At 41.2% G+C, this 144179-nt stretch overlaps 1 protein-coding gene across 4 annotated transcripts; it reads right to left on the bottom strand.

Annotated features, from left to right (window-relative positions):
• Nucleotides 1-88894: 88894 nt before the first annotated feature.
• Nucleotides 88895-142220, bottom strand: PAPOLA (poly(A) polymerase alpha). 4 transcript variants are annotated; one of them, XM_020797960.3, is made up of 22 exons: nt 141929-142220; nt 130187-130360; nt 127373-127439; nt 126675-126756; nt 123909-124018; nt 120800-120853; nt 118567-118678; nt 118130-118219; nt 117889-118027; nt 115422-115494; nt 113641-113761; nt 112856-112940; nt 107759-107812; nt 106913-107032; nt 104109-104218; nt 101383-101504; nt 100318-100460; nt 99126-99226; nt 98367-98587; nt 92888-92950; nt 91596-91673; nt 88895-91078 (listed from the first exon to the last, which is right to left on the bottom strand). In XM_020797960.3, exons 1-22 carry the CDS (start codon nt 141934-141936, stop codon nt 90983-90985), a joined length of 2223 nt encoding a protein of 740 aa, XP_020653619.2. In that variant the 5' UTR covers nt 141937-142220; the 3' UTR covers nt 88895-90982. The 4 variants fall into 4 exon arrangements, with proteins under 4 accessions (XP_020653619.2, XP_078239886.1, XP_020653616.2 ...); XM_078383760.1 differs by lacking the exon at nt 141929-142220 and adding an exon at nt 141353-141474; XM_020797957.3 differs by lacking the exon at nt 141929-142220 and adding an exon at nt 141181-141342.
• Nucleotides 142221-144179: the final 1959 nt, after the last annotated feature.

The following is a 144179-nucleotide window of genomic DNA, read 5'->3' as shown; positions in this document are numbered from 1 at the left end:
CAGCTAACAGTCATAAAAATACAATAAAAATATATAAACAATTTAAATAGTAAAACCGATACACAGTAAAACCGATACTGGAGGGCTCATCACCTCTGGAGGTTATTAGTTCCATTGTTGTACTGCTCTAACACTTAGGCTTTTCTTGATATTCAGCTGAAATATGGCTTCCTGTAACTTGAGCCCATTATTACATGTCTTGTTCTCTAGGATGATTGAGAACAGGTCCTTCCCCTCATCTATGTGACTATCAGTTTTTTGAAAAGTGCTATCATACCATACGTAGGGACGTGGTGGTGCTGTGGGCTAAACTGCAGAAGCCTGTGCTGCAGGGTCAGAAGACCAGCAGTCGTAAGATTGAATCCATGTGATGGAGTGAGCTCCCGTCGCTTGTCCCAGCTCCCGCCAACCTAGCGGTTCGAAAGCATGCAAATGCAAGTAGATAAATAGGGACCAACTCGGTGCGAAGGTAACAGCGTTCCGTGTCTAAGTCACACTGGCCATGTGACCACGGAAGATTGTCTTCGGACAAAACGCTGGCTCTATGGCTTGGAAACGGGGATGAGCACCGCCCCCTAGAGTCGCACACGACTGGACAAAAATTGTCAAGGGGAACCTTTACCTTTACCTTTACCTATCATACCTCCCCTCAGTCTTCTTTTCTCAAGACTAAACATGCCCAGTTATTCCAGCCTTTCCTCATAGGGCTTGGTTTCCAGTCCCCTGACCATCCTTGTTGCCTTCCTCTGAATCTGCTCGTTTGTTGTCATACTTATTAAAGTGTGGTATCCAGAACTGGACATGGTACTCTAGATCAGTGGTTCTTAACCTTGGGTTACTCAGGTGTTTTTGGACTGCAACTCCCAGAAGCCTCCACCACCAGCTGTACTGGCTGGGGTTTCTGGGAGTTGCAGTTCAAAAACACCTGACTAACCCAAGGTTAAGAACCACTGCTCTAGATGAGGCCTAACCAGTGTTGAATAGAGGGATACTAGTACTTCACAAGATTAGGAGACTACTTTTAATGGCCCCACTGTGTCACATCCTCATCCTGCTGCTCTGAGGCCACATACAGCCCTGAATCTAGTGGAACTATATATTTAATTTAATAATGAAGATGGCATGTTATTCCCATCCAAAGTAATGTGTGTTCCACCATGGATTTCACTAGTTATCTTCAGGTTTTGCTGTGAACATCAACCTCAACATGCTGTTTTCTCTCTGCCTCTCCTGCCCCCAGAAATACTTCTCTTTTTGCACGTCTCTTCTACTTAATTTCAGACCTATCTCTTAAAACTATTTGCAAGTTCAAATGCATTTGCATTACGATATCCTTCTTCCCCCCCCCCTCCCGCAGCCCCTAGGAAAGTGAAAATCAGCACCACTATCCCCAGTGGTGACATGGAGATGATGGTTTTATTGTACTTTTCGATCATTAATTTTGTAGAGGAAAATGGGAAATCAGGCCTTATCTCCGTCTGCAGACACTTTGCTATGCTGGAGCATGAAATAGTTCACAGTGGGAGATAGGGTGATGCTTTCTATAGTTTTGTAATATGAGGCAAAAAAGAAAAGAAAAAAATACAATTCCCAGGAAGTATTATACATCCCTTAGCATAAGAGAGAACAGAGGTCTTATCAGAGAAAACGCTTGTGCATGTAGATATAGCCTGACGCATAGAGTATTGTGACAAAAAAACACCCTCCAAAAAGTGAAGACACACACACATACAAAAATCCATTCTGATTTCATCAGTCTGCCAGTAGGTTTACCTTTATGTTGTGAAATAGGTTAATGCCATACTTTGAAGTTGCACGGTTTATTTATAACTCTTATTCTTCCTCAGATAAGTATTAATTGTGATGCCCTTCCTATGGGTGGGCATCACTTCTGGGTAATTTCCACAGGGTCTTGTCTCTTGTGGTTGCTAAACAGAATCCTTTCTTAATTTGAAGTGGGCTTTATTATTTTAACCAACTTGTGTAGCAACACAGCTTTGGCAACCGAGCTGCAAGATGTGCTGAATGAATGCCTTAGCTCCGCTTGGAGAGGTATTTCTCAAGATTGCAGGGGAGAATGATACTGTATCTTTAAATGCTTCCTCCATCTTTCAGAAACAAGGGTCCACATTACCAGTCTTTGACTATTAAAATCTGACAAATAGGTGCCAGTTTTCGAGTCTTGCAGGTTTCTTCATCAGTCTGGGTATTACAGAGGGGAGGGGAGGGAATGTGCAAACAAAAATGTCTCCCAAATCAGGGCCAGATGTAGCATCCAAGATCTTTAATTCAACTGTAGTTCCAAAATGGAAGCTGCACTCCGTAGAGTCAGTTAGCAATGGCAGGTTTTAGGTTTCACCCAAGGCAATGCAGATTTCGATGTCCTTCCCAATACTGATAGACATAAACGCTGCCAGCCAAAGGACACAGAAATGTGGCAAAGCCCATATTGAACATGTTTGGGGTCAAATTTAGGGCTCATTCAGGCAGACATTTGTCTTGATGTTTGGTGCAGTGCCCCCTATAGGCATGTCCTTAAAAAAATGAAGAATAATGCTTTTTTTAAAAAGTCAAATGGAAGTGACTGGAAGTGCACTTCTGGTTTTAGAAACAGTTAAAAATTGTACCTCTTGTGCTGATCCAAAGTTCTTTCATTTGTTTTAGAGGAGAAACACTGATCCTGGAAGTCTCCTGAAAGTATTTTAAGGTCACTATGGGTGGTGACGGGGGAAAGATGTTCTGCTGAAATTATTTCAATCTGGTATGCTGCCTCTTAGCAGGTTTGGCTGGGAGGGACCTTTCTTGTCTGTGGTGACTCTCAATCAGTCTAGCAGTAACCAATTGTTCTTTCCCTGCCTCTGATTTTAAAGTGAGTCTGACCTCTCTATTCTGTCTCCTTTTTCCCCTCTCTTTTTGGTCTGTTAGCAGTTAGTGTTGTTATGTGTGAGTAGCTGGAAGTCTGCTGGAAGCAGTCAGTGAGTCTGTTGAGGCCTTCTGTTGTAAGCAGTAATGTTTGTTCACTGTGCTGTTTTTTATCTATTCAACTGTAAGTAAATGAAAACTGTTTATTCTTTCTTTTGCCAATGTCTAAGAGTGAGTTATTGAGACTGTGTCAGTTAATGAGGAAAAGGGGTGAACTAAACTGGGGGACTTGAAGCTAATTCTGCTCTGTAAATCCCTGTACCTCTGCTGTGCAGTCAGAAGAATTTAAGCAAAATTTGAAACTGCCAGAGATTCTGGAAGATGAAGCCCACAAAGGTAACTTTTCTGAGGCCAGGTCCTGACAACTAGTTACAGATAAGGTATGCTGTACCCTTATGATTTGTTTGTCCCTATTGGAAAGACTAAAGAATATCTCATCAAGAAATTTTACCTCAGGTTTAGAGGATCTGTCTAAATCTGGAGTAGATAATTTATTGCAGTAGGTGGGAGAACAACATGTCAATTTTCTGACTGGGAGTGATGGGAACACTGTGCCCATCCTATTTCTGCAGAAAAATATGAGAATTCCAGTTTGGATTGGGATTACTGAAAGTGGAGAGGTGATTTTCAGTTTTTCTCCCAACTGTTCTTCACCCCAAATCCCTACTATCACTACACAGTGTGGCATGGACAGTAAAGCAGTCAGCTGACTGTTGTCTGTCAATAACTGACTTTGGGAAAACTTTGCAAAGAAGAAGATGGTGTGACCGATATTGTGACAAAAGTACTGTATTACCACATCTCTCCTGTTCTGGCCTTTTTGCCCTGGCTGCCTGTGTGCTTCCAGGCTAACTTCAAGGTGATTATGCTGACATTCAAAGCTTTAAATGGTTTAGGACCTTGCTATTTGTCTGAGCACCTCTTCCTCAGAATAACCTCCTGTCCCCTAATCCGAGATGTTTTCCTCAACTTCAAAACAAAAAAAGTCACTGTTTATACAGGCTTTCCACAGCCTTACCCTGGATTAATTCTGCTTTATTATTATTATTATTATTATTATTATTATTATTATTATTATTATTATTATTATTATTATTATTATTATTATTATTATTATTATTATTATTATTATTATTATTATTATTATTATTATTATTATTATTATTATTATTATTATTATTATTATTTCTTGTATGATCAGGTTAATGGTCTCTGTTCTGCTGCCATCTTTTGTTTTTGCTATTTTGTGTTTATACTTATTGTGGAATTGGTTGTTTTTTGCTCGATGATTTAATTTGATGTTTACTGCTTATATTTATTTTATGTCAATGGCGTGACGTTCTAAGCTGCCCAGAGTAGTGGTTTGGCCACTAGACGGGCAGGGGGGTGGGTAAATAAATAAATAAATAAATAAATAAATAAATAAATAAATAAATAAATAAATAAATAAATAAATAAATAAATAAATAAATAAATAAATAAATAAATGCTGTTGTGACCCACTTTCCACAGACAATCCCTGTATAACTACAGTAGAAGACCTAGCTATATGTTTAAGGTGGAAGAGCGCGGGGGGGGGGAGAGATGAGACTTAGATCACATTTTATTCTGCAATTCCAACACTTTGTGAACTCTAGTTCTTCACCACACTGACAGGGGAAAGCTAAAGGCAACCAGCCCTTCATACAATTTCTAATAATTTATTATGAGACTAGCCTAAGCAGACAAACAAGAGAGAGCAGAGAGATGGAGATAAAAGACGGGCGCGTGTGTTGAAAGGGAACATAATGAGGTGTTATTCCCACAATCTCAGAGACGTTTCACTACTGACAGAAGCTAAAAATTGATCTGTAGGAAGATATACGTATATGTCTGTGAACATCATATATATGATGTTTAACTTTACCGAAGGCGAAAGGAGAGAGACTCAGCATCTGACACACAAGGAAAAGTTGTTCTGAATCCCTTCAGGCAGGTTGGAAAGCAGCGCTAATTTACATCACGTGAAGGGCCTGAGGAGTATACATATGCCCTCTTTTCTAGAATGTTTTTCTTTCTTTCTTGTAAACCTTCCTTTGCCACCTCAGGTTCATTTTGGTAAAGAGAATTAAGAACCAAGCCTTCATCTGTGGAGCCTCCTCTTCCACTTGTATGAATGGACCCGTCTTCCAAACTGATTTTCTCTTATATTTGTCCTGCCTCACTTGCCATTCAGGTTCTTCTTTTTCAATGGCATGCCTTCTGCCATGACCTTTCAGGCACATGCTTCACCACCCACTGTCAACCCTCCATGTCTGTCTCAACCCCATTCAAACAATTGTATTTTATTCTGCCCCAAAAAGCAGATCGCGCAAGGCTGAGATGAGCTTTTCCTGTCACACACCCTCCAAAGTGGAGTTCAAGCAAATCACTGTGTCACCAGAACTATAATGGACTTTGATCACTCTTATATTACTAAAAAGCAGTAAAAGCAAAGCAATTTTTCTTTCTTTCTTGGAAACCTTACTTTGCCATCTCAAGTTGGGATTACATTTTTTTTCCGGCTCAGGATCATTAATGTTCTTTTCATTTTTTAATTTTTCAAAACCTTTGATTGGTAATGCCCGCCATAAGCAAAGGGATCCCCAGCTGGGGGGTCCTGGACTTCTTTTATACTACAAATTAGTAGGAAAGAGCATGTTTGAGAACTCCATTGCCAAGTTAGCAAATGATACTGGGTTCATGATGCAGCAAATTGCCTGCGAGGTTTGCTGTTAGTCCATTCACACAATCAACGTTCATTTCCTGTTGCCGTTCCTGCCAGCGCCTGCGATGTAACTTTTGTGAGTGCAGGTAGAACGGAGGGACCTGCTCTGTCGTCATCTTAATATGTCCATATTTTCTTTGGAGCAATAATTAAAATAACATATTCACCAGCTGGTTTTTTTCCCCTAGATTTAATCTGTTCAGGCGCTGATTTGCATATTAAAAGCACTAATTAGCCCCTCAGAGTGTCTGAGCACGAATAGTGCAATAACTGGTCATGTAGTCACTAGAGACTGCCTTTTCTCTATTCCCCTCCCCAGAAGCTGCTCCCCTCCCCTCCTTTTTCTCCCTGTGCTTTTGGGAAGAACTCATGTATACACAGCCTTAGTCTCTGGATGGGAGTAATGGCCGTGTGTAGAGGGTTGTCGGCTTTGTTTCACAGCATTGAGGGACTGTAAAGCTGGATTGCTTCATTCTTGTCTTTCTTCTTCACTTTGATGTGTCGTGTTTGATCTGTTGGCTTGTCTCTCAGTTCTGTACATACACACACACACACACACACACACACACAGAGAGACGCACGCAGGCGCACACACCATGGATGCAGATACGTGAGCACAGGAGAGCAAAGGAAACAACTGTTGACCAATGACAGCAGTTGAGTTCCCCACCTCTGCCAAAACAATCCAATGCTCATCGGATGTCCCTCCTGCGAGGTTCACATAGTGTGTGTGATCCTATTTTAGTGATATGGGAAGGGTACAAATAGGTTTTTAGCTATTCTTCTTGCTAGAGGAGTGGCTTAATTTTCCTAGTATGCCTGACCAGACTTTTCAGGGCCTCCTGAACTGTTGGTGATGCTAAGCCACTTGCACTTGGATAAAATCTTCCTCAATTTTTGTTTTTGTCTATTAGGTAGCATGGTCCACTCTTGTTGGCCTAGGAGAAATGTTGAGCTTGCTCTACAGACCCATTCAGATGGTATAATTGTTGGAAGTGGAGAAATGAGCAATCACATGTGTATGAACCACTAGAGGATAAAGAAGGTACAGGCAGGTAGCATTCCTTTTTTTACTTTGTTTTTTTTTTCTCTTTTGTCTTCATCTCTTTACTAGGGGGTCAGATCAGATATTAAGGCAAATGCATATTTCCTCCTCTTATACTATTTTCCCTCCAGACGTACAAATCTTTCAGTTATGTGCCTGAAATGTCAAACACGCACACACACAAAAGTGTGCTGTCTCTCAACTGACAAATTACAAAACAAAACCAAGTGAACTTGCTGAATGCATCTTAAGTCAATCTTGAGTTAGAACTCATTGTTTCTAGATTCAGTGCTTCTAGATATGACATGGCCATCTTGTCTGGTGAGCCTTGCTGGATAATGCATCTTGAAGCAGGGCACCCATAAGAGGAAAGCACTGTCTATTTAGTCTAAGATGAGCTTGCCTCTGTACAAATTGCAGATTAAGCCTGTGTTCACCTTCCAATGACCAACCACAAAACAAAGCACACTAAACATGAGATACGTAGGCAAGAAAAATCATGTGACATGAGAAACAGATACCTTTCTTGAAGGAGAGGCTCTTATAAAACATGAGACATGTACCACTACATTTAGGTACAGCAGCCCTCTGTGATCTTTGTTGGATGCAAGATCTGTACGTTACAAGCTATTGTATTAAGATGATTTCCATAAATCCCAATAAATGGACAACACTTAGACAAGAACCCCACCTTCTGGAATAGGAGCCTTGGGAAGTTTACGGTTCTCAAAACACTTTTCATTGGGACAGAAAATGTAGACATTCTGACAAAAGAAGAATTCCTGCTGTTGGGCCCAGTCTGCAAGAACTGGAATAAAGATCATCTGAAGTAAACTGCTCAAGGCTTCTGCAGAAGCCATTCATTTCCCATCTGTCTCAGGCATAATGCGCTTCAGTTCCCTTCTGCATATATGAGGGTCAGAAACCCCACACTGAAATCTAATGTGTGGTGTAGAAAGGCTGCAAGCCAGAGCGTGGTCCTTTTAAGCTCAAGTCACAAGTTCCTGTTAGATGGACCTGGAAAATGTCAACAGGGCTTGCTTCTAGATCAGTCATAGTTTGCGTCTCTCATTTTTTTGTTCTAATGTTTCTTGGACCAAGCAGATACTCCATCTTTCTGAAGACTCTAGCCTAGTTTATGTGTCATGGAAATAAAGCTGTGTCTAGAATGGCCAAGTTCATCAAGGTGCTCAAAACATTGCATAGACATAGCTTAGCCATCCTTGCTGAGACCCAGTTAAAGATAGCATTATTATCTCTATACTACAACATGGCATAGTGGATAAATTTTGCACTTGGATCATGGAGATCTAGGCTCAATTTTTGCTTCAGCTGTAGCATGATGACCTTGGACCAGACAGTAGTTCAGTCATTTCACGTCCAGCTAGACTAAATGCAGAAGAAAGCACAGCAATCTAGTGAAGCAACATGTCTGAAGAGGGGAGACTCATGAGTCTGTTAAACCTCTCCAGCTGAGCTAAAAAATTGATTTTTTCCCCTGTGTCCTGGCTCACAAGGAGAGCTTTCACAGATACACTGTATGAGTCTCCCCATGCCAGATCTGTCACCTCATGTGAGGAAAGCTAACTACAGATAGAATTGGTTAGCTCGGTTTTCTGTATCTTGCATTTAAATAATAAATAGTCCTGTGCTTTCAGGTCAGTTCTGACTTATGGCAATCCTTTTTCAGGATTTTCGAAGTAGAGACTATTCAGAGCTGGCTCTACTCACAAGGAGGCAGAGTGAGGAACAGCCAGATACCTACTCCACTGAGCTATCCAGCCAGCTCTCTTGCATGTAGTCTGTGCAGATATTGAACATCTGAATGGGTTGGCTGTCTCTTCTCCAGTCCGATTCACAAATTTGTTCTGAGAATAACATGAAATAATCTTGATTTAAGTTTCTCTGAAGATGGATGGCATATGAATGTAAAATAAATTAAAAACAGCGAGAAAAGGACAGAGGCCAGGAACTTTCAACTTGCTTCCAGAACTCAATGAGCTTCTGGTCAAGGGAAGATTTAAATGAAGAATGTGTTGCCTTGTTCTACTAAGCGTGCTAGTTTTCTCCAAAACATTGCATCTGCTTTTGTTCAAGAGCCAGTGTGATGTAGTGGTGGGGCTGGTTAACTGGGGAAACCCAGGTCCAACTTCTCGCTCTGTTTTCAAAATCACTGAGTGATCTTTGGGCCAATAATACTCCCTCAGCCTGACCAATCAATATAAGGTTGTTGTGTTGACAAAAATGTGGTTGGGTGAACCTAGCATGCCTCTTGAAGGAATATGGAGGAAAATGGAAACCTTTACACTCATTAGAGGAAAATCAAAGGCTGCTTGTAACAAATAAATAACAGATAAATGTATTTGTTACAATTCAGACATTGTAAAAAGAAAAGTGTGAGAGGCAATTTCATTTAAGTACTTCAGAGAGGCGATTGAACAGTACAGTATTTGTACTTCGGTGGCGGGCTAATTCTACAAATTCCAGTTCCAAAGGAAATTTTGAGGAAATGCTTTAGACGCAATCTAACATTTTCCGCCCGCAAATATATCGTTTGTTCAAATTGTTGGTGACGGCAATCAGCCAAAAAAACCAACAACAACAACCCGATTTCAATCATTTTTGCTAGATGTGGTTGTTTATGAAAATGGAACGTTGTTATTGATATGGTGATCAAAAAGATGACAGGGTATAAGTCTCCTTCAGAAGTGGTGGCAGTGGTGGTGAAGGAGGAGGGGAAGTTGAACTTTTAAAAGATGTTGGGGCGGATAAAGACATATCACAAATCGGTTATTCTGCTGCTCAGATGTTAATGGGCAATTCCTGAAAACTTCATTGAGTCCCTTTGTAGGGAGAAAGATAGAATATAAATAAAATGGATGGATGGATGGATGGATGGATGGATGGATGGATGGATGGATGGATGGATGGATGGATGGATGGATGGATGGATGGATGGATGGATGGATGGATGGATGGATGCAACAAAAAAGTCATTGAAAGACCACACAATGCAAACAATTTTGTGAAGAGAAAAATGAGCCAGATTTTGTGGCAACCTTTAGTTGCTGATGGGGATGTATTTTCACTGCAATTTTGAGTGTTATATGAAGACTATTAATGTATGGGATCAAATCCCCACTGGGACATTAAATTCACTGGTTGGGCCATTTGCCACATCTCACTCTAATTTACCTCACATAGTTGTTTTGACGATAAAACTTTGAATAAAGGAATATTGCCTACCACCTTGAACCTCTCAGAAGAAAGGCAAGACATTGGGGAAATCAACCAACCACCTAACAGCCCAAAATGTCAAAATGTGAAGTTATCAGCCACAATACTGTTAATGGCGTAAGAAAAATATACAAAAAATTAAGTTGGTTGTTGTAGGTTTTTCAGGCTGTTTGGCCATGTTCTTAAGGTTTTTCTTCCTAACGTTTCGCCAGTCTCTGTGGCAGGCATCTTCAGAGGACAGGAGTCAGATCTCTGTGCTCTAGTGCAGTTTTGTGGGATAGTTGAGTATTTATAGCTGTGGGATCAGCTTTTTGTCCTTTTCAGAAGATTGGGTGATTATGGTGATCAGGGTGTTTTTTGTTGTGGGTGTATTGTGCTGATAAGGGGGAGAGATGATCTGTCACTGTGATTGATGGGTGTCATCAGTTGGTCTTTTGTGTGCTATGATCACCAATCCTTGTGGCGGGGTAGAGCTTGTCAACCTTTTGCAAGCTGTATTTTTCAGTGTTGGGAACCAGGCTTTGTTGAGTTTTAGACTTTCTCACTTTAGACTAGAGCCCCTGACCACTGCAGGAGTATACTGGATACCTTGCAGTTGTGGCCAGGTATATATTGGAACCATAAAACACAGCAGATTAAACAACCAGAAAAATCAGCAGTAGCTGAACATGCCCTAAAACAAGCTGGACATGAAATTCTATTTCAAAACACAGAAGTATGTACAACACCAGCAATCATTATGTTAGAGTGCACAGGGAAGCCATTGAAATCCACAAACACCAGCAGAGCTTCAACAAAAAAGAAGAAAGTGTAAAACTCAACAGAGCCTGGCTCCCAGTACTAAAAAATACAGCCTGCAAAAGGTCAACGAACATGGCCAAACACCCTGAAAAACCTACAACGATTGGATCCCAGCCATGAAAGCCTTCGAGAATAAGTTCTTAAAACTCTTCCTTGCCATTTAGAAGACTTTGGGGGCATGGACTTTTCATTTCACCCCTTATTCTCAAATTTCGCACTATCTTAACCTGGAGAAGAGTTGTAGAGAATTCAACAGCTCTCTGCATCTTTACAGCCAATATTCTGTTCAGCAAATGCAGAGTGGAATGGCAATTGCTTAAGCATTCTCCCTTCTTCAGGAGGTTCCCTGTCACATGTCCAGTCATATGACCGATCTTGCAACCATCCTGAGACCAGGCACAGGATGAGGAACCAGCTGAAGCACGCAAAACACATATGTGATTGCCCTTACACTCTGTGTTTGCTGAATAGGATGGTGGCCTGTGTTTTTAGTGATTCAGGAAAGATGTTACTCAACCCAGAAAGAGGCAAGTTCATTCTGCCGATAATAAAACTGAAAAAAGAAAAGAAAAGAAAAAATAGCAAGCATTTTAGACACAGTTGTGTGATTCTTGTGTGCCATGCATTTTCACAAGGAAAAAATTAAGGAAACTGTACTTTGAACATATACTGTAAAGCCTTGATTTGGTCCTTGGGATTTCCAGTTAAAGATTTCAGCTGTGCTGGATAGCAACCCTGCTTGCTATTATGTGTAGCCACCGCTCATAAAGGCTGAGCATAGCTGACTGAAAGGAACCATTTGCCTTATTCAACATTGCAGCTCCTTTCATCTCTGATAAGGTAATGTGAAAAGCAGTAATCCATATGTAAAGATTTTATTAAGTTGTTGTCCTACAATGAATTCATTCTTACCTTCTGCAAGCTGCTGGTTTCTTGGTGCAATTAAGATGTTGCCTAAAGGTGCCCCAGAGCCTGGTACCACAGAGGGAAACGCAGATGGCAGTCATGGAAGTACTAATGGGGCTTGGCCAAAAATTGGGAAAGGACGTATCTTGGCTCACATGCCATCAGTGCTTTTAAAAAAAAATCTGCCACACACCATCATGTTGCTTTTCCAAGATGTCTGACGTGGGCATTCCAGCATCTTGCCTAGGTTTCTGCAAAGAGACACAAGAAAAATCTGGAGAAACTGTCTAAGAATATACCTAGCCATGCTTTTAGGGAAAGAAAAGGTTGAGTTGAGCAAGTTGCATAGTCACCAGAAGGAGGCACAGCTAAGCCACTTCTGAATCCTTTATAGCTAGAACCATCTGGGAGGAAGGCTATAAAAGTTGGAGTCGAATTGATGGCGTATAATTATTAACGAAATATGTACACTGGCATGGGGAATATACAGCCCCACTCTCATTCTGTCCCCCACTGCAAGAATCAGCCATTCCTATTCTGTCCACAGAAGTTCTCAATCAAATATTGTAAGAAGTTTCTATGAATTATGACAATCACGCTGAACTTAGGAATAAGAGCCTGTTTTATGTAGAACTACGTAATGGCCTGTGAAATCTGACGGAAGTAGGATTTCTTCTCCTTTTCCCTTCTGAGTTTCCATGCATCAAGGAACCCATTATCTCTAGATGGGGAAAACCCAGTGTCACAAAACTCAGTGGGCTTCTTTTGAAAACTAAAGCAAGAAATCCTGAGAATTATCTTGGGACAGGTGGATGTTTCCATTGCAACATCCCCCAAGATGGTGCCATTTAGTTGAGTTGGGCTATAAATCCCATCATCCACAACCTCCACAGGGATCACTGCAAACTGTTGACTAGAGTTGATGGAAGTGGTGGTGTAGGCCAATACATTTTGAGGACATGAGATTCAGGAAGCCCTGTGTGTACACCCTCATGAATTCTCTGGAACCACACACTTCCACTCCTCTGGCTTCAGCTGAAATGCAGTGGTGTTATTATATAGAAGGAATGATCCAGGAATTCCACCTCTGGCTATAAACCTTTTTAAACTTAGAATGTTCCATTGTGAAAGACATTGCATCCTGCACCATCGTGCGAAAGAACTAATTGAGGGATCTTCAAAGGAACTGGAAGCATCGGACAGATGAAAAATGACTTAAAATTAGTATGCTACTCTGGAGAAGATTTTTAAACCGAAAGAGGAAGACAGAGGATGAAACCTGTCAAAATGGTTACTGGCCAAGCGGTTTCCTGAAGTGTTTCTCAGACGACATGATTTGCTTCAAGGTTTACATCTTCCACATATTATGTTTTCATTTTATGTTTGGTCACTAGAAGGTAAACATGATTTACAAGTTTGATTGCTGAGACACATGATATTTTTGTTACGTGCAACCAGACAACAGAATTGCATTATTTCTGAAGAAATCTTCCTCTGGAGGTCAGAGAGGTCTGGGGACAGTGTTTATATAGACTCCCATCTTCTGGCTCCATAGCCAGCCATTTCAAGTACTGGAAGTCAGGAAATTCTGTTTATTGTGTTTAGCTTTATTCTGTTTCTAGTGCTTAAGTCCAATGGGTCAAAGCAGAAAATACAGACAAGCACCTTGTTAGAAGCCAGTAGTGACTGCATGAATGAAGAAACAGCGAATGAATAAATGAAAATGGTTAGATATTTTGTATACCTTGGTTCAATCATCAATCCGAGTGGAGACTGTAGGCACGGAAAGAGAAGACTGAGACTGAGATGAACAGCAATGAAGGAATTAGAAAAAATGTTACATGTAAGGATGTGTCACTGAAGAACATACAGTGGTACCTTGCTTAACGATGATAATCCGTTCCAGGAAAATCGCCGTTAAGCGAAAACATCGTAAAGTGAAAATAAAAACCCCATTGAAACGCACTGAAACCTGTTCAATGCGTTCCAATGGGGTAAAAACTCACCGTTCAGCGAGGATCCTCCATACGGTGGCCATTTGCGCTGCCTGTATAGCGAGGAATCCGTCCCTAAGCACAGCAGGGAGCCATTTTAATCACCCAGCGGCCATTTTGAAACCGCCGATCAGCTGTTCAAAAAAAATGTCGTTTTGCAAAGAATTGGTTCCCGAAGCAGGGAACCGATCATCGCAAAGCGAAATCCCCCCATTCAGACCATTGGTTTGCGATCGCAATTGTGATCGCAAAAAGATTGTCATTAAGCGGTTTCGTTGTAATGCGGGGCAATCGTAAAGCGAGGCACCACTGTATCTTCAATAGCAAGCACAGCCACACTCATCAGTACCAGATCTGTACCAAATTGTGTACAAGCAGTCCTAGAAACCACACCATGCTGTTTTGCAGTGTCTTATTTTAGTGCCACTACGTTATATCTCGTAAACTAATTTCTTCTTGCAGTTTATGTTGGCACAACTCTACAGTAGCTCCATTAACTTCCAATGGAGTGACCAACACAGATGTAAGAGCTGAAGAGAATACGGGCGGTGGCGACATCATCATTACACTGTAGCATTTTCTGCTCCAGCTTTTAATCTTTGTGGGGTTGGCAGCTTCTCTTTCGATTCATTCTCTGGAGTGGAAGCAACCGGTGGTGCTACATTGTGTGCTGAGCTCTAAAATTGCTGCAGCTGCTAAGCACAGGTTAAGAATGTGTCTCTGAGAGTAATAAGGAGGGCATCTTTTATCTCTTGTACCATGGGACCCCAGCACAGTCACTTGCATTAGCAACCATGGCAATTTTGCAGGCTTTTAAAGCCAAGCCAGACTCTACCAAGCAGGCCAAAACCCACTGTTCTGCTCCGAAAAAGTTATTTGCTGAAAATAATTGGGCCTGGCAGTGCTGGATGTGTTTCCAAAAATAAAATCAGTAGTTCCAAGATCCACTGAATATTTTGTTGTTCTGAAAACCAGTCACACACATGGATTTTGTGCCCAGGAAATCTGGGCACGTATTTTGATTGTGTAACATAATACCGCAACAAGGTGTTCGGTCCACCAACTCTTGTCACCTCCGCCACCATCATCACGTTGCACTTCCTCCTACTTAGCTTTGCTAGTGCATGGACGTGAACCGAAGGACTAAGCTCAAAAATTAGGAGTCAGGTCCTAAGAATTTGCTGATGAGATGACATGTTTGCAAAATGATGGATTTTTGAGTTTTGAGAAGCAAATTAGCAGCTTTTGGTAATTGTTTTAAATTGATAACCAAAGATTTCGGTTTGTTGTAGTTGTGTTTGCTGCTCAGTTTGATTGTGATGACGGCAATGACAATGTTTTCAAAAGCCTCTAGCCTTTCTGTTTTTTCATCCAGTAGTAATATGTTTATTTCATTTATATCCCACCTGTGTGGAAAATGCCACTGGATTATTTATTCACTAAATGACACCATATTTTAAAGGCAAATTGAATGTTAATGATGTAAGCTACCTTGGTTCCTTTTTAAGGAGAAAGATGGAGTATGTATAAATAAATAAATGAATAAATAAATAAATAAATAAATAAATAAATAAATAAATAAATAAATAAATAAATAAATAAATAAATAAATGAATGAATGAATGAATGAATGAATGAATAAATAAATAAATAAATAAATAAATAAATAAATAAATAAATAAATAAATAAAAATGAATGAATGAATGAATGAATGAATGAATGAATGAATGAATGAATGAATGAATGAATGAATGAATAAATCTCTGTTTCTTTTCAGTAGGTCTTGGGTTACCAGTCAGCATTATCTCATTCCCTGAAGTTTCTGGGCCTAAACCTGAAAATAAAGCAAACCTTTTTGCTTTATTTTCATGGGCTGGGATACTTGGGAGGTCACAAAGTGAGGGCAGGAAAAGAAAGAGGAAGGTTTTGCAGCACTGCTACCAGGCATTATGCAACAAGAAAGGGTCATGAGTCACAATGCTGGTGCTCCATGCCTTGCTCAAAATAGTATGGCAAGTCCAAAGTCCGTGCCCAAAAAAGCCAGGATAGAAGGGAGCGACTGAGGAGAGAGCTGCTGGGTGAATACACTTCAGCACATGATGCCATTTGGGAGTGACAAAGAGACAAGCACTTTCATACTGAGCCAGTGGATTCTGGAGCCAGCTGGGAATAGAGGGAGATGGGTACCAGGACTTAGAGTCACATCACATCCAAAAAATCAAACCACGTTTCCAGTGCTGTTTGCTCTGAGATTTGTCTGCCTTCCTGGAGACCCAGAGAAGCATAGCAGTTCCCTAAGACTTCATCTGTCACCCTGAGGCCTGGTGACCCTAATGGTGGGACACGTGGCTCTGTCCTCATGATAGGAAGGTATGCTTTTTTCTGCTGTTCTGCTAATTTGTGGAATGAATGCATGAATGGGGTGGGGTGGAAGTGCAACAGTGAATGAGTAAAGGTGTGAATACTTTCTGTGTCTGCACAGGTGTGCATTTATGAATGCCTCTTCGCCCAGCCCTGCCTCTGCCTGTCACCCTTCACTCAACCCACCATTTGCTACTATGATTTCCATATCACTGACCACAGTGGGGCACCAGACACACTGCCATTTCTGCTTCCCAGGTATTCCTGCTTGTTGCAGGAAATCCATGCATGGGAAGATTCAGGAGAAAACATCCTAAACTCCATGACAACCCCCCTGAAGTTATGTATATATACCGTTCTGCTCAGCCATTATGAAAAACTCATGTGAGAAAGAAGTAAGAAGAGACCTTAGGGGGATGGGGAAGGGGGAAATGGGCCTAAGAATTGTAATTTAGAACATAGAGCCATGTAAAACGTGTGTCTAGAAAACACAACAGGGGAAAAAAATTCAACCTTGTCGGTTTATGCACTATATATAAACCAATCATTTCTTCCCTGCTTCTGAATTCAAAGAGAGTCCCACCTCTCTCTCTCTCTCTCTCTCTGCTGAGTGTCTTTTTCCTCTCTAGATACTGTTGAGGTCTGTTGCTGAAACCAGTCATGTTTGTCAGTTTGCTGTTTGATCCGTTCAACTGTAAGGAAATAGATGTTTTTATTTTTTTTTCTACTAGAGATGTCCCAGCTAGCTTTCCCAATGCCATGAAAGTCCTGCTCTTCCCATCAATGGCAGCAGAAGTTCCTCTTTCTCCCTACACATCCTCTTGACCCCTGCCTGGAGTGTCCAGCTGAGCAGGGAGACAGACAGAGGAGCTCCTGGCAGCATCAGCGGAAAGAGCGGGACCTTTACAGCAGTGGGACAGATGAGTGGATGAGCCGGTCCCAGGGGCCAGGCCGTCATTAGGTCCGGCTGGGACAGGGATATTCGAATTTGTTTACGAATATGAATATCCCCATCTCTACTTTCTACTACTAATGTCTTAGAGTACGTTATTGAGATTGTAAGTGCCAGTTGATGAGAAAAAGAGATGGACTCCTCCGAGGAACCTGAAGCTATTCTGTTCTGTGAATCCCTGCAATTCTGCTGCGCAGATAGAGGAATCGAACCAAAAATTCAAAACACTGTAGCAGTCAGCAAGATCTAAAGCTAGCAAGAAACAATGATCCAACCAAAAATGTATTAAATTGACCCACTAATTTCAGAACTTTGTAAAACAGTGGACTTGTGCATGAGCATCACATACAAACACATTTTGCTTCATTGATTCATTTAAATGCATTACCAATGCATTTACTTAAAAGTACCTTATGCTGAACTCAGTTGGGTTCACCTCTAAGTAGAGATACATAGCGTTATCTCTGATTTCCAGCTTCAACCCCCAACCCCACCCCCATGCCTGCTTTTGTTTTGTTCCTTGCTGTAAAATAATAATAATAATAATAATAATAATAATAATAATAATAATAATAATAATAATAATAATAATAATAATAATAATAATAATAATAATAATAATAATAATAATAATAATTTATTGTCATTGTAAGTATATACACATACAACGAAATTCACAGACACCCAGAGACCAGACACATGCACACACATAAAATTCCCAAACACTCCCCACCCACTAAAAGTCCCCCACTAAAAATACAAACATCTACACCGCAGGCCAAGTTACACAGTCCAACTAATTATTCACTACTGGTGGTCTTTAAGCTCATTATTAATTGCAATTATAGCTCTGGGATAAAAACTATTGAGAAAACGTGTGGTCCGAGTCTTAATTGTTCTATATCTTCTGCCAGATGGTAACAGTTCAAAAAAGTTATAAGCAGGATGGGAAGAGTCTCTCAGGATGCTATGTGATTTCCTTAGACAGCGGGATGTGAAGATGTCATCCAGGGTTGGTAGCTGGAGCCCGATGATATTCTGGGCAATTTTAATGGTTCTCTGTAGAGCTTTTTTGTCCGCTACAGAGCTACTCCCAAACCATGCCAGAATGCCATAGGTTAGGACACTCTCAATGGTGCTACGATAGTATGACAGAAGCAAATGCTGAGATAAATTTAACTTGCCGAGCATTCTCAGGAAATACAGCCTCTTCTGTGCCTTCTTCATTAGCATGTTGGCATTTATAGTCCATGAGAGGTCCTCTGAGATGTAAGTACCCAGAAATTTAAAACTACCAACTCTCTCCACTTCCTCACCGTTTATGTACAGTGGTAAATGTACATATCTCTTCCTCCTAAAATCAATTATGAGTTCTTTAGTTTTTTTGATCTAAAGAGAACTACACTTAAAATGTCAGCATTCTGTGATGTCCCCTTGAAAAGTTGTGAACACTGTCCCTGAGCTTCAGCCGGTTGCTATATTCATCTTTGTTTGCTTCTTAAACAGACAAAAACAGCTGAGACAAACATTCTTGGGACAGATCCAAACAGCATTTTACCATTAGCAATTTTTTAACCTAGTAATGTATTGGAATGTAATGTATTGGGACAAAAGTGAACCATGATGGCAAGAAGTGGCATACTCTAGTTGACAGTAGATTAGTCTTGCGTGGCAGCACATTGGCATTTTCAATGGGTTTAGCAAGCACAGGTTGTTGTTATGTGCCATCAAGTTGCTTTCAAAGTTTGGTGACCCTGTGAATGAATTATCTTGAAAATGCCCTATTGTTAACAACCCTGCTGGGATCTTCGAAATTTAAGACCATGACTTCTTATATGGGATCAATCCATCTCATATATGGTAATCTTTCCCTGTTGCCTTCAAGTTTTCATAGCATTATTATCCTTTCCTGTGTCTTCTCATGATGACCCCACAGTACAATATACTCAGTTTAGCCACTTTTGCTTGATCTGATCTAGCACTTATTTATCTTTCTGGTGATACATGATACCCATGACACTCTTCTCCTGTTGTAATGTGCAATCTGTAACATGTCCTTTCTCTTTAATGAACAAACTTGGAAGGAACCTCATGTGGTCCCTATAGTCAACCACCCTTATAAATGTAGCTTTGTTTCACCCTCACACACATACCCTCCCTCGGAGGGTGCTAAACTACATGCAAGGCATAACCTTTGAGTTTGCCTATCTTTTGGCGTTACATGGAATGCTGTTGCATATGTTGCTCAATTGTATATGGTATGTATTATATTTTTTAGATGTTATGTTTATTTCTTAGGGATCCCCGTGTACCTTTTCCTAAGAGGCTTAGTAAAGTATGTATTTAAAACAACATATCTCGGTGTCTGGCAACCTCCTTTATAAATTACACAACATCTCCAACATTATATTTCCAGAAGCATAAACACTTTTCCTGTTAGCATTCTTCATGGTCCAGCTTTCATATCTGCATATAGTAATTGGAAATATAATAGTGGAGATTATCTTGGCCTTGGATTCCAAGGCTGTACTTACATTTGAGGATCTTATCTAATTCATTCAAAGTTGCCTTCTCAGTCTTCTTTGATTTCTTGGCTGCAGCCTCTAATTCATTTGGACTGATGACTTTAACAATTTGAGCATCTTTATTGTCAATATTAATGTTACATGATTCTTCTGTGGTCTTAATTTTTGTCCTCTTAATGTTCAACTGTAATCCCGCTTTCTTCATTCACTTTCATCAAGAGTTGTTTCAAGTCATTGCTACGTTTTGAAAGTTAATATGAAATCATCTGTGTATTTTAAATAACATGTGCCTTCTATGAATTTTCAGTCCCTTGTCATCTGAATCTAAGCCAAGTTACTGTACATGTTCTTCACATAGACAGAGCAGATACAGAGATAAAATACACCCTTGTCTGATACCTTTGTCTATGGGAAGCCATGTTTCTCTGTATTTTGTCCTAACACTAGTGTCTTGTCCAAAGTATAAGTTATGCATCATGATAATCAGGTGTTGAGACACACACATTTCTTTTAGAATAGTCCATAGTTTTTTATGGTCCATACAAGCAAAGGCTTTTCTGTACTCTATACAGCATAGACTGATTTTCTTCTGAAATGGTTTATTATCCTCTAGTTAACCACATTCATTTACAATATGGTGTATCTTCTTCCTTTTCGGAATCCAGCTTGAGCACTGAGTACTTTTCATTCCAGGGGTAAAATCCTGTTGCTTAGCTTAGTAAATCAAACTAGAATAGGCCCATTGAATCAATGAGGATTTGATGAGTCTTCTCCATAAATTCCATTGATTCAAGTGGGCCTGCTGTAGTTGCCACTCACTACCCTAAAGTAAGAGCCTGTCCAGATGGGTATATATTGTAGCTTTCAACCTGGATCACTTTTGGCGTGGTTTGGTTTGAATCAAAGCTCAATTCCATCCCTTTTTAGATTTGTCTTGCTCATTTTTGGCACAGTCCTAGGGCTTCATATTTTTTTCCACACAATTTATCATGGTCCTAATTATCCAGTTGTGTAGCCTGCGTGGATGGTTAGTCTGCACCCAAATGAAGCTGTAGATGTTATTTGAGGTGACAACCCTGTGATGTATTAGATGGGTTGTGACATTTTAATGGATGACAGGAAAAAATCATCCTTTATATTCATTTTCTGTACCACATTACTTTTTAAAATGTTTCCATATTGATGCAAAGCTATTCTAGATAAATGGGATACATATGTATTACAGTTTCACTATGTCACTTACTGTATCTAGCAAAACAAAGGCACTGGGGAAAGGTGAGGAAGGAGGCTGTGTCCGTCCATCCTGCTCCAAATTCACCAACAGATGAGAGCCTCTCTCCCTCCTCCTCTCCCCCATTAGTTTTGGCTTAGTAGTTGCTTGTCAGGGAGTAGATGTATGGGAAGTAAATAAAAACAGCCACTGGAAAAATGACCTGTATTGGAGATTGGCTTTCCTGGACCACACATGCAAGCTCACCATGCTGCAGCTGCCCTCCACTGCTGCCTCCTTACTCATTAGTTAACTGGGTAAACCTTACATGCAAGTAAACTGGGTAAATCAACAATCCAAATATCTATCTGAACCTTTCTCACAGAAGAATAAACATCTCCAGTGTAAACTGAAGGATCACTCAAGCGCAAGATAAGATAGATCATAGTGAAGTTAAGAATCATGAACCAGACCGCTCCAGATCCCCCCCTCTGGACATTACCGTTTAGACTAAAGATATGTAAAACCTTCTGATCTTAAGTGAAACCAAGCTTTTTCAATTGCTCTGAATTTTTTTTCTAATACCTTGCCTAGAATGAACCCTTTGAATTTACTTTCAGTTTCTGGAATTTCTGTGACATCTCTGGTTTTAATCAGCTAGCTTTGGAGCTCCCCAACTATACTTTGTGGGGAATGCAGCACCCCATCCTGACTGCCCCGTGGCTATAACAATAAAAAAAGTGTGTGTGTGTATGTGTGCGGGCACATGTGTGTGTGCATGGGCACATGTGTGCATGCGCGCGCACACACACCATTATAACAAACTGTAAAACCTAGACACCTGAAACTTGACATGCATGTTAAGAAGATCCTGAGGCTGTGCCTCACTAAGTTGTGTCATTTATAAAATGCATTAATTAATTTTAATTAATTAAAATCTGGATGTAGCCTGCAGTACCATGGGATAAGTCACTAGGTGGCAGATAACTGGTCTCCTCTGGTCTGCTCAAAAGCAGAGATTCCCTCCAGAGCAAAAAAAAAAAAAAAAAAGCCTTGGGATTTAGTTCAGAATTTTGCAAACCTGTTTCAGCCTTCTGGATTGCTGAAGCCACTTCACTTCTGCTCACACACAACAGTTCTGGCTTTCATGAAACCTACCTGCCCTGAGAATCTTGATGGTTTTGAACTCCATATGTATGTAAGAACAACGGTATGTGCATGCATGCATCTGTCTATCATCTAGGAAGAACGTCAATGAGAATTCATGTTCCCTGATATATGGGGAAATTGACGAGAAGAAAAGGCCAAATGAGCATCTGGCGTGGGAGGGAGAGGAAAAGCAGTGACATGGAATATGATGCACAGTAGGCTGGGTTTTACCACTATTGTGGCTGTGCTATCAGGTGCCTGTTCAGTTGCCTTGGATTCACATGTTCATTTAAAAAAGAGATCAAGAGATGTATCTGTGCACCACTTTCTAGTGCTATAGTCTTACTGTAAAAACAATGAAATTTACAAAGATATTAATTCTTCTCCCAACCGACTATAACATAAAAATTACAACAGCAATAGAAACACAGTGCAGACCAGGTGCTACAAAATATGCACCCCCAAGTTCCATTCACCAACTCTAGACCAGAGCATGAGTTCCTACCTGTAGGGAACAATGAAGTAGTATGAATGTCTCTTTGAAGCAAAATAGGTCAGGAACATAGTCCCATATAACTTTAATGATCCATGGCACAAAATCCACAGCACAAAGAAAACAGCGCTGGGTGTACAGTCTTTAAAGCCCTAGACCAAGGTGATATGGGCTTTTACAACCCTCCAAGGGAATAGGAGCTCCTGCCCTCTTCAGCTGTACCTCTCTTTTCCTCCATTGGAATTTAGAATCATCACCATAATACAGCCTCGCGGCTCAGTGGTTAAAAAAAAACACACACACACAAAAAACGCTGTACTGCAGCTAAAACTGTGCTCACGACCTGGGGTTCAAATCCCAGGTAGCCGGCTCAAGGTTGACTCAGCCTTCCATCCTTCCGAGGTCGGTAAAATGAGTACCCAGCTCGCGGGGGGGGGGGGGGCAATGTGTAGCCTGTATAATTAAAAATTGTAAACCGCCCAGAGAGTGCTTGTAGTGCTATGGGGCGGTATATAAGTCCAATAAATAAATAAATAAATAATCTTAGAAGTGCAGAGCTGGAAGGGATCCTATGGGTCATTGAATCCAATCCCTGTCTAGGAGACAGTAGGGAATCAAACTCCCAACCTCTGATTCTGCAGCCAGAGACCTAAACAACTGAGCTACAGGTCCACAGCCTTTTCCTGAGATTTCCTGAATTGCTGGGTCAAACCAGTTAGCCCATAGGGATTACATCTGCACCACACAATTGTATCAATTTCAAAACTTTTTAACTTCCATTACTCTATCCTAAGGGACCCTGGGAGTTTCTTATACCTACCTTCATACAAAGTAAGGCCATTGGAACTGCTCCCATTTTGTAGGTGGGGTTTGAGGTTGTTGCTGAGATCCAGTAGCATCCCAGGCTTTGTGAGGTCCCCATTTCTGGGAAGGCAAAGTTGAATATCTGCATCACTTACACACTTAAAATATGTGGGAAATTGTAACAAAGAGAGGTGGTACAGAAAAAGGGTCATGGAATACACAAAGCACCTAAGGCTGAAACTTATGCATACCTACATGTCATGAAATAACACCTAAAAACCCATGCTTCTGTTTGCCAAACATACTGTACAGCAATTCTGAAAGCAATAATTTTCAATGGGAAATACATTCTAAGTGTGTGGTGCAAGATACACACATGCATACATGATGGTCCACCCTTTCATGGCCCCTTATGTTATGTTATGTTATGTTATGTTATATTATTTGTTTGTTTGTTTGTTTGTTTATTTGATTTATGTATCCCGCCCATCAGGTATATTCTACCACTCTGATGTGCATAGTCAGAAAATGATTTGCATAACTTCCAAATATAGCTACTAGGATTTGGAGAACTAGATTCTAGCAACCCTACAAAAGAATGGGAGAAACTCATAATGTTTGGGAAGGGCTATTAGGAGAGCCAAGGGAAGGTTCAGCAGGCACCAAGGTGGAGGGAGGGAATAACCAGAGCTAATAAAAGAGAGTGCAGCAGGAGATATTAGAACCAGCACTGGGTTGAGGGGATGCGGAGAAGCCAATGGCAAGGGTATCCCTGTCAGTGCACTGTCACACTTTCACTGCCTGTGGAGTGGACCCACTGGTCGCCAGAGCCACAGAAGAGTTGGAAGCCCTGAAGACTGAGACAACAGATAGGGAAACTGGAAAAAAAGACACCATTCCCAAGACACTGATTGTCAGACTGAGCTTCTATCATTGGGGGTAGCATCAGAAACTACAAGAGAGGAGAGATGACCTCTAGAGGGAAAGAAGTTGCTAGTTTACCCTTCACAGATGAGGGGTATAAAGGCGGCACTGCCACAATGAGGGTCAGGTTCCCCAGTCAGAGAGCACCTGCATGGAGCTACCGAATTGAGAATGCAAAGGAGAGGATTTCTATCACAGAAGGGGCAAAGGAGGATGACCCAGAGCAGGAGGCTTGTGGAAATGTCCCGGAAGACTCCCCCCCCCCAGGCCCAATGAGTTGAGGACTTTCCTGAGGAAAACCCTGAACCATCCATGGAATGAGATTACAAATATAAAGAAGACCACTAGCAAGGGGTTCCACTAAGGATCCCGGAGAGAGCTGGGGAGAAACACAAGAACCCCACATCACCTGTGCTGCCCTCCTTATTGGGGCAAGAGGGCAAAATTGCTCAGGTAAGGGTCAAAAACCTGAGCCCAAACCACAGGAATCTTCCTGCATCCAACTGACACTAGTGAAGAAAAGGGCAAAGGGACCACCAGGTCCGAGACGAGAAGGAGATGAGAAGACTGCCAAGCTGGGAGACCCCTGGATTCCAGACAGGTTCCCAGTATATTTGCCCTCATTGTGGGCATAAAGGTAAAGGTAAAGGTTCCCCTTGACATTTTAGTCAGTCGTGTTCGACTCTAAGGGGTGGTGCTCATCCTCGTTTCCAAGCCGTAGAGCCAGCGTTTCTCTGAAGACAGTTTCCATTGTCACATGGCCAGCGCAGCTATAAATGGAACACTGTTTACCTTCCCACCAAGGTGGTACCTATTTATCTACTCGCATTTGCATGCTTTTGAACTGCTAGGTTGGCGAGGAGCTGGGACAAAGCGACAGGAGCTCACTCTGTTGCGTGGATTCGATCTTACAACTGCTGGTCTTCTGACCCTGCAGCACACAAAGGCTTCTGAGGTTTAGCCCACAGCGCCACCACGCATAGTGCTCCTCATTACTGAGAGCAGGGCAGTTTCAAAGATCTTTGAAGACTGGGGTCCAGGCTGAGAAATCATCTTCATATCTAGTGAAGGAACTGGAGCCGCAAGAAGAAGTGCCTGCCTCTCAGTGACAAGAACTGGGGGGGGGGGGGGGAGTGGCAAGAGACTGCCATGTTGGATACTTCCCCTGTGATTACAACTGGGTTCAAGGACTCTGATCATTGTTTGAATCCTCTCTTTGCTACCCCACTCCCTGTTTTAATAAATCCCATTTTGCTGTAACCTCTGTGTCCAGAGTATATGGAACAGAGGATGGAGGAAGGGAGCTCCTCTGAACAAGCCAAGACTGGCAGGATTCAGAGGGGGACAAAGGGGCTCTTATCTTAGGCAAAGATGGTACCAGATGAATGAGTACCAGAGTGGAGAGAGTGGAAAAAACCATATGAAAGAAAGGGACTTGGAGTTGGGAGAGAAGAAGGTGAGACTCACAGGGAAACCAGGTATATTCACTCATTTCCCCCTAAAATGATTGATTTTCTTAAGATACTGCATACACCTAGTATGGCCACTTGTCAAAACTAAAGGACAAAGGAGAGCACAAATTCGCATATTAATGAATAGCTGCAGATAAAGCCCATTCACCCAACATACAAGTTCAATATTGTCAAGAGAAATGTGATCAGATGGGTTGTGTGTCTGGATACTCCATCTGCTGTGTACACACTATTTTGGATTGGTCACTTTGAGAACCCAAGACTCCCTTCTTGTAGTTCTCTGTTGTTAAATTAGATTTTAGCTGGACCACCTTTCAAACTGAGAAAGCCTTCCTAGATAGTCCAGTTCCCTGATAGCCTGCCAAACAGAGAACGATCTTCATTTAATAGACAATTGCATGGGGGTATCGTGGCAGGCACAATTGAGGCACAAGCCATGATGCTCAGCATCGAACAAGAGAAAAATGTGAGATCCGCAGGAAAAGGACGATGAGAGACATTGATCTGGTAGTTTGTAATGTGGACCCGTGAACAGGCCTAGAGAAAAGCAAAGCTTTGAGATGTTGGTCATTTGGTTGCTATTTTCCCAATACAAATGCAGGAGATACTTTTCTTTTAAGAATGCAAAATGGCCAACTGGGAAGAGAAAAATTGCACAAACAGAAGGAAATACTATGGAGATGTGCTGCAATGCGTAATCACATTATAATTATAATTCTCAGCACTAAATAGAAATAGCAAATCAATTGTTCTGTGCCAGTACCCAGAAATATATGTTTGAGAGATAATGCATGCTGAGGTATGTCAGGCTTTGTCAAAATGCTTTCGGGATGGAGGAGGGGATAACACACACTTCCCGGTGCTACTTTCTACATCCGCCCCCAAATCATGGCCATTGTCACTGACTAGTCCCTCACAGTAAGACCCTCATAATAACCCTCTCTAATATACTTCTTGCATCTGGACTTAATGTTTGAGAAATATTGCCAGTCTCCATTTTTCTTTCCTTTGATAATGTCCTTATAAAGGATCCTGCTGAGAAGAACGGGGGAAAGTGTCCAAAATGGACAGTTTCTGAAGATGAGAGTAGTCAGACGTATACAATTGGCAGCCTAAATGCTTATGAGACGTAGACTTATGCCTAACCTTTTTGACATTAAAAAGACTCCTTTTTAAAAAATCCCTTTTCTTTCGGCTTTCTCACATATAGCAATTTTCCTGTTAATTTGACATTTCAAAATCACCACAAAGTTGTTGTGCTGTACACAATGCACATCAATTCTGTGTGGTGAATATTTCATTTTTAATAAGCCCTTGTATGTTGACTGACTCCTCTTGCAATGCGATTTTGGCCTCCCAATAATTCTTGCTTCGCCCTCATCTGGCAAACAGTGGCCTTACGGTGCCACCTCCGAATGTGCTGCACCCTTAAGGGGAAGACACTGTCTTTTTATTCTGGCCAAAGCTTGCCTCAACCTGCATCTGACAAATTAGAGAGCCTTTGTTTTGTGACCTAGAACCAAATTTGCTGTGACCTAGAACCAAATATTTGCGTCCCTAGAAGGGACGTGGTGGCGCTGTGGGCTAAACCGCAGAAGCCTGTGCTGCAGGGTCAGAAGACCAAGCAGTCGTAAGATCGAATCCACGCGACGGAGTGAGCTCCCGTCGCTTGTCCCAGCTCCCGCCAAACTAGCGGTTCAAAAGCATGCAAATGCAAGTAGATAAATAGGGACCACTTCGGTGGGAAGGTAACAGCGTTCTGTGTCTAAGTCACACTGGCCATGTGACCACGGAAGATTGTCTTCAGACAAAACGCTGGCTCTATGGCTTGGAAACGGGGATGAGCACCGCCCCCTAGAGTCGAACACGACTGGACAAAAATTGTCAAGGGGAACCTTTACCCTTTACCTAAAGCTTGCCTCAACCTGCATCTGACAAATTAAGAGAGCTTTTGTTTTGTGACAGGTCACCCTAAAATATTTGCTGTGACCTAGAACCATGATGCTGTAAAAGAAGGAGAAACACATTAGCTTTATCACCAGATCTGACCCAAGTAACCTCACCATAAAATCATATTCAAATAAGAAGCTAAAACCCTAAGAAGCTGGGGGGATCTAGCATATCACAAAGAAGCATTAAAAGACTCAGAGAGGGAAAAAAATAATGTTGATAAGGGACATATCTTCACCACAAACCAGATAAATAATCACATCTTTTCATCTGGAACACTGACCACCATAAAACTACAAGGCAGAGTAAGGTTGTGTGTTTGTGGAAAAGGGAGAGAAGGAGATAGGGGGACAGGATCTCCAGATACATTCCTCCACATTCTTTTAGCAAAGTCATCAGAGTTAACCAAGTTGAATAGCTCAGTCAATTGAATACCTGGCTATGGAGCCAGAGGTGGAGAATTTAATTTCCCATGGTGCTTCCTAAGAGAACAGCCAGCCTGTGTGGCCTTGGGCAAGCTGCACAGTCCCAGAATGCTCCCAGAAGAAGGGAATGGGAAACCACTTCTGAGTATTTTCTGTTTGGAAAACTCCGAAAAGAGTGGCCATAAGGTGGAATCAGCACACCATTATTACCATTACCATTATTGACAGTTAGCATTGGGATGAATGATATAAGTTGGTAAAACCTGAGGCATGTACTGTCATGGTAAAATGGTAAGTTATAAAAGTATACTGGTTCATGGTAGACTTGGGGGTTCCGTCTGAGATACTTAAGGGTTAAAATTAAAACCCAATGTCTCAAGGGAAACTGCCAACTTTTAAAGTAAAAGGCAACTAGTCTTCTACTAGCTAATTGGTTTGAAAGAGAGGTCTGCATTTCAACAATTGTCCAAGTACAGACAGCCAAGTTTCAGCTTTGGAACGGTACCATCATCCTCTCCCATTCCCCATTCGAAAGGTTCTGATAGGCCTTGTCTTCTTCCAAGTTCTTTTTCTTTTCCTCACTCCTTTCCATCCCAATTTCCAAGGGAGACGAAATCTGGAACAGTGGGGTTGGCGTCTGTCTTTTGGCTGAGGCCCCAGATAACGTGGAGTTCCTACCACCAACAGCATCAGCAAAGGTGTCATCGCCATGCGGATTGTGACCAGAGAAGAGAGAGAGAGAGAGAGAGAATGAGATGCTTGGGTTTCTTCTTTTTTAAAAAAAGAGCTCAAACACTTTTAAAAAGAAAGATGTGTTATGTGTGTTCACACAACTATCTGCACAGGGCCTGTGGCGCTCCTCTTCGCACCAACCCTCTGCCCTCTCCACGCCCCACTTTGCAACAACAACAGCAACAACCCACCCCCAAGGATAGTTTGCGTTTCTGACCAGATTGTGCGTAAAGGTTCCAACAGGCGCCTGGAAAGTCATTCCAGCAATTAAGTGTTGGTAGCGACATTTCCCCCCCCTCCCCCTTTATGAAGGATATGCCCCACTGTGCAGGGTATTGCAGCCACCCTCCCTGTCAGGCCGTTTCACAGTAGCATTGTGGCGCCATGGAGAGGAGCTAATTGGATTTGTTGTCACCTCCCGAAGCTGCCAGGAGCTCACGTCTGCTCTGGTTACAGATGAAGACATCACGGTGACAGGCTCCGAGATGGCTCAGCTGGCATCCTACGGACACTAATAGAGCCATGTTGATTTAATGTCCGAGCGGAGAGGTGCGGACAAGCTGTTCAAGTTTTCTCTTCCAAACAAAGCAAAGATCTGTTATACCAGTCATTTGAGGATCAGTAAATAAACTTCCACGCATGTGCCTCTCCCTGCCTGGACCCTAACAGACTCTACACAAGGATGACAAAGTATTTTAAACACTGAGGCAGTACTTCCTCCCCACCTCCACCTCTGCCTGCAACCCACCCTCCAACTCTAACCACCCTCCAACTCTAACCGCAATGCTGTCTCTATGGTTTATATTGCCCTGAGGGAAATCAGTTAATTCCTTCATACATAAATTTTACTTAACTGTGTAATTATGGATGAATCTTATTAGTCTTTAAATTGCTCACTAGTTAAAAGGTGTGTGTGTGTGTGTGTGTGTGTGTGTGTGTGTGTGTGTGTGTGTGTGTGTGTGTGTGTGTGTGTGTGCATGCGCGCACGTGCATGTTTTCAGTGTCTTTTTTCCCCTCTTTTCCCACATGGAATTTACAGATTATCTGAACTTTAAAAAAATGAAAAAGCTGACTTGTGGCGTTATGGTTCTCTTTTCTACACCCCATCAGCCCCAGTGAAGAAAAAGATTGCCACTTAAACACTGTAAACTGTTCTCTCACATATGCTCCTTGTCATAATGACTGTGTTAGCAATATCTAATTTGTCCACCACAAAATACGTGTGAAGTGGTTAATGTCTGTTGTTCCCATTTCACAGATCTAAGCCATAATCCAGAGAAGGCTCTTGTAGGCGCATAATGTCCTTCCATGTGGACAGAAAAGGAGAGGGAGGTGGGGGGGGAGTTGTTTTCTCTCCAACCACAGCCACTGTACCTTGTGAGGTGCTGCTTGAGGGACTACTTGATCTTCTGGATGAGGGGTGTGAACTGCAGGGTGAGAATCTGTTACTAGAAGAGGAAAGCTGAAAAGCCCCCATATACATGTGAAAAGGCACATGAGGTATATTGCTCCCTAGACATACTGCCTATTTTGAAAGTTCTCAACATCTCCCTTCCTGCTTTGCAATTTGTATAGAACAGTGATTCCCAACCTTGGATCCCCAGACATTCTTGGATTATAACTCACAGAAATTGTGGACAGTACAGCTAGTGGTGAAGGTTTCTGGGGATCCAGGGTTGAAAACCACTGGTATAGAACAAAGGTGGGCAACTGCATGGAAGGGGTGCCTGATCTGAGGAAAGTCCAAAAATAGTATCATCATTACTTCTGAATCTTGATTTAGAAATCTCAATTGTCACACTTTACCAGAAATCAACAAATGGGTGTAATATTTTTCTTCTTATGGATTGAGGGCCTCTTATGGATTGCAGAACTAGAAAACAGAAAGTAGGTGTCAATGGACGATTTTCACAATGGAAAGAGGAGAAAAGCGGTGTGCCCCAGGGATCTGTCCTGTGACCGGTGCTTTTCAACCTGTTCATAAATGACCTGGAGACAGGGATAAGCAGTGAGTTGGTCAAGTTTGTAGATGGCACATAACTTTTCCCGGTGGTGAAGACCAGAAGGGATTGTGAAAAGCTCCAGAAGGATCTCTCCAAACTGGGTGAATGGGCGGCAGAATAGCTGTGTATGAGTAACCTTGCAAAAAAGTCACACTTATGTCTCATGGGTTTTTTTTTTTTGCAAACATTTCCTTAAAAAATGATATACAGGGAAGATGGCCCTAGTTAAGCACCATATAAGATTTTAAAAGTTATACAGTATTCAATTTATGACAAAACCCAAAGAGACAAAATGTTGTGGCATCTTTAAAACTAACTGCTATATTTTAACAGGAATATTCATGGATCAGCTTTGGGTAGAATCAGTTAGAGGTCTGAGGTGAGGGGGCCATTTTGAGGTGGGTTGTCTCCTCCTCTTGTAATGATCCTCCTATGAGAGTACTAAAAAGGGGTCACTGCCCTACGCCATCTGTGGGTTTGAAGGCAATTTCTATGAAAATGGCTTCTATGACAGAAGTATTCATTGCTCAAGAAATATGGAACACTTCAAAAAGATCAGTGCAAAATTTTGAGAGTCACCTGAATTCATGTTCCAGAAGGACCTATTCGTTGAAATAGTCTGGAAGCATGTTTACAGATTACACATTAAGAATAAAACAAGGTAGCATGTTTACAGTAGGTTTGCTGAACATTGTCCTCTTTTTGAGCTAGGCTGTGCTTCCAGTTGCCTGAGCTGTCCTTTTCAAACGCTGTTTCAAATCATATGATACTTCAAGGGCATCTCCAGTCGCTTGCAATGAGACGTTAACTTGTTCAACATACAGTTCCTGACTTAGGAACCCCACACAGCTGGAAAGGAAAGGATAAAACCACAATATCTCAGTGTCAGCAAGCTCCTGCAAGGACACATTGATGGCCATTTGGGCAGCCAAGATCTTGGTCAATGAACTAAGAAAATATTTAATTGTCAAGGCAGGCTGCAGGTTACATTGCCTTCCTATATTAAATGAAAGAGAGGGAGAGTAGGAAAAGAAAGAAGAAAAGAGGGCAAATAAAATACAGGCAAAAAAAATTTTTTGGATAGTTATTTAAGATTTGAATAGCCACCAAAAGAACAGGACAGCTTGGTCCAGTAGAAGGTAGCCTAACAATATTAAAGATTTCTTTTTGCCGACACACATAAGTGGAATTTCACACTCTGTGGTCTTCCAAGGGGTTGGACGTTGCACAGGATAACTCATGATATGTTTTATAATATTAGCTTAATGTACAGAAAGGCAAGCTGAACAGGTGGCCAGCAAGCATGTACACTGGCAGACTGATTTACTCTCCCCCCAAAACCGCTCAGCCTCAGCCACACCAAAGCAACAAAATGCCCACAAAATCTGCTTGATGCTGGGCAACTCAGAAATTCCCCTTTTCTGGGTCCATTCAGAACTTCAGGTCCAACCCTTTCCTTCCCCTTTCCTCTCCCTACTTCCTGTAAATGGAATTTCACAACAATTCTGAAAAGTATGCTATGTGTCATAGTGTCCAGAGTGGGCCAAATAGTGGTTGGGTGGGAGCAATTTAATGTGGGGAAATGACACAGAGAGAAAGGCTACACAATCTTTGCGACATGCATTGCATTGCAGTCCCGAGCTAAATATAAACACAAACACAGGAATCAGTGTTTTTAATTTTGAGAAGCTTTGAAACAAATACTGTTCTTCTGATCATAGATCTTCTAGTATTACATCAGTGTTGGTCTGCATCAATTTAAAGAGAGAGATAGAGAATGGGAGGTAGTGTACCTCAGTTTCCCAAGCTACATTCTCCTCTGTATCAGTGCTCTGAAAATGTATTTTTAAAATAAACTTCTAGAAACCTCCCGTCAGGAAAAATTAGTATCATGGCTTTTCTGAATGGGAGATCCAGGAAGCTGTAAAGAATGCCTTCCAAGTTCGGCTTTGCACACAACAGGAGAAAATGGAAAAATTCTTTTTTGTGGTTAAAAATAGAAAAAAAAATAAAGTATGGAAGTGGTGAGGTAATCATTAGCCTTCATGTTTAATTTGCATTTCGAAAAATGAGCAGTGCAGAGAAGTAAGGGAAAACAACTGAGAAGGTATTAGCTGCCTTCTGGCAGCTTCGCAAGACGATGTTAATTCTTGCTTCGCTAGACTATGTTAATTTGTTTAGTGAAAATCGCTGACTTGTGAAAACATTGTCTTGCGAAATGCAGTTCCCTATTGGAATGCATTGAAATCTGTTTAATGCATTCCAATGGGGAAAAATTGTTGTCGTTTTGCGAAAATCGCCCATAGAGAAACTGTTTTGCAAAGCGCGTAATCAGCTGTAAACATTGCTGTCTTGCGAAAAACGGTCCCGAAAGCAGAGTCGTGGACCTAGCCGTCAAAATCGTCATCTTGCAAAAATCGGTCCCAAAAAATCCATCTTGCGAAGCACGGTCCAAAACATCATTCAGCAAAAATCGTCCATAGGAAACACCGTTTTGTGAAGCGCTATAGTGATCGCAAAAACTCATCGTCTAGCATATTAACCATTTTGTGAGGTAATAGTCTAGCGGGGCACCACTTGTACTTATTGCTATAATGGGCAAGACTGTGATTATGTAACTTGTGCTCCAGTCACTCAATCTGCTGTCCAAGAGCTAACCTCTGAGGAAAACCTGAATGTACTTGGACTCTCATCATACTGTTTTTGATCTTTAAACTGGATTTCAAATGTACAGGCCTTCATAGAGATGCACACCTTTGCATAACAGGGCTGACTGTCCTCTGACAGACTTTCAAGTAGAGGTCACCGTCAGAAAGAGCACTGCCAGCTCTTTAAAAAGAGGGAGGTCCTCTAAAATGTAGGATATATGGTCCATGCTAGGTTCAGACCCTAACAAAGCAAAGAGTTTCACATAGAATAAAAGGTTCCCCTCACTTGATGGTTCTTTATTCCTTTCTTTTATTCCACCTCTTTCACTTTCCAATGTAAGTTTAATGTAATTGGATGTGTACCACTCTTATAACATCTACACACATCGAACCTCAGCCTCTAACCAAAACTTTGTATTTTCTTCATTTAGTTACTGTATTTTTCTGCCCACCAGGGTTCTCTGTTGGAGTCATTGCAACCTCGCATGCTGCTATATTACGTTTGGCTGTAAATGACATTTCTGGGCTGGAGTGACTGTCAATCTATCCAGCAGTAGCCAATTGTTCCTTCCCTGCCTCTGATTTCAAAGAGATTTCCGCCTCTCTGCTCTGCTCCTTTTTTCCGCTTATTTTATTAGTCAGACTGTTTGAAGCAGTTAGTAAGTCTGATGAGCGCTGTTGCTTAAAGTCTGTCAGCCATGTTTGTTCAGTCTGCTGTATATCTGTTCAGCTATGAGTAAATTAAACCATTTTATTCCTTCTATTTCAAATGTCTCAGAGTGAGCTATTGCAAGGTGGAATTCTGGCAATTGCCTAAATTTGGCATTTGTCAATGCTGGACCCATTCCGGTCCTGCCCCAGAGCTTGGAATTCAGCTCCAAAATTCAGAATACCATACACTGTGTATGATAGTCCAGAAAAGTAATTTATCTAAGCTGTGGAAAAGGCAAAGGAAGAAATGTATTTATTTAATTTGTGTCATAATCTTTTACCTCACCTTTCTCCTTAAAAAGGCCCAAAGGCAGCTTACATTATTAAAAGACAATGTCCGGTAAACAAAAGTAAAATTAAAAACATATTCAAGGCAGTAAAGCACAACAGTCCGTTTAAGAACCCCACCTAGGCAGCCAGTCACTAAGGGAAAGCTTGCCTGAAGAAAAAGGTCTTCACCTGCTTGCAAAAAGAACAGAAAAGATGGGGCCAGCCTGGCATCCTGTGGGAGAGAGTTCCAAAGTCTGGGAGCTGCTTCAGAGGCAGCCTTCTTCCAGTTTCCCACTAGATAACAGCTGTGAAGGTGGCAGGACTGTGAGAAAGGCCTCTCCTGATGATCTTAACATTCAGGCAGGCTCATAAAGGGAGATGGCAGTCCTTGAAATACCTTAGATCCAAGCCATGTAAGTGTTTTATTGGTTAGAATCAGAACTTTCAACTGTGCTGGAAACCGATGTGTTTAGGCCATATGCACCGATGGGTAGTCATACCTTACATCTTCACATTGCTTTCATATGTCTAGAGACTGACCAGCTCTGATCCACAGACACTGTTGTAGTGATTTATTGAATCTGAAAGTCTTTTATAAAGATAAGACTGATAATATAATGATTGGTATGTGGAGGGGGGGGAAACATTCAAGACTCGCACTGAACCATTTGCAAGGTGAGCTTGGGCCGGCTACTTTCTCTCTGCTCAACTTTCCTCAGATGGGTGATGTGATGATAAACCAGGGGTCGGAGAGCCATGCAGGCCACCCTAAGCTCCTATAAAATCTAGTCACTAACTCAGTGAGCTAGGTATCTGGCTGCAGACCAGAGTTCAATCCCCCACTTGTGCCCTCCAGGGAATATAGCCAGCCTGGGTGGCCTTGGGCAAGCTGCACAGTCCCAGGATGCCCCCAGAAGAAGGGAATGGGAAACCACTTCTGAGTACTCTCTTGTCAAGAAAACCTTGCAAAGGGTCATCATACATCAGAATTGATTTTGCAACACACAATTATTATTAACTAATAGCCACCTTCCCCTACCCTTCCTTTTCTGAGGAACTGTTATAGTCCACATTCGTCTCCAAGGCATCACGAAAATGTTCCCAGCTCTAAAGGACAACAGTGCCCCTGGAAAGATCGACAAGGAATACAACTGCTCAGCGGCCGTAAATGTCTTTGTTTCCTTTGGTTTTAGCAGTTTTACAGAATCCAGCCAAAATCTTTCCTGGCCTTCTGTGCTGGCCTTGCGTCTGTAACAGAAGAGAGCTGGCAGTGGCACTTTGCAGCATGGCCCACATGCCCTCTCTGCTGAGGTAAACAATTTGCATCCCAAACGAGACTGGCATGCCTTGTGTCTACACAGTGTGCTCCTTTTGGACACAAATCACTGCAAATTTGCTATTAGAATTGTTGCCTCAAGAATGAGACAAGAGGAAAAAGGCAGTCAGCTGGCACTTTCTCTCAGACTGGCTTTCGCTGGGTGAGGAGGAAGTTAGATTTGAGACTTCCCTTTTTTAAAGGGGTGTCAAAAAAGAGCCCCTGTGGTGTAGTAGACAGAGAGTCAGATTATGGCCCAGAAGATCTGGGATCAAATCCCCACTTGGCCATGAAAACTCACTGGGGTGTGGCAATGGTAACCCATTTGTTGAATACATGTATATCACACACCTCAAAAAAACAGTAATCATAAGTCAGAAGAAATTTGGTGGTACATCACATAACAAGAACAAAATATAATTTTAATTTAGGAGCAAATTCTGAGTTTACACCCCACCTCACCCATCAATAGCTGCAGTTTCAATTCCAGCTTCCAAGCCCTGGCACAAAATTGGCTTGTTATCTTTATAAGTACTAATTTTTAAAAGTAAATCTTCACTTTTCCATTTTTTTCAAAATGGAACTACTCTATTGGAACTACAAAACGGAACTACTCTATTGTCATTTAAAATCACAATAGAGTAGTGCAAGACAAAACATGAACCAGTATTTGAAAGGGGGGTGGCATTTCATAGAATATTTGAATTGGAAGGGGCCTATAAGGCTATCAAGTCCAATCCCGTGCTCAATGCCCTTTTCCATTTACTGAGGTCACAAACCCCATAACTTTAAAAAGTTACTAAAAATTACAGTTACACTGCCAAAGAAGTGTAGTTATCCCTTGGTACATAATAGGCATAATGTAACTGAGGATAAAAACAGATGACATAGAAAACCTGTGCCTAAGGTAAGTATCACAGCAGCCGCCTCTCTCACCTCCCAGAGTTCGCAAATTAGCATGTTTACTTTCATGATCGGACAAACAGACCTAAGCATAGGATTCCTTTGAAGTGGGTTTCTGTGACACACAATGAATGCCCCTGGGGACATGTTTATATGACAAATTCACCTACCAGGGGTCAGGGTCCTTCTTTGGTCCCAGTTCCTCTATTTCTCCAGGCTCCCCTGGATAGTTCCTATTACTTGTGATAGGTCTTTCAAGCCATTGCATGCAAGTGGCAGGCACAGAGTGTAGGCTCCACTGCAAGATCAACTGGTCCCAGTGCCCATTACTGCACCTTCACTGCCTGTACCAGCTGTCTCACCGTCTCTCTAACATCTGTTTGCATCCTCAGTGACAGAGTTAAATGGGGGGGTCAGATACTTCAGAGATCCCACAACACATGAATCCCCTTTCCTTAAAAACTAGGAGTACTCCACGTCCCTGGTTGTGCCCAATGAGACCTCATTGTGGCCCAAGACTGAAGAATAGACCACTTAATGGGCTTAGGCTTGAGAGGCTGGGCTCCCCATGTACTACGAGTTAGGGAGCCATTCGTAGACCTTGTTCCACTCATTGACGTCCTCCTCCTCCAGCCCCTCAGACACTCCTGCTTCTTCCTTCATGCCCACTCATCCCCCTCTTCTGGAACCTTCTCTGGCTGACACTGCCTCCTCTTGTGTGACCCCCCCCCCACACACACACAGCCACCCAAGCTCCCAAGCCATTCCATTTGAGACACAGCCTTGTCCGACTACAGGAGGAGCAAGTGTCTGCTTCTGGGCCATGGATGTGGACCTCCCAGGAGTATTGGCCAGTTGTGTCCAGCCATGCTTCTCTCACTAATGTAACCATCCCCTCAGGGCTCTCACCTCTATGAAGATCTGCAGGGGGTAGGGAAGTTGTGGAAATCAAGCAGGTCCATTACCTTCTTACAGCATCCCATCACAATTTCTATCACCACAACAGCTGAAAACCTGGCTGCCATAATTAAGAAAACCCAGTTCTGCAATGCCAGAGCTTTACTAAGCATAGTAGGTGTAGTGGAGTGGCTTGAAAAAAAACGTATGGTGCAATGGTGGGAGACTAGGAGTGAATCCACCCTCAGCTCTGAAGGCTGCTGGATTACCCTTTGGGCAAGGGACGACAATTGATAGAGAATAAAAGAGCAAAGAAAGAAGAGCTTTGTGGAGAAGAAGATGGTCACGGCTAGGGGGAAGGAAAACATATATAGCCTTTGTTCCTTGAGAAGAGGTAGGAGGGTAATACATAGCTGAACAATTTTATACTCATTATCTTAGAACTGCAGAGCTGGAAGGGACCCTACAAATCATGCAGTCCAGCCCCTGTCAGGGAGGTACAGCGGAGAACTGAACTTCCAACTTCTGGCTTTCCAGCCAGATACCTAAACAAATGAGCTACCCAATTTGTGACTGAAAGGCTGCTGGCTCAGACATCTTCTGACCCATGGATTCACTCTCTCAGACCACACATCCAGCCCCTGAAATATAGGGTAAATTAATACCAGGTTTTCTTAGAGTCCCACTGCAAGGTTTAATGAGATAACAGAAGTCAATATTAACGTAATTATCCAAAGAGGGGCCATATCACATGACCACATAATCATCCATGGAGGGCACAAGTCACATGATACATTCTCTGCCCAACTGCATCCTTAGAGAGAGGTAGGATTAGGGATGCTTGAAGGTTTCATTTTGTCTGCATTTATGAGCACACTGACCTGATCTTGAACTGATATGAAGACTGGAACACTATTATCTTTCAGGTTTCACTTCTGTCTAAGGGTTGCTGTGAAACAATCAGAAAATGTACCAAAATATGAATTTTAGGAGAGAAATGTGTTTAGAAATATTGTACAATATAAATTCATAAATACATCATTTGTCAAAAAATAAAGGAAAAGGGTGTTCAAATATATGAGTCTGTGCTTTTTTAAAAAAATATGCAGACTAACTTGGATGTTGGGCAAAATAGGTTTATGTAGGAACCCCAGTTAAACTAAAAGTGCAACTACACAGTGAGATAAATATGAATTCACCTGCATTCACTCACTGTGAAGTCACACCAAAGAATTCAAGTTTCTCCAGTGTCTTTGCATTAACTGGCCACATAGGCAGAGAGGAGAGTCTTCTTTCTAGCTTTGTTTATAGTCCTGCAGGTGGCACATTACAAAGGAAGTATCTACTATGCTGTAAATAAGACGTTTCCTCATCTTGTTATCTTTTTTAGGAACAGAAAACTCCAGCTGACAAAGAGAAGCTCTGTTCTCAATTTTTCAGCTGCTAAAAAAATGGGGAAGGAACCTTGTCCAGGGACAGAAGAAAAGGTGAAGGGAAAAAAAAAAGAAATATTACCCATGGAGAAAGATTTTGGTCTCCATTTCTGTGAGTGTGTGCTGGCACAGTGGCTTTTCTGCATTATTTCAAAAGATCATTGCCTGAACCGATGCAAATGGATCAATCTTTTTAAAACATAGAGGCCTTGTGGTGGAGGCAGGAACTACGGATGGTGGAGGATGCTGGGTTGATTTGCATTTCCTTTTGTGTTATATGGTCAAAGAAAAAAAAGGAATCTGCTCATCCTAATCCTAGACCTAGGCCATTTCTTGCATTTTTTTATCAATGGAGTTGTCCCCTTACAAAATTTAAGGGTGCAGCTACACTGTTGAATTCAATCAAGAGCTGGTTTGGGCTTTTCAGAATATAACACCAGATAGTTGACTTAAAATAAACAACCCGTTGTGAATGTTTTTTTTTTAAACTCACTTTCCAACCAAAAAAAATTTGCACACTTAGCTGCATGTCATGTAGGTAACATATTTTTAATTGATTTAAAGCATGCTAAGCCCGACTCAAAACCAGGAATATTACAACGTACAGCTGTGCCCTTAATTTTTAAAGAGCTAGGAGAGGAACAACGACAAAATAAACACTATTAATGAGATAATGCTTCATTTTCAACCCTGCAAAGTTCACAATGTGGTTGTATGCTAAAAAAAAATCCCATAGAGGATGCCACTGAAAATATAATACAAACATCTAAATCTGAAAAGTGGTCTTTGACTTTCCTCCCCTTATTTTACTTTATTCTTTTCTGATTTACAATTATTTATGGAACTGATGAAATGAAGTTTGTATTTTTTTAAAATGGTTGGATTTGCAAGAAGAATTTGTTATAATCTAGCCTGAGAAGGAAGTTCTAGAACTGAATACCGTACAAAGACAAACTCAATGACTTCTCCATAGCTAGGTTTTCTAATTAGATAGTCACCTTGATCAGCAGAAGCACCAGCAACCCAGTATGATGGTGATAAGCTTCTTTGGCACTGCTGTGTCACATCACAATTTTTTTTCTGAGTTACTGTAAATGAAACCGAGACCAGAAACAGACATTATAGATAGCCTGTGACTGTAAGAGAGGAATTCTTAACTAATCTGTGAACATCTGAGTGTCACAATAAGATCCTGGGGTTATGCAGATTACATTAGCTCGCTTTATTTGGTCATTGTTCTTCAGCACTGAAACATGCCATTCCTATAAAGTCTGATTTTACAAATCCAGAAAGATAGCCCAATCACATCTCTGCAACATTCATGAGCTTTCTGCTCTGATTATGGGTTATCACTACTCTGTGCCTTGAGCAGTTGTGAAAGATTCATTTCATTTGTTGAGAGGGCAAAGTCAGTGAAATAATGTTAAGAAACAGTACAACTTTTGAGAGGCAAAGTGAAAGGTCGGTTTGGTTGAGGTGGGAATACTCAGACAGAGTCTTAAAATAGGATGACCATTGTACTCTCTCTCTCTCTCTCTCTCTCTCTCTCTGTGTGTGTGTGTGTGGGTGGGTGGGTGGGTGGCTTTGGGTGCAGTGAGACAAAGGGACTAAAGAGCAAATCCTATATTTTTTTAAAAAAAATGCATATACTGAGACAGGAAGAGCGAGGTAGGTGTTTGTTTTTTAATACGGACACAAAAGCAAAGGACTTCACGTGTGCACAGGGGTGTTCAACCTTCCCTTTTCACCAACAGGCCACCTGAAAATCTGCTGTGAGGTTTAGCCTGCCCACAGGAACCTTATTTGGCACCTAGCCATGGACATAAAATAATCACCCCAATACTGTATTCTCTGCAAGTCTCTAATAGTTTATATGATCTAGGTTAGCATATGGCAACCCAATCAGGACATGCCCCTTAAAATGTCTGTTCTTGCTTTGTAATTGTTATATAGTCCTGAGCGAGCTGCTTTCCCACTTCCATCCTGGCCATGTGAATATGATGATGATGCTGAGTAAACTTGTTGTAAAGGAGAAAACACTGTCTGCTCAAATTCCTTCTTCCCTCAGCTACCAAGCTGGCAGCAGCCATTCTATCAGCCAGCAGTAGATGGAGAGACAGGGAGGTAAGCCGTTCCATCGACTGCCCTTGGTAAGCTGTTCCACTTTACTCCTCCCTTAAATGACATATGTCAAGGGTTATTCCACTTCCCCCAAAAACGTAGGGATGAGACCCATTCCATCAGTTCTGCAGAATGAGTTTCTTCATTTGTGTCTTCCTTAATCCTACCAAGAACATTTTGTCATTACCAATTAGTGCCTGACTTTGCTTATTTTCCTTTTCCCACCTCATCCTCTTTCATTTTATGTCATGTCTTTCCAACTGAAAGTTTAAAGTCAAGGACTGTCCCCTTATGCAAGAAATTTTGAGGTTCTTTTTGGCTGAATATTGGGATAAATATGTCTTAAGTAAGTAAATAAATACATTATCAGAAGCAAGGCTGAGGGCATTAGCAGGCCTTGTTCCCAAATAGCCTTGCATAGGATTTCACTTTTTCAAATTGTTGTCTTTTATGTTTTGTTTTGTAAACCGCCCAAAGTGGCCTTGGCAGCCATATGGGCAGCATAAAAGTCAAATAAATACATAAACAAAGCCAACTTTGACTTATGAGAGGTTTCCTAGGTAAAGTATTCAGAAGCAGTTTACCATTCTCTTTCTTTGGGAGCATATTGGACTGTGCAGCTTACCCAAGGCCACACAGGCTAGCTCTTCTCCGGAATTCGAACTCCCAACCTCTGGCTCAACAGCCAGATAACAAGTTCACTGAGTTATTTACTGAGCTATCCAGCCAGCTTGTTGCAGCATTAGGCCCATGTAAGTGCTGTTTGGAAACCTTAGCTATTTTGACTACAACTCCCAGAAGCCCTGGCCAGCCACATCACAGTCCAAAAAAAACCCTAACTTTTCTAAGTCCTTTGGGAGCATGCTTGATTATCAGTACCACCAAAGCCGCAGAGTCTGGTTAAAAACCCCACCATGTGTCAGACTTACCATGTAAATGAAACTAAAATAAAATAGATGGCAAAAAGCTTCCTTCTCTGTCTTGGTCTCCATCCCATTTCCAACAATTCCTTAGTGAGTTTTGTTTGGCTTGTCTGCAAAGCGGGGAGGGGGGGCTGCCCTCCGAAGTACATAGGCTCTTGGCAAAGTTATCCTCTCTCTGTTTCGCTGAACTCCAGAACACAGATGTCCCATTTGTATTTCATTAGTACATCAGCCTCTCGGAGGCTTCCGACCTCTGCACTCCGTGATAATTACCTGGCTCAAGCCCATTCTCACACCAGCTGGCCTGGGAACTCCTCTGCTCAGGCCAGGGCTCACTCTGCTGTCAAACTTTTCCAGTCAACCGGACAGCTCTATCAGCAGAAAAGACCAAAGACTTTTTTTCCCCCTTTAAAAAAACAAAACAAAATAAAATAGGGCTCTGCCACTATTGCTTGGCCTGATCTGAAAACAAAACCTCTCTAAGTATCTCAGGCTTCCTAAAATAGAAACTAGGAACATCGTGCATGTTTAGGGTTGCCAGATGTCCAGCAAAAGGAGGGCATGCCCTCCTTTTTAGCCTAATGCCCTCCGTCTGGCAGGCAAAGATAAAAAACCTTTAAAATGTCCGGCTTTTGTAATATTTTATGTTACAATTTTGGATGGGAGGTGGAAGGACCCCCCCCCCCCGTCTTTCCCCACCCAGCCCCGTTACCTGCCGCTGACGCCGGAGCACAGCCCTCGCCCCCTCCCGTCGCCACCGCGGCTGCTCAGCGATCCGCCATGCCTGCCTAGCCCACAAAGGCAGCACGAGTGGAGCACTGCCCACTGAGCCAGGCAGGAGCAAGCAGCGCGCAAGTGCATCAAAGGAAAGGCAAGCGCCCGGACTGTGTGTGTTCAGAGTCCCTTTTGAGGACTCCAACTCCTACACTCCCCAGCCTCAAACTTATGACCCTCAGGGGAGGGGAGGCTGCCTCATTCGGCTTTGCCTGGCGCCGCTTTCCCCCTGCCTACGCCGGAGCCTTGTTTGGGCATCCAGATTAGCAAGGTTGCCTCTGAGCCTTTGCAGAGTGCGAGCGGCCGGGGTATCCCGCAGCCGGGCCGGGGTGGGTTCGGGTTTATTTGCTTTGCTCCCAGTTAGAAGTACAATTTGAAGAATATTACCTGTGAACAGTTCTATGCATATGTGATTGCTAATGAAGATCTCCTGCGAAAAGTTGTCTCCTCTGAGAAATATGTTGTGTAATTAATAAAGATTATAAGGTAATAATTGTACAATTGGCTGTTTAAATAATGTTTTTTTGGTATTTTGAAAAAAAGCCTCCATTGAATTTATTTTTATTTATTATTTTGGTTGGTTCATTAAGAGACATTTATTGGCAGCTATTGTAATAAAATTGTATTGATTGTGGGTTTACATTCAACATGCACTCTGTCCTCTTTTTTGTCTTTCTATGCCCTCCTTTTGGTACCCATGTATCTGGCAATCCTATGCATGTTTAATAAACAAAGCTTGGAACGATTCCTGTTCTAACTACAAACACCACAATCAACATAGAAGCCTCATGGGCTGGGGCATTCTGGGAGTTGTAGTCTGAAAAAGTAACCTTTCCAAGTGCCAGCTATGGACATTTTGATACATTTGATTAATTTGTCACACTTTATTATACAATGCTCCCTTGAATTGCACGGTTCTGAGCAGCATGGTTTTGGCTATACACTTTCCCCTCCAACCATCCAACCATCCAACCATCCAACCAACCATCCATCCATCCATCCATCCATCCATCCATCCATCCATCCATCCATCCATCCATCCATCCATCCATCCATCCATCCATCCAACCAACCAACCAACCAACCAACCAACCAAATCAATCAAATGCTGATATTCATCTCCAGGACAGAGCCTGAGAAAAGTGGATCTCAATTTTACCTAGGGCCCTGTTGTTGGCAGTGCAAGGGTCCTGGGTCTAATGGCAGCAACCCAGCTGGCCCCTTCTCCTGTCATAGCAGGTCCACATGGCAGCCAGGGAAGGTGCTGAGCCATGCTGGGAGGTTGACTCAGGTTGGAGGAGGGATGAGTGTCTGTGTGGGTGATGGTGTTAATCAGTTGTTTATGCTTCGTAGTTACATTTGGGGGGGCAAACGAGTTATACATGGATTTTGAACTACACAGGTGTCCGGTACCCCTAACCCCAGTGTTGCTGAAGGAAGAAATGTATTCACCTTCTCTTCCCACCCACCCCTTTTTTTCTTTCTCTAGTTAAATGAACATGGGGAGCTGTCTTACACCACTAGTCCATCTAGTCCAGCATTGTTGACACTGACTGGCAGGTGCTTTCCAAGATTTCAGGGTTTTCCCTACTGTGAAGGTGGTAAGAATTGAGCCTGGAACCGTATACATACAACACGCGTGCCCTGACACTAAGTTATGGCTTTTCTGTAAGGGGTGTTTATCCCTTGCATTAGGGCAGTGGTTCCCAATCTTGGTCCACATATGTTCTTCGGTTAAAACTCTGAGACATTTTAACCACCACCTGTACATCTGGGGACCCAAGGTTGAGAAACACTGCATTAGAGGGTGATCTCCTGTACTGGAAGCTTCCAGTAACTGTGTCATAAGCAGCAAAGCAAACAGGCAAGGGCCTTTGTTTAGTAGCAGAGCACATGCGTTGCCCAGAGAAGGTCCTTACCCCAGTATATGCAGGAAGGGCTATGAAAGATTCTTATCTGAAATGACTGGAAGCCGCTATCGGATCTCTTCCAGATGTTTTTGAACTACACCTCCCAGCGCACTGGCTATGCCAACTGGAGCTGAGAATTCAAGTCCAAAACTTGTGCTATAAACTGAATTCACTTATTTATTTTGGTTCGCACTAGGTGCACACGTTCAGTACTGATCCATTCTGGCTTTCTCACTCCTAAAGATGGCTGTTGTTTAGATTGTTTCCTTTATTTGTTTGATTGGTTAGCTGTTGTGTTTATACCCACTTAGGTCTGATAATTTGGAAATAGCTTTCAAAAATAATTAAAACACACAAGGAGCCCAGTTCACTTAAAACACAATGTTTGCATTTGCCATAAATAGCTGGTAGATTGGACGACAAAGGGAAGGCTTGCAGATACAGCTGAGTATTCACCTATAAATATGAATTATGGAAACATATCTCATTAAAGAAGAAATGAAGGGAGTGTCACAGCACTACAGGTCCTGCAAGAACTAACTGCAGACCATGTAGCTTAAGATCCAGATAACCTCAAGAATGCAATAGGTCTACTCTGTGCTCCTCAGAAGTACCCTTTGGAAGTCCCTATAATATTTAGTTTTTCATACATTTCTCGAGGTAAGCAGAGGAGATAACATTGCCAGGGAGCTTTTCTAGAAAACTAGCTAGAAAAATGGTGGAGGACTAACAACATCAGAATCATGGAATATGTAAAATTGGAAAAGACAACAGTCATAGAGTTCCAACTCTTGTTATTGGTGAAGGTTACCCACAGCTAAAGCGCTTCTGACAGATGGCCATCCAACACCCAATGAAGAAGCATCCACAACATCTTCCAAAGCAGCAGCTCTTTCCATCCTAATTTCATCTTCATGTTTGGTCAAAATCTTTTTTCCTTACCTCTGGAGCTGCAGGGAACAACATTACTTCATCTTCTGTGTGACCGCCTCTCAGATAGTTGAAAGTGGCTACTAAATCACATTTATTCCTAGCATTTACCGTATTTTTCTGTGTATAAAATGACACTTTTTCCTAAAATAATTAGGGGGGAAATTGAGGGTTGTTTTATGCACAGGAGGAAGCAGTGGAAAAGGAGCACTTGCATATTCTCAGGCACCTTTTGCTGCTGCTGCTACCACTGCCCATTGCCTCCTTCAGTGTGACTGACATCCAGGGCTCAGCTCCAGCTCACCTCGCTGCCTTGTCCCCTCCAGGGGCAGAGGCAGCAACAGGAGATGGAAACAGAGGCAAAGGAGAACTCACACGCACTCAGGTGCCTCTAGCTGCTGCCCATTGATTGCTGCTGCCGCATCACCTCCTCTAGCATTCCCTTCTGGCAGGGGACAAGGCAGTGATGAGGTGAGCTGGAGGTGAGCCTCAGCAGTCGCAATGGAAGAGGTGATCGGGCGGGGGAGGTGGCAGCAGCAGGAGAGACGGAGATGGAGGAGCAGTTGCCCATTAACTGCTCCTCCACTTCCAGCAAGGGTCAAAATTAGGGGGTCGTCTTATACATTGGGGGGGTCGTATATACAGAAAAATATGGTGCATACCATTCCTCTTAGTGGAAACCACTGCTCTGGGTGGTCTTACAGTGTAACACAGAGATTTGGTTCAGTGGTTTGCGCTGCTCCGTCTGTTGGTCAAACAGTTCTCCTATGGTTCCAAGCCCCACTTCCTCCAGTGGTCATCAACTCAGAGGCAATGTCCAGAGCAGGTGGGACAGGGAAGCCAGGGTACCTCTGAGAAAGTGCTCTCCAGAGGGCCCGTCTCTAAACATAAATCCTATTCCACCACCCCACACGCCACCCAAAAACAAAAATAATACTGTAAATGAAAACAGCCCACATACCAAAACACAACTGGATAAATAAATAGTCTGAAAGCCTAAATAATACTGTAGTCACAAACCTCAAGTGGCCCATGGGTCACAAACCAAACTAACTGAGTGGAAGGATATCTGTAAAGGCTTCCTTGATGAGTATGGTTTTGAGCAGTTTTTTAAAACTCTGTAGGAAGGAGGTCTGCTGGATCTCCAAAAGGGAGGTCATTCCAAAGTGCAGGGGCCACCGCCGAGAAGGCCTGATCTCTTGTCTAGGCTAAACATAACCAGCTTGCTCTACTCTTTCAAATAGGGCCTTCTTTCCAGGCCTTTTAACATCTTAGTGGCCCTCCTTTGAACACGTTTCAGCTTGACAACAATATTTTTAAACTGGGCTGTCCAGAAGGGGTCATTGTACTGTACTGGAAGTCTGAAGCAGAAGAGAGAGACTTCACTGACATATATTTTACATCTAAATGTAAAGGCCATTGTTTTAAAGACGCATAACTTTAAAATGGTGCTAAGATTTTGGTTTTGTTATGGACTACTCTCTTTCCTATCTGCTGTAAGAAGAATAATTCCAGATGTGCTGCTTATCAAAAAGGAGAGGAAAGTGAGCATGAGAATCCAGTAGGAAATGGACAGCAAACTATTGGTTCACATAGACGTATGTCATCTACTGTACTCTAACAAACAGCAGCTCTGCACTGCTTTGGGCAGTAGCCTTTCATATCATCTTTGCCTCACTTCTTTTAGCTGTGGATACCAGATGTGGAGGCTAGGACCTTTACATACAATAGCCATCTTCTCTATTGCAATCAGTAGTCAACTAACCTTCTGTGTCTTACCAAAGGGTTTGTCCAGTTTGAGAATGCCACTTAATTATTCAGGAGGGTGAAAATCCAAAGTGGCCTGTGGAGAGATCTAACAGCATCTATTCCAAACTGAGATAGAGTTGGAGAATGTACAATATGCAATCACTTAGCAAATGTGACCTTAGAGTGCATTGATTGAAGCCCATTGGAATTAAAAACAAAAATTCTAATCCCATGTACTCTGAGGGGGGTCTGAATTCACTGTGTCTATCCATGAAAAAGGACCGGAAGATCATGGTATCTACACAACACCATTATAGCAGTTTCATACCACTTAAACAGTCATGGGTCAGTCTGAAGAGGATTGTGGTTGGTTGGCATACTTCTAAACCACCCATCTGACCAGTGGTCACTCCAGGCAGAAACCAGTATGAACATATAACAAATATATAAGTCAAGAAACATTATAAAAGTAAGCTTATGTTTACAATTAAAATTAAATTAATCGGTGGCAATAGATGTTAAATACATAATCTCAGCAGGCTATTGAGATAGTACAGTTTGGAAGGCCTGCCAAAATAGAAATGTTTTCAGGGATTTATTAAAACTTTCCAGATAAAAGGTCAGGTGAATTGCCAGTGTTCGTTCCATAGCAAAGGGGCCATCACTGAAAAGGCCTGGCTTCTTGTTTTTTCCTTCCTGGCCATTCTCCGGTTGGCATCCTTAGCTGGCCAGCCTAGGATGTGCGGGTAGGGTGGGCAGTCCCTCTTGGGAGGAGGCATTCTACCAGGTACTGATTTTGTTCGAGTGCCATAGTGCCGCAGTTCAAGGGAGAGCACTGGACCACCCTGCAGATAATTCCAAGAATCTCAGCAAAGGATAGCAGTCAGGATTTCTTAGGCTATAGTTATGACAGCTGAAGTGGTCTCAGATTGCTAGAACTCTGTAATGTAGACACACATTTTAATTCAATGAAAACAGCAACTTGGACTGCAGCAGTTGGGAAAACGGCAAAAAATACTTTGCATTATCGGGAACCTTATTTTACTTCATTGCATCCTGGCTTTGAAATTTTATTTCCAGGGCAGCTTGTTTGCTGCCAATTTTTGTATTTTTTTTCCGTATTATTTAAAGACCTCTTCATTTTCCATAGGCTTTTAAAGTTTTTCTGCTATCTAGTTTTAATTTTCATTTAAATGATGAATGAATACATTCCCACTCGTCTCCTTTTCTGAGTATTACTTTAGAGAGTTTTTGAAAATTACTTCCTGTTTTTGTTTTCCCTGCTGCTTTGGGAGTTCTTCGTGATAGAAGAGTTGAATTCTAAAAATCCCATTCAAATCAATAACTAGAAATAAAAGCACAGAGTATCCTAATACTTTTTACACACACGTTTGGTATGGAGTCCCTACTGCTGAAATCCTGTTGCACTTTGCAACATGAACGGCATCATTAGCGATGACAGATTGACACAGATTAAAGACTTCATTTTTTGTGATTTCGAGCTGCACATGGCTTGCACACAATGTGAAGAACTTGTGTGCACCCCAAAATCCCAAAAAGCCTTTAATCAGTAACAATCTGCTGTTGCTGATGACATCCTTCTCTTTGCTCTTGCAGCACCTGACCTTATCTTAATCTTTGACCAACCTGGTAGACCTGGTTTGTGGGACTATAGTTTTCATCAATCAAATCAGCAAGTAAAGCAAAAAGAGAGAGCAAAGCTTATATACAGCCCCATAGCAATTAAAGCACTGATGGTTGTTGTGGGTTTTTCGGGCTCTTTGGCCTTGTTCTGAAGGTTGTTCTTCCTAACGTTTCGCCAGTCTCTGTGGCCGGCATCTTCAGAGGAACAGGAGTAGGAACTAACAGATCATGGTCAGAATTCCTACTCCTGTTCCTCTGAAGATGCCGGCCACAGAGACTGGCAAAACGTCAGGAAGAACAACCTTCAGAACACGGCCAAAGAGCCCAAAAAACCCACAACCATTAGATCCCAGCCGTGAAAGCCTTCATGAATAAATTAAAGCACTCTTTGGTTGGTTTTGAAGGGACGTGGTGGCGCTGTAGGCTAAACCGCAGAAGCCTGTGCTGCAGGGTCAGAAGACCAGCAGTTGTAAGTTCGAATCCACGCGACGGAATGAGCACCCGTCGCCTGTCCCAGCTCCCGCCAACCTAGCGGTTCGAAAGCATGTAAATGCGAGTAGATAAATAGGGACCACCTCGGTGGGAAGGTAAACAGCGTTCCGTGTCTAAATCACACTGGCCATGTGACCACGGAAAGATTGTCTTCGGACAAACGCTGGCTCTATGGCTTGAAGAGCGGGATGAGCGCCGCCCCCTAAAGTCGGACACGACTGGACAAAAATTGTCAAGGGGAACCTTTACCTTTACCTTTTTGGTTGGTTTACAATGTACTGTAATTGTGCAAGTTGTACATTGACCCGGCAAACTGGGTACAGTACTCAATTTACCAACCTTGGAAGGATGGAAGGCTGATTGAACCTCACACCAGCTACCTGGGATTCAACCCACATCATTAGCGGAGTTTGGGCTGCAATATTGCAGGTTATCCACTTCTCCACAAGTGGCAGTGGATGAGATTTGTACTCCAACACATTTGGATGTTGCTGGGTCATGAGAAGACTGCTATATACTGATCTTTAAAAAAAAGCCATGTTGCTTTTTTTTTATACTGACCTTTAAAAAAGAGCCATGTTGCTGTACTATAACTCCCATCATGCTCGACCATCGTCCAGCTGCTATCTGACAAATGGAGTATTCAGGAGTGATAACGGCAGCATTCTATGTGGCAGCATTTTGTTGCAGCGCTCATTTGTATTTTGCATAATCCTGCATACAACAAATTCATTACTGAAGCTGAATCCAGACACGACAGAGGAATTGTCTTCTCTGAGTTCTCCAACCCAAGAGGTGGTGGAGCAGCACCTGTTCTGAGTTAGTTATGTGCTCATGGAAAGAGCAGTCATGTGGCTTGTGTGGTGTGCTGTGTACTCCTTGATCCAGCATTGTTATGTCAGCCTTTGGTATCCTTGGCGGACGAGGATGCCTCTTTTCACTTGGTCAGTTCCACCACCTACAGCCTTTCCCAAATTGATGTGCCACAACTGCAGAAAAGAAAGACAATATAAAAACAATAAAACCAAGATGAAAAAATTGATAAGAGTTGAAGGGACCACTGCACTCTATGGGTGTAATGCCTTGAAATGACTATCTTGAATATACATGTTTTTAAAAATGTCTTTGTGAGCAGCCCCAGCCGCTATATCCATGGTGAGACAGCAAGTTCTGGTGACCAGTTAACCTTTATTGGACTTAGCATACAAAGGAAAAGGGGTAAAAACAGTGTCTCTGTAGTCCTTTGCAGGATGGAGGCCCCAGCTAAATGCAGCAAGGATGAAAATGGCAGCTTTCTATAATTCCAGTCCTTCCAGGGCCAAGGGAATACTCTGTCCCTGCTCCCCCAGCTCATTGGGAGTGACTACACTCTTGTGGCAGCTGAAAAGTCCTGGCTGGTAAAAAGTACTTGCCAGCCCATTCCCCCAGCGTGGTGTCCAGCAAGCAGAGGAGGCTGTGTAGCCCCAGCTGTCCCTGGGAGCTTCTTTCTTTCAGCCTGCAACTTGCCTTCAGTTGAGCCAACAGTCCTCCAGAGATGCCAGCCTCTTGGAAGCTCCTTTCAGCATCTCCCCAGTCAGACTATTCTTTCTTCTCCAAAGGTGACAGGAATTCCCAGGCATCCTCTCAGATATCCAGTTCCTCCCCCTCCCCTTGCTCACTCTCCTGTATATCTACCTCAGCCACGGCTACAGCTGTTTCCCTGGGGGAGGGCCCAGGGCTTCCACCCTCCTCTGTCTCAGGTGTTTTCCTCAAGGCCAACAACCCTTCTGCCATTGGTGAGCGGGCCTGCCCATGCTGGCACTTAGCTCCTTCCCCCCCAGCCAGCTGTAGCTGGCTCACAGTCTTGAAGGTCCCCAGTGAAGGAGCCAGGAGAATTTCAGCAGGGAGTTTGTTCCATAGATGGGGCAACCACAGAGAAGACCCAGTTTCTAGTCTTCTCTTTCTGGGCCTTTCTCTCGGTTGAAGACCTCAACAGTCTGGCCTGAGATGATTGAGTAGGTTGGGCAGATCTCACTGGAACAAGGCATTCTGCCAGGAATTGAGGTCCCAAACTCTTTAGAGCCTTATATGTCAGTGTCATCACCTTGAAGCTGGCGTGGAAACGGACAGGTAGCCAATGCAAGGTGTCCAGGATGAGGAAGATATGGTGGTATTTATTTACTCCACAAAATAATCTGGCCACCATATTCTGGATCTGTTGAAGTTTCCATAGCAGCCTCATGAACAGCTCTATGTATGGGCATTAGAGCACTCTAATCTTAAGAATATCTGTCATGGATCAGTGTGATGAAGGACCCGATGTCACAGTACGGATGCAGCTAGGTGACTGCATCTCCCAACATCTTTCATCGTTCTCCAGCTGCTGTCTGAAAATGGGCAAATCAAGGCCCTTGTTCTCCCTTTTGATGGTTCCTGATCCTTAACTGGATGTGGACAGGACAACTCTGGCGACTCCTAAAACAGAGGATTGCGCTGTACTAAGTAGACCACATGATCATCCCAATACGTCTGCTGGACAAATGGTTTGTTTGCACTCACAATTCTGTTATGAAGTGACAAGCAAAAATACCTGAACGCCAAAAGCAAGCAGATTCTCTAAATGCTTTGCATAAACCAGCCAAAAGCTGCCCCAGATACCAAGTTAATGGGGGGAACTACTTTTGTACTTTATTCCATCACCTGTTTTTAAAGTCATGATTGCATTCAAATTGCATGAAGGCATGACTAGGTGTATAATCCATTTAAAACAAGCAAATAAAACTCTGCTCCAAGGCTGCATCATATCCTATAACGTGTAATGGTGCAAACAACATAGACCTTTATTTTGACCTGATTAGGCCTCATCTCTAGATGAAACTGTGTCCATTTTTGGACACTGCACTTTGGGAAAGATACCAACAAACTGAAACAAGTTCAGAGGAGGGCATCAAGGATGATCAGGAGACTGGAAACCAAGCCCTATGAGGAAAGAGTGATTTATTTGCAATATTGACATCCTACCTTCCTCCAGTGAGATCAAGATGCTATTCGTGATTCTACTTCTTCCAAATGTTGTCCTCATAACAGCTCTTTGAAATCAACCTGACTAATTATTATACATGGGCTCTCTTAACTTTAGATTCAGTAAGAGGCAAAGAATTTCTGTGGCTGAGAAGCAAGAATCTCAGCAAATTGTAAACGGCAGCTCCTTGACAGAATCATAGAGGCAGAATCAGGTCCCTCATATTCTGAGGAGCTGAAGCAAAATGCAATGATAATAATCAATCAATGATTATTTTTTTAACAGCAAAATATTCAAAGTGAATATGAGCAAATTCAGTCCAAAGTCCATTTGAGGGATTACTCAATAGCAGTGGCGGCAGCAAAGAAATCATACTTTCTCATGATCACTACATCCACACAATATTAGACAGCAAAACTTTGTCTAATGGTGGGTCATCTCCTTTGTGTCAACCCAGAAGACTGTGTGGTAAAAACCTTCCATGACTAATTTACGGCATGTTTTAGAGATGAAACTGCTCCTATGTGGATGCCAGTTATTACTGGGTCATAAATGGATGCAGCTGAGACATTGTCTGTTATTACAGATCCATTTCAGGCTCTACAGCTCAAGAATATAGACAAAACCAGGCCGAGGCCTATCACATATAAGTTAGATACTTGGAGTTCCTTGTTCCTAGAATCAGTCAAGGCCAAGTTTTCCATCTGGTTTTTAGAGGTGGACAGTATATCTTTGAAGGAGGATGCTGTCCCCAGGGCTATGAAGAAGGCAGCAGCTTAATGTTTCTTTAAATAGTGTGAGATGTTATTCCGACTGCTTTGGACTTTGGGTTTCACCGAACTGACTATCTAATTCATTGGCTTACCTGCAGCAGCAATGGCTGAAGCAAAATTGCATCTGTATTTGAATGAACAGGAGTAGAGTGCTCTGTTTGACTTTGAAAAAATCAGGCTTACCTGACTGTGTGAATTACTCTTAGCACATTCAGCTGAAGGGGAGAAAAACTCTTTTCTTATCAATGTAGGGTGGGCTGGAGCTGAGAGGGTAGGGCCCTGCATGGCTATTCATATGTTTAACCTAAAGAATGCGTGAACAGAACTCTGGACTCAGTGTGATGTTGGTGATCAGAAATGCCTTTTTGTTGTTGTTGTTTGATCAACTTAGTTTGCCAAGTGCAAATCAATGTAAGAAAAGCAGACCTTTCCTCAGTAACACCTCCTTGGTTATACGTATCTTGACCACTATAGATCATTATATAGGGGTTCTAGTATTTTCTTGTAGAACAGAGGATTTCAGTAAGTGCAGCTTTTCATATATTTCATACAAGCTGTGTCTGCTGGAATTTTCACTTGCTCATCTCTGTTAAAGGAGAAGGAGTCCTGTCCACTCTTTCATGTGGCCAACCTTCTAGACTACTATAATGTAGCCTATATGGTCCAGAAGCTTCAGGTGAAACAGCTGCCAGAAACCCATATATATATTGTGCACTGTTATTTGATGATGGAATTCCTTAATCATTTTTTAAAATATATGATTTCCTTAGCAAAAAAAAATTCTCAGCAATATTTTATCTCAGATTATCTGCTGTGATTTTCAGATTAGCATGCTCCATTTTGTGGCTGGCCTTCAGGCTATAAGTACAATTTCCAAGGCATGAAAAGCTGTCCCAGTCATCTCTCTTTAATCTTGATGTCATTTCAGATCTAATCACAGGTTGTTTGTAAGGTATGGATGGACCCCCAGGAAGTTGTGGGGGCCAGCAATTCAACCCTACTAGCTACACTGATTGGCTATTCATTTCTGAGCTCAATTTAAAGTGGTAGCGTTGACTCTCAAACCATGAACATAGTAGAAGCTGGGGATGCTGATATTGCATGGTCAGAGCATCTGCTGTCAGTCGTATTCTGAACTTTACATGAGATATCCAAGGGGCTAAACTCCCCATCCTCAAAACACTTTGGACAGCCCCTTTTCAGATCCAACATATACACTGCCACATATGATACTGAAACTACTAGAGGGCTGGGCAAGACAGAGTAAAGGTAAAGGTTCCCCTTAACATTTTAGTCAGTTGTGTTCGACTCTAGGGCGTGATGCTCATCCCCATTTCCAAGCTGTAGAGCCAGCGTTTGTCCGAAGACAGTTTCCGTTGTCACGTGGCCAGCGCGACTTAGATTCGGAATGCTGTTTACCTTCCCTCTGAGATGGTACCTATTTATCTACTTGCATTTACATGCTTTCGAACTGCAAGGTTGGCGAGGAGCTGGGGCAAAGCGACGGGAGCTCACTCCTTCGCGTGGATTCTATCTTACAACTGCTGGTCTCCTGACCCTACAGCACACAGAGGCTTCTGCGGTTTAGCCCGCAGTGCTACCACGTCCCCCGAGGCAAGACAGAAGTATACCCTAATCAAAGATGCCATCACTGAAGTATTAGCCAATTCTACTTTTTGTCCATGTTTCTGTTTTATTTATATAAATGCAAAATTGGAACTCAGACAGGAGCATAGAGCAGATTTCATGCTCCAGTGTTATTAGCATCACCTGCTTCCATGGAAGACACTTTAGGACCTCAAGACCAGCCTCAGTGGCTTCACCCATTGTCTTTGGTCCACCTGAGTGAAAGGTCCTGGAAACTGGATCTTTTCAGTGGCAGCCCTTCAAATTTCAAATTCTTTTCCTGGATGAAGACTCTTGGCCTCATCTTTGCTTTTAAATTGATATTTAAAACGTACAGTATAAATCTCTACCTGGGCTCTCAACTAAAAATGTGGTTGAACTGGTTTTTAAATCTAATTTAAAATGCTGTGCATTTTAAATTTTTTCTGTAGATTTTTTTAAAATATTAAGCACTGTTTGATGCTTTTAATTATTTTTGATCAGCTGCTTCAGAAGGATTTTGGCTTGCTCCTGAACACGGGAGGGGGTCATAAATAGACCCCTTCCCCAAACTGCCGCTCAGCTGTTTGGCTATCTCTAGGACTTTAAGAATCTTTCCAGTTATTCAAGACTCACTTTCCAATTCACTATTGTATCCATGAAGGCTTTTTTTAAAAAAACAAGAAGGAAAGAAAAGGAGGTGGGGGGGACCCCTGAGGCATTCATACATCATTTCAGGTTTCAAGTACTGAATTACAGAGGCTAGGAGGGGGTGCGCAATTGCAGCTGTGTGATTCTGTGAATTTAGGTAGGTTCTGTCATTCAGGTCAAAGCGCTTGCAGGGGCTTAAAAGTATAAAAATCCTTTCTCTTCTTCATGTCGATTAATCCAGACCTGTGTACAAGTAGCGTACTGATGTGAGGTGGACACGGAAAGGAATACATAATTTCTCCCTTTCAACAAGGGGAAAAAAAACATTCACAGAGGAACCTTGTGAAGGCTGATCTGAATAATCTTGAACAAAGAAAAATATAAAGAATCATTGCTAGCAAGTATAAGCTTTTGTGCTATTCAATAGCGCAGTGAAGAAAGGGCGAGGGTGAAGTTCAAGGCAAGTACAGAGTAGTGTAATTTCTCCCTGCACAGTCACAAATAAAATGAGTGTCGACTCGGCAGGATTAAATTAAAGACAGATCTTGTACTTGACGATAGTTTGATAGAACCGGAGTTTGTAGTGGCTGTATCATGAACATAAGTGGGTTTCTCTAGTGGCTGGCTAGTATTTTCTTTATACTCCAGCGTTTACTATAGCACACAAATGTTAACTGGTTTTATCACATGCTCATAATAAGGTCTTCTCCCTCTGTTATTTTTTAAATGTTATTCGGGTAAGCTTTGCTTGGAGAGGAAGATTTCAAGCATCAGTCCTTGATTGTTTCTTGCCTTTAAAAACCTATTTATAAAACCTGCTGTTCAACTTTTTTTTTAAAAAATGCATTCATCAGAATGTGAGGTCCTGGTTTTTAAAAAGAGATGTTTTATTTTTATTTTTATTTAAGGATGGAAATTATTAGTTGCATATCCCTCCATATCAGCTCACCGGACTGGGAGGTAATACCCTCCATGAACCCAAGTTTAGCAGACTTGCTAACACACTCTACTAGTTAAAAAGGAAATGTGGATTGAAAAAAAATTAAATGTCCTTATTAGTGTTTGGGACAACATGTTCTGCATTAGTGAAGGGAATTTTGCATTTCTGTTTAAAGCAAAGACACTCTTTAAGCATGGAGATTCTAGACATTCAAAATTATGGCTTAACCTCTCACCCCCAGATTTCCAGAGAGAACCCTAAATTTGGAGGGATATAGGTTTAGTTACAGAAGGAATAAGGAAGGAAACTTTTGCACCAACATCTGATGGGTGCATTGTGGCCATCATCCTACACTCCATTAATTTGGGAGTAAGACCCTACAGAAAATTGTGGGACTTACAGTACTTTTAAGTAAAGGCTTTTCAGATTTGGGAGAATAATTTTGCATGTTAAAAATGTACACCCCCCAAAAAAACCTAATTTTGCAGAGCAGCAATCTGGAAATTTTAAAAATAATAATAATCAGGAATGGGGAAAATGTTGGTTATGCTGCGCTACACATTCTGTACTCTGGGGATCAATTATAAAAACACTCGTTCAGCTATTTCTATTCAAATGAACACCTGAAGAGAAGGTCTCAAATGGTTTTAAAAGTGTGTGGATATTACTGGATAAATGTTAGCCCAATAAAAGAGATCATCATCTGTTATTTGTGTGCATTTAAGTTGACACTAAAAAGATCTTTGTGGAGAACTGCCATTTCCTCTCTCTCCCTCTCTCTTTTTGTGAACGTGCATCTTTTATCTCTTATTCCCTAAACAATTTCGGAATTGAAGAAAAGAGTACCAGATGAGCCGTTCTTTAAGATTAAAGGGGCAGCATTTAGCTGAACACACCTGAACGAGGAAGGAGTCTATTTCTTTCAACGTTTATAAATATGGAATGATGCTCTGGGAGGCAAAGTCACAAACTCCTAATAAGAATTCACAAGTCTGTGTTTGAAAACAGAACGCTGTATTTACCCTATAGTCACAGTACATGGGCTATTCAGAGTAAAATAAAATAATAATAAAAAAGATTTGCGGTCCTGCAAATATTTAATTATGTTCAAGATAAAAACAAAACCAGAAGAAAATTACACTTCTGTATTTTCCAGTCAGGCAGAATTACAGAACAATTATCTGTAGACATATCTACAGATCTTATGCCCACAGAACGTTGATTCCATTGTTGTTAGAAGCATGCTGTTTTGTCAGGTAAATACCTTACCAAGATGAGGACTCGGAGAAGAATATGAGCTTATAAGGAGATTTTTTAAAAAAAGACATTTGTGTAATTGTGACAAACTGATAGAAATCAGTTGAGAAGGTACAATTTTTAAAATCTTGTCAGTTTATTAGGAAGAGTGCCATCAACGAAGATTAAAATAAAATAATATAAAATAAAGCTATGGCAGTTTCCTGAATACTGTACCAATGCAGAAAACTGATCAATTTTATTTAAAACACTAGTGTTATTTGTTTATTTGTTTAAATGATTGATAAGCCCTCTTGGGATGTTATTCAGCTCAAGAGTGGAGAAGGATGAAAATAACCCAGCAAATAATTTGAGGGCATACCCAGATGTGTGCGCATGTGCGTTCAGACTAGACAGTGCGAAAAGGGGAAGGAATAAGGAGGGGCCAACCATTACTCTTAATACAAATATTTCTTTTATAAATTTATCTGAACAAGGCTAAAATTGAAAGCTCAGTCATTAAAACTGCAGGTTTAAATAAGAAACTACTAGTTTGCTTCAGAAACCTTTTATTCCCTCCCCCATGTAATGTATATAAATATACGACTTGCCTTTGAGAATTTGAGACTCCGGGCAAAAAAGCAGATTTATTTATTTATTTATTTATTTATTTATTTATTTATTTATTTATTTATTTATTTATTTATTTTCTGTTCTTTTCTGGGAGAAAGATGTAACTAGTTAAAATGACATCTAGGTAAGGTTCCTTTCTGGAAGCTTTGAATTGTTACCATTAATTCAAAACAAAACATCCATTTAATTTCTCCACCTACTCAGTGAGATTTTAAACTCTTCCACCACCTGCTTCATCTTATGTGTGGAAACTTGACCTAAACTGCATAGTACTCATTTTTTCACATGCCTGTTCGGCTTATTTCTTACCCAGATCTCTATTTTGTACATGTTAGCTAAACTGGAAGACTCTAGCGCAGAATAGAAATAGGTTTGTATACTAGACTGTACAAAATTGTTACAGTATCTCCTAGAGAAGAGAGGTCATATTCATCATCTAATGACAAATCACCATTTTTTGTGTTTGCATGTCTAGACAATTATCACATGATAAAAAACCTTGAAGTGGGGTGGGGTGGACGTCAGGTACCCCTCCTTAATCACTGAGCATTTTCAGTTCTTTTTCCTACCTAAAAGTAACATCACCTCCCTTCTTGCATCCAGCCTAGAAATTCCAGAGCTTCAAGAAAACCCTGAGTTTGCAACTGAGATGTTCTTATGTTCGTACATCATGCAAACACCCATTTAGACATAGAAAGGTTTAATTGCATTTTATGCTTGCCCCTTCCTTCATCTCCTCCCCCCCCCCCACAAACACACACTTTTCTCTTGCTTTTATAATGGTGATAGGAAGAAGGCAACAAACATTTAGCTCAGGGATAGTAGTAACCATCAAAGAGCAAGCTCTGATTCCAGATCCAACAGTGACACCTGCCGGTGAATCCTGCTCACGGACACATCTATCTGTACATTTTTCAAAGAAAAGCAGCCATTTGGGTCCATGCAAGTACATCCAGACAAAACCAACAAGAACAACAATAACACTACTACTACTACTACTACTACTACTACTACTACTACTACTACTACTACTACTACTACTAATAATAATAATAATAATAATAATAATAATAATAATAATAATAATAATAATAATAATAATAATAATTCAAAGACATAATGCCACTATAAAGACTAGGCTTCCAAGGACTCAGTAGCTCTTCTAAAATGCCTTTAATGCACCACTACATTTTTGTTTTCTAATACTGATTTTATTTTATTTCTTGGAGAGGGATTGTCTCGTTCCCTATGGATGTGTATAAACACTTCCTCTTCCACTATCATATATGATAACCAAACTACTGGCGGGCCTGAGCAAGACAGAAGGATACTCTAACCAAGGATGTCATCAGTGAAATAGTTTTAGAAAAGGTAGCTGTGTTAGGCTGTGCAAACAGATCGGGCAAAATCTGAAGGAACAAAACAAAATTAGCCAGTTCTACTTTTTCTCCATGTTCCTATTTTATCTATATCAATGCAGAATTGGACGTCAGATGTAACCTAAACGGATCTGCATGATACGAGGGGGAATAGTGCCTGTCATAGCACCGATTTAAAGTATCTGGGTGGTGGATTCTCAAAATTCAAATAGCACTTGGATGCCCATTTGTCAGCGATGCTCTAGGAATCTCCCACCTTGGCAGCAGGCTTGATTCTATCCCTGCACTCCCTTCCAACCCTAGTCTTCTATTATACTATACTCCCAAAGCAGCAGTGAGCATGAGAACACGACTCTCTGTGGACCGATGGAAGCAGCAGTGGTGTAGATGGGCCTAAGGTCTGGCTTGGCAGTAGGTATGGTTGCCAACTTTTTCACCACTTTGCTCCTGCAGTTTGAACAGCACACCAGCATGCTGAAATTCAGTGGGGCGTGGGGGAGGGAGAGACTTTTCCACCCCATTTTGCACCTGTGTAAAAGAGAAGTTCTCCCTGTTTAATTTCTAGACACAAATCCGTGCTTCGTTTTGCAAAGCATACCCCGGTTCTGCAGGTCTGCCTGCCTACAAGGGGCATTCATACCTCCTTGTGCAAGCAGAAGCTCAGCTATTTAGAACAGGGTGATCTGCGTCAGCCACAGTTCAGGAGAAGCATGCACAATGCTGGGCCCAGGGAGCAATTCCTCTCTATGTTTTCCAACCGCACACTGGCTTATAGGCCTGATTCCTGTTAAAAAAAACCAAGAGCAGGCCAACAAAGGAAAGGGATGCAAGACTTTAAACTCATAGATTATAGATGGGACAAGCCGTCTCCTTCAGTTAAGAACAACAGCTTAGAACAACAGGAGGTGCAAAGGACTGCTTTCACAGTAGAAATAGAGGTACACAAAATTATAGGAAGGAAGCCAGAAAAAGACTTAGGTCCCACAATAAGCTTGGAAATGTTACTCGTTTCCAGAAAGTCATGCAGTTTCCAGAAATTCCGAGTTGTGGATACAAAAAGTAAACTAAACACAGCCAGAATCCTACTAGTGTTTGCATCAGATTCACCACGGCTCATTGCAACTAATTGACCTGGTGCTGAGATGTCTCTTGGCGGTAGGGGCACCTGATTCTGGCCCACATTTCCAAGTTCTGCCCCACAGATACTGCTTTATTCTTGCTCTGGGTGCTTCAGGACAGAGCAATATAGCTCTGGAAAGGCAAGTGTCTAGCTTCTGCTTGCAGCAGGACCACGTGTAAAAAAGAGCTAAACAAAATTGGCACCTTGTCAAACCACCTAGTTTCCAAAGCCTTGCATTGGTTCCAAGATAGGGCAACAAATAAGCCCAGCAGGCTAAGTGTCTCCAGCAGATGCCAGTAGCCTTTGCTTCTTAAGGAAGCAGGGAGCCCCCAACTTTCATTTTCGTAACTGCAACAATATTTTATGGGAGTGGAAGTGAAATTGCCAATGGTCATGTTTCCCACTCTGCCTCTTACACGTGGCCATCTATTCATTGCCCAAGCAGGTTAAATATGTCCTGCACGCCCAAAAGACAAGACTAATTTGCACAACATTTACATGTATCAATTTGCATTTCTAGCAGAAAATATAGACTAATCATAATTTAAGGAGCCTCATGGCTCAGTGGTTGAACTGCAGTATTGCAGTTAAGACTCTGCTCACAATCTGATTTCAGTCCCGATGGGCTCCAATAGCTGGCTCAAGGTTTACTCAGCCTTCCATCCTTTTGAGGTCAATAAAGTAAATACCTAGCTCGCTGGAGGTGCAAGGTGTAGCCTGAATAATTAAATTGTAAACTGACTAGAGAGTGGTTTAATCGCTACAGGGTGGCATATAAGCAGCACACTTGGCTTTTGCTTTATATAAAAATGCAGTGCATCTCACTATAGTTGGCAAGACAGAGTGCCTGTCCAGTCTGCCATTAAGGCGCTAATTGTTGAGGAGCACTGTGCTCTTAGTACCGGAATAAACCAAGTTTTCTTTTCTTTTCTGGTCAGCTGGCAACTCTCTTCATAAAAGATGCAATGCCTGGATTTTATACTCCAGTATCAGAACTGGGAGTGAAAAATGGCTCTGGAGAAGTGGCCCTCGGGAGTCTATGACCAAAGAATTCATTCCAGCGTTTTCCTTTTTGCATTTCTATAAAGGCCATTGCTAGGGGCCCTTCACATCATCTGAATACGAACTAACTGGGGAGTGTGGAGAAGGGTGGGGGGAGAACCCTTGATCTATTATTTGTTTTCCCCTTCCACTATTATTATTCTGCTTCATCACACAGTCTGCAAAACAGAATAAGCAGCCTGTCATGGCATTACAAAGGAAACCCTCCGACTTTTTTCCCTTTCTTCCTATGGAATATGCAGATCATTGTTGTTATTGTTGTTATCCATCTTACTGACCCATTTTTCCAAAACAGAAAAGGATCCTTGCAAAGTTCAAATGTAATCTTTGTCTCTCCCCGTTCCCTGTTCTCTTCTCCTCTTGAAAACTTTATGAATTTGGTGCTCTCCGGGTGGATTTGAGCTGGAAATCTCTGATCTGATTCCTGCTGTATGCAAATGTCTGTGCTGTTTCTCTGTGTGTGAGTGTGTGCGTGTTAGAATGTACAAAAAGATTTCTTTATAACTTTTCTCAATATTCTGCTGATTGCCAGCTCCGAAGCAGATGTGCTGTGCTTAATGGTGCATATACAAGAAGCATTCCCTAATCCCTAAATGAACTTCTTATCTCTAAATATATACAGGATAAGCTATATAAACTCCATTTAGCTACTATGCTATTAAATCTACCAGAACTGAAAAGGGAACAAATATTGTTAAACCAAGCACCTGTTAGCAAACTGGGGAGGAAAGAAAACATTAAAAAAAAATCCCCCAAATACAAAACAACAATGCCGACAAATCAAAATTATTAAAATGCAAGTAAATGCAGATAAGATTGTTTTATGCTCAGACAGAGCGCATCTGACACATCAGCTAATGAAGAGAACAAAGGTTTTCATTCCCATGCTTGAGAGCAAGGCTCACACTCCAGCCTGCTGTGGGACAACACAACCCATGTGCTAGATGGAACTCACAATGTTAGGGGCATATAGAACAAAGGCAGCCATTTTGTCCAGGGACTCCCTTAGCAAAGTGTGGGAGCTCCCATCAAAGCTCACACAGGCACCATGATTTCACTACATCATTTCTGAATATAATGTGGCCATGTGTCCTGCTTTGCAAAGCACAGCTCTCAGTTTGAGGATGGCCTGCTTCAGGCCCTGTCTCAAGATCAAGGACGACAGGAAGGGACAGGAACAACAGCTTGGAATTGGTTGTGGAGCCCGAGACCCTGGTCATGAAGCTCTAGTAGGAGTGCCGTCTCTCACCAAGGGAACTCAGACTACTCCACTCCCTTCACCACCTAAGGTGGTACGCCGAGGAATAGATACCTGGGACCTAGAGATGGGGATAAAAGGGTTAACCATCTCTACCCAGACTGACCTGGAAATGGCGGGAAAGAGGAGAGAGGGTGGTCTGTGGTAGAGGCGGGAGCAGGGGATATAAAGGTGGACCGGGACAACATACCGGGGGGGTTGGGAAACGATATGGATGCAAGACCCCTGGACTGGACGCTGGGAGCAGGTTAGAGTCCCTAAGCAGGAAGATGAAAACAGGAGGAAGAAAGGACTCCCTCAGCACCCATCTTATTGGGGTGAGTTCAAGACACGCGAGTGGTGTCGTCATTTAAAGGAGGAGAAGGAGGTGGCTGAAAGGGAAAGAAAGGCCCGCAAAGCATGGCATTTGGAGGAGCTGAAGAAGATGGGCTGTTACCTGGACCATGGGATGTCCAGCAGGGAGAGGGATCCCCGCTTTGGGGATGGTCAGGAGATGAGGAAACCCTCCCACTATTGACTCTGGAGAAGAATTAAGAGTTAAGCCAAGAACCCGGACGGGTCTTGGCAGGACCTTGGGAACTTAAGTCTTGGAACCCCTTTAAAACCGTCATGTGGTTATCCTTGCGGGAGCCCTTACTCCCGCAAGAGAAGTTTTCACCAAGCTTGCATGAAGTTAATGTTGTGTTACCTGAGTTAATAAATAAGAACAGTTCTTTTGAAGCAAAAACGACTGCTGGTTTATTTGAGGAAGGGGAGGTCCCACCATCTGAACCCTCACATTGGTCCACTGAATAGGCACATCGGTCACCTAGTCACAACCTTGCCGCTAACAGGAGATACCTTGTATTACTATTTCTGAATTGTTTTAAATTAAATAAGAATTATTTCCAAATGGTCATCTTTGCTGCTCCATTCCAGGAGCACAGACATGGCAGCGCTCTTTTGTCCCTTTGTGGAAGGGAGTCGTAGTCCCCGTTGAAGCAATAAATAAGGGACAACCTCACGGAGATGCTAGAACAGTCTTGCCCAACAGGCCTTACTGTCTTGAACTGCAATATCCAAAAGCCAATGGCCATGCTGAGTGAAGGATTCTGGGAATTGTAGGCCTAAAAAGGAACTGGCCAACAAGAGATGGATGGTTGAAAGAACTGAGAACAGAAACAGCAGTCATACCCTTAATATTCATTTAAATCAAGATACTGTACCTAGGTAACTGTGCATAGGATGTTGGCCTTGTCTGTCCCTAACCACCGTGTTTCCCAAAAATAAGAAAGGGTCTTATATTAATTTTTGCTTCAAAAATGCATTAGGGTTTATTTTCAGGGGAAGTTTTATTTTTTGTGTGTACAACAATCTACCTTCATTCAAATACAGTCACGTTATCTTCTTCTGGTTGCTGCACAAGGGTGGAGTTTCACTTAACTGGGGCTTATTTTGGGGGTAGGGCTTCTATTACGAGCATCCTGATAAATCATACTAGGGCTTATTTTCAGGTTAAGTCTTATTTTCGGGGAAACAGGGTAGTACTGGATTATAGTATTCCTTTGCTTAAAATCATGGAAGGAGTATATTTAAATCCCACCTCTTTCTACAGAAATCCATATAGAGAAATTAAAGACTTAGGACAGGTCTCAGTTCCCTTGAGAGGCAGATAAAGCCATACCTTTTCCTAAACAACCATCTTAAGTGGTATCAATGGCTTGAGGCTATACAAATGTATCTAAGGATATTCATGATCATCTTCGTATTCAGCTACAGATATATTGTTGAATGCCATCAATTCACTTCCAATTTATGGCAACTATCATAATGTTTTCAGGTTATGTAAAGTATTTCGAGCAATGGTTTACCATTGTCCAATCCCATCCCTCTGTGAATTTCCATGATCCCGTGCGGATTTGAACCCAGGTTTTCTGTTTCCTATTACAGTACTCTGCACACACGACATTGGCTCTAATACATAAACATCCTTAGAGCAAAGACGTCATTGAGAGAATGACAGCAAAATCTCATAGGACTCAAAGATAAGTCCTATGGAGTTCAATGTAGGGCTGCAGCCTTGTTCCTAAAGAGAGTGTGGCTACTAAGCCAATGGCAGCTTCTGTTTATTTCGTCTTTTTAAATGTTACTTTATTTATAAATTGCCAGAATTTATGTTCCCTTTTTCTATCACAGATAAAGTCGCCAAACAATAATTTTTAAAGTGCCCCATAAAATGCATTGTTAAAATTACTCTAAAAACATGCAATTAAACCTAATCAAGAATGGGGAGAAAAACGGCAACAGAGAAAAACCCAAGCTGTCAGTTGAGAGAGGAGAGCTTCAAAATCCCTTTGCCTCAAAAAGGAATTTCATTCTGGGGCTTTCTTCGGAAGGTTCCCTCCCCTTCACAGGTCCTGACACCACATCTTACAGGCAAAGGAGAATAACTTTCTAGTTACAGACCCTTTCCCTTGCACTGTAAATTAATTTTGTGTGGGGAGGAAGCTAAGTTTTCTTCATTTTCCAAGGGACATTGACCGTGCTCCTCTGCCCAAAGATTTTCCAGTGCAGCTCAACATCAACATAACACCAAGGCAATCACAGAACAATTCTGAGGAGAAAAGACTCTTTCCTCTGTTATTCCGAGAGCTAGGGAAATGTCTTTCAAACGGCAGTTAGTTCAGTAGACTGATTCTTGACCCCTCAGGTCATAATGAGGCATTTGGCCCCTGCTTCAAAAGCGGGTGCAGTATGCAGTGCTTTAGAAGGCATGTGAACAACCTACAGCAGGCTGGAGATGCTGGGTAATTTAGTGGTGGCTGGGCTACAATCTGTGATGTGCAGATAGGTACACTACCTAGATATCAGAGTCTGGAAATGTTAGTCCTTCAGGACTACAACGCCCAGAATTTCCCAGCTGGTGTGGGGGGGGGACTCTGGGCTTTCTTATCCCCAAACACAGTTTTTGCAAGCTCTGCTAGATCTCTGCAATGTTGTTTGTGCAAACATCTGATACTGTAAGGGTCTCGTTTCATACGTTATCTCTTATATTCTTTCCCCTCCCTCCCCCAATCCTAGATGAGCTCTACAAATATGATGTGAATTCTAAAATTAATTCCAGACCACTCAAGAGAAGACCTCCCCTTCAGACTGGATGAAGGGGGGGTTGCGTAGAGAAGGGGAGCTATAGATTGCAGCATTGCACAGAGGTGCAGCTTTCAGCATTTGAGTCCTTAAACCTACAGAACACCTGTTTGCATTATGCTCAGCTCATGTCTGGACTGCTGTATTGTCACCTTGGATAAACATTTTAAAAATTCACCATGTTTATGAGGGAGTTAGAAGGGAGGAGGGAGGAAATTCCCCCCCCAAAACAAAGAAAAGCGAACATTTTAGAAGAAACAGCTTATCCATATGCAAATGTCCTGCGATTACTCCATAGAAAAGCTGTGTCCCAGTTTTTGAAATACATATATTTCACTTTATGTCGCACACAGCTGGGTTTATATTGGCACTCACACTATCATGCAAAATACGACTCTCTTTACAAAATGCCAGGAGGGCACCTGCTTTCTTTGGAAAGCTCGATTCTACCAAACATTGAAACCACTATTGATGGCCGTCTTCCAGCTCCAGCCACATAGCTTTTGTGGCCCTCTGCCAATGCCAGACCAAAAAGTGCTTACTTCCATGGCTGTGGCCTGGTCAAAAAGTTTCACATATTTGAGGGCAAGGCTGCAATAATTAGAGGTGGCGTATTTAAGAGAGAAGGATGTCAACATGGACTACATGTGATGTAATTACAGAGAAGCGTAGAAGGTGGGCGCACTCGTACATAATGCTCCTACAGTGCCCTCATCAACTGGACAAGCACCAGCCTCACCGCTGTAGTACAAAATCTTCCTCACATGCAATATTACCAACTAGCCTTCACAAAATTACCAACCAGTCAGGTGAACAGCAGGGTAGGTGGGACTCGTTCAGCCCTGGAAGGCAGCCCATCTAGGAGAAGGAAAACTCCGATTTCAAACCTCCACTGCCTTGTGGCTATATCCACTGATGGAAAAGGAGTTAACCTTGAGGCAAAATCCAGAGCCGGAGTCCTGGAGGCAGTTTGTGTCATTCTGGCAACTCCTGCGACATCACTGGAACCAGTTGTATTGGCTCTTGCCTTTCCATTGGACTATTTCAGTGATGTGGAGAGGGGGGATTTGCTGCTTGGGTAACAGCCTATCCTCCATATTATTTTACCCAGGCTTCGTGCTCTGGAGAGGACACTCCAGCTTCGCATACAGCTTCGAAGCAAAATCAGGGAGCTGGACAGGGGACAGATTGTATTTGTCTTCAGTGTGGAAGGGATGGTTACTCTCGAATTGGCCTCCTCAGCCACACTAGATGCTGTTCCAAGTCCTCCATACAGAGCACGTTACCATAGTCTCTCGAGACTGAAGGATGCCTACACACACAGGTGAACATCAAATCTGCCCACGTTTCTAGATGAAGTGAAGCAACCACACCTGCTCTTTGACTTGTTGTCATGATAGACTTCTCAGTTTCTCAGGCTGGGGGACAACCAGTAATGGCTAGTCCCCTAGGACAAGCAGGGTGGTCTCTCACCTCAAGCTCAGTCCGTGTTCAGCCAGCCTAGTGACTTGACTGCCTGAGTGGGGGTTTTTAGTGGCTTGTTGAACTTTAGATATGCTTCGAATGTGGTTTTGTTTACCAGTTTTTAGTGTGGTATAGGTTTGATCCTTTCAGTATTGTATACTCACTGTTGTTAGCTTTATATACCGTCTTTTAAGGTTGCAAGCCACCTTGGGTCTTTTTTTTAAGTAGAAAGGTGGAATAAAGATATTTTAAATAAATAAATAAATATCCTTGCTTGCTTCCAGGGATGGGGACTTGAAATGTGGGACTCATTGTAAAGTCAGACTTAAGTTGCGCCAGTGACTTGACTTGGACTCGATTCAGACTCTTTTTTTTAATGACTTGGGATCAACTCATGACTTAGAATGCACCCACTCCTCCCTTTTTTCTGGACAAAAAAACCCTTGTTTTTAATAGGGACTTGGACTTGAGGTTTGGGACTTCGTACCAAAGACCCAGACATGGACTGAGACCCGGTACCAAAGATTCAGACTTGGGCTTTGGACTCAGACCCGAAAGGCTCAACAACATCCCTGCCTGCTTCTTTACTAGAGGAAGGTGGGCAGAGCCCTGGCCCTCCTCTGTGTGAGTGTGACTGAGGAGAGAGAAAGTGATGAGGAAGAAGGAAGCAGCTGTGAGAAGCTGCAGGCTGTCATCCCTGGGCCCACCCACCATGGATTCCACCTCACCAACAACAATGGACACCAGTCCCCATTGAGAAACAACTGTTACCCTCCAGACACTGGAGAATAACTCACATCGTCCTTCACCAGTGAGCGCGCAGCATGCCAAATCATTTCCAAAGGCCCACCTGAAGGTCTTTTTCTGCTGGCCAAGGGAGGGCAATGTTCATTACCTGTGTCAACAAGGTCATTGTCATTTTGAAAGTTAACCACTGTTAAGAATGCCATTGTCCTCTTCTATTTCCATTTCACTTGTCCTCAGGCCCAGGCGCATAACAGATGGCCAACAAAACAGAAAAAAAGCCATTTGTGTGAGCACTATAAAGCCCATAGTGTTTTGCGCTAAGATTTTGGCTCGGGGGTGGGGGGGGGAAATAAGCCTGTGGCTTAAATGTTGCACTCCATGGTGTGCTTGAGGAAGAAGTTTCTATTCCCCAAAAGCTCACATTGCAATAAATCTTTTAGCCTTAAAGTTACCATAATACTTCTGTTTTTGTTTTTAGTCTACATGTTGAAACAAGTGAACGCAGCTACCTGAGTTCCAGAGCCTTGGAAGAGACAATGAGGAAAGCCTTGTCTCTTTTTGAAGCCTGGGAGGCTGAAACACTACTCCTTACTGCTAAGGCCACTTCAGGTTTTTTTAAAAGCATATTTCTGTGACATCTCAGTTAAAACTTAGCAAAACATAAATCTGGATCAGAAAGCTGCTATGCCCTCTTCTTCTTCTCCCTGTGTAACTATTCTCTCTTTGAAGGATTCTTTCAAGGGAAGTAGAAGAATATCTGTCTGACACTCTGGCCTTCTTTCAATTTTTCCTCAGAAGTTCACCTTTTCCGCAATGTGTAGGGGGAAACTCCACATTCTCATGCCTTCCTGCGACAACTCACAGCTAAGTTAAAGGCTGGAACAACCCAATAAGCCCTTGCACACGTGTGTAGGTGTATGTGGCAGAGATCTCATTACTTTGATGTTATGGGGGTGGTGAATCCACTCAGGGTTTTAAGCTGAACTGTAGAGGATAAAGTCTACAATTTGGGTAGTTCCTTTAGTTTGGATTCAAAATTAGAACTTATTCACCATCCCTAAGACACTGTCTCCACAGCCCTACACACCAATAGTATCAGAGGACTGGGAAACTCTTGAACAGTAGGTTCCCAACCTTGGGTCCCAGATGTTCTTGGGACTGCTCCCAGAAATCCTAGTGAGCATAGCTGGTGGTGAAGACTTCTAGTTCAAGAACACCTGGGGATCCAAGGTTCAGAACCACTGCCCTAAACCAGTGGTTCTTAACTTTGGGTTACTCAGGTGTTTTTGAACTGCAACTCCCAGAAACCCCAGCCAGCACAGCTGGTGGTGAAGGTTTCTGGGAGTTGCAGTCCAAAAACACCTGAGTAACCCAAGGTTAAGAACCACTGCCCTAAACCAAAGTTTCAGGCAGTGCAGAGAAAGGTGAGGAGTGGGGAAGATTAGATTAAGGCAACAGCTTGTTGCAGGCACTATGCAGGGAAGGAGATTGCCTTTTCTTGCATCAGGTGACTGAGCTTCTCCGACCCATGCAGCTACTCCATTGGCCCCTGCCTTAAATGCTAATACTGGACTTTGGCTTCTTGGTCTCATTAACCAACTCATTTGCCGGATGAACATTTCATTCACCCCGTGACGAGTTGGCCCAGAGACTCGATTGTTTTCACAGCCACCAAGTGTAAACATTGCTAAAAACATGAGCAGCAGAGTGATATTGGCTAGTATGAACACTGATAGTAAACCTGGGGATATTCTTACGACACGGAATTCAGGGCGCAGGACAATATTTTGCATCTCCCCTCCTCTGCCTCACTGCTTTTGGCATCCACCTCGGAATCAGCCATGCTCATTCATATGCATAAAGAGATCAACTCAGAAACATTCAGGAAAGGAGGATGGAGGGAGGGCAGAGGAAGGAAGGAAGGAAGGGAGAGAATTAGAGATTCCACATCCATCACTGTATACTTTTTTTGGTCCTGTTGCTGACTCCCTGGGTGACCTTGGTCTGACTGCAACCTCTCTATCTTCCTTTACCCATCTAATATGCATCTTACTCCTATGGTCCAATATTTGTTTAGCTCCTAGGGCTGTTGTGAAGCTTAATTAATGTTTGCCAACAGCTTTGAGATCAGATGATGGAAGGTGCTTATATAAAGTTCAAAATATGACAAAGACGCTGTAGGGGTGTGTGCAGGAGAATAGAAGTGGCAACGTGCCAGAACATTTCATGAGGACCAAACAGCTTCTCATATCAGGGTTGTCCATATTTTCAGCTCTGAGTTTATCTTTTTTTTTAAAATTGTTGTTTAAATAAAGGGCTCATACATATTCAGCTGTGTACTGAACCAGCCACTAGCGTTTATGGGATTTGAAAACAGGAGGCTTTGAGAAGAACCAGGAGCAAAAAAAGATACTGGACCCTGAGCAGCTTGCTATAAATAAAACCTGCCTTCTGTAGTGTTTGTACGTGTCGAGGAACAAACCTAGAGTGCAAATAGCAGCAAAAGTGGGAGGTTTTATGGCGGGGGGGGGCTTTTAGGCAAGAGATGGCAGTGAAAATAGACCTTATATTTCACCTTCAATCCTCCCCTCCTTTGCCACAACCACTTAGAACAGAGCAAAGCAAAGAATGCTGCTTATATACCGCCTCATAGAGCTTAAAGCACTTTCTGGCCGGTTTGCAAAAAACGGTCTGAAACTCAACATCAAAAAAACTAAGATCATGGCCACTGGTCCCATCACCTCCTGGGAAATAGAAGGGGAAGATATGGAGGCAGTGTCAAATTTTATCTTCCTGGGCTCCATGATCACTGCAGATGGAGACAGCAGCCCTGAAATTAAAAGGCGCCTTCTTCTTGGGAGGAAAGCGATGACAAATCTTGACAGCATCTTGAAAAGCAGAGACATCACCTTGCCAACAAAAGTCCGAATAGTCAAAGCTATGGTTTTTCCTGTCGTGATGTATGGAAGTGAGAGCTGGACCATAAAGAAAGCAGACCGCCGAAGAATTGATGCCTTTGAATTGTGGTGCTGGAGGAGGCTCTTGAGAATCCCCTGGACTGCAAGGAGAACAAACCTATCAGTTCTAAAGGAAATCAACCCTGAATGCTCACTTGAAGGACAGATCCTGAAGCTGAGGCTCCAGTACTTTGGCCATCTCATGAGAAGAAAAGAGTCCTTGGAAAAAACCTTGATGTTAGGAAGGTGTGATGGCAAGAGGAGAAGGGGACGACCGAGGATGAGATGGCTGGACAGTGTCTGCGAAGCAACCAACATGAACCTGACACAACTCCGGGAGGCAGTAGAAGACAGGAGGGCCTGGCGTGCTCTGGTCCATGGGGTCACGAAGAGTCGGACACGACTAAACGACTAAACACACATACACCCCCTTCATGGATTGCTGCCCTGTCGTGGCAAAGGGGCTTGAGAAGCTATGGGCGATGCTGTGCAGGGACACCCAAGACGGAAAGGTCATAGTGGAGAGTTCTGACTAAACGCGATCCACCTGGAGCAGGAACTGGCAAGCCACTCCAGTGTCTTTGCCAAGGAAACCCCATGAACGGGGGGGGGGGGGGAGTCTAAAAGATATGATGCTGGAAGATGAGGCCCTCAGGTTGGAAGGCGTCCAACATGCTACTGAGGAGGAACAGAGGATAAGTACAAGTAGCTCCAGAGCTAATGAAGTGGTTGGGTCAAAGCCAAAAGGACGCTCAGCGGTGGACATGATTGGAAGTGAAAGGAAAGTCCAATGCTGCAAATAAAAATACTGCATAGGAACCTGGAATGTAAGATCTATGAACCTGGAATGTAAGATCTATGAACCTTGGGAAGCTGGAGGTGGTCAAACAGGAGATGGCAAGAATAAACATCGACATCCTGGGCGTCAGTGAACTAAAATGGACGGGAATAGATAAATTCAGTTCAGAGGATTATCATATCTACTATTGCAGGCAAGAATCCCGTAGAAGGAATGGAGTAGCCCTCAGAGTCAACAAAAGGGTGGGAAAAGCTGTAATGGGATACAGTCTCAAAAATGATAGAATAATTTCAATACAAATCCAAGGCAGACCTTTCAACATCACATTAATCCAACCACTGATGCTGAAGAGGCTGAAATTGACCAATTCTATGAAGAATTACAACACTTTCTAGAACTGTCTGGGACAGGAATGCTAAAGTAGGGAGTCAAGAGATAAAAGGAACAACAGGTAAGTTTGGCCTTGGAGTTCAAAATGATGCAGGGCAAAGGCTAATAGAGTTTTGTCAAGAGAACAAGCTGTCATCACAAACACTCTTTTCCAATAACACAAGAGGCGACTCTACCACATGGTCATCTCCAGATGGGCAATACCGTAATCAGATTGATTAGGTTCTCTGCAGCCAAAGATGAAGCAGCTCTATACAATCAGCAAAAACATGACCTGGAGCTGATTGTGGCTCTGATCATCAGCTTCTCATAGCAAAATTCAACCTTAAACTGAAGAGAGTAGGAAAAACCACTGGACTACTCAGGTATAATCTAAATCAAATCCCTTATGAATACACAGTGGAAGTGAAGAACAGATTGAAGGAAGTCGATTTGGTGGACAGAGTGCCTGAAGAACTTTGAATAGAGGCTCATAACATTACACAGGAGGCAGCAACAAAAACCATCCCAAAGAAAAGGAAATGCAAGAAAGCAAAGTGGCTGTCCAACAAGGCCTTAGAAATAGCAGAGAAGAGAAGGGAAACAAAATGCAAGGGTGATAGGGAAAGTTACAGAAAATTGAATGCAGACTTCCAAAGAATAGTAAGGAGAGACAAGAGGGCCTTCTTAAATGAACAGTGCAAAGAAACAGAGGAAAATAATAGAAAAACTAATAAAAATAAAAATATAAAAAAATAAAAAATAAAAAGTAATAGAAAAAAATAGAAAAAAGGGAAAAACCAGAGACCTGTTCAAGAAAATTGGAGATATGAAAGGAACCTTTTGTGCAAAGATTGACACGATAAAGGACAAAAATGGGAGGGACCTAACAGAGGCAGAAGACATCAAGAAGAGGTGGCAAGAATACACAGAGGAATTATCCCAGAAAGATCTGGATGCCCCAGACAATGCCCCAATAGTGTGGTTGCTGACCTAGAGCTGGACATCCTGGAGAGTGAAGTCAAGTGGGCCTTAGGAAGCATGGCTAACAACAAGGCCAGTGGAGGTGATGGCATTCCAGTTGAACTATTTAAAATCTTAAAAGATGACGCTGTTAAGGTGCTACACTCAATATGCCAGCAAGTTTGGAAAACCCAACTGTGGCCAGAGGATTGGAAAAGATCAGTCTACATCCCAGTCCCAAAGAAGGGCAGTATCAAAGAATGCTCCAGCTAGCATACAATTGCACTCATTTCACACGCTAGCAAGGTTATGCTGAAAATCCTGCAAGGTAGGCTTCAGCAGTATGTGAACCGAGAACTCTCAGAAGTGCAAGCTGGATTTTGAAGGGGCAGAGGAAATAGAGAACAAATTGCTAACATGTGCTGGATCATGGAGAAAGCCAGAGAGTTCCAGAAATTTTTTTACTTCTGCTTCATTGACTACGCAAAAGCCTTTGACTGTTTTGACCACAACAAACTATGGCAAGTTCTTAAAGAAATGGGAGTTTCTGACCACCTTATTTTTCTCCTGAGAAATCTATATGTGGGACAGGAAGCAGCAGTTAGAACTGGATATGGATCAACTGGTTGGTTCAAAATTGGGAAAGGAATACGACGAGGCTGGATATTGTCTCCCTGCTTATTTAACTTATATGCAGAATACATCATGCGAAAGGCAGGACTGGGTGAATCCCAAGACGGAATTAAGATTGCCAGAAGAAATATCAACAATCTCAGATTTGCTGGTGATACCACTCTGATGGCAACTTGGTAGACTTTCTCTGTTGAAGGACAGGGCTGTGTGTTCCAGGCAGCCATGGATGGCACTGGATGACATACAACACAACAACACTGAATGACATACAACAACAACAATATTCCTTCCTCCAATGATACAAAGGCACATACTTTCTATCCCTGCCACTTTATCGTCACAATCATCTTCTCAAGTGGATGGGACTGAGAGAAAGTGACTGGTTTGAGGTCCATCCAAGAAGCATCATAACTGAATGGGGATTAAAAACAGGATCTTCCAAGACCCAATCAGTCTCTCTAACCATTGTACAACGCTGGCTCCCACATCCTTTTCACATGTTATAAAATCAGTCTGAAGCAGATGATATTCCAAAGTTCGCTAGTCACAGTTGTGTGCTCAGCTCTTCTATTATGTAGGAAACAGATAGCTGGGCCTTCAGTTACTGGAATACTGGAAACCAGAGAACAATTGATTTTCTATTGTAGTCACCTCATGTTATGAAGAACTTTTACACAGGTCTGAAACACTTCGCAGTTGAAACCATCCCCAAAAAGCAGTATATGCACTGGCATATTGGTTTGGGATTGCCCTCTCTGATACATCCAGCTGCCCCTCAAAACGTGTTTCCTCTCCCCCAGTCAGGCATAGATTTTCCTGGATTCTGGGTCCTTTTACCCCCAATTCCACAAGCAACCCCAAAATATTTTTGGCACCTATCGGAGCCCTTGCCTTTGTGCCATTACAAGGAACTTGCCTCATACTTTTAAGCTTTAGCCCTCAAATCTCCAAAAATAGGATGCTGAAACCGTTGATCATGGCAAGCACAAGGGGAGTAGCAGAGGCAGGGGAGGTAGAAGTCAGAAAGGAGAAAAAGATCCTCACACCTGGATGGGAATGGATCGGGATGGAAAATCCATGGACTCACAATTGGGAAAAGCTTATGGTCCCCCCATGAAGAGGCTGAGAGAAGAGCTGTGACCTCAGAAGCCATCTTATTGAGGAGAGGAGGAGGCTAGGGATTGGGAAAGGAGAATCAGGGAAGAAAGGGGCGACGTAGCCAGAGAGAAAAGGGAGAGAGCCAGATGGCACAGCTCATCGGGGATAGGGAACGGTGAGAGCTTGACCTGTGGGACTTCCCAGAACCAGGATCCGGGACACCTGGGTATGAAGCCCCTTCAGAGAACTGTTGCTCATGTTGCCAGTTTCACCAAGACTGGAGATGACAAACTAGCACCCAACTCCCAGGTGAGGCACTCATGGCAAAGAAGACTTCAATCCCTTCCTCAAGAGAAGTTGGGAAATTCCAATTGATGTTAACAGTTTTTAGACCTTCCTGAAATAAATGTTGATGTTTTGGAACCTTTCAATAACTTGTCATTACTCAGCCCGGAAGAGGAGCCCACAGGCAATTCGCCCCAAGATCCTAGCGAACCCTCACAGTTATAGAGAGGAGGGTCAGGATCTGTTCTTGGTCATGCCAAAGAGCAGGACACGTAATAATGGCATCAGTTACAGGAAGCCAGGCTTCATTTGACTATCAGGAAAAACTTCCTAACTGTTAGAGCTGCATAACAATGGAACCACTTCCTTCAGAAAGTGTTGAGAAGGCCAACATCTTATATAACGTCCCTGCAACAATACATACAAGTGGTGTGCCAATCTTACACACAAAACACCATTTTTATAGGGACATATTGGCTTTTATTATGTGACATCAAGTCCCTTCTGACTAAGGCTTGGAATTTAATAGGTATTTTGAGGTATGCAGGGTGTTCAAGAAATGGTTTGCCATTGCCATGAGTTCCCATAGCTCACCAGGGACTTGAACCCAGGTCTCAATTTGCTGCACTGCTGTATGTTTCACATTTAGCTGCCTAAAGTGGTCCAGTGGGCCAGATAGGCAGGGTGTAAATTAAATAAATAAATAAATAAATAAATAAATAAATAAATAAATAAATAAATAAATAAATAAATAAATAAATAAATAAATAAATAAATTTATTTAGCTACAGGTTTATTACAGTTTTCTTAAATATTTCTTACAGATTTCTTAAGACATTTAGCTACAGATTTCTTACAGCTTTGGAATCTGGTCCCTGCAAAAACTCTTTACTATCACCATTGTTCCTTATTAGTGAAAAGATTGATACAACACAAACACAAGCATACGTGCCAGATCAATCTTGCAGAACAGTCTAGGCAAAACATTATGATAGCATTTCAGGAGTACTAACCCTTTGCTGTAGCAGCTGATTGATACTGATGACTGCATGCCAGTTGTTGGCATGCTCGAGGGCACTTCAGTTGTGTGGTGGCATCTATTCATTCTCAACTCCCAGACCATCCAAAGCATGTTTCTAAGGTGATTTGACATCAGTCCAAAGACAGCAGAGATTCTGAGTATCTGATTTTTCAAGGCAAGCGTCAACTGCCTTTTGGGAAGGCACTAAAATCTGAGCAGTTAGCACTAATATCTTGTCTTCGATTCCAGTTGATACATGTTCAGGTATCCAGGAATTGCCCCATTAAATATTCTACCATTGCCAAGCACCATGGGTCCTTTTTTGGGGAAATCTGGATAGCAATGTGTCAAGACTTGAAAAGTATGTACATATACGCATGACCAAGAAACTGAAGTAAATGTTTTTCCTACATATAATGGTGATTTTGACCTCTCTCCCATAGTTTTTTTGTATGTGCTCATTTCTCTGAACAGCTATACATCCAACGCTTTCTAGTTTCCCTTTTTTTCCAAGTATAGCTAAAAACTCTTCTCTGGGTACAATTCTTATTTACAAACAGTAATTTCATAGACAAAATGTCTCCACTCTGGAAGCAAAAATGTTGAGGCTGTCCCACTTTGGGCACATCAAGAGAAGGCAAGATTTTCTGGAAAAGACAATAATGCTGGGAAAGGTGGAAGGCAGCAGGAAAAGAAGATCAAATATGAGCTGACTTTCTTAAAAAAAAGGCTTGAGTCTTCAGGAGCTATCAAGGCTGTTGAGGACAGGACATTCTGGAGAGTGCTCATTCATAGGGTCACCAAAAGTTGGAGGCAACTTAATGGCACATAGTACCAATAATGTCTCCACAGACTGACTGATGCTCAGCTTTGGCATCTATCATTTATTTCATTATTTAACTTCATTTTATATTAATTCAGTTTTTTTATTTGCCTTTAAAGTTAATTTTGCTATATATTTATTGAAAAATGTGGGGAATTCTTGTATTATAGGTGCAAACAAAGTAAAAAAAAGTTAAAAGACAAAAATGTTGTGGCACTTCAATTCATATTTTTTAATGCGAGCTTTCGTGGACAAGTCCACTTCATCAGACCAAGGGAATTCCTGATGTCCTTAAAGAAAATTAAAATAATTCCCCAGTAGTACTGAATGCACGGATAGTATGACTAACTGGAATATTAAAATCAATACAGACAGCCATGTCATGACGTGTGATCATCACCAAAAACATTGTGGAATTTGCTGCCAATAATCTGACATGTCTAAACTTCATTTGAACGCCATTAAGAGTATCAACCAAAACAGATGGGACATCCAGCAGTGGTTCACTGTGTTATCTTTTTATAACAAAGCATAGACTCTGAAGTTTGATATCAAAGTTAGCACTATTCTTTTGGTGATGATAGTGGCAGATGTTTGAGGCCTATACATTTCAAATACTAGTTTGAACCTTCTCAAATTGCATCTGCTTCCACCAACAAATTTCTGATATATTGCTTCTGCTAAAAACCAAACTAGTGCTTTAAAAATGATAAAAGCAAACTAAAATAATTAATACTGCTGTATTAGAGAACATGAACAATGTATTTTTGCTTGTTTGCAAAAAAAGGCACATGTCTTAGCAAATTCACTTGACTAGAAAAAAAAGTGAAGAAACATCGTGGCACAGTGGTTAAAACGCTGTACTGCAGCTAAAACTGTGCTCACGACCTGGGGTTCAAATTCCAGGTAGCCGGCTCAAGGTTGACTCAGCCTTCCATCCTTCCGAGGTCGGTAAAATGAGTACCCAGCTCGCTGGGGGGGCAATGTGTAGCCTGTATAATGAAATTGTAAACCGCCCTGAGAGTGCTTGTAGCACTATGGGGCGGTATATAAGTCCAAAAATAAATAAATAAAATAAATACTTCAAGTTCATTCAGTTATTGTAGTTGGTGTTTTATTACTTAACAACTTTCCACACAGGGACTTGTATGTCTACTCAGTTCTCCAGTAAATGTGAAATATTGTGGATCTATGCCCTCAATTCAAAATGCCAGGAAATGGCCCAATAATGCCGCACTGTCCCAGCTCCTGCCAACCTAGCAGTTCGAAAGCATGTAAAAACGCAAGTAGATAAATAGGTACCACCTCAGTGGGAAGGTAACAGCATTCCATGTCTGGTCACGCTGGCCACGTGACCACAGAAACTGTTTTTGGACAAACGCTGGCACTATGGCTTGGAAACAGGGATGAACACCGCGCCCTAGAGTCGGACACGAGTGGACTAAATGTCAAGGGGAACCTTTACCTTTAACTATAGTGCCTATGTTGCCAACAGGAAAAAGGGATGGCAATCTTAGCAAAGGGCAGCCTGAATGTTGACAAACTTACTTGAAAAGTAATATTGCTGCTGCTGGTGGTGGTGGGAAGTAGAAGAGTAAACAACCTAATATTAAATGCTGCCTGTTTGCAAGATCTGAGCAGAACTGTTAATGCTAGGACATTTGGGAGGTCATCAGTTCATGTAGTCACCACACTTTGATGTCACATAACATTTTTGGAGTTTTTTCTTAATTATCAGACAATAGTATAGTGATAAGATGGATGGAATTATTGAAATATGACTTAGGATATAGACACCAACATCCAGTGGTGCCCCGCATAGCGACGATAATCCATTCCAAAAAAATCATTGCTATCCAGATTCATCGCTATGCGGGGCAAAAAATCCCATAGGAACGCATTAAAACATGTTTAATGCATTCCTATGGGCTATAAACTCACCACTATGTGGAAATCCTCCATGCGGACGCCATTTTTGCTGCCCGGCAAGCGAGTAAAGGGTGCGAAAATGCTGCGGACAGCCATTTTTTCCCCGGCAGCCATTTTGGAACCGCCAATCAGCTGTTCCCAAAACATCGCTATGCGAAAATCAGTAAGCGAAAAGCTTACTGATCATCGCAAAGTGATTTTTAGCCATTGAGAATATCGCAATGCGATCGCTTTTGCAATCGCAAAAAACGCATCGCTATGCGGATTCGTCGTTAACCGAGGCGCTCGCTGTGTGGGGTACCACTGTAGAACTATCCCATCACAAAGCAAAAAACCAAACCAAAACAAAACACACACACACCAGTAATTTCACAGCTTAAGCGAGTGAGCTTCTGAAATCCTTTTTTAAAAATATATTTGAAACATACTTTTAATATCTTTATTTAAATATATATATATCTATTTGATTGACATGGTCAAAATTGCAGATTGCCCCAAATGTGGAGCAGATTTTCTCTTTGAAAACTCATTAGGAGACAGTTTGATCTCAAAAATCCTGAAATGATGTTTATTGAAAATACTAGGACAAAACATGACTGCTATCTGTTTTTCTAAGGTAAGTGTTAAATACATTGAATATGCCCTACAAAATTGTATGCAAATTCCCTGGAGATACATGACTAAATGCATGACTAACCCTTTCAGGAGGGTTATTTATTTTATTTATTTATTTAAAGCAAACCTGTTTTTTTGAAACTCTTTAAAGTTGTTTGTTTCTGTGACCCTTATTTGCCCGCAACAAGTATCTCCGTCCCCTGCCCATGAATGTGTACAATGCATCATTTTACCAAGCTCTAGCTGGCAAGCCTGTACCATGCATGCTCAGTATTATATCCAGGGTCTCACTTTTCCAATTTGAAATGTCTTTTTTCAATATCAGTATTTCAGACTCTGCAGGCTGGATTCTTTTTAAATTTTAAAAAGTGCTTGGGGCCAAATTTTCTTTCAAGATAAGTAAGATTGGCCTTTTCAATTTATACAAGCTATTTTAAATCTACAGACATTTAGGGTCACCTATTACTGAATGGGAAATAAAAGTTTTACTTTTAAAAACACATAACCCGATAACCCTTTGTCTGAACTTCACCAGATTTGGCAAAGAGCAAGAGCAGGCTGTCTACTACAACTGTGCCAAATGTAGTGCTGATCTGAAGCCTGGGTTTAAAGTTATAATTCTTTGCTTGGGCTGCCCCCATTTTTGGAATTCCTTTATAGGATGTTGATTTGCTCTGCTACACAGCATACTACTGGTACCAAATAAAACACATAATCATCAAACTGTAGGATGCACATCTGACAATAAATAAGTGAACAGGTTTTGGAAATGTTAGTTCCAGAATACCTCATTATACTGCAATTGCACATTGGCTGAAAATGAGAGGTTACTTACCTGTAACTCTGTTTTTCGAGTGGTCATCTGTGAATTCACATTAATGGGTTTATCTGCGCTTGTGCAGAGGTTTCCAGAACCTTCTAGAGCTTAACACTCATTCACCAGGACCGCCCCCCCAGGGCACATGGTCCGCCTGTCCTGGCTAGTGCCTCACTTCCCAAACTGCCTGCTGCTGAATAAAATGAAACAGACATGACGGACAGAGGGGAGGATGGGGGGGAAGTGTGAATTCAGGTGATCACTCAAAGAACCAGAGTTACAGGTAAGTAACCTCTCTTTCTTCTTCGTGGTCTCCGTGAATGCATACTAATAGGTGATTAACAAGCTTACCTGACCGGAGGAGGGACGCCACGGAAGAATAGATGACAGGATGGCTCGTCCAAATGCAGCATCCAACTTAGCCCGGAGGTCCAAGTGGTAATGAGAGGCAAAGGTGGACAGTGTGGACCACGTAGCAGCCTTGCAGATATCAGGGACAGAAACGCCTCTGAGGAATACTGCAGAAGTAGCCAATGCTCTCCTAGAATAAGCCTTAATTCCATATTGAAGAGGCTTCTTAGCCAGCTGATATACCAGGTGAATGGTTGATACAAGCCACATACAAGAGATGGTTTGGGAGGAGATAAGGCATCCTCTGTGTGATAAGTGCAGAGAAACAAAAAGTTTCTTGGATTTGCGGAAAGAGGTGGTCCGTGAAACATAGAAGGCCAATGCTTGCCTAACGTCTAAGAGGTGGAGAGAACGCCCCAAGTCAGTAACAGGCGATGGAAAAAAGGTAGGTAAAATGATGGGTTGCTTAAGGAGGAACTCAGACACAACCTTTGGAAAAAAAAGAAACATTGGGATAGAGTGACCTTGTCTGGGTGAAATTGAAGAAAAGGAGGGTCAACTCAAAGCACAGAAAGTTCTGAGGCTCTACGAGCAGAAGTAATGGCCACAAGGAAGAGGGTCTTGTAGGCAAGAAGATGACTGGACGTTGTGGCGAGAAGTTCAAAAGGCCATGCCATTAGGCTTTGTAGCACAGTATGTAGTGACCATTGCGGAGGGGTGTGTGTGGTGTGGTGGATTGTAGATTGGACCCCTTTAAGAAATTGTTTTATCGTAGGGTGACAAAAGAGCAAAGAGGCTTCAGAGTCACGTGGCTGATGAGCTACTATAGCAGAGAGATAGACCTTGATAGTAGACAAGGACAAATGCTTGCTAAATAGGTAAGTAAGGAATCATAGCACTGTGTGAAGAGTTGTAGGTGCAGCAGGGAGATGATGCTGACCTACAAATTTAAGAAAAGCAGCCCATTTTTATGAGTACAACTGCATAGTAACAGGTTTTCTAGCCTGTGCTAGGATGGCAATTATTGAGGGTGAATTTTCCACACTGTTAGGTGGAGTGTGAGAAGAAGGTTTGACCCCAATTTCTGGTGGAAGGTTTGACCCCAATTTCTGGGTGAGAAGGTGGGGTATTGGGGGAAGACGAATGAAGTCTATGGAGATGGAACGGAGCATGGTGAACCATGGTTGTCTTGCCACCACAGAGCAATGAGGATTGCATTGGACCACTCCTGACGCAGTTTTACAATAGTCCTTAGGAGCAGAGAGACTAGAGGGAAGAGGTAAACTAGACCTGACGTCCATGGTGTCATATCCGATGCAGCTGGGGCCCATCCCTGCCCTGGAGCAATAGAGGACATTTTGTGTTTTCTGTAGATGTGAAAATGTCCATGTGTGGTTGTTCCCACAGAGTGGTTAGTTGATGAAAGATGGAGTCGTTGAGGGACCATTTGTGCATCTGTGAACTGAGTCTGCTGAGAGTCCACTATACGACTGTGGTGAGTGGAGATATGAACTGCTATTGGGAATATGTGGCACTCAAGACACCACTCCCAGAGCTGGACAGTAAGGTAGAGCAAGGAAAGAGAGTGTGTCCCGCCCTGTTTGCTGAGATATAAGAGGATTGTGGTGCTGTCAGTCGTAATTTGAATGGCGGTGCTGTTGACCAAAAGTTCGAATGCTCAGAGAGCCTTGTACAGTGGGGTCTTGACTTGAGAACTTAATCCGTATTGGAAGGCGGTTCTCAAGTCAAAAAGTTCTCAGGTCAAATCTGCATTTCCCATAGGAATGCATTGAAAACCATTTTATCCATATCTGCTCTTTTCCGTCCATAGAAACTAATGGGAAGCTGCTATTCCGCCTTCGACCACTAGAGGGGGATATTTTGTTTCTTTTTTTCTTAGGTCAAGAAAGGTTCAGGGAAGGCAGGGAAAATACAGTCCAGGCAGTACAGTACCAGGCAGTCTGAAGACTGTCTCCCAATCCACTCTCTAAATACTGGGAGGAGTGAGGAAGCAGACAGGCACCCTTTTCACTGGCCAACAGTTAACTGAAAGTTCAAATTTTGCACTTAAGTCAAGTCAATATTTTCTTATGAGAGTGGTTCTTAAGTCAAAATGTTCTTAACTCAAGCCGTTCTTAAGTCAAGACCCCACTGTAGATGGCTAGAAGTTCTAGGTTGTTTATGTGAAGTAGTTTCTTGGAGGGAGACCATAGAGTGTGAAAGTTCAGTCCATTGCAGCGAGCACCCCATCCAGTCGGGCTTGTGTTGGTTGTTATCTGTATGGTAAGTTGGAGAGATGCAAAGAGCCTGCCCATGAAAAGATCAGCTGGTGTGTCCCACCATTGGAACTGTGCTACAAGTTCGGGTGTAACCCTCAATAACATGGAGGGTGGGTCCGACATGGGACTAAAGAAGGACAAGTACCAAGCCTGAAGGGAGCGCATCTTCAGGCGGGCGTGTTGGATGACTGACGTTGTAGACGCTATGAGTCCGAGGACATGCTGGGTCTGGAGCACAATGACTAATGCATGTAGCTTGAAGTACTGAAGGGCAGAATGGATCTTTGTAGAGCAGTCTTGGGGATGGTAGGCTCGCGCTTTGCGGGTATCTAGAACTGTGCCTATATAATTCACCCATTGTGAAGATGTAAGGGTGGATTTGGCCCTGGTGACCTGTAATCCCAGGTTCTCGAGGAGGGAAAGAGTGACATTGACGTCGTGTACTGCTTGAAGATGGGAGGGGGCCACCAGTAACCAGTCATCGATGTATGGGAAGATGGAAATTCTTGAGTGCAGAGATAGGTTGCTACCGGGGCCATGCACTTTGTGAAGACACGGGGAGCAGTAGAAAGGCCGAAGGGAAGGACCTTGAATTTGTAGACAGTAATTTGGAGAGAATCTGAGAAACTTTCTGTGATTCTGGCAGATATTGATGTGAAAATAGGTGTCGATTAGATCGATGACAGTGAACAAAACAGCCCTGGAAAAGAGGTAAGATGCATTCTAAAGTAACCATGTGGAAGCATTGCTGAAAGATGTAAGAATTTAGTTCCCATAGGTTGAGGATGGGCCAGAGATTGCCATCTCTCTTGGGTACCGTGAAGTATCTGGAGAAAAACCAGAGGTTGGTGTCTGGTGAGGTGACAGGTGAAAGAGCATTTTTGAGAGAAGGGATTGAACTTCTAGGCTGAGAACATGGGATGGTGGGGTGAGGACTCTCCTCGGAGGTGGGAGGACAGCGAATTATATGGCGTAACTGGCAGCAATGATAATGAGGACCCACTTGTTGATGGTGATGGCAGCCCAGGATGAAAAATGGGCGATGAGGCGAGTTTGATGAGGATATGGTAAGTGGAGTGGGGGAGACCAGGTGACTTGAAAGTCAAAGATTTTGCTCTCTTTTTTTGTCAGGTTGACAAAAGGACTGACAGGGACATTGACGCTGAGCGGCATGGCGAGTCTGGAAAGTGGATGTAGCCTGTGGCAAGTATCTCTGTTTATCAGAAAAGGATTTGATTTGCTGGTAAGGATATGGATGACACCATTGGTATCGCTGAGGCCTGTAATAAGTATTGTAAGATCTTGCAGTTTTCCTCATTTTTTGGAGATTATTAAGGATCTCATCAGTCCTGGCGTCGAAAAGGCCAATTCCATCAAATGGTAGGTGCTCAATCTGCATGCGAGAATCATCAGAGATATGGGCTGGGCAGAGCCAAGCATGTCTTCGAACGGCAACAGCCGTGGCCATGTGCTTAGAAGCAGCTTCTATTACGTGCCTTGCTGTGAATGCACTCCTGGCGTGTGACAGCCATGGCCTCTTGATGAAAGGCGAGGCCTCTAGATTTATATTCACCCCGAGCCAATTGAAGAGAAGAAAGTGCTTTGTTCCACAAGAAACGGTGGTATGCACTCATGGCTGCAAGGTAGTTAGCAGCATGTAATGTAAAGAATGCTAGGGAGTATACCTGATGACCAATGATGTCGAGTTTCCTGTCTTGCTTATTATCTGGTGTGGTGTTAGACCGATTTCTTTGCCCTGGGGATGCTTGGATAGAAAAGCCATATTGTCTCCATGAGTCTTGTATAAATTTTCAACTTGTCTGGAGATTTGTGGCACAGAAGATGGTTTAGCCCTAGATTGTTTAATCAATCTGAGCAAAGATGGAATAAAACCCATGAGGAGTGTGGGGGGGGGTTGGTCCTCATCAATGTCTTCATAAACCTTATCGGACTCAGACTGTACTGGTTGTTGTACATCGAGATCCATCCCTTTAGCAATACGTAAGACTATTGGAGAATACGACAATGGAGAAGGAGGGTTCATGTCGGCGACATCAGAGTCAGCGATAGGCAGATTAGGGGGAGACCCTGGGAGTACCATGGAGTCAGAGGTGTCAGAAGCCATTGATGGTGAGGATGCGGAATGACCTGGAGAAGACAGGTCATCAACTGTATCAACGGTGCTGTGGTTTGTTTGGTTGATGCTTGTTTAAGAGCTGGATCCTGAATAGATTTATGTGGTTTAGCTCAATTAGATCGATGAGCATGAGCGGTCTCATGAGGTACTGGTGAAGGACCAGCATAGGTGGTGGTGACTTGAATTGATGATGGGCGAGCCTGCAGATGGGTGGCGGGCTTGGTACGCGGTACTGAGTGCTTGGAGGATGGTTTGCAAGGTATCGTTCCTCTTTCTGGAGGACTTCTGAACTCATACCGGTATCAAGGAGTCATCTGCCAAGGAGGACTGATCATGGTATAGCGGTTGGTATGGAAGAGGAGATTCAGAGCCAGAATCGGAATAGTAGTAGGAGTATTGAAGACGCTTAGACTCCATATAGAACTCCGTATCGGGGTGCCAGTACCAGTATCAATGGTGTTGGTATCGCTGTTGTGGAAGCTTGTAATATGCAGGTGGCTCATAGAGGGTAACCCTCTTGGGATGACTGTACTGTGAAAGCGAATCATGGGATGCAAGTAATCTAGTTGATGTCTGTGGAAGTGGAGCATCAACATCAGTAGGACCAATCTCTGGTGTATGATGTGCCTTTCAGGTCCGCTTGGGCGGAGGTTGTGGATCAGCAATGGAAGCTGAATCTTACTGACACGCAGAGACAGAGCAACCTGAAGGGCTTGAATGGTCATAACGAGGCAGTACCGTAACCTCAGCTGAGATATTAGCCCACGAAGGGGATTGAGCCAAGAGAGGCGAAGGTGGTTGGCCTGAAGGCGGAGGCAAATAATCATCATCTTCTACAGATATGGAATTGAGGGGAATAGTTTGCTGCTGCTACCATTGTAGACTTCAGTGTTGAAGCACCCGTAGTAGACTTAGTAATGGTCCTAGACTTAGATTTTGCCAAAGATGCAACCAAGGCTCCTGGGGAAATGGATTGAAACTGAGAAGGTGGTGCAGGTTCCATAGTTGGTATGGGACAAAGGGAACGTTCCCACAACTAAGACCGTAGGTGTTGTTGCCTTAGCTTAAGTGCCTTGTTTTGTAAACTTTTTACAAAAGGGGCAAGAAGCCGGTTGGTGAGCTTTGTCCAAGCAGAAAAGGCAGGAATTGTAGCCGTCAGTGAATGGAATTTTATTGGGGCACAAAGTGCACTGTTGAATGGTCCAGAGGAGGCCATAAACAAACAAAAAATAAAGAAAGGAGATTAAAGGAGGGGGGAGCGGCCAAAGGAAGGAATAACAAAGACTCTCACTATCCGAAGATCTCTAACAAGAAGATTCCTTTTTCAATGCAGGAGGCGAACACAGCTCATCTTAGAGAAGAAACCTCAGTGGCGGCAAAAAGGAACTGAGGCACTAGCCAGGATGGGCGGATCACGTGCACTAGGGAGGCATTTCTGGTGAACAAGTGTTAAGCTGTAGAAGGTTCCAGAAACCTCTGCTCAAGCACAGATAAACCCATCAGTGTACATTCAGAGACCACGAAGAAGAACCTGTTCCACATCGTGCACCATGCAACTAGGACAATGTCTTGTTTTGGGCTATTTAAAACTTCCTGCCCCCACTCAAGTTCCAGGGATCCCCCTTAGTTTAAAGCCTTCAGCAGCTGCAGAATTGGGTAGGGAACAATTTAAGGCTGGAAAATTACCGCTGCTGCTCCCAGACATATGGCAATGATTTTACTGCTTGAATCTCCTCCCTACCTTGTTCTGCAGTCCTTGAAGGGTGCCACAGGACAGAATCCTTAGAGATCTCCAGAACCTGGAGATGGGTCTAGGATGTATTACATTGCCCTACAGCTGATAATGTCCTCCCGTCTTGCACACCACAGCCACCACACCTGAGCCTAGTCAAGAAAACTCTGGGCTGAGCTTTCTTGCAAATCCAGAAACGTACATCAGTGCTCATCAGTTTCTTAATTCCTCTTTCATACTACCTCCAGTTTTCACAGTGGTTTGTGATGCCCATAAAGAGCTAGATCAAATCAGGAGAAGTGCTGGCACATGCATAGTAGGCTCTGGAATCTAACTGCATTCCCTCCATGGCTTAGAACCTATCTTGGAGCAACTGTGAATAAATTGACTATAAATACCAGATTAATTTAAGATGTACCCTTAAGCTGCAACTAACTTAAAATTATATTTTTATAATATAATATTTGAGTATTTGTTTGTTCTGAAAGGTTTCCAACACAGCAAGAGTTAAACACAAAACTTTGCATACATATTTCTGCTTTCCCAACTGAATTAACCAAGCTGGTTACATCTCAGAATAAGTTCTTCCAGAGCCTCTACCCGATCTACTAATTTTACTTTTAGGGGCAACTGAGACATAGAGTGTTGGAAGAAAACTCAGGAGACTGAATTCAACTCCTTCCTCCACCATAATTCACCGGGAGATGGGAATGGTGACCCATTCCTTGAACATCTCAAAGACCCTGTTAGAGTCACCATAAGTTGGAAGCAACGTGATGGCACATAATAGGTGCAAATATATCTCCATGAAAGGTGCAGTTTTGTATTAAAAGATTGGTAGGTTTAACATACAAGTTGTATATACTGTTGAAAATGATTTTAAAGCCACCATAAGTCAAAAGTAACTTGATGGCACATGGCAAGAAGGCGCCTGTAATACAGATTTGGGTGGACATCTCTGTAAAGCATGCAACCTTAAAATTTTGTGCTTGCAAAATGGTTCATCTGTTGTCTATCAGACTTCTTTCAGCTTATTCCTTTATAACATAACACTGCATATTGTAATCAAATCAACTGAATTATGACCAGGGAGGGGAAGTCTCCTCAGCCATATAGGCACGTGTTTTTCTCATTGTAATCTCTAGATCAGTGCTAATTGTGAAACTGGTATCTCCAAACATCTGAGCAGGGAACTCAGCTAACTAAACTGTAAGAATGCCCTTCTCCCCAGGAAGGAAAACTAAGGTGATTGACCAACACCTTTTTTTGGTCAATCACGCATTTCACCTTCTCATCTAAACTTAAGCAGTAAGTGGTATACAGTCTCTAGCAATTCTTAACACTGCACAGAGTTTAAACCGCAGAAGGAAAAGAAATAGTGCCATCTGCTGGTTACAACACCATTAACTGAATGTTCAACGGTCAAGACACCGCACAAAAATAAGGTACACCCTATTTTGTTCTTTTGAGCAATAAAAAGCCAGAAATCCACAGGGTTTTTTCTTTTAACATTTTCAAACTCAGAACAATATTAATTTATGGTTTTAGAATCAGTTATATTTACTGAATTTTTCTGGCACAATTCTACTCACCTAATTCTACCTCTGGGTAGAGTGGCCGGCATATAAATTAATTAATTAATGAATTAAATAGATAATAAAATCAATATCATCATTGAGATACTCTAATTTAAAACATGCAAAAGAAACCAGGCGACTGTGGGATTGTGCTGTTTTTTTATTGTTTTCCATGGAGAAATACATCATCTGTTTACAAAATAGCTCTTGAAAAATACAAGGAGTACAGATACTATAAAACAAAGCAACTCCAGTCATGAGACACCTACGTACATCATGCGAAAGCAACAGTCTGATCTCCAGGTTATGAAAACTAGAATTAAAAAGTCACTATACAGAAAAGAGTCCAAGTTCCCAGCTTGGCAAAACTTGGGTGCAGATACATGAAACGTTTAATAAAATGGGGAAAAAAAATTCCTGATGTGTAAACAAAACAAGACTAAATTTGTGCCTGGCAAGTTCAATCTAAACTCCATAGCTACACAAAATACACAGACAGCTTGTACACTTCAATTGTTAGTTAAACCTTTTGGATTGAGTGTCAAGGGGGAGGGGTGAAGAGGGTGTGGGAGCATGTTAACGGGGCGGAAGTGGGTTCACAGGAGGCATTATGGGGCTAGGGCAAGAATTTCGTATACCAGACATTGTAGACAAAATGGCAAAAGGAAAAAAAACTTAGTTACCGCACAGCTGGGGAGGTAGGGAATAAGCTACAATCTCTTGACTTTGGAAAATTAACTTATAGGGAAAAAGGAGAAGAGCAAGTAATTTTACTTCAACATGGAAATGCACATGTAGGAAGATTGAGCACAATGCAGGGAAGGAAGTCATTAAACATGCTGATCAGAAAATACGGGAAGGGCAAACTCAGCCATTCCACTTATTTTTTGACTGAATCAAAGTTACATGTAGTTTGTTATTTCCATATGATAATCACTGGCATTCCTCACTTTCTGCTGCTTAGTCATGAGAGATTTTCACCTGTTTTGAACAAAGTTTTTGCTAATCATTTTTACAGTCGTATAGAACAAAATGAAGATAGCGGGGTAAGGAGAGCTGACCAGATCTTTAAGTGACAGCTAGAAATGTGATTTTAAAAAAAATTCAGAACATTCAAAAAGACTACTTTTAGATGAGCTATCTAAAAATAAAACTGTTAAAATCCTAGAGTGGGTAAGATCTGCCTTAATATTTAAAATCCAAGATGTTTGTAATATAGACAGGACTTAGGGAGTGTACAAAACTCTTATATTTAGTGATGAATGGGCTGTCAGACAGGATTATGCTTCACAGGCACACTTTATTTATTGTTTCATTCTTGGAGAGAAAACGTGCCAAGAGTGACTACGGGTCAGTTCTTGTTCTTCTGTAACCACTTTGACCCATTAAAAGAAAAAATGCCAACATCTGACTGACACCAGTCCTTATTTTGCGCATACAAACAGTAACACAAACTAAATTCAAAAGTCCCTCCTCCAAGAAATATGGTTACAGGAACAGGAAGGGAATAACAAGGAAGTTTGATTAGTTCAAGGAAAAATTATTTGCTTTTTTGGTAGCTGATTTGTATGCACTGTAAAATAATCCTATAAATAAAAAATAGACCATTTCTTAATCATGTCCCATCAAACACCCTATGCTTGTTTTCTCAAACTTACAACCTCAAGATTGGACTTTTGTAAAGGGGTTACCACTGCATAAAGGTAACTGAGCTAGATATAGTGCATACTTTTACCTTCAGTACACAGTATATCATGCCACTCCCTAATTTGAAGGTCACAGATATTGAAGACTCTCTTCAATAAAAATAAAATCTATCAAGCTGAAGTGCTAAAATTAGTCATATTCCAATAAAAAAGTACATAAAAGTGCATTTAAGGGATTCTTTTGCCAGTTTCAGCTCTATATTTTTCTTCCAAACAATGCATCAACAGAAATCCAATCAGTAAAGTCAAATATGGCTAGAAATAGTATTCCCATTCCTTTTAAAGGCAGTCATCCTTTGAAGAATTAATGTAACTGTTGCTAACACATTAACAGTACTCCTGGCTTCACACAGTAACCTGGACTTCCAGATCAAGTGACAATAGCCCAGCAAGGGAAGTGCACAAAATATACCTAAATCCATCTCTGTTCACATTCTTGTCTTGCACCCTCTGTCCTCGGTTTCAGCATTAGAAGACAACAGGTTGAATTGGCAGATACTGTTTATGGACCCCTGAGGTTGGTTTTACCGATTCAATCTTAGTTTTATTGAATTTTTGATAACTGGAATAGGATTTGCAGGGAGAGCAGGGATATCTGAAAGGTCTGTACTGGGCATTTTCTGAGTAAAAAGGAAAAAGAGGAGAAACACTGTTAGACGTATAATAATTTCAAACACAAAAGGAGTTAGTAATACGTTACAAATGTGTCAAGGCCAAGTCTATCAGAGATTACTACACTTTCCCACCATTATAGTTTTAATTTTTCAAGAAACTGTAGTTTTTACATCAATTAATATGTAATTAAAGTAATTACCGCAGAACTGTTTCAACAAAAATATATGCCCCACTTTGTTCCTCCTCTAACAGTCCTTTTTGAATATACAAGGAATTCTAAAACAATGCAACACTAACATGAGCCATACTCCATCCATCATTATGTTAGGATGACTATAAAGGCTGTAGTATCTAACTGGCATGTTACAGAAAATACACAGACCAAAAAATGCAACAAAATACCAAGTTACATCATGGTTTTATGAAACTGGAGCTCATATCACTATCTCAAGTGGAAAATTAACCCTTTAGTTATTAATGTGTTTTGCAATTTACTCCTATAAAATAAAAAAGCAAATTCACCTGAGGAGCTTGCAGAGATACTGTTGCTGGAAGAGTTTCTGGTTGAGAGGCCGTATCTGATTCGGCATCCAGTAGTTCCTGAAAAGATGGAAACAATAAGCTATGTTGGTGCTTAATTTCTGAAAAACAGTATTAGCTCATGTTTCATTACATTAGGTGAAGAGAAGATGCATCCTTTGAAAAAACTTCTCTGAGCTTTTAAAAAAGCCTGCTCTGGGTTGTTAATGCCCGTGGTAGAAGTACTCACAATGGTATACATACCACATATGGCAGGTCCAATACATTTCTGTAAAGTACTGCTGGTTAAATATAAAGTCTACAGACTCTCTGGGTATCTCCCCTACTGCGGGTAAGGTATCTTCAGGAGAAACAACCAGTTGGGGAATGCTCTCTCCAAAGGGGCCTTTTTCTTTCTGATCTATTTAAATTCAAGCAAAGGTCCTTTTGCTTTCCCAAGTCTTTAAATACTATGTTTTGTTTTAATTTTTAAATGGTTTTATAGCTTTGTTGACTCTAGTTGAGATTTTGTGATTATTCTGCCGTACTTCTGCTGCATTATACATTACTGTTCTTACAACTCATTTTAAGGTTTTCTTTGTTACTTGAAGTCGCCCAAAGACCCTGGCTAAAGGAGAGTTGTGAAATCAGTGGTGGAGAACCTGTGGCTCTACAGCCGCTGCTGCTGCTGAATCAGCCTCAAGCAGCGCTGCTAATGATCAGGGGTGGGTGGGAAGTGTAGTCCAACATCTGTAGCTACCTTCAAGTTCAGAGACAGCTGGCTCAGTGGTTCAGGTCTCTGACTGCAAAGCCAGAGGTTGGGAGTTTGATTCCCCCCTGTTCCTCCTTTGCAGGGGCTGGACTCAATCCATAGAGTCCCTTCCAGCTCTGCAGTTCTAAGGTTGTTGTTGTTGTTGTTGTTATACAGCTGGTGAAGAGCAGCAGTGGGAAACATCTGTTGCATGATGAGCTACTTTGGGAAACAATGTTAGATTTGATGGGCCTTTCTTCAGCAAAGTTCAACTTTTGTGAGTGATACTGGAGTTGCGAGAAAGCTCATCTGTGCATTTTTAGTAAATGTTTGCAGTCTGAGTGTGGGTTCACTTGCAAAATTTTGGCTCAGGTCTTTGGTCCCAGACATAAATTCTCTTACACATACCACTCTGCAGAATGGCAACTGTCTCCACATAAGACACCAGCAAAATGTACCCAATAAATGGACACAGAATGATGCTTTATATTCTGTGAGCAGTGGGAATCCAGAAGCATTATCTTAGGTCCTCTCTTAAATTTACCTTAGTTTCCATCTTATCGTGATCACTCACATCAAGACAACTAGCATCTTCACTGACTTCATCCTGTTGCAAAACAGAAAAGTCATCATCAGATGTGACAGCAGTCCAAGATGAAAGATTATATTTATCACATGGTCTGGATTAAACAAAACAAAAACACTTCTCTGCTATCCTTTCAAGAGATTGAACTGGACATGCCCGGATGTAGCCATTTAACTATCTCTAAAGAAATATGAACAGCAAGAACATACTGTATTTTTCCGTGTATAAGACAAGACTTTTTTACTTAAATAATTGGACCAAAGATTGAGGGTCATTTTATACAGGGCAGGCAGCTGCTTTCTTTGCCTTTTGCAAAGCTACAGAGTAAAGCAGCCGCGAAAGGGCAGCACACTCGCACCCCTTTGATCCTGAAGCAGCCGAGAAAGGGTGTCAGGATCAAAGGGGTGCACGCGCGCTGCCCTTTCATGGCTGCATTACACATTTCCTAAGCTCCACAGGGCTTAGAAAGCGGGAAAAGCAGCCGGGAAAGGGCATGAGGATCAAGGGGGGGGGGGGCGTGGGCGCTGCCCTCAAATTTTCTAATTTGGGTCTTTAGAAAAGGGGGGCTCATATACTGTGGGTCGTCTTGTAAACAGAAAAATACGGTAGTTGCTATCAGTGTTCCACAAATGTTTTCACAGGTGCTTTAAGTGAAGTTGGAAGGGGCCTACAAGGCCATCAGGTCCAACCCACTGCTCAAGGCAGGAATACAATCAAAGCACATCTGCCAGGTGATAATCTAAGTTTTTCTTGAATGCCTCCAGTGTTGGAGCACTCACCAACTTCGGAGGTAATTGGTTTCACTGTCGTACTGCTCTAACAGTTAGGAGGTTTTTCCTGATATTCAACTGAAATCTGGCTTTCTTTAACTTGAGCCCACTGTTGCGTGTCCTGCACTCTGGGATGATCGGGAACAGATCTTGCCCCTCCTCTGTATGACAGCCTTTCAAATACTTAAAAAGTGCTATCATATCACCCCTCAGTCTTCTTTTCTCAAGGCTAAACATGCCCAATTCTTTCAGCCTTTCCTCATAAGGCTTGGTTTCCAGCCCCGTGAAACAGGGTTATCGAAGAGTAATTCTACGAGAAGTCTCATGCTTCCTATTACTTCTATCTGTTAAAGATAATGTCCAAGCAACCACAATAGTTATTTAATTTAAGGCATGTGATAGCTGTTTTGCATTCAATTTAATCCCTAACATAAACTACTCTACTTTTCAGGCATTGAAAAACCTCAGTTGTCAAATACTGTCACAGTTAAATATAGTTGCATTGATAATTCTGATGATCAAGCACCTACAGGGCAGTTTAACGGCAGGCAGAATTCAACAAAACAAGCTGCTTTGGGGATTTTTTTTTTTACTGCCACGTATTTATTTCATGTTTTTAGAATTTTTATTTTACTTTTACATTTACTTTGCTCCGTTACCATCGTGGGCATCTTTATTATGGGAAAGTATGAGGAAAATAAAATTTCAGTTTTAATTGTTCAGGACTGCTTAGACCAGCACCTTCTGACTGTCTAATAAGTCTCTCAGAAACAGACCATTAGACTCACAACAGAACAATAAGCCAGTAATCAAGGCAAAACATTCAGAAGAATTTCAGTACAAATTCACTGCATTCAACGGGGCTTATTCTCAAGTTAGGTATGGTCCTGTTTACATCCTTAGCCTGAGTTTCTAACAGCCCACAGAAAGTGACAGAAAGGTCCCAAAGGACCAATTTAAAAGAATATGCTTTAGAATTATAAATATATAACACAGCAGACTCATGTTTAAACCAATGCTGTAAAGCACTTCTAATGTATATTAAATTAAAAGTATGACCTGAATCTCTGATTCATTGTTAGTCAAAATATACAACTGTCAGAACATGATGCACACATAAGCCCTATATGTACACCATTTCCTGCTGAGAATGTTTCCTTAGAGAAGTTGTTCCCAGAGATTTCATCCTTTTCACATTTTCCTCTGGGGCGGACACAGGAAGTAGTCTCTGGAGCCAACTACTTGGAAAATACAAGTTTCATGTAGGAAACGCATATATTATTTTATTTATTTATTTATTTTATTTCTATCCCGCCTATCTGGTCATACTAGACCACTCTAGGCGGCTTACAATTGGAACAACAATAAAATTATTAAAAACATTACAAATAGACAAAAATGGAAATCAAAGAATATAAAAGAAAAATCGTCAGGGATTATCTGTTGGGAAAGCCTGCCTATACATCAGTGTTTTCAATTGTTTCTTAAAAATATAACACCCTTGTGTTCTGAACTGCAACCATAGGTCTTGAAATACAAACTTTGCCCGCTCTGACACCACACAGGATTCCAAAGCTCTCAACAACTTCACTATTTATGACCAAAGGGCTTTACCATATACAATATAAGAGCAAATTTCCAATGTAAAAGCAGACAATTAAAATAGCTCATTGAGGAACTTATAAACAGCCCAACCATACCATCTTTTAAAACAAACATCTAGACCACTGATCATACTAATGGCAATTATATAGCATTGCCGTCTGTGAAGAAACAAGAACACAATTTCTTGCCTGCCGGTGCAAATTGTGCTACAGCATAAGGGATAGATATCTGATTATCAGTGAGTAATCCTAATACTGCTTCCTCAGAGCTGGTGTACGACTGGATAGGTGACACGAATGTCTAGGATCCATATAAAGGGGACAGAACAATAAATAATGAATTGTATCTTCAATCCATTTATAGCCAAAAACACATTTACATTGTATAACTGGAATTCCTAGATCTCTCCTTTCAAGATATGTAGAGGGCATCTGTTGGAATCTAAGTTCTGTAAAATGGAGAAGTATGGCAACTCAGTGCCTCAAAATAATATAGCCTTGAACAATTAACTTGAAGTTGAGGAGGCTATCTAGAGAACTATGACCCAACAATAACAGCCCTGTCTTTGCTAGCATCTGAATCAAAGATCCAATTCCTAAAAGGATGAAAACTGAGACAGAATTTTTTCCCACGGAAACCCTGTAGGTCCTTAAGTTATCACAGCACCACTGCACCAATCCTTGAGTTCGCAATTCTTCCAGGCAACAATACTTAGTAGTCAGGGAATAGTCTCCAAGCCATTTATTATATGTCAGTATCTAAGATAAGCAGCAATTCTGTTAGCAATTGAAAGATGACCCAATTCAGCCCTAAGATGGACCGAAGGGAGTCCCTGTAGGGAACCCCAATATCTGCTTCAAGAATTTATTCTGCAGAACCTTCAGACTGGACTTGACCTCTTATTTCTGCTCCATAAAGCATTTGAGGCAAAATTTTAGTAACACAACTCTGAAAGGCAGGATTTATTAGCAGGCCTCCCTCTAACATAAAAAGATCTTTTCAGCTGCCCAATAGATCAGGTACTCAGTAAAGTAGTGGCATTTAGGTGTTACTTCCAAGAAAATTTCACACCAAATTGCAAGCCCAGACATTTAAATGAATGAACCTGTTAAAGGGCATGTCTATCACATGACCAATTATACACCGGAGCTCTCTTCTCCATAAACCATAATCATGGATTTTTGAATAATTGATTGTTAATTATTCATCTTTGCAAAGCTATCCAAATTTGTTCAGGGACCAACTTATCAGCATAAAGCAACATTGCAATCTTGCAGTTGCAGACAGCCAAAGGAAGGGAGGGAAAAGGAATCAGACCTTTAACATAAAAATTAAATAGGAAAGGTGCTAGAATGCATCCTTGTTTTTATTTATTTATTTATTTATTTAATTTTATTTTATTTGTATCCCACCTATCTAGTCGTTGCGACCACTCTAGGTGGCTTACAGCACATAACACAACAATAAAAATATAAATATACCCCTCAATTAAAAATTGTTGTGATAGAGCACCTTGTAAGCCAATTCTTACTTGCAACATATTATTCTGATGTACCTGCTGTAGAAACCACAGTATTTGTTTGTGCTATAAATGCTCTCAGTTTTTCAGATCAAAAGCTGAAAGAAAGTCTATGAAGGCTGCAAAGATGGAAGGCCTGATCTATTGTGCTTCTGCCCTTTCTAAACCTGGCTACTCCTCAAAAATGATGGATTATCATCTTATTCAGCTTATTCAGAAGAATAAAGTTTGGAGGCCACATGAAGAAAGCTAACAGGTCTATAGCTAGGGAATCTGATGCATCACCTTTCTTGAAGAGTGGCACAATGATACTGCTTCACCAACCTGGAGGGAGATTATCTGCACAATGAATGTAACTAAATAAATTGGCTAAATTGGGGTATCACCAATTGATATCAATGGTGAACACCTCAGAGGCAATCATATTTTCTCCAGGACCCTTGCCATTATGAAGGGTCAAGATCAGGCCCCAAATTTCTGCAAGAGACACAAACAGCAATTCAGGGAGGTTAGCTGATTTTCATTCGTGTTCTGTGTATTTATGGTATTCCCGAATATGCAGCTAAAATGAGAAATCCATATTTCTGGTGCAATGGGGCTAGCAATTTCAAAAGCTTTTTGGGAGAAGCCTTCCTTTATCAACTTCCAGAATTTTGGTTCTCTTCCTTCAAATAAGGACACGGCGCAAGGATTTCCAGCTATTAGCAAAGAAAGTGTTCTTTTTCTTTCTTAGAAAGGATTTACATTCCTTCTAACAGTGCTGCAAAAAAATAATGGTATCATCAGTACAGTGGACCCTCGACTTAATAGATGGCTCCACTTACAGACTTTTCGAGTTACAGACTTCTCTGGCTGCAAAATTTAGGTTCGACTTGCAGCCGGAGAATCGACCTACAGACCGGGGGAAAAAAAACAAAATGGAACAAAAATGGCCGGTTACTGATTAATCGGTTTTCAATGCATTGTAGGTCAATGGAGCCTTGACCTACAGACTTTTCGACCTGCAGCCACCATTCCAATACGGATTAATTCCGTTAAGTCGAGGGAACACTGTACAGGTACACTTCACCTGTCCTGCCAGTGTACTCAGCTCCTTTTTCCTAGACTTGTAATCTCTATCAAACCAGGACCATGGGAACCTGAGATTTTGTCTAAATAGGTAATTAGGTCTAAGTATATGTATTATGTCACAAGCTACCTCACAAATATTGTACCTCCTATTGAAAACATGCTGTCATAGCTCTTGAAGATTATCTGTTCCCAACATCCGCCTTATACTGGCAGCACATTTGAGGAGCCATTTGATTTCAGAAAATTACACATACATTGCCTTCACCTGATGAATATCTATTTAATTGTTTTACAAAAGTCTTCAGCTGGCATGGGTAACCTGTGAATTAGCTTAGTGAAAGTCCATGGAAGTCTTGGTGGAAGCCCATTAACGTCTCCCCAGTCTTAACATTAAAGGATGAACACTCCCCTGTTTTTGGTTATTAGTTTTGACAACATATACCACAAAGCTCCAAGAAGTAAATTTAAATACCTCCTCTGTTTTTATTTTTTTGGGAGACTCTTCTTTATGAGGGGATGATGCCCGCTTCACACCTGCCACAGGGCTAGTTACTTTAGCTGCAGTGTTTCCTGAAGGTCTTTGTGGTTGATTGACAAGACGGGTGGAAGAAACTACTCTAGAAATGGTAGGCTTTGGTGGTGGAGAGATGGCTGGCTGTGTGGCAGTCTGAGGAATGCTTTCACTTGAAGTACCTAAGGAAAACAAATCTTCATTATTACAATGTCAACCAAAAAGGAGAAGCTATGCTTAAAGGCATTCAGGCAATATTTGTGTCATTGTTCCGTGCCAAGCCTGCAATCTCAAGAGTATCAGTGGGCCCAGACAACAAACCTTCTCTTCAATACAAAAACTCAGCTCCCTCCAGACTCAATGCTAAATATCTATAAGTACAGCTTCACAGGTAAAAAGACTAGCAACTTTATGTAATTCTATACATAACATAAAAGGTTATTCGGTTGTGCTTGTAAAACATGCCCCCAATGTGTTTCAGTCCCCTTCAGATCTGGAAAAGGCTAATATCTATATTAACTCTTGAAGAGCACAGACTACACAGTAAAAGATTCCAAATGAAGAGTACTGCTTTTTATTTTAGTTTCTTTATCAGCATACCATAGCAATTTATGACAAATTACTGCCACATGGCAAACAATAATTTTATAGGAAAAACTAATTTAATAGTTAAGGAATTGAGAAAAGTAGCATTTGATGAAAGAATTATATTTTTCCTACCCCCTGAGCTTTCACTGGAATTTGTTTGTGGCACAGTGACTTCAGAAGCCTGTATGTTGGTCACAGATGCTGCCGTCACAGCTGGGGCAGGACTGCTTCTGCTGAAATATTTAGAGAGAGAGAGAGAAAACACAGTAATAAATTAGTTGGCTTGGACAAACCTATAAAAAGAAACACGTGACCAGAACCCCCAACACAACACTTGAGAAGCCACCTGACAGTCCAGTTGAACCTGCCATCCATAATACATAGCTGATGGGCTGCATTTACTATGGTGGCTTTCAATTTACTGAGCAAAACCCTGTTCATGCAGGGTAACACAAAGATTGTGTAAATGTTCTGGTGTGCCTGGCAAGAAGGATTTGCGCAATTCAATTGTGCAACTGGGCATGTGTCCCCAGTGTAACCAATCACACAATATGCTGGCAGAAGTGCTTCTTTAGCAGCATTTCCACCATGGTGCTATTATAGTTACTGCAGGTGTAGTTTGATGTTACTCGAGCACGAATTTGTCAATGAATCACAGTATTAGATAATTAGATCTAATTAGATAATTATGCAGCACCAACCAGGGGAATATCCTCATCAAAAATTCAGCCAGTAAGTCTGGGGACAGTGGGTTGTTATTCCACTAGCAAGCAGCAAGAATTGATTTAGGAAGAACCCTCCAGTTGGTGGTATGGGGAAGGGGAGGCCATTTTAATCGATCCCACCCCCGCACTACAGCCCACCACTGTTCCAAAGAGTTTCTCAACTCGCCAGAGGAGATTCAAGGGGAGCAATGTGTGCTTGTGTTTGGAATCAGCAAAGATCACATTCTGCATTGTGCAGCCTATGGAAAATATTAACCACATCAAAGCCGTCCACCAACTGAACAAACATCCCTGACCATGGAATTCTAAGCAGGATTTATATTATGTGTCCTTAATGGAAAGCTAGTCTATTCAATGTAACCTCAATTTGCTTATGGTTGCTCTTCATTGCCTGAAGCTAAGGAAGAAATAAGGGAACTCATCAAGTTCAACAAGGGTTTCATGACACACAGAAAAAGCAATATATAAACCCTAGTGTTTCATCAAACAATTTCACTACCTAGTGGAGGTGTACCAGTTTGCTGGTGTTTTTCTTAAGTTATGAAACATGAATCCTAGATTCTTGTAGTATTTTCTGTATCAACACTGGAAATACATACCCCTGAGAGCTTCCAGAACTGTTCAATGGACTTGTCTTCATAGCACTGGTAGGAGAAGGCACAGATGTGCTGTTATCACTATCCATAGACAAATCTAGGCTGTTTTCATTCAGTGCTGTTAACCTGACTCCTTCTGTTGAATGCTGAAATAAAAGAATTTCAGAAGCACTGAAAACAGTACAATCTCAAAGAAAAAGTTACTATCTTATATGATGATGTGAAAAGCTATGCATACTGCCTTTTTATAGGGCTGTTTAGGTATTACTTCTCAGGATACCTTCCTCCTCTCACTGAAAAATGGAAATGATGTCTCATGTAAACAGTACTGTGTCAGAATATGCCCAGACACATCCGAAGAAATATCTCTGATTTTTTTCCAGAAACAAATCTGCATGTGTATGTTTGCATGCAAACATAAAATAGGAAAGATGCACACATTCAAAACCAAGATTGGTACGACTTTGATCAGATGCTGCATTCTCACAACTATGATGGAGTACACGGAGCACCGGGGGGGGGGGGGGAGACATGTCCTAAACTTGAGATTTCTTTTTGCTAAGTTACATTTGAACAAGACTGGCACCCGACACCTGTACTCCCTCCAACCTTCTGAGCTGCAGCTCAGTGGTGCTGTAAAATGCTCCATGCTCTACGCACTGTTCCTTTCAGCATGTACAAGTGGATCAATGTGGGTGTGTACATGAAAGTACATACACACAAAGTTCAGTTCCTCACAAGCTTGGAAGACTTGTTTCAGTAAATCAGGGAACTGTTACAAAAGGTTTTTGACAGATGTTCACCTAGAATCTCAAATCCAATGAGGACAAGATTTTAAGTCCACAAAGTACGAAACAAGTCAACAATTTGGAACAACTACCAACCAAACTATAGTAAAAAAGAAACCAAGAATTATGTCAAGAAAGACAAGCATATTAGATTACTTAAAGAGTATATGCGCAGGCCTTCATTATGAATGAGAATATTGATATTATAAGCTCCCTGGTTACTTATCTAGAACATATTTGCATTATTTTGTGTGTTCATTAATTTAAATTGAAGCATTACCTTTTTCTTTTTCTGAAGCACGTGACTAGGCAGCAGTTGGTGCAGTTGCCTTCTTTTAACATGCATTGCAGCAATTTTCATATCCATCTCAAACATCTTGCTGTTTATTGCTTGCCTATAAACTATATTATGAGAAGACGTTTAATACATTTCAAATTTGGGGAAAGCCATTACTTGCCCTGAAAGAAACCTGCATTCATAAGCATTCTGGTTTGGGGGGGGGAAACAATAACATGTTCTTCTATCATGAGCGAAGAAGAACTCTCACAATGCCACACTATTCTGACAAATATTATCAGATCTGAATCTACCTCTTCATAAATGAAGGGCTCCAACCATTTGAAAAGACACCTAGTATGCAAATGAATGTTGGGCGATTTTTCCAAGTCTTCACATCTCTACAGCTGCCAGTGTCTTCTTGTGTATTTAAGAGAATCTCCCAACCTGTGTAACCAACTTATAAACAAAGGGAACAACTCCATTCTACAGTTGGGGGAAATTGTCAAACCCATCCTTAGCACTAGTGGAACTGAACAACTCTAAATCCAACCCAAAGTAAATACATGTTTCTCTTGGCATTTCAAAGTGCATGCAGAGATTCATAGTACTCCACTTCAAATCTAAAACTTATTTTCAATAGTATAATGGAAAAACTTGTGTTGCATAAATAGTTTTTTGTCAGAGCACCTCTTAACTAGCCTCACTTTACAAAGAAGGGAAAATGCACATAGAGAGATTTAATTTGCCTCCTTACTTCTAAGAAGAAGCAAGCTGAGAAAACAGCTTGGTAACCTGCCTTTTGCACTACTTCAGCAGCTATTAAACAGCATCTTGGAACAATTGGTAGGGCCCACAAAATTAATTAGCAGCACCGAACAGGATGTGAGGAGTAATCTCCCCAGAAGGTTCCTGCCTGCTTTGAACTTTAGCACTGCCATCATCATTGTGGTTTTTTGTGGGTCTTTCCCTTTCTCAAGTGTAGCAGTGGTATGGGCATATACACTGGAAGGGAACGACAACTCCCAGTCTCTTCACTGACTGAGCAAGCAGATCCTGCTTTCCTTTATTGGCCCTATCATACAAAATCATTCCCAGTCTGTGGAAGTTGACAATAACAGCAAGATGTGAGACAAGTGCTCCATTTTGAAAGTATGGCAATTCAGATTCCAATTCATCGTAACTTGATTCCACTTTTTCCACAACACCACCATGCTCTTTCTCCAAACCCAATATTAAAGATGGAACTTCAGATTTTTATTGCTAGTACCCTAACCACAAAAATATATGTCATAACCAGCCCAATTCAAAATATTGCTTATGGCTTCTACCATATTCTGCAGCTTGTGTCCAGACTATCTGAAGGGCTATTATCTCTTTGTGTAAGGCTGCTCTCTTCATCAGGAGAGGCCTTTATCTGCCCCACCAGCCTCACAGGCACGTCTTGTAAGGACATAAGAAAAGGCCTCCTCAATGCCTGCTCCCAGATTAATAGAATTCCCTTCAGAGGGGACACTAGGAAGGACTTTTCCTTGAGGTACTTCTACCAGCAGGAAAATATATTTTTATTTAGGCAAATCCTTTTGTGAATAACTAGCTAATTTTGAAGGGCCTTTTTGTTTTGTTCTTTCAAAAGCACTTTTAAACTGTTACTTTTGTTTGGTTTTAATCCAACGGCCCAAATCCTCTTTCATAAACTTAAGATAGTAGAAGGAAATTATGTTACCTGCAGCAGCATGACATGAAATCTTAGTGGGGAACTTTTTAATTAGCAGCTGTTGATTAGAGACCCCCACTGTGATCATTAATTGTGTGGAGATTCTAATTAATAACTCGTTAACAAAAGAGTTCCCCAACTGGATTCTGGGTTGCGCCACTGCATTTGATATAATTTCCCTTCTGCCATCTAAGTTTATTCAACAGAATTTTGGCCAGTAACTTTTTAAATTGTGTTTTAATAATGTAATTTTTTTTAACCTTAACTATGTCTGTTCTTAAAATAAAATAAACAAAAAAAACATAACGTAAGAGAAGGTTTGAGCAAGAAAAGCAATTTCCATACATCTTCCCTTATGGGAAAACTAACACTAGAGAAGTAGAGCCTTTTTCAAGAGACAATTGGATTTTGTTTAACTAACACTGTAGCAATTAATGTGAGGGAGCTTTCTTCACCCTCCCAGGCTGCTGGTTTATTGCTCCATTTGCTTTGCAATTCTCAATTTCTATTTAGTCATATTTAAAACTATTCATTAGCAATCTTTGTGGGCCCATTATACTTTTGGCACTTTATACTTTTTGGAATCACACTAAGTAGAGAGCATTGTGAAGGGAGTATTTTCCATGTTACACTTCAGGCAGAATACAGACAAGTGACATATTACAGTAGCTACAGCACAGTATGAGGCTGTGTGTGCTAACCCCGCATCTAGTTACAATCTTGGGTAACATGATCTGTTAACACACTGGTTCTTAACCTTGGGTTACTCAGGAGTTTTGGACTGCAACTCCCAGAAGCCTTCACCACCAGCTGTACTGACTGGGGTTTCTGGGAGCTGCAGTTCAAAAGCATCCGAGTAACAAAGGTTAAGAACCACTGTGTTAACACCTGAAAGTCTGTTAGACACTATTATTAAGAGGGCAAGTTTTTTGGTGGCAGTCCTCAGTGAGGACTGTATTACTCAGCCAAACATGGTTTTAAAGATATAATGATTTCCAAGAGTCAAGCTTACCAGTATCAGTAAAAGACTGAATGTCATATGTAAGATCAACGCTCAGATTCTCAGAGTTCTCTGTTTTCTTGAATACTAACCCAATCACCCACATTGTACGGAATTCTTCTCTGGAAAAATAAAATGAACACTGTAAGGACAACTGGCATCAGTGAATAGAAGATACAGCTTCTTGGAATGTCAATTAAAGCAGTGGAACGTAGAGTGGACAAGTCCATTCCATTCACCTCAATTATCAGCCTGGGACAGTTGGGAATCTGCCAGGGCTGGTTTTCAGGAGGCAGGGGCGCCTACAGAGAAAGAACGGAAATTCTGCTGGCAGAACTCTGGATTTAGCCTGTGTCTATGACTCTGAAGCAGTTGGTTAAGGGAACATTAATGCAGAGCGGTAAAAGCACCTAAGACGCTATAGAAGCATAAAAAGTTTAAGAACCATAGCACCTATTCAGTATTCAGAAAGATGTCTCTGTTAAATGACTTAAAAGTAGATATTCTTAACACAGCTTTTTCTTTTACTACGATGTGAAATCCCTAAAACATACTTAATCTATCTTTCAGTGTCAAACCATACTACTCTAAGTGTGCAGCATGCCATAGTGTCTGTTTTGTTTTTGTTTTGATAAGCAGAGTGTTGCTTCTAAAGACGGCAGTATGTGGGGATGTTCCCTTCCCTTCCTAATGAGAATCCTATTCAAAATTTCATCAAGCTCTTTGTCTGGAAGGAAACAGGTTAATCTTTTCACTCTGCTCAAAGCAACTCTGTTGAAAAATGTCCTTATCACACAGAAAATTAGACTTAAAAGATCCGATCAACTTGCATGTTATATATTTTACTGTAATTGGTAGTTTTGGTCCTCAAATACATAAACTGCAGAACCCATCTAGAACTAAGTACTATAAAACTATTAGATCTAAGTACTGTACTATTAAACTAAGTACTATAAAACATTTTTGCTTCTCTGAACAGAGATACAATAGCATGTGACTCTTTTAGTGCAGAAATACTCCCAGTGGTGTTATCCTAAGTGCTGGATTACTATATTTCACTCCCAGTTGCTCTCAATAATATGGTGGAAATATGGTATCAAATTCTGAAGTTTGAGAATTTTCTCTATCTGGAAAGTAAACAATTAAATTTAGCCTTTTTTTAGCAAAGTAACAAGGAACAGTCTGCTTTCCCTAACCAGTTATCCCCTAGATCAGTGGTCCCCAACCTTGGGCCTCCAGATGTTCTTGGTCTACAACTCCCAGAAGCCTCCACCACCACCTCTACTGGCCAGGATTTCTGGGAGTTGATGTCCAAGAGCATCTGGAGGCCCAAGGTTAGGGACTACTGCCCTAGATGTTTCTCACTAAAATACTTGATAATTTTCCTCATCGCCTGGCAGAAGTTGCAGTACAAAGTATCGGCATGACACCCACAATGAGGCACACCATGAGAAGCACTAGGTACTATATGCAAGGTTGTAGTGAAAATGCTGTTGTGCAACTGGAAGGCCATTTCAACACAGAGGAGCACTTTTTCAGACCGCACAAGATCCTAGTACAGTATAAGAATCCAAGAGTGCACTTAAGCAGACAAAGCACTGGAATCTGGTGGAACTGGGATGAGGTAAACCTTCCCACATCGGTCCAGATGTCTGTTTCCATTCACACAACATATAGCACAGCACAGTGGTGCCTCAGCTTATGACCGTTCCGACATACGACCATTTCGAGCTGCAACCAGCTCCGGATGCAAAATTTTACTTCAACTTGCAGTCGGAGCTTCAAGTTGCAATCAAAAGAGGCACGGAAAAAAGGCAGGGAATTCAAATTAGAGGGCTAACCATTGGTCGGCGAAGAGCTACTTTGTAGCTCTTTCGCCCCAAGGGTTAGTGTTTGTGTGTCAGAAGAGGCTTGGGACTGCCTGGTACTCCTTTCTACTTCTGAGTAAGTACATTTACAGGGTTCTGCAGGGTGGGTTTGGGCTGGGGGGTTATGTTTTTGTGCTGTGAATTTTTTTTGTTTTTGTGTGAATTTCGTTGTATGTGTATATACTTACAATGACAATAAATTATTATTATTTATTTTTTTCAGCCCCAGCGCCTTCCAATGGGGCTTGCTGTGTGCTTTATTTTTTTTTAAGCCCCAGCACCTTCTAAGGGGGCTTGCTGTATGCTTTATTATTATTATTATTATTATTGTTGTTGTTGTTGTTGTTGTTGTTGTTGTTGTTGTTGTCTGGATTAATCACATTCCAATGCATTTCAATGGGAAATGGTGGTTCAACTTACGACCAGTTTGAGTTACGTCCATCTTCTTGAATGGATTATGGTTGTTAAGTCACCACTATATCATGTTTGCTAACTCAGGGTGCATAGTCGTTTGCACAAAACCTTCCACACAATAACTGAAATTCAGCAGGACTTGATAATCCAGAGGGTCCCTTCCAGCTCTGGAGTTCTAAGGTTATTATAATAATGAGAGTAGGCCCACTGAATCAAGAGAACTTACGTAAGTATTGACCCACCAAATCCTCACAGAATAATAGCCTGACTCTAGTTTCAGCTTCCTACTAGTGTTTAGCTGATATCTTTTGCCAAGTCTTCCTCAACAATTTATAGAATAATGAAATTGACAGTATTGGTTTTGCTGCATCTCTAGATTCAACCTGGTATTACAAAACAATACTAGTAGTTTAGTGTAGATTGCTATGCAATATTTTACAGTTCAAAGCATTTATTTAGAATCCTCTGAATGAACCTGAGTCTCCTGTAGGGAGACATGGGTAAACTGAATCCCATTAAGATAAAGAGGCTTACTTGTCAGGATTTTCCTTGGGTGCTGGGAATGACTGGGGATTTACATGAGCCAGGGTAATGAATTCGTTCTTTTCCAAGCTTCCGACCAAAATACGGATTTTTGATTCTACCAAGCCAACCCTATATAAAAACATATGTTAATAAAGAACAATGCAAATGAAAAAAAATGATTTCATAGATAAGGGGAAAAAAACACATTCTGACTCAAGAAGCACTGGAAAACTCTGTGTTACATTCAATTGTGTCTACTACCAAAACACATGGATCATACTATCCCCCCTTAAGGTCTGCCTTGTAAACATACATACTTTTCGAGTACTGGAGAAACAAGTGGCAGGATATAGGGGCTGCAAGACAAAACGAGGACTCCTGCAATATTTAATATTACGCATATGGGGGGGGGGAGTGTATCTCTTTGTTACATGGAAATAATTCATTTACTGTCACTTAGGCCCAGAGATTACTGTGAATATAGTTCCATTCACAAAACACTTCAACTGATGGTGAGAAGAGTGGTGATCCCTCTCTTCTAAGCAGTCCCTTGAAAAATGTCTTAGATGTTCACAGGAGGATGGGTAGCTCTCCAAATAAAAGTGTGGGAGGAGATATGGAAGGTTTTCAAAACAGAAACTGTTGGTGGACCTAAGTTCCTTCTACAAACTTTACTGATGCTGCCAACATCTTAACATTAAAAAAAATCTCGGAATCTGACTCATATTATGATTTTTGACTATGTTATAATAATTTTTAAAAGGTACCTATTAAAATATGGAATAGGATTCTCATCCTAATGAAACCTAAAGTGTTATTTAAAGAAAGGGATGGTGGAATCAGTCTAGAACTCACCATTCTAGTCGCTGTTTCTCTGTTGGAGCACTTGCTAGAAGTACAATATAATGCCTTTGAAAACAAGAAGATTATATACTACCTTAATTTTAAGAAATACTTGCCATCACCACACAGAACAGATTAACAGTGTCTTTAAAATTTCAAACCAGCAAATACAATTCAAAGGAGATATAGATTCACTTTTTCTGAGTTACAAGTGATATCCAGGTGATTTTTTAAAATGCATACATAACTACCTGATAGTTATTCTGATGAGTTACATTTGCCAGACTAAGCAACATTAACCAACCAAACTGGCAAAATTGTAACACTTCAGATCTTACATCTGAAGACATTACTGGGAAGATTAATGTACATGGCTTATCTACCGAGAAAACTAGTGTTTATTAGTTTAACAATCTGCTATTTAAAAATTCACTTCTAACATATTTAACATCACTAAGATCCATATGAACAAATGAAACGATTAGAAAAAGCTAATTCTAGCTTTCTTAGTTCTATTGTGGATAGTAAACTGACTGCAGCCTTTTCAAAGCTCAAGGAACACTAGAACTGCACACATTCCAAGATCCAATTACCATAGCCCCATATAAGCCCTAAGATGTGCAGTACATAATTCCCTTACTTTGTTTCACTCTGTAATAAAAAGTGGTAATTCAAATGTGTCAAGAATTCTCACAATACAAAAGAAAAAAACTGCTTAGAATGATCTGCTCTTTCTACTGAAACAAAGCAGCATTTGTTGACACAGGAGCTGCACATGACTACACAAAATCCTGTACTTGAAAACTGTAAGATGCAAATCAGCTACAGTATTTCCTTACGCGTAGACACAATAGCTAAATTTCTGTTGATTCAAGTAGTAAGTTGCACTAGAGTAGGTCCACCAAATCAGTCGAGATCTGAAAAGTCAATGCGTCCATAAGTTCTGATTCATCTCGGCCTGCTCTAGCTGCAACTTCTTGCACCAAAGTTAAGTCACAACTAGAGTAGGACCATTTAAATTAGTGGAACTTATGAACTTGAGTCACTGATTCAGTGAGTCTACTCTAGCACTACTTAGTAAACAAAGCAATAGGATTTCATCTAGTATATATTCTTTTCTTATAAAACATCTGATTATATTGCAAAAATATGACCACAAGTACTTATTACAGTGCTGCTTATTCATTAGCTTTACAAGACATACAACATACCAATTATGTCTTGACAGTAATGTTCAAATGATTAAGTTTTTGGAACTGCTTTCCATAAATGTACAGTAATGTGCAAGAGTCTTTGTTGTTTTAGCAAAGTTTTAATGACCATCCATATTTATTCTTTGCTCTCTTTACTAAGTTACAAACTGTAAATACCGTAAATATGTACACACAATTTTAGAAAAATACAATTTTCAAAACAAAATGGCTTCTTCAGGCAAAAGTCAGTATTTAGTGTGTCCTGACATTTTCTGGTATATTATACCAGGCTTCCTTCAGCACTTCCCAAAGTTCTTCAGGTTTAGGTTGTCTTTTATTTATTTCTCTGTCCAGGTAAATCTCACACTACCTCTATAATAATCAAATCTGGATTTTGTGGAGACCAATCCATGATTGTCAGTTTTATCAGCTGTTTTTCTGGCTAAATATGATTTCACTGCATTACCAGTGTGTTTGGGATCGTTCTCATGCTGAAAAAATAAAACCATTCCTAATCAGGCAAATTCCAGAGAGAATGGCATGATGAATTAAAACTGGTCTGTACTTTTCAGCATTCATGAACCTATCAAGATGGATAATACTACCAACACCACTGGCAAAAATGCAGCCCCAAACCAGGACAGGCCTTCCACCATGTTTCACTGAATGCCGCAAGTATGCATTATTCCACCTCTCTCCAACTCTTCTCACATACTGTCAATGACTGTATCTAAAGATTTCAAACTTGGATTAATCACTCTATAAAAACTCTTTCCCACTGATCTTCATTCTAGTCTTTGTGAGCTTTAGCATATCGTAGCCTTGTCACCCTGTTCTCCTTCCAAAAAAGTGGTCTCTTGGCTGCTAGCCTTCCACAAAGAGCACTCCTGGTCAAGCTTCTTTGGACTGTAGAAGGGTCCACTTGGCATCTCAATGAACCTGCCAGATGCAGAGCCATGTTCTTGCTGGACCTCCTTTGGTCTCTCAAAGAAGAAACTCTGAGAAACTTGTCAAATTTGGCCTTCTAGTCCTTTTTTGTCCTTCATCTCTCCTGATTCTTCACACTTCTTTACAACAGCCTGAATACCACATCTTGAGTATCCAGTATGTTTGTTGATTTCCCTTTGAGAGTGCCAAAGTATGATTTATCTCTGTCAGATTCTGGGATCTTTGGCATTTTGAATGGAATGTGATTGAATGGTGGTCTTATTAGCAAACTTCCAATGAATTAAACTCCTACAGCATGTGTATGTAATATTCAAGCATGTTTTGCACAAACCAGGTGTAACAGACCTTTTTCACAGCAGTCATGTTGACACGAAATAGTAGGACAAATACAGGTATTAGCAATGACAGTAATTAGGGTTTCATTCCATTTAGGTTTTCAGGAGCCATTTTCCTGCTATTGCTCAAGTGTAAGGGGAGGCCACACTAAATACTTCCCACTTTAGCCTATAGAAGCTTTTTTCTGATTTTTTTTCTGTTTATGAATACAGCATACATATTTCATCTATTTTCTTGTTGTATTTTAATGAAAAGATTGAGAAATAATATTTGGTTATTATACCATTGCTAAAACAACAAATCCAACAATGGCCTAAGACTTTTGCACAGTACTGTACTTTGTAAGCTAGTACAATTTTACCAAAACTACGAACCGTTTCCTAGAATATGAAGGGAGATTTCTCATCTAGAATTATTTGTAGAACTACTTGAGAAGCAAAAGGAACTCTTGGGAGACAATTGAATATTAATGGGAAACCTCCTTTGAATGATTCTTCAACTTAAAAATCACTGTATGAATTGGATTTCGATCTTTGCAAGTTTGGGTTTTGTGACTAAACGCAAAGAGCATGATATCACATTATTATATCTTTAAAAACCCAATTTCTTCAGCATGCCACCTAAGCTGTTAATTTAGTGTATTATTTAGGCTTGCAGCCATAAACATTTAGTACATTCATTCAATTCCTTTTTTGAAAAGGCACTGGTTGGAAGTTTAAAGCACTGGGAGTACACATAGCTCTTTCATGTATATAGGGCTTTTAAAAAAAAATAACCTTATGCAAAACAATCTGTTCATTAAGTGTGACTCTCGTGTGCACAAAAGACTAACAAACATTTTAATTACAACCAGCAGAAATTTTTAACAGTCATGTTTTAATACTGTAGCAGAAAGCAAGTTCACCTACTGCTTTGCATATATGCAGGTTAGTACATGTTATTTGTCAAAGAATTTGCCAACTTTCAAGGTACAGATTTCAATTTTTGTTATAATTTATTCTCTAACAGTTATCAGTTTGCATTGAAGAAGCTACAAAATGGAAATTACTTAACTATTATTATTTTTAATTCTCAAGTGCTTTTTCACATTATTAGCCCGACACTATGTGACCATACATTGTTTTTGTATCCTGAGGTTTTGTTTTAATTAATGAAACTCAGGAAAAAGCTTCACTGGAGAAACAGAACACTATTGCTATCCCATGGCTACCACTTTTGGAAAGCTGTCAGAATGGAGATCACTTACATAATTTTATAAACCACACATTTAACTGCTTCACATAAAAAATAGTTACTTGCAGTCATGGCTATACAGCCTGCTCCTCCTTGTTGGTTTCATTATTTAATGTCTAGATATCAAGCATTTTCATGTATGGCTTGTCTGTAGCTCATCATTCCTTTTTTTTTACATGATCACCACACTAGTTTAATATTTATTTCTACTTTCATACAGAGTCTATATTACTTTGTGTCTCAATCATTTCAGATCAGTGATTTATAGTATTACTGACAGATGCACTGATGAAGGTTAGAAGAAAACAGAAAATGTATCCATGTGATCCTGAACTGTTTATATGAACCCAATACCACTGATTTTAACTCAATTCCTTCCATATATATATCACTGGAAATTAAGGCAGCTGTTTATATTAAATTAAGACTGTTTACATACCAATAAATATAAGAATCATACAGACCATAAACTGAAATTTCACATTATATACTAAGCAAGTTAAATAAAATATTCATGATCTTGTCAGTAAAGTTCTCAATAGTAAAGGTAAAAGAATACTAATGTATGCTAATTCAATTTTATCTTTTTATGGAGAGTGTTAAAACAGCCATATTAAAATGGTTATCATTCTTCTTTTAGTTGGGGAAAGCTGCATTACTGTTTCATTGAAATGCATAACCATCCAATATATTTATCTTCAGTTTGGAGTGGGCATGTGACAGACAGCAATTAAGAAAACACCTACTATTAAAAAAGCAAACGTTCATCAGAATACAAGATAAATACACACAGTATACTCATATTTGAAGTTAGGATATGAAATCAATGAAATATTCCTTGCCCAGAATTTGCTCCAGAGCAGATTAGTTATAATGTATTCTTGAAGGCTTTCAGGGCCGGGATCTGATGGTTGTTGTGGGTTTTCCGGGCTCTTTGGCTGTGTTCTGAACTGAAGGTTGTTCTTCCTGACGTTTCGCCGGTCTCGGTGGCCGGCATCTTCAAAGGAACAGGAATAGGAACTAACAGAGCATGGACAGAGTTCCTACTCCTGTTCCTCTGAAGATGCCGGCCACAAAGACTGGCGAAATGTCAGGAAGAACAACCTTCAGAACATGGACAAAGAGCCCAGAAAACCCACAACAACGATTAGTTATAACTTTGAGACAGTATTTCACTAATAATGCTAAGGGTCAACAAGTATCTTATAATCTACTCAACTGAAATCATGCCTACTCGATTTTTTATATAACTAATATGAGAATCAAAGCACCACTTATCTGCCCATTCCCCCCCCAAAAAAACCAACTAATTAAGTTAGTCACTTTAAGTTAAAGCAAATGTGAACGTGTTAACATTTAACATATTTAAAGGGCATCCATCATGCAATCAGATACATACTTGTATTTTTGAAAGAAGTTTGGAGCTTCAAAAAGTTTGGACCACTCTGCCTTACTCAGCAAAATTTCATCCGTGATAGCAAGACCTGAATTACAAAATCACATTTCAGCCTTTTCATTTTCCCCCCATGAAAATAGAATTTAAAGGGTTAAAAGGTACTCAAATGAAAATATTATTGTTTCCTAAATGAATGTCTGCTTTGCATAGGCTACATTGGAACAGTTTACGTATTGTTTGGTACCACAACTAGCCATTTTTTAACTAAGTTAGATCTGTAATGTTTCTGATAAAAACCTCTTTTCTCTGCTTGTTACTGTAGATCTTATAAAAGGATAGAACTAGGACTGAGCCCATGACCTTATATGTGAAAACATTATCTCTACCACTGAGCTTTGCATAGATCATGAACAACTAGCTGAACAGCTATTATCACCAGGTGGGGCTAGAGTGGTTAAAGCTAGAGCACTAGGCAATAAATGTCCAGGTGATAATGACTGGCAGCAGCATCCTTTTCTACTTCACTGATCTGAAAAAATTATTGTCAGTATTGCATTTTTCATTAAACTAAAATTGCTAGAGGATCAGCAACAATGTTTAGGTAGTGTAAGACCCTAAAAAGCTTAAACTGGATGAGAAGCAATGCTCTAAAACTAAATATCTACATTTTTTAAAAAGCATACAACATATGCATTAGCAAAATGTTTGGATCCAAGTGGTCAATAGGGCACATAATCTAGGGCAGGTCATTTCCATTCTTTCAGGAATACATGTTCAGAATTACTTACCTTGTTTAAATTCTTCAACCATAACCATACGTGTAGAAACAGACACATTGTAGGTAGAGTTCTGCTGGGGATATGCTGGTGTAATTATAGGCATAAGATGGTACCTATCACTGGGGTTTACCTATACATAACAACAGCCAATCAGTTTTCTTCAATCACAATCAAAAGTACAAGATTTGGATCTGTCCATTGCAAAAAAACCAGCACATGTAGTTTTACACTAATACCCTGTTTCCCCTAAAATAAGACCTAACCTGAAAATAAGCCCTAGTATGATTTTTCAGGATGCTCGTAATACAAGTCCTACTCCAAAAATAAGCCCTAGTTAAGTGAAACCCCGCCCTCCACCATTGTGCAGCAACCAGAAGATGACATGACTGCATTTGAATAAATGTAGATGGTTGTACATGACAAAAATAAAACATCCCCTGAAAATAAGCGCTAATGCATTTTTGGGAGCAAAAATTAATATAAGACCCTGTCTTATTTTTGGGGAAACAGGGTAATATAATTGTGTTAAATTTAAATCAAATATTTTTCTACATACATATCACTAGTTACAATGCATATAAATTAATACCAGTAACCAAACTCAACCTGAGCACCACAAAACGGCTTCTTGTTTTACTCCCTTTCCCACCTAGCCTGTCTACCTATAATCATAACTGAAGTAATATATTTCCAGTTCCTGAGGAAACTGAGCTATTCCCAGGCACATTCAGTCTAAACCCACTTTGTAATATGTAGTGCAATCTACTCCTGTAACATGATTGTCAAGAAATGGCCAATTGAAAAAAGACTAAGCACCCAACATGACCAAATGTGTTTAACATATCCTTTATTTAGAACAGTATGTTTGATGAAGAAAAGGAAAAGTGCAGACGCATTTCAATATGCTTAAAGATGCCATTTTAAAAACCCTACTATTTCCTTACATTGTTTTGTTTAACTACTGGAGTACAAAGGGCTTATATTACATATTGCTCATATGCTGAAGGATAACAATGTAACAAGCAAACAACTGTAACATTTTATGTGGGTTTTCTGAAAGTAAGTTATTAATGAAAACAAAAACTGTACAGTCCTCATAAACACCAATTTTGTTTGCAGGCTCCGATGCCAAGTAATTTCTAGTCACAAGACTTATGTTCACCTGGGTTTTAGCAAGCCCAGAACTTGATTGAGGTAGCCACATGTGACAAGGAAAAAATCCTATTTCTTTTTTCATTATCTCTTGTGTGTCTTTCAGGAATACATAACATGATAGCACTGCTGAAACGAACGAGATGCGGACATATCAGTGCTGAATGGAAGATCACTGGGAATCCCATGAAAGTCACCCCAAGTTTTCTGAACTGGGAAAAATCCATGTTCACTACCATCCGTGGCAAAGGTTATTTCTAGTTAGAAAAAAAAAGCCGGACTTATAGCATAAATGAAGTGTATTGTACTGGCCCAGCTTAGAATACTTCTAGTTGTGCTGCTGGATGACACCAGTTAAAAGCCTCAATAAAACCACAGTGAGTGAACTTAGAGCTGAAATATATGCACGTTAAGACTGCATTTAAAATTTACAGATTTTTTGGACTGAATCTGTGATAGTTTTTAAGCTGATAATGGACAATATCAAGTCACATTCTATGTTTCTACAAAAAGTAGGAATGATGGATGACTTTTCAATATTTGAACTCGTAAAGGGGAGAAGAGAGGTTCCCTGGGACTTAAGCAACTTGTTTTAATTTACAGTCTGAATTTATAGGGGGAAAAAATAATACACTAACCCTTGGGTCCCATACAGGCAAATTAAGATTGCATTCTTCTGGCTGTTTCAACAGCACTGGATTTGGCCATTCCCTGTTTAGAGAGATTGTAGCACTGAGTAAGAAAAGCACTTATTACAACCAAGTAAGCATCTCTGAATGTGAGCCTTCATTTTAAACACCAGATGTAGCATCAGATGAAGCTTCTTTTCAAAGCAGAAAACTGTCTATTCTGTCTCATTAGGGAACGAATGTTGTTTCCTTGAACTCAGTCTTCAAAGCACAATCTTAAAAAAATATATCTTCAAATATACTCAAATCACATCTTTATAAGGCTTCTTAAGACTATTATTACACTAAATTATTTATAAACATTTATAATTTGTCCAATCTCTGAAGTCCACACCAGGTGAAAAGTATCATCAGGAACCGACACTAATATTATGGACACTTTTTTGATAAAGAGATATGCCTCCTGTTAAATTACACCCTTCCCAAAGAAAACTTCAATCACTGAAGAGCTGGCATAATATGAAAATCAGCCCCAATACTGCTAAGGCATTTTCTAGTCATAATACTTTGCTGCTCTGCCCATTCACCTCAAAGGATTGTCGTGCTGAAGGAACTGTTTGGAGGGTATCAGCTTCTCCTCCCGTAATCCCCTTGCACCCTTAAAATCTGCTATGTAGGATTTAGAAACTGTTTAGAACAGGCTTTTGGTGTGCCTAGAAGGCTACAGAGGAAAATCGGAAGGAAGTCCCACCGTGCTAGTACATAACTGCTTGCATAACACTGGATTTAGGTTATTGTTTCTAAAAATTAAAATGTGAGACAAATTTGAAGTGTTATCTCCCGCATCCTATCTTCCTTGTTTGTATGTGCCTTCCAAGTATATGGCGCTGGTAAGGAATTAGCTATGTATGGGGCCCTTGCATAAACACATGAGAAATATATAATATTTTAAAATTCAATTCTCTCTGACCAGTACAACCTTCCAAATGTTTTTCATATATAAATCGAGGAAGCAGACATGGATTTGTCTGAAGAAATCAAACAGGAGCATATGAGCTATGAATCCACCAGATATGCAAGTTACTCTTCTTGGGACCTTTGAAGATCTAATTTTTGTAATTGTTTTCCTACATTGAACTGAAACTTTTTATATACTTTGAGGCAAGAATCCTAATGCTTTTAATTTTAATTAAAAATCACACAATCCATTGCAGCTGATAGCATGCAGTTGCATGGTAGTCATGTGGCTGATCACACACTCTGCAAACTACTTATTAGCTATGGCAGACTCCATCTTTTGCTTTGAGCATATAGTTAAAAGCAACAGGATTTTGGCCTCATAATGTATTAAAGTGTTTAATCCAATTTAGAAAGCATTAAGAATTAAATCTTCAAATGGCCCATATTTTCAAATGGTGGTGAAGGACAAGGAACATTTTTCTGCAATAACATCTGAGCTTATTTAAATAGAATAAGCTCAGATGTTATTGCACGTCCACCTGGGAGCACATGTTGAAATTGCCGGCCTCACACCAAATACTCAAAAAACTTTAAAAGTAATTTAATGATCAAACATCTCAAATTAGACATGAGAGAGTTGAAAATACTGTGGCACTTCAAATAATGATTGCCATATTTTATATGCAAACTTTCGCTCAAATCAAGTCCACTTCCTCAGACATAAGATTATTATATGTCATATTTATACATGGCCCAATGAGCAGGTGAGGATACGGATAATGACAAAGTGCTAAAGGTTTGTTAGTAAAGGAACAGGCTATCAGGCTGTGAATAATGTCAATTATCAGGCCAAGACATAACAACTTTGCTGACTATATATTGTCCAGACTTTCTCCATTATGTGTATCCCAACCTACTCATTGGCCATAAATAAATACATGTCATACAGTCTCACTCTTATGCCTGAGGAAGTGGACTTGATACACAAAAGCTCATATTAAAATATAAGGAGCTAGTATTTAAAGTGCCACAATGTTTTTGACACACTCTCTTTTGCATTGTTTTTGTCTGATTTGCTCACACAGACTAATACAGCTACTACATCAAAAATCTCAGGTTTCCATGAAGCATGTAAGCATGGCAATCACATGTGTGAACAAGCAATTTATTGTGACCTAACTGTCCATATAAAGGGTTCCCATTCTGCTACACCCAGACTATGTATGTATGCACTTCCTTCTGCCCAATCAACAGTAAAATGGATGGAGCCCTGAACCAAGTGGTGACAGTCCCAATATTTGTTTTAAATACCTCACACTATGTAAGCAGATGCTCTGTACTGGCAGGACTAAAATATGGTCCATGCTACCACGGTGTCTTGGTCCCTAAGGAGGATGTAACTATTCCTTTAGGTGCATCTCTTAACCTGACATCATCTGAAGGAATGCCATAGAAACAACACTAAAATTCAGGGTCTATAATAATTTTTATTTTACTGTAATCTAAAGAGACATACCATTTAGAAAATACCAAGAAAAATTTATGTACAAGAGTTGATGCTATTGCATTTGGATAAAGCTGGCAAGTTCTTGCTACTAGCATAGCCCAGGAAACTCCACCAAGGAAACCTAGTATATTGGAATAGATGTTGTGCCCTGTTGTTGTAGAGGGGGGAAAAAGACAGACAGATTTAGTCATTTTCAATGAACTGGGGGGGGAAGTCTTATAAACATAATTTTTCTTAAATGATTACTTACGTTTGGCCCACAATTTGATAGCTCTCAGTGTTAACCTGAAATTGTCAATGTTTGGGACTAGATGGAGAATTTCGTCAGTTACCCTGCAACCTATAAGAAAAACAGGTATTTTCAACATTACTATGGTGATAACATCACATAACACTGGAAAACATGTTGATCTGTAAATTTTGTTTTCTTTTTTCTTGAAAAATAATTGAGAGGGAGAGGGATGCACAAATGTTTTCTTACTTTTAACCCACAGGTATATCCAGATTTACTCACACTTAGTGAACACTATTTTCACAAGCACACTGTACATAGGGACAAACCAACCCTTCTGAATTTACTATTTATTATGCAACTTCTAAAATGGCACCATACAAAATAGTTATATGAAGTTTCAAAAGCCTTCTCTGATTTTTTTAAGTATGTACAACAAATTACAATACACTCACCATTAAGACTTCGTATGCATCTAATATCTAAATTTTTAAGAAGGCTATCATCTCGAAGGTCTAGATCTTCAGGAATAGTCTGCAGTGCTAAGCGGGCAAACAAGATATCAATCTAAATAAAAATAAAGAAAGGAAATAAGTTCTCTCTTCATCAGATTATTCAAGTCACATTTCAGTGTCATTTCTACATTTATTTTATAGACTACATATAACTGCCAAGAACACAGAGTAAGGCAGGATTCAATCCTTCAGGTTGCCGAGTGACTGACAGATCCCCCCCCCCCAATTCTGTTAAGGAAACTGTGGGCCAAACATGGACAGTAATGCAGTGGAGTCCCCAACCTATTCTGAACCACGGACCAGTTGGGGGGGCGTGGTCAATGTGTGGGGGCACCCTCATGCTGGCGGGTGTGTGAGGCACACTTGCACGCATGGGCAGGGCATGCTCGTTGGCAAGCGGGGCACACTTGCACACAGGTCGTGTGTGCAGGTGGAGTGCATGGGGAGAGTGTATGCCAGGGGGCGGGAGATCTGTCTCCTCGGCCCGATCGTGCCATGGCCACGGACTGGCACCGGGCTGCAGACCAGGAATTGGGGACCCTTGCTGTAATGGATCAGTAATTACGAAAGCTGAGTCACAACTACTACTACCTCATCATTGCAACTTCTCCTTTGTCAAAGAAGGTGCTCATTCTCCGTAAGAGCATTGTGTAAGACATACCAGACAGAAGGCCTACATTATACCTGCACCAGAATATAGCCTATATTATGAAAATAAAGGTACAGTGGTGCCTCGCTTAGCGACATTAATACGTGCAGGAAAAAACGCCGCTAAGCGATTTTAAAAAGCCCATAGAAACGCATTAAAACGCGTTTAATGCGTTCCTATGGGCTTAAAAACTCACCTTATGCGAAACTCCTCCATAGGGGCAGCCATTTTCGGTGCCTCTAAAGCGAGGCAACACAGCGGGTGGCCATTTTGGAACCGCCGATCAGCTGTGCGAAAATGGGGCCTTTGGGATGATCGCGGGTGAGCGCTCCCCCGCGATCATCCCAAAGGCCCCGCCGATCAGCTGTGCTTCGGCGCGCTCTCTCTCCACCCCTCGCAGCACAGCTGATCGGCGGGGCCTTTGGGATAATCCCGGGGAAGCGCTCCCCCACAATCACCCCAAAGGCCCCATTTTCGCACAGCTGATCGGCGGGGGCCTTTGGGATGATCGCGGGGAAGCGCTTCCCCACGATCATCACAAAGCGAATTTTCCCCATAGGGGCCATCGCAAACCGATCACTCTTGCGATGGCACAAAAAGTCCATTGCAAAGAGATTTCATCGTAAAACGGAGCGATAGCTATGCGAGGCACCACTGTAGTTATAAAGCCTCTTTCTTTCTCCTGGAAGTGACAAGATGTAACCTACCTAGTTGGTTCTAGTCTTTCCCTGAGAATACTTAAAAAGTGAGGGGAGAGTGGCCTCAGAAGTAGAAACAGCAGGAGTCGCCCTGCTCTGTCTTCCTCTTACACAGTCTTCTACCTTTTATCCCTTCTCTGGGCTATTCGTCTTTTGATTTCTACCAACTCCATGTCTTAGACTCTCTCAAAAATTAATTTCAATTGCACAATTGCAAGGAGAAAGTCAAGCAACAGTTTACTCCACATGCAACCTAAGCTTATATTGCAAAAATTATTTTCTTACTGTGCACATACTATCTTACAGGCTGCTCACTTTACCTATCCCCAAGTAAAGGAGTTTACTGCCATTCAAACCTGCTCATTGTTTAATAGAGTTCTGACCATCTGAGAAAGTATTTTGGCATGTCTGCTATTATTAAACAACCCAGCACAAGTACATTTGTTCAATAACATTGTATGTTCTATATAATATTTCTGTGGATCACTGCCAGCAGTCTCCACTTGAGTATCAGGTTCTATGGAAAAAAGGGTGAATTCAGATAAAGTCATATTTTGTGTGACACGGCAATTCTATCAGAAGACAGTGTATGAAATTCTATAATTGCTATAACTGTAATGGAAATTTTTGAGGCTGACATAGTATTGTAGGTGCCACTGATTATATATCAATCCTATAGGTATCAGATAATTTTCACACAAATGCCCCCAACAAGTGATGCTGGCCTGCACAGTCACAAAGTGTGATCTGGCCCCATGAGTAAGGTGCTTCTTTGTAAAGTACAAGCTACATATGGTGATGAAAAACTGGTATAATTTCCTCTTACCTCTATTCCGTCAAAGCACAGTTTGATAACAGGAACAAATGCTTCTTCTACAGCCTGAAAAAAAAAATTGCAATGAAGGGCAGGCATACATATATAACGTTTGAATAAGTTGGCCTCCCAGGTCCCTTCCAACCTCTACTTCTACAAAAACCAGAATTTAGAGCAAGAAGCAGTTATAACAGAAGCATACTAATGACAAGACTTCAGAATCTCCAAAACTAGCATTAGCTCTATTTCACACAAACCATAATCCTCAGTATACAATTAGTATATCACTGACAAGTTACTGTTCCTTTAAAAAGAATGGAAATAATAAAAACACACACCCTAAAATACAAATACACCATACACATTAAATTTTCCCCACCCGTGCCACCTTCACCTTGGGATTAGGTGACCAGTAATATCAATGTGTATCCCTTTTTACCCCATATCTCTCCAAAAGCACACAGATTTTTTTCGCTGGCACATAGCCTTTCCCCTTCAATATAAATCCCATACATCTTTGAAATCATTAGACTTTATCATTCCTATTATTTTCATTTCATATGTTAATTTATCATTGATTGCTAAGCTCCACATTTCTCTGTACCAATCTTAAAGACTAATTTGTCACTTTTCCAATCTTTGCAAATATTAATCTTGCTACTGTAATCATAACAATTTTTCTGTTCTTTTTTTAAATGATCATTCTTAATTATATTTAGGAAGGCAATAATTGGTGATATCTGGATATCATATCCAATAATTTCTCTAATTTCCTTAAAAACCAATTCCTGTTCTTTCCTCCTTATTTTGCATGTCCACCACATATGCATATAGGTCTTTTTTTTTCATCTCCAGCATTGAGATGGTATGTTTTTATTAATTATATTCAATTTTACTAGAGTAAAATACCATCTTCATGCTGCCTTATAACAGTTTTCCTATTCCAATCCTCTCCTTTAATCTCTTCCTCAAAATCCTTCTGCCACTGGTTTATCATCATCACTTGTTCAAATCAGGAATGTACTAAAATCTTATAAATTACACTAACTGTCCCTTTTCTTTTGTTTCCTTCTTCTTGATCTTGTCTATGTTCAATAATCTCTTTGAACTTTGTAAATTTTCTAATCTCTCCTACTTATGTAGCCCACTTTCTTGCCCAGCTTTCCATTTGAAGTATAATTAACCAAGCTATCCCCTCTTCTTCCCCCAAAATTTCCTTCATAGTATTTTTATCTTTAATCCTTTTTTATCCAACTCCTTCTTGTGTTTAACCCTTTCTCTATTAATCTTTAATTCTAAAAGTATCAATAATTATTCCAACACTCTACCATGTTTATCAGAAAGGGATTAGTTGCTCTTTTAAATTCTTCTACAATTTTCTTTTTTAAACAACCCCTCCAGTCTGTCAGTATTCTGACATTTTCATTTCCCTCCAAATTAGGTTTCTGTTGTATGCTATAATATTTGGTATGTGTCTTGAGCTGATATACAATATACAGTGGTGCCTCGCTTAACGAGCGCCTCGCTGAGCGATGAAATCGCTTAACGAGGGGCTCTGGGCCATCGCTGGAGCATTCGCTCAGCGATGGCCCCTATGGCGTTTTTTCGCTTTGCGATATTCGCTAAGCGATTCACTTAGCGAATATCGCATAATGAAGCGGGGGAGAACAGCTGATCGGCGGTTCCAAAATGGCCGCCGGAAGGTCCGCGCCGCATTTTCGCGCCCTGCCGTCGCTTACCGAGGGCGCGAAAATGGTGGCGCTATGGAAGAACATCGTTTAACGGTGAGTTTTAAAGCCATAGGAACGCATTGAACAAAGTTCAATGCGTTTCTATGGTTTTTTAAATTCTGTTTAGCGATGTTTCGCTATAGCGAAGGTTAATCTGGAATGGATTAACCTCGCTATGCGAGGCACCACTGTAGTATAATTTAATATTAGATAGTCCAAATTATACTTTTTGTGTAATAGCCTCTTATTTATCCTTGTTCACTTGTTTCCATTACAGTAGTTATTTATCAATTTCTTATTTATCAATGTCAATTTTGATATCAATAAATATTTTTGTCTATCTTTCATCTATATACTTCTTTATAATCAGTTTATTGACAATTCCATATTTGCCCTGACATGATCAGAAATTTTAATAACATCAATACTTGTATTATTTGCCCTTGATAACAATTCTTTAGAAATTACGAGTGGTCGACCAGACCAGATGGGCGGGATATAAATCAAATCAAATCAAATCAAATCAAATCAAATCAAATAAATAAATAAAAAGTCTATTCTTGTATAAGTTTTATGCACCATTGGGTGATAGGGGTATCTTTTTTTATCCCCTTTTAATTCTTTTTTCTGATGAGTTTCTTGTAAAAACACTATGACTGTGTTACTCTTATTTAGCACATTTTGTATCTTTGCCCTCTTTACATTCATTCCTAGGCCTTTCACATTCCAATTATTTAATTTTATCTGTTTAACCATTATCTATTATACTTCTTCCTAGTCCCAAGTTTCTAGTACACACCGTAACTCTCCCCATACATAACACTGAACAGCCTGTCCTTCTACACCTAAATGGCGGGGGGAAGAAACCTTTGCTTACACCACTCCTACCTACAATTATTTGCCTATAACCCCCTCTGCTGAGTTAAATTCTATTAGCCTTTTGGCCAGGGGAGGAGTGTGCTCTGGGCTGTTGGCTCAGTTCCCTCCCCTAGCCCAGCCATGTCTTAATTTGCTTAAAAGCCAAATCCCTTTCCCTCTTTACCGGCTCTACAACTAATACAATTCTGCTATTAATTCTAATAGGACCCTTTCTAAGCCCAGTTCCATTTTCCAAATATTAGTCAAGCCTTATAAAAATATTGTCTGCCATACCCATCAAAAGCTATAAATTATATTTTAAAAAGCCTTAGAATAATATGCACCTTTATCGCCAGTTTCTATATTTCGATACCCCCATTACCGGTATTTCTCTTCATAATTTTTTTTCCCCCTTGTAGGTTCTTCTCTTTACTCTATGGGTCCCTCCCTTCTACTCACTTTTTTCCCTTTTACTGTTCCTAAGCTTTAATGTGGTATTGTTCTATAGTATTCTTTTAAGGAAAACTGCATACCCGTAAGTCTTTTACTTCTTCCTGTAGTTTTAATTTTTCATAAAAAGAGGTGAAAAAATCACTCCTGTCAACATGTCTTGGTGCCACACACAATGCATCAATATCAGCACCTAAAGAAAAGCATGCACAATCACTATTAGATACCATAAGAAATCATGTGTGTTACTCAGTTTTCTGAGGAAATCTTCCATTACTTTGGATAAACTCAATGTACCCACTCAATGTAGCCATGGATTTGATCCTCAGCAAAACAGTAATTAATTAATCATTTTTAGTTAAAATATCTGCAACCCACTTTTCTCCTTAAAAGAACCCAAGGCAGCTTACAACTATTAAAAGACAGTATTACAATGAATATACAATACTAAAAAGATCAATGAATACAATAAAAAAGGCAGCACCAAAACACATTCAATGCACTAAGGTACAACAATATATTTTTTAAAATATCCACCCAGGAGCCAAGGAAAGGCTTGCCTCAAGAGAGAGGTCTTTGCCTGCTTGCAAAAGCAGGGTAAAGATGCAACCAGTATAGCTTCCTGTGCAAGGAAATTCTAAAGTCTGGGAGCAGCAACAGATAAAGCCCTCTCTCGTGTTCCCATCAAATGCATCTCTGAAGATGGTGGGGCAGAGAGGAAGGCCTCTCCTGATTATCTTAACACTTGAGCAGGCTCCTAAAGGGAGATGTGGTCCTTCAGACAGCTTAGTTTGAACCCACTGAGGATGTTATAGATTAGAACCAGCACTTTGAATTGTGCTCAGAAACATCACGGGGTGTGTGCGAGTTGATGCGATTCCTGTAACCAGCCCCAATCAGCAATCTGGCTGCTGCATTTTGAACCCACTGAAGTTTCCTGACACTTTCCATAGGCAGCCCTACATAAACGTGGTTACAGTAATCCAGCCAGGTTGTAACTAAGGCATGTATCACCATGACCAAATCAGACCTCTCCAGGAACAGGAGCAGTTGGTGCACTGACTAATTTAACTGTGAAAATAAATTCTTGGTAATAGCCGAAACCAGGGAATGCAGAATCAGAGAAGAATCCAGGAGTATCCCCAGGCTGTGCACCTGGATTTTCAGGGGGTGCATCACCCCGGGCTGCATCCCAGCTCCCTGATCTGCCTTTTGACTGACCAGGAGCAGCTCTGTCTTGTCTGAATTAAGTTTGAGTTTATTCACCGTCATGCAATTCGTTATGGACACTGGTTAGATTACTAGTTCTACAAATAGTGTTTTGACCTACAGTTCTGAAGGGGAATCTTATCTTCAAAATGCCCAGAAGTGGCCTAAAATCTTCTACCAACAGGAGAAGGAATAGCCCCGTTCCCCCATCACCAAACTGCCTGCCTGCCTGTCAGATACCCTCCTGGTCTTTTAAAAATTGCTGACCTCGCCTTTCTGCCAATGTGTGGGCAGCAGTGGCAGAAAAGAGGAGGAAGAGGAGCAGCAGCTAATACTATGCAGGCAGAAGAGGGGCTAATAGTAAGCGAAGCAGCATGGACCATGTACACAATGAGCAAGTATAGGTACTGGAAGCAGAGGCCCGAAATGCTACTATTCACTGCTCCCAGCATTTTGCTGACCGACGCAGCCACATAACTTTGTCTAATAACGCTCTTACTACTGAAAATATCAGCCCCTGTAGAGGCTTCTAAAATTGGGGAAAAACAATAACAAACTTGAAATTTAGTTCACTCTAAGCCAATTTTTGTTGAACATGTTCCATATGCATTGTATCCAGTGCATTTTTGGTATCACCTGGCAGGACAAAGTTCCAAATGGAGTAGTCCTAGAACGAGCTGGAATGTTTAGCATGTATACATTACTGAAACAGCAACATCTACGCTGGCTTGGGCATGTTGTGAGAATGGCTGACAGTCTGATTTCAAAAGATCTCCTGTATGGAAAATTAGTGCAGGGAAATCGCCCCAGAGGGAGACCACAGCTGTGATACAAGGATATCTGTAAGCAGGATCTGAAGGCCTTAGGAATGGACCTCAACAGATTGGAAACGTTGACATCTGAGCATTCAGCCTGGAGGCAGGCGGTGCAGCATGGCCTCTCCCAATTTGAAGAGACACTTGTTCAGCAGGCCGAAGGCAAAGAGACTGTTCCGAAACCAGCCAAATCAGGGAGCTAGACAGGGGACAGATTGCATTTGTCTTCAATGCGGGAGGAATTGCCACTCTCGAATTGGCCTTCTCAGCCACACTAGATGCTGTTCGAAGATCTCTATTCAGAGCATGTTACCATAATCTCTTGAGACTGAAGGATGTCTACTAGTAAGCCAATTTTTTTAAAATTCTAGGTTTATACTGAAATTTTGTAAAAGCCTCCAAACACTGCATTTGGAATAACCAGCAAAAACTGATCAATTATGAGGAATCCACGATGTTAGCATTAGCTTCTTGCATAATTCTTCTACAGTAGTACCCTATTGCCATGCTATATTCTCCTGAACCACCATCTAGCACAATTGTATCTAGCATAATTGTTGGCTGTAACAAATACATCAGGGAATGCATTATAAAATTCAGAATTAGACATTGTAATGCTTAATTACAACATGAAGTCTAGTGAACATCCTTATTGGATCACATATCTGGAGCTGGGAAAGTTTTAGCCCTCAACAAGGGATTTATTCCACTCACAAAATGATATTAAGGAAGGTTCTGTAGGCTCTTTAGTGATATACTGATGATTGAAATGTGATATCAGCTAACCACTAGACATCAAAACACCAAATATTTTCTACAAATTACCTTTTGTATGTACACCTAATCTGTATGATCCAAATGTAAAAATCTTCCCTCCAACATTTTCAATTACAGACTGTGGAAGATTCTAAAATGAAAAACACACAGGATTTAAATTTTTGCAACCGATGCAAGCAATGGAACAGTGAAAGGTATCAAACTAAGGAAATTAGGTTTAAGTCTCAACGACAGCAGTAGGCTTCAATTGTGGCATACTGATAAGCAACAAGGGTACAAAGCCAGCTGGATATCATTGATACAACACCATAGGAGTTTGGTGGGGAAACAGATGTTTGCTGATCAGCTGTTACACAGGAAACAAACTTACAACATTTGTGACAACATTTTCACAGTATGTCAAAAGAAATGGCAAACTAGTAAAGTTTAGTGTAACAGACATTCACCCGTTATAATGACTTAATTGTATATTCTATCTGTTCAGCTGCTTAAATGCGAAGCTACTTGACTTAAGAGAATTCAACAATGACAAGCAAGATCATCTTTTCCACTGGTATCAGTAGTTTCTATATTCAGTCCTGGTTGTAATGACTGCCAACACTAACTCCCCCAGACACGCCTAATTGCTAAATTCCATCATCATTGGCTACTGACCAAAATGGCCAGAGAACTGTAACTCAATAACATTTGGGTACTTCACCTAAACAAATCTAAGTATGAAGACTACATAGATAAAACATGTATACCTTAATTTCACTGATTTCTCGTATCCACTCCTTTACAAGGTTGTTTAGTTTTCCCAAAATTAGAATTCTGTTAATGAAACATATTACAAACATTAATTAATCAAACAATTTAGTTAGGCATTTAATATCCTTTTATATGAGGTGAGTTAAAACTATAGCAGATATTCTGGGGAATGTTCCAACTACAGTGGTGCCTCAACTTACGAACATCCCTACTCACGACCATTTCAAATTACGACCAGCTCTGGCCGCAAAATTTTGCTTCTACTTGCGACCGGAACTTCCACTTACGAACAGAAAGGGCAGGGAAAAAAGGCGGCAAATTCAAATTTCTAACTGCAGGTGGGGACGAGGCTGCTTCTTTGTAGCTCTTTTGCCCCAGCAGTTAGTGTGTGTCGGACCGTCTCCTTCTGCTTCTGTGTGTGTGTGTTTGCAGGAAGGCTTTGGGCTGCCTGGTAAGGTAAGGTGCTGTTTTCTGCTTTTAAAAAACTGTTCTGGGTGTTTTTGTAGCATGGTTTTGAGCTGAGGGGGGGTTTACATTTCTGTGCTGTGATGGGTCTTGAGGGGTTTGTTTTTTGCTTCTCCTCCCCCCCCCCCATTGCTGATGGGTCCTGGGGGCTTTTGTTGCTTTTTGGAAGTTTTTCCCCCATTTCCAATGGGTTTTGTTTGTTTTTGGCTTCCCCCTCCCATTTCCGATGGGTCTTGGGGTGTTTGGTTGCTTTTCGGGGTTTTCCCCCATTTCCGATGGGTCCTGCATGCTTCCCTTGCTTTTTTGTTTTCTTTGCATTTCCGACCTGCCCCTTTGTTTTCTGTGCATTTCCAATGGGTCTTGCATGCTTCATTGCTTTTCCTCCCCACCCCCTTCGGCCGGAAGGGATTAATTGCATTTCCAATGAGTCTTGAAGTGATTTTTTTGGGGTGCGTCTGATTTTTTTCTTCAGCTGGAACGGATTAATTGCATTTCAATGCATTCCTATGGGAAATGGTGTTTCGACATGACCATTTCGAGTTATGCCCATCTTCTGGAACGGATTATGGTCATAAGTCAAAGCACCACTGTAAAGTAATTCATTAAAGCTACTCATAACATTATTAACATTATGATATTTTTGCCCTACGCTTCTGTGAAAGCATTCAGGGTGCCATACATAAAATTTACCAGACATTTTTCTCAATAGCCCAGCTAATAATGTTGCTAACTGTTGAGGCAAAGAAAGAGCCTGAGCTGTTCTCAGTTCTTTCACACCTTGCTTGATCTGCAGAAATTAGATGACATTTTAAAATCTCCACCAACTTAATCTGTACAGCTCAAACTGTGGTAATGAAAAACTACAGAGTTCAGAAGTTGTCTCGCTACCTGCAAAAAAGGTTAATTGATAATTGAATGGCTTAAGATCAGTCGCTGGGCTTCCTGGTTGAATTTGTATTGATGTATATATCTGCTAACAGCGTTCCATGTCTAGTCGCACTGGCCATGTGACCACGGAAACTGTCTATGGACAAACACGGGCTCTATGGCTTGGAAACAGGGACGAGCACCGCCCCCTAGAGTTGTGCCCGACTCTAGGGGGACCTTTACCTTTTATATATCAAGGGGAACCTTTACCTTTTATATATCTGTTTAGGCCAAATTTAAAGCTCATTGCTTCCCACCACAGATTCTGAGTCACAGTTTAATAGTTATGGGGAGAAAAATATTTTGCTCCTGGAATGGAGGGGAGTAGTATCAGGAGACATGTATCTAGTTGTCTCGAGTGCCCCCAGAGGCATCTGGTGGGGCCACTGTGAAATACAGGAAGCTGGACTAGATTGGGCCCTTCCTGATCCAGCAGGGCTCTTCTTATGTTCTAATGCTGGCATCTTAAACTTCATGTCCCAGTCTCTGAAATCTATAAAGAACTGACGCTATAACATTATCCAGACAAACTAATATGTCACAGCATGGAAAATACTGGCTAAACAGAAACAAATAAAGGAGATTCCTCATTCTGGGAAGACAAATGTTCTCAATTATTAGAGTCTCTTTCTCCCCTACTTCTGAAAGATGAGACACATGACTGATATACATTGACAAAAGGGATTTGGTATGACATAATACATTCTCAAATAAATCAAATTCAGTGACCAAAATATGAAATGGCTGTCAGAAGTTCCAAATAAGACAACTCCTTTGGGACAGTAAGGTAAGGGCAACATTTTGTTTCAAGTCCCACTAGTTTATTTCAAGATACTGCTTTCTTAAAATGTGGGCAAAAAATGATTTTAGTTATTTTCTTTATCAAATTTTATTATATTTTGCCATTAGCTGGTTTAGACTCCCCAAAGGTGGAGAAACACATGATAAGCAATGCAAGAAATGAAAGCTTATAAACAATGAATGAAATTGATCAAGGGTTGGTTACAAAAATATGAACGTGCAGTCCTGTGAAATTAATTTTTCTTAGAACAAATGACACTGTGCACGTTTGTAATAATCAGCTATCCCGTCATTCTTAGATGTTACCAATGTGACACATGAACTGACTGCACATGAAAAATACCTATGCTGTAATAATAATATCACCAAACCATTACAGAATACAAAAAAATAACATTTCAGGAATAGTATGATATTATTTCACACTTACATTTATTTAATTTATATACCACCCTATTAGTACAATGCACTATTCTGTGTGGTTTATATCTAGAAATCAAATTAACAGAGTGTAAAAATAACATGGTAATCTATTCATTGTTTAATTATTCCACATAATTCTTGACTTATTTAAGCCCCCCCACAGTATTTTTATACAATGCAATGTTTATGCTCACCTGCGTTGCAGTTCCTCCTCCTCTTCAAAGACACCAAAGGGTTTTAAGGTTTCAATCAATTTCTGAGTAAGTATACAGTCACTCTCCTTGGGGGCAGCTAAACTGATAGGTGAGGTAATGCCATAATGCTTCTGTGGTTGTTGTGTTTGTTGTGATCCCTGGGTTGTAACTGGACTAATAAAAGCAAGTAAAACAACATTAAAATAAATACCACAACACCACTAACAAAATTCATCTACTGTATTCACAAAAAACATGCAGATTGAAAGAAAGCTGGAAGTTTGCCAAATAAATGTTTATTATGTTTACTAACAAGCCTATTGTTACAAATCAGACCTTTTCTTTATTACTAGTGCCTGTGCAATTACAGGGGCTTAACAGGCAACAGCTAGCCTACTTGGGTAGCTGTTGCCTTGGGTCAGAAGCATTGTGATGATAAAGTAAAGAACAGTTATTTCATACTAGCTAATATAGTACAAGGATGCAATCCAGGACATGTGATAAAGAGTATTACTTCAGTTTTTAACTATCAGTACCACATAAAATTAAGCAGTCTGTTAGCAATCCTCTGCCAATTTACATTGGATGTGATTAAGGGTTTATCCAATGCTCATCACAAAGTCTACAAACAGGACACAACAGCAATGCCCTTTTTTGCCATTGTTGTTGTTCTTTAGCTGTGAAGCCGTGTCCAACTCTTCGTGACCCCATAGACCATAGAATGCCAGGCCCTCCTGTCTTCCACTGCCTCCAGGAGCTTGGTCAAATGGCATGTTTTTGCCATTACTCCACAACTCAGAGACATGGTATTTCTAACCACAGGGACAACATATACCCATAAAAACTAGTAGCCTTTTCACACATCTACATTAGGTTTACAAATATATAACAGACATTCACGCGAGGGGAGGCAGAACATATAGGCACACGCCCCAGAGCACGTTACAGTCAGTTGTCACTGCTCTCCGCATGTAACAGCTGAATACAGCCTTCCTCTTTAAGGATCCAGAATGACCTGAGCTGTCCTCCTCCAACACAATATTGACAATGTAATGGCCAGAATCCCACTGGTGTTTGTGTACCTTGCCATAGTTAATTGTAGAGGTGCCAGAGGGTCTCAGTTACATACCCTACTGAGCAACTGAAATATATCACAGCACCTAATCAACAAACAGCAACAGGTTAAAGTATGATACTGTATGCAAAATTTTTGCAAACGCTAACAGGATTCCAGCCAATGATCATAAACATTAAACAATGCAATTGCACACTTCATAGTAACTCCAGAAAACACAAATCAGAAACGTAAGTCATGTGTGCTTACGTTACTGCTAAGCACACTGAATCTACGCTGGTACAGTATACAAATAGATAAGAGATGTGCATCTCTTAATATGTTTTAAATCATTCTCAATCACACATCTACATCATTCCTTGCCTTCAAGGAACCCTAGAACTGCATATACTCCAAAGCTTCATTTCAGCACAAAATAGATGAGGAATTCCTGATTCAAGTATGTACTGCCAGTATATGTAGACATCAGTAAGGAACTGAATCACTCTTCACCTTAATAATTGGGAGCGGTCCAAAGTTTAATTTGGGGTGTTATGCCCCAGCTCCTCATTTGTGTGCTGAATCCTCATCATCCATGAAAGAGTACTGTGCAAATATAATGGTTCCAGATTAGAATCACACTCATAATTAGAGATGATAGGACAGGTGGAGATACTGAGGGTCCGCCCCCGTGGTGCTGGACGGTCCATCACCAATCTGCCGCTGCCACAGGCTGTGCGATTCCGTCTTATCACTCCAGAGCTCGCGATCGGCAAGGCACTCCTGGTAGAAGGCGGGACGACAAGTCTCCCTGCCAGGTCGAAGAGTTGCTTGCCAATCGCAAGCTCTGGAGTGAGAGAACGGGATTGCTCAGCCCGCAGCAGCAGCGGATTGGTGAGTGGACTGTCCAGCACGATGGGTCCAGACCCTCGTTACCTCCATCTGTGCGGGGGTATTTCTATATGAATACCCCCATCTCTACTCATAATACATGTGATAGCACACACTTTATTTTGGTGTTCAGTCATATAAACTTTAATTCACCGAGGCTCCAGCTTTATTTGGAACTTCTGTGGAAACTTGAAATAAAGAATTATGAACTAATCAAGGAGTTTGCTACAAAGCAAAATAGGCTTTAAAGATAATTAAAATAATGTTAAGAAAATTCATTCAAAATACTATACTGGCACACTAGCTTGAATCTTTGGATTATTTAAGGGGGGTGTGAGACAGATGTACAGCTGCCAGAAAGTGTGCTACTCCTGTGTCCTCTATTTTTCTATTCCTAGGAAAATGGAGGACATTACCCTGGCTGACCTGAAGGAATGCGCATAACGAATAACATGATTTTTATATAAACCTGAAGACATTAGAAAGTGTGGGAAAGAAGGAACCCAATAGAGAGCGCTATTTTGGTGGGAAAGGATAAGAAGAGGGGTGAGGGGGAAGGGGAGTTAGTGGAGGCAGAGGAGTACTGGGTGGCTGAAGTAAAGGAAAATAAAAAGGGCTGGGTCAAAATAGTAAAAGAGAACCCCTGGATTGCAGAACAGATCACCCTTAAAGTGTTTTATTTGTTTATTTATTTGTTTGTTTATTGAATTTATACCCTGCCCATCTAGACCGAAGTCTACTCTGTACCTCCAAAAGGGAGTGGAGTGAGAAGGTGGTAAGAAAATCTCCCTACTAGAGATAGACTAAGGAGAGAAGGAAAGGGAAAGATCTGACAGAAAGCTAACTATGAAGAGACTAGACCATGTCCAGATTCTCCTGGGACCAATCATGGGAATATCTAGTTATGGGTCACAGAGATCCAGGCTGTCGAGTTTGGGACCCCAACCTGGGTTGATCTTTCGCAAGTAAACCAATTTTTGAATGCTGAAGTTACTTCTGCCTCAATGACAGGGGATTTATTTTATTTATTTATTTGATTTATATCCCACCCATCTGGTGTATACGACCACTCTAGGGGGCTTCCAATATAACATAAGACAATAAAATAACACAGAAATATTAAATAAATCATCCAGTAACAAGTACAATACAAATATAGAGTAAGAAATAAAGGAAGAATAAAAAGAAAAATCAAGTATTGACTGCAGGGAAGGCCTGAATATACAGCCATGTTTTTAATTGGATTTGAAAAGTACCCAGCATGGGGGCCATGTGAATCTCCGGAGGGAGGTTGTTCCAGAGGCGAGGAGCCACCACCGAGAAGGCCCGGTTCCTTGTTTTTTCCTTCCAGGCCTTTCTCGGCGTCAGGCTCCTCAGCCTCACCTCCTGACTCGCATGGGTGATCTGGGTAGACCTTGGTGGGAGCAGGCGTTCTGCCAAATATCGAGTTCCTAAACGGTTTAGATCCTTATAAGTAAGCATTAAAACTTTGAAGTCGACGCGGATACAAATGGGCAGCCAGTGCAGCATGGCCAAAATAGGAGAAATATGCTGGTATTTTCTCACTCCACTAAGGAGTCTGGCCGCCGCATTCTGCATCACCTGAAGTTTCCGCAGCAGCCTCAAAGGCAGCCCCACGTAGAGCGTGTTACAGTGGTCTAATCTTGAGATTATGAGCGCAAGCACCAAGGTAGTGAGTGCACCCCATGTCAAGATAGGGCCGCAGCCGGGCAATCCGCCGAAAGTTGAAAGAGGCAGTACGGACTACCAACTCCACCTGCGTTTCCATGGTGAGCATCAGGTCCAAATGTATGCCCAAGCTGCGGACCCCGCTCTTCGGAGCCAGGGTCACCCCCCCCCAAACGTGAGTCACCCAAGCTGCCAGTCACGGGGCCACCCACCCTCAGAACTTCCATCTTGTCCGGATTCAGCCTCAACCCATTTTCCTGCATCCATTGAAGTACGGCCTCCAGGCAGCGCTGGAGGGACAGGACAGCATCACCTGTAGTTGGTGAAAAGGAGATGTAGAGCTGGGTGTCATCAGCATATTGATAACATGAAGCTCCACACCCCCTGATGACCCCACCCAGCGGCCTCATATAGATGTTAAACAGCATTGGGGAGATAATCAACCCCTGTGGAACCCCACAATTGAGACTCCACAGGGCCGAAACACTCTCCCCAAGCTGCACTCTCTGGGGGCGGTCCTCAAAGAAGGAACGGAGCCAGGCAAGACCCGAGCCACCAATTCCCAACTCGGAGAGCCTCCCCAAGAAGATACCAGTATCAAAGGCCACTGAGATATCGAGGAGGACAAAGAGAGACACTTTGCCCCTGTCATCCAAGTGGGCCTGAAGTTGATCAGCCACCACCCTCTCAACCACTTTGCTCCAGAATAAACATTGGCAATGGGCCGGTAATTACCAATTTCATCCACCCTCATTAGGTTTTGCCCTCAAGGAAAGACCCATTTATTATTGCTGTGGCCCATTATGTTTTTATCGGCTTGGCTGCTTGGATTAGCCAGGCCGGGCAAGGGTCAAGGGAGGAGGTGGTGGCCCAACAGCGATCAAGCACCTTGTCCACAGTGCCAGGTGTCATAGGCTGAAAGGAATTGAAAGTTACCGGCAAGACGGAGCGCTGGACATCTCAGCTCGACTCACTGTATTCAAAAAAGGAGAGAGCTCCCAGCAGATGGCCTCCACTTTAGATTTTAAAAATGCTACAAATTGGTCCGGTGAGAAACTAGGGGGAGGCCCATCAACCGGACCAATTCCGGATAGGTCACGCATTATACAGAATAACTCCACCTGCTGATTTGAAGCTTCGCTTATCCGGTTAGCGAAGTATGTTCAACAAGCAGCCTTTACCTTAGTTGGGTAAAGGTTAGTTGTGACCCTAACAGCTATCCAATTATAATCCGTCTTCCTCCATCTATGCTCTAGCCTTCTCCTAAATCGCTTAATTTTGCCAAGTTGAGTGTTGCTGTTATTAAACCCATGGAACCCCAAAAGAGAAGTTTTAAACATGTCTTTTATTAAAGAGGAAAAATAAGTTAATACATGAAGAAAAGAATAAATCATTAACTACTTTAAATGAGTGTTTGTCTGACTTCGTGTGGGGAAAAAGAGATGCAAAGGAGGGTGTGGGCTTGCCTGAACCCTTTAGTGGTTTTACCAAGAGAGCCTTTAGTGGTTTTGCCAAGACAGTCAAAATTTTTTTATATACATAACATAAACTACAGTTTACAGTGGATTCAGTTCCTATAATCCAGTAACAAGAGATTCTATAGTTCTGCTAAGGTTGAGGATTTCACAAGTCAGAACCAAATTTTACCAAGTGAACACTCATATATTGTGAAAACATCGTCTTTATTCCTTAAAAAAAGAGACTAGCTTAAATCAAGCATTAACTGTCATAAATTATTTCAGATACACCATCCACAAGTTTTAAATTATTATTATTATTATTATTATTATTATTATTATTATTATTATTATTATTATTATTATTATTATTATTATTATTATTATTATTATTATTATTATTATGTGCTGTCAAGTAGAATACTCAGAAGAGGTTTATTATTCTCTCTTTTTGGGGATGTTCTGGGGCTGTGGAGCCTGCCCAAGGTTTTCATAGGGAGTTACAGCAATGAACTGAAGTCAAAATCTCTGACTCCGCAGCCAGATACTTAACTCATTGAGCTTTTTAGACAGCTTACACATCTACTACTTCATTTAAGGTTAATTTAAAGATGAACACTGGATAGCTCAGTGGCTTAGGTCTCTAGCTGCGGAGCCACAGGTTGGGAGTTCAATTTCCCACTGTGCCTCCCTAACATGGTCTGGACTTGATGATCCATAGGGTCCTCCTCAAGCTCTGCAGTTCAAAGCTTATTATAAACATCATTCACTACTGATGTCAGCCGGCATTTTTGAAGGCCCTGGTGGCCAAACAAAAAGAAAGGAGGGGAGTTCTTGTCCTCCAACTGTATAATTCAGTCCCTGGCCTTGCATTATACCACCAAAACAGTCTGGAAAATTTGGTGCCTACATGGACAATTTGTATACCCACAGAGCACAATGCACCTGTTGCACTCATGTGTATTGCTCTCCAGTGCAAATATCAGCATGAAGGTTGAAACTTGCGAAACATGTATGTGAAACACTTAGAACTACCTCAGAAGCAAGGTAGAATTGTATACAGATGCAACACGCTCCGATGTAAAAATCTAGGTGGAAAGCTGGGACTTGTTGCCTTTGCCAAAGGATTAAATATTCCCTTTTGAGGGCACAATACAAGGTAAACAAAGCTTTAAACCTTGATTATCATGTAGCAATAGAAATATATTTATAAGAACACTGCTATGAATTTATTACAACTTTAACAGTAGCAAGAAACAAGTAGAGATATGCCATGATAGGAGCCAATATCAGCACCTGAGACAGCACCCAAAGAGACTGAGTGTGTGAATTTATAATTGTAATAAATGAACTTCATAATTATTCACTTGCCTTTTTAAAAAATCTCGGATCATTAGGCTCAGTTTATGACTATAAACCTTTTGATCAAAATAAAGTAAGGTCAGTGAAAAAGAGAACTGGTAGATTTTTAAATTCAGTGCTCCCAGGCAAATGGCAGAAAAATTTTGAAGCATCAAGAATATCACAGAACATTCAACTGTGATCAATGTTTTGGGGGAAAGTCTTAGGCTTAAGTAGCCCATTTTCAGTTATGGGACAACATCTGAATAAGTCCTAGTAGGCCTTACATCTATCTTACCCAACCAGGTGCCCCTAGATCAAGTTTCAGCTGACCCTCACAAGACATCATTTCTGACTTTTCTCCCCTCACTGCCAATCTTTTCTATACACAACTTGTCAGAGGAAAGACACATATCTTTCTCACTCAGCATATGATTTTATTTCACACATGTCACATATGACTGATAGTGCCCTTCATTTCTTCTTTGTCCATAAATATTTGTACAGAAACCTTCGCTGCTGAAGGCACTGCCATTTGTAGAACCCTGCTCTTTTTTGGAATAGGCCAAAATCTGATCAAACACCCTGTTTGTCCAGTAGTCAGCTGAATAGCTATGAGAAATTCTTTTTGTCACACATATGAAGGTTGATAAGAATTAGAGATGGGCACAAACCTCATATTCCTTTCACCCACCTCTCCAGCCAAGGCCCCACTTGCAAGTCGGAGCACTCTCCTCTCATCCTCCACTTTGGTTCTCCAACCAACCTTCGGCAGGAGTACAGGTTTGTCTGTCCTGCCTCCTTGTCTGAGTGGGCGATCAGACAAGGAGGCAGGGACAGGGAAGCCCATGCTCCTGTTGAAGTCTGATTGAACAGCAGAAGGGAAGGAGGACTTTTCACCAGCTAGTGAGTGGGAGATCTAGTCAGGGAGGTCGGAGAAACAGAACATGCAGCATGAACTGGCACAAATCTCTGAGCTGAGGAGATTGTAATTACTAAAAACAGTAATGTTAGCTACTTACTGCCAGTCCATGGCCCTAAGAACCATTCTGATGAGATCTTCTATGGGTCTCCAATTCATACCAACTTTGTCCTATTAAATCAACTCTGACTGTAGCAAATCTTCACAAGGTTTTCTAGGTATAAAGTACCCAAAAGTGACTTTAGACCTTTTTTTTCTAGTTTCTCCTCCTGATGGTGTAATGAGACTGTGCAACTTGCCAAAGGCAACATATACTCTCCTCCTCCCAGGAGGCGTTAAGGGGAATCAAACTCACAATGCTGGTTCAACAGCCAGAAATCCAACACATTGAGCTATCCACCTACTTAATTCATATTGCTACAAGTCATCTGAAGATACACAATAGTTAATTTTAAAAATGTTATCATTGTCAACATTACACAATCTTTTGTTTTTAAACAGGGAATGGATCCTTGGAAATATGAGGTGAATTACAGTCATACAACAGGGCTTTCCCAGTGATACCTCCCCCATTTACAGGACCAGAAAATCTTGGAAACAGAATGAAACATTCAGGTTGAGAAAAAACATGGTAAATGTAATGAGAAATACAATCATTTATAAAGGAATCCCTACACCTTTTATTACTGCTAAGAGAATAAGTACAGAAAGTGGATAATTTTACAAATATAAATCCAAAATTCTTCCATACTACACTTATTGTGAGGAATAAACCAAATGTCTAGGTGCCAAGAAACTATAGTGATGGCTGGGAAAGGGACTTTGCAGTTGTGGTAAGTATGAAATCTCTCCTGAAAGGCTCATCTGGCATTTGTTTGGGGTCATTTCAGGGCAAGGAAGAAGCCTTTTTTACTTCAGATATTTTAAGAGTGCTTTAAATTTTTTAATGGTTTAAATCTCTTTTTTAATTCATCTTTGATCAATATTTTATTGATCATTACCACCAGAGAATTCATCCAGAATCCCCCCCAAGCAGAGTGGGGAAAGGGGCACAGGGTAGGGAATCAAAAGAGAGGTATCTTTACTGGCATATATGTTTCATTCCACATGTTCTTGCTTTGAAAGGAGAAGACATCCCAGTGCTCACTGTGAGTCACTGCAGTGCTCCATGGAAAAGGTAATCTCACTACCCATTAGGATCTACAGAGGGAGCTTCTCACAGAACTATTCTTCCCATGGAGCATTGTAATGCCTCTAACCTAGCAATGACACCATCTCCAAACACAGTGAATGGATCACATATGCAAGTAGAGGTAACTCTTTTGCTTAGCTTTTTGCTCTCCCACTTCTGGGAAAATTCTAGGAGTGGGAAGCTTACAAACCTGTAAGACTCATCCCCTAGTCATAACTGACCATGTTCTTGTTGTTACATGTTGCCTCCAACTTGGTGATCAGTAAAAGTACTTTATTCAATGCTGATATAATGGCCCAAATCTTACTTAATTACACTGGCATAGGGCAGTGCAATATTTAGTAAATTATCCCAAATGAAAAAAGCAATGTAGATATCATAATCAGCAAGGGTAGAAATGCAATATTACACTATTTTTAGAAGTACTCACATATTTCTATAAATTTTATTATTTTTCAACAACAGTTCTACTGAACTAACTAGGTCTATTTTAAGTGAGATAAATAGACTGCGGGTGCTTATAAAGAGTTATTGGTTCTGCCTGCAGCAGCAAAAAGTCAAAATTTCAAAGAAACTTATGAACTTCTACATGGTCTTCTCACAGTGGGAACAGTTCAAAATAATAGGAAAGGAAAGGTTAACATGTTGTTTGAACAGGTGTTCTTGCTTTTGTGCCCCTTAAAATCTAAAAGTAAGCTAAGATGCGTTCTCAGATCAGGAGAAAGCTGTCCTAATTTAGGAGAAACAACATGAAACAGGTTACATGAACTAGCTTGTTCACAGTAAGCCAATATTATCTGCAGTTCTGGCCTACAAAAGCGTGCAAATACAGCTACTGCCTTGCAGTTCCTTCTGCTGATGCTTCTCTTAAGAACCAGATTTAAAGCTGTTATGTTGCCAGGTCTAAAAGTTTTTTTTAATTCAGGCCAGTTGGTAACAACACAATTCACAAGCCATTTAAGCCAAACATAACTAATTTCAGCCACTTCCTTTCCTCAAGGCAAATGGGCAAAGTTGCTGCTGAACTGCAAGTCCTAGTACTCTTTACCATTGGCTGTGCTGGCTACGCTGAAGAGAGCAGCTGTCCAACAAGGTCTGGAGAGCCTCTATTGCCTTGCTTTAAGGCCACAATCCCAATCAAACAGACTGTAAGCAAAGATAACAAGCCTTTTGTCTATACTGTACCTGCAGCACCGTTGTATGAGCTGACAAATAAAAAAAGGAATACTGTATTCCATTCTTTATATTTGATTATAAACATGCAAAGTCATTGAACAACATCTAAATGATCTTTCAATATTCTGACTTGTTCAGAAGCTGTGAACCACAATTTCTAGTTTTAAAAGTAGAAAATTAGTTAATGGAAGATCTCCTTGTTTGTTTGCTGAGTCAAAATAGCTGGACACACAAAAGCAAATGGTCATTGATATATCAATTTTTTAACCTCCAGTGATTGCCTGAATTTTTCTATTTATTAGTAAGCAAGCAAACTCTATTGAACAATGGGGACACCAATAAGAAAAATCTGCATATGATTCAATCTGGTAAATAATCATGCAGTCAAAATTTTGTTCATAGAATCCAGTAGTCAGGTATAGAAATATTATTCTACAACATGTTTAATTTGTAGATTTGTTATGGTGCATTGCTACTTAGACTGAAAAATATTTCCCTGTTTCCTCAGCATACAAGTGCTTAAGTGTGCTCTAGGAACAAAAGTATTCACTAACTCCAGTAATTCTACGCAGTCTTTTAGTTGAGACTTCATTTAATTATTTTAGCAAAATATCCATAGGAGTGTCTCAAAACACAACTGTCCTTAATCTTTTCCTTTAAACATGCATACACTCTGTAGGTATATCCACCCCCAGTAACAACTGTTGAAGATTCTTTCCCTAACAGACCACACACAAAATTATGCCAAAGGCCATTCCTTAACAAAAGAAGATTCTGCATATACTGATTGATACCAGCAGAGTCATACAGGTTTCTGTATTACCACACACTTGGAATTGTGTTCCACAACTGGAATACAAACTCCATACTGCTAAAAAGTCCCAACATGTATAATTTCTCATATAGATCCAGTTATGAGTGTTGCACTCTCATTACTCATTTTAAATACTGTATGCCAAAACTTTACAAGGGATGCAACAAGACAATGGCTAACGCATTTCCACAGCAGCATAACAAAAGGGTTTTCAAGAATGCATACGAAGGCTGTAATGTGAGTCACAGAAGAGAGACACAGCAAAACAAAAGAACCCCGCCAGAATATAGTATCACAGAGAAGTGGAAACCTTTCGGAGTTGCACATGAACGAGCGTCCGGGGACACAGGACACGAAGGCAGAATTACGACATAATATTAGGAACATGGGGTGGGAGATTCGCTACCGATCGCCACTATCGACATACAGTATCTGCAACCATTAAACACGCTGCCGACCTTTTCTTTCCGCGTCCAGCCGTGCAGATACTCCCATCAGGCCAATTCCAAACAAGCCGGCCTCCGCGCAGAACGAGAGCTGGCGCGTCCACAAGGCCAAGGCAAGCCGGGAACTTTGCACAAGAGACCCTCATTCCCATCCACCCCGGATTCGTGCGTACACAACACACACCCATGTCTTTCCTCTTCCCTGAAGAAGGCCTCGGAAAAACCGCGTGAACAGGCCCGGGAGACAGCCCGCCTGTGTGTGTGTGTGTGTTGGAGGGCCGGAGGGGCTTTCCCTCATTCGAGGTCTGCGGCTCTTCCTGCTCCGGCCGCCGCTGCTTCCAGGGCCAAAGGCTCAGGTCAGGCCGGGGAAGCACCTCAGCCCGGCGCCGCCCCCTCGTCCGGAGGGAACCGAGAAGGGAGAAAAGGAGGAACGGGGGGGGGGGGAAGAAGAGGAATCAGGACCAGCCGTTCCGACGCCAACCCTCGTTACAGCATTGGGGTGAGGGCGAGAGGGACTCGGCTGAAGGAGGCCTCGTCGGAGGAAAAACGGGGGGGGAAGCTGCGTTTGAAACAAACGGCGGGGCGCGGGGCTCCACGGGCAGAAAGGGAAGCCTGCCGGCCGGGCGGGCAAATGGCCGCGAACTCTCTGCGGCCCCGGAAGCGTTCGCTCAGGTTGCCTCCAAAGGCTCCCGGGAGGCCTCTGAAACACGCCTCGGCTGCCCCCCCGTTCCCCCCCCCCGCCGACGAGGCCTCAACTTACAACGGCATCGTCTCTCCGGCTGGGATTAAACGCCGCCACCTCTTCTCCGGAACAGTCACTTTTCCCGCCCCTCGAAAGCGGGCGCCGCAAGCATGATACGGGCCTAGCTCAGGCCCTCCAAGAGAGGGTGAAGCTCTTGCTCCCTAGGCCTGGTGGCCGAGGTCTCTGGCAGCGACGGCGGTGGTGGTGGTGGTGGTGCTGCTCCTTCGGCCACCGCTTCTTCTAATTCTTCCTCGCCCCCTCCGGCCTCCTAACATGGCGCCCAGGCGCTACCACAGCAACGTTCTGGAGCGGGGGAAGGAAAGGGAGGGGCAGAAGTCTGGAGGGCAAGTGGGCGTGCTGACGCAATGACGCCTCCCATCCTTTGCGCGGAGAGACGTACGGCGGGGGGAGAACCTTCCGCCTGCGGCCGGGGTGCTCGTTGCTGGCTCGCGAGGGCTACTGGGAAATGTAGTCTGGAGAAAGAATTGAGATGTTTGGAACGGGCTAACGCTCACCGAGTCCACTGCGCATGCGCTGACGGAAGTTGGGAGGGGGTAGAGGTATTCAGCTCTCATTTGTTGTCGCAGATTCCGCAGCTGCAACAAAATGAGAATTCCTGTTCGTTTCTCTGGTTTAGGCGAGTGTAATTAATTTGGGATCAGTATAATGTTATGCATTAAAAAAAAAAAACTAAAGTGAGGGAGTTTCTTCTTAACCTGCCTGCATGGAATCCTAAAATAGGATTACAGGTTTTTTTCCCCAGACGAAATCATGGAAGAAAGATCTTTTCTCACCTTTTAGCCCTGATACCTTCATTAGTGATCGTGTGTCTTTAATACCTCGAGAACTAGTACTTCTCTATTCATGACACCCAAAATACCTATAGGAGTTACCGGGGGTGAGACTTGGTCTTAACAGGCGGATAGTGTGCAAAATATTACAAGTGAAACTTGTCCATAAATTGTCAAGTACTGGAGATGTGGGAAAAGTAGAATAAAAAACTATTGGTGGTACAAATACTGCATATCTGCTAGACATGAGATTTATCATACAACATTTGGATTTCCACTTCAGAACTGCTCTTTTCACTATTTTCAAGGTGCCTTAATACTTAAATCTGGGCTTTTAAAATGTTGCTGCTGGTTTTGTTTTCAGTTTATTTCAGCTTATTTTTCTTTAAATCACTGGCTATATTGAGATTTGTTTGCTTTTTATGCTTATTGTCTGAAGAGCTTCAACTACAGAATGCTTTATAAACTGAAAACAAATTTAAACAACAAGCAGGGAGGCAGCTAGCTTCTGAAGGTTTTTAGGAAAGGACCTCTGTACTTCCACTTCATTTATTTAAACTATTTAACCTACTTTTCAAGGCGTAGTGCCTATGCAGCCATGGAAATAACTGTAACTTTAAATTCAATACACTCAGGGAAAGTAACTAAATATTTATGTTCTTAAGTTGTATTTCTGAGACAGTAGTAACCTAATAATAATCTTAAAACTGCAGAGCTAAAAGGACCCTGTGGATCAAATCCAGCCACTCTCAAGGAGGCACAGTGGGGAATCCCAACCTACCTAAACCACCAAGCTATCCAGCAATATGAGGTTATATATTATCTCCCATAAGTTCCTAAGGTTATGGGGTAACTATTGAGAAATCCCTATTTCTATTCATTAGTGCGCCCAGAGAGTATCTGTATCACTTGCAAATTCTGAAGTATCTGCACATCTTTCTTTAAAGAGGGTCTAGGTACTAAGCTCACTGATGTGTATAAAGTCACTTGTGGCAATCAAAGCCACGCAAGTTCCAGAGACACTACTGCATCCAGGAGCATTCTGAAATTATATACATGATCCTCCAAGAGAAGAATTTGACCCACCCAGAGTCAAATTTAAATCTCTCTCCATATGGTACTTTCCCAAGCCCACAGGACTTCTACATTAGAACAATTGATGCATTCTAGATTTTGGAAACCCAAGATGATTAAAAAATTCCAGACAAATATTTCTGACCTAGTTGCCTAGATGAACTGCATTTGTTATTCCAAGTAGAGAATTATGCACAATGGAATTTGAAAAGAAATCCCAAAGACAAAACTTAATTTCACATGAAGGATAATAGAGTTAGAATTAGTTTTGAATAGGGAATAGATCCTGCAGTCACAATTCAAAGCTCTCTGAAATCATCTGGCGGGGGCAAGCACAAATTCAGTTTTAGGAATTGGATTGAAAGCAAAGCTGTAAATATTGGCACAATTTAAAATCCTTATTT

Source organism: Pogona vitticeps, chromosome 1 (assembly GCF_051106095.1).
Source record: "Pogona vitticeps strain Pit_001003342236 chromosome 1, PviZW2.1, whole genome shotgun sequence".
In the NCBI taxonomy this organism is placed as follows: domain Eukaryota; kingdom Metazoa; phylum Chordata; class Lepidosauria; order Squamata; family Agamidae; genus Pogona; species Pogona vitticeps.
The sequence above is the reverse complement of the archived record's forward strand: the minus strand, read 5'-3'. Positions and strand labels throughout refer to the sequence as shown.

Bases quoted from the DNA above. Each gene is read 5' to 3' on its own strand.
- PAPOLA (XM_020797957.3), bottom strand. From the start codon at position 141,320: ATGGGAATGAGGGTCTCTTGTGCAAAGTTCCCGGCTTGCCTTGGCCTT. The intron at 98,588-99,125 runs GTAGGAAAAATA...TGTTTTCCTTAG, and splicing joins TTCCAGTGAAAGCTCAGGGG to GTACTTCAAGTGAAAGCATT. The intron at 92,951-98,366 runs GTATTTAAATTT...GTTTTGCAACAG, and splicing joins AAAAAATAAAAACAGAGGAG to GATGAAGTCAGTGAAGATGC.